This window comes from Ochotona princeps, chromosome 21 (assembly GCF_030435755.1).
Source record: "Ochotona princeps isolate mOchPri1 chromosome 21, mOchPri1.hap1, whole genome shotgun sequence".
Classification (NCBI taxonomy): Eukaryota; Metazoa; Chordata; class Mammalia; order Lagomorpha; family Ochotonidae; genus Ochotona; species Ochotona princeps.
The window spans coordinates 27,611,131-27,753,433 of record NC_080852.1 but is presented as its reverse complement, the minus strand read 5'-3'; the positions used below and the strand labels follow the sequence as shown (position 1 = coordinate 27,753,433).

The 142,303-nt window shown below is 45.3% G+C and overlaps 3 protein-coding genes across 6 annotated transcripts in view; 1 reads left to right on the top strand and 2 right to left on the bottom strand.

The window, feature by feature from the left end:
- Nucleotides 1-2,897: 2,897 nt before the first annotated feature.
- CSPG5 (chondroitin sulfate proteoglycan 5) lies at nt 2,898-16,186 on the bottom strand. Its single transcript, XM_004581427.2, has 5 exons — nt 15,949-16,186; nt 14,449-15,466; nt 11,881-12,069; nt 9,979-10,054; nt 2,898-3,465 (listed from the first exon to the last, which is right to left on the bottom strand). The coding sequence occupies exons 1-5, from the start codon at nt 16,043-16,045 to the stop codon at nt 3,304-3,306; spliced, it is 1,542 nt and encodes a 513-aa protein (XP_004581484.2). The 5' UTR covers nt 16,046-16,186; the 3' UTR covers nt 2,898-3,303.
- Nucleotides 16,187-25,479: 9,293 nt separating this feature from the next.
- SMARCC1 (SWI/SNF related, matrix associated, actin dependent regulator of chromatin subfamily c member 1) lies at nt 25,480-127,396 on the bottom strand. Of its 2 annotated transcripts, none has more exons than XM_058678761.1 (28): nt 126,768-127,396; nt 123,450-123,569; nt 117,939-118,024; nt 112,401-112,482; nt 107,291-107,383; nt 103,437-103,506; nt 99,201-99,270; nt 98,120-98,195; nt 94,968-95,093; nt 91,657-91,778; nt 87,565-87,689; nt 85,501-85,560; nt 84,512-84,549; nt 81,586-81,707; nt 78,573-78,644; nt 76,121-76,234; nt 75,252-75,405; nt 74,408-74,521; nt 73,131-73,190; nt 67,771-68,029; nt 66,611-66,772; nt 55,985-56,040; nt 54,809-54,923; nt 53,358-53,512; nt 45,783-45,917; nt 34,581-34,845; nt 28,350-28,526; nt 25,480-25,960 (listed from the first exon to the last, which is right to left on the bottom strand). In XM_058678761.1, exons 1-28 carry the CDS (start codon nt 126,963-126,965, stop codon nt 25,866-25,868), a joined length of 3,321 nt encoding a protein of 1,106 aa, XP_058534744.1. In that variant the 5' UTR covers nt 126,966-127,396; the 3' UTR covers nt 25,480-25,865. The 2 variants fall into 2 exon arrangements, with proteins under 2 accessions (XP_058534744.1, XP_058534745.1); XM_058678762.1 differs by lacking the exon at nt 126,768-127,396 and adding an exon at nt 126,343-126,362.
- An 8,082-nt stretch (nt 127,397-135,478) lies between these two features.
- DHX30 (DExH-box helicase 30) overlaps nt 135,479-142,303 on the top strand; it is a 35,260-nt gene continuing 28,435 nt past the window's right edge. Inside the window, exons 1-3 of one of the 3 annotated variants that reach the window (XM_058678702.1) lie at nt 135,479-135,624; nt 137,627-137,709; nt 141,290-141,344. In XM_058678702.1, the coding sequence (XP_058534685.1) occupies nt 141,317-141,344 (28 nt within the window). In that variant the 5' untranslated portion in view covers nt 135,479-135,624; nt 137,627-137,709; nt 141,290-141,316. Of the gene's footprint in view, nt 135,625-135,957; nt 135,983-137,626; nt 137,710-141,289; nt 141,345-142,303 lie in introns of those variants that run through there. The other 2 variants (XM_058678703.1, XM_058678705.1) reach the window with 2 other exon arrangements.

Here is a 142,303-nt window from a genome sequence, read left to right as displayed (position 1 = left end):
CAGTCGCTTAGCCTAGCCTAGCTTTGCCCCTAAATCAGCTCACATGCAGGCCAATGGGTGTTGTAGCACTGCCTAGCCTTGTTTGCCACTGGTCCTAGTTCTCACTCTCATTTGCAGGAACAGCGGCCCAGCAAGGGAGCCCCTGAAGCCCCCCTACCTGGCTACCCCTTCCCCCGCCAGGGCTTACATGTACTGGTGGATACTGCAGCCCAGTCTGCACGGCCCATCTCACATTGGCATTTGCTGTTGGGTGCTGTAGCCTGGCTTGGCCCAGCCCACCCCACCCCTAGTTCCAGCTCTTGCTGGTAGGTGTTTGAACCTAACCCAGCCCAGCCAGCCCCCAGTCCCAGCCCTAATGTGAACTGGCTGGTGTTGCAGTTCAACTGGCCTGTCTTGCCCCTGTCCTGGTTCTTAGATCTCCCAGTGGGTGTTATGAACTGACCTAACCTGGCCAACCCTCAGACCTGACCCACATGTATGTTGGCAAGTATTGTAACCTGGCATGGTCTGGGTTGCTGCCAGCCTTGATTCTTGTGTGCACTTGTAGGGACTGTGTCCTGATAGAGGAGTTCCTCAAGCTCCTCCATAAGATCTCTCAATGGCAGATCTTGAGCACACTGATGGGTGCTTGGCCCAACCTGACTTGGCCCACCTCCTGTCCTGGCAAGAATAATGGCTTTACCTAATTGGTCTACAGCCATTCTGGCTCTTACTGCTATGTGCTATAGCTGAGCCATGCCTGGTCCACCCCAAGACCTAGCTCTTGTGTGGTTCAACAGATGCCAAGACCTAGCCCATTCCATTCTACACTCATCCTGGCTCTTGTGAGCACCAGTGGGTGCTGGAGTCTATCTAGCCCAACCTGCCATACCCCAGACCCAGTGCATACCCATACTGAGGATACTGCAGTCATGCCCAGCCCAGATCACCACTCCATTCTGGCTCTCCTGCTCACCAGTGGGAACCATTACCCAGCTGAGGTTTCCCTTTAGATCCCAGCCACAGATCTTGCACATGCCAGTGGCTGCTCTGACCCAGCCCAACATAGCCCATCACCTGTCTTGGCGTCGACTATTGGATGCTGCAGGTTGGCTTATCCAAGCCCACCCCCAGTCCCAACTATTACTGGTGGGTGCTCCAGCCTAGCCCTGCCCAGTCTGCCCCATCCCTGGCTTTCATGCAAACCAGTAGGTGGCTAGCCTAGTCCAGCATGGCTCACACTCCAGCATGGCTCCTGCACATGCCAGTATGGTGGCCCCACCTGGCCTGCCCCAGAACCAACCTAAGCACTTGCCAACAAGTGGAGCTGCCTTATCTGGCTTGACCAAAACCCAGACCTGAATCACATGCTCACCAGTGGAAGCCACAGCCTAAGTTCCCCCACCAGGACAAACTCTCAGACCTAGATCTCACATGTATCAGCAGGTGCCAGGCCCTTACCCAGCATAGTCTGCCCTCTCTGTCTCAGTCTTTGGGTAAGCTGGTGGATACTGTGACCCAGCCTTCCCCACACCCTATTCTTGGGTGTAACTGCAGGTGCTGCAGCCTGGACCAGTCTGGCTTATTCCCAGCCCCAATACCCATGTGTATTGGAGGGTTCCATGGTCATGTCTAGCTCAGCCCATCACCATGCCCAGTTCTTAACCAAGCCTTGCTTCCCCTTGCTTCCCCTTGCTTACCTGCAAGTGCAGTGGCCTTGTTAATGAAAATCCCCCAGAAATCATTCCTCACTTGCAACATACTCCCTCAGCAGACCTTCCTCCCATATATCCCCATACCTCCTCCTTCCCTAGGAAATTCACAGTCCCTGCACCCAGGGGTACATGGGTCTCCCAGCCCAGTCTTTCAGTGATGTGGTGTGCTGGCCTGGAGTTCTGCCTACCCACTAGGGACCTAAGCTCCTGGCTCATGTGCTGGCCTGGGACCCCACTCCTTACAGCACACCACACCAGCATGCTAACCTATCATTCCCTCCTCCCTTCACTCCCTGGCCCGAGATCAAGCAAGTGGGGAACTCTCGAGGTTCGCTCTGCCTCCTTGGGCGTGAGACCCCATGTCCCTGCACGCCCTTGCTGGTGCTATCCCCATTCCACAGGCCCTTCCAAGAAAAATCTCGTATCATTTGATTCACTCTATAAATGCCCACCACAGCTGGGGCTGGACCACACCACAGCCAGGAGCTCAGAACTGAATCAAGGACTCCCATAAGGGTAGCAGGGACTCAAGTATTTGAATCATCATCTGCTGCCTCCCAGGGCGTGCACGAGCAGGAAACTTCAATCAGAAATGGAGTGAGGATTTGGACCCCGGCACTTTGATATCAGATGGTAGCATCCCAAGCAGCCCGCCCCTCCAGCTCTGTCCAACTCCCTTGACTGTGCATACCCTCATTTCAAAGTTGGTTTCTCAAGCAGACTGTTAATTGTTTGAGGATGGGGAATCCATCTCATCCATCCAGTGTTCCTACATATTTAATATGTATGAAGGAAGGACTACATGTCTTTCATGACGGATGAAGCAGGCTGTTTCGGACTGAACTTCATCCCCACAGTTCAGGGTGACTGCTGGGGACAGGGCCTGTTAGGAGCCGAGTTAAGGTGACATGAAGTGTTAATAATCAGTGTCCCATCATGAAGGGAAAATGGCTTGCTCTCTCTCCATGTGGGGTCATGGTGAGTTGTCCGACAGCTGCTCACAAGCCTGGACAAGCTGCTCGCTCGGGAAACCCAGCCTGGTGGCATGGGAACACACACTGCCAACACATTCAGCCACACCAGCCCTGGCTCACATGTCATCTTTGAGGGTCCTAACGTGTCTACGGGCATGTCTTAGGGGAAGCAAGGGCTACGGGGATGCGAGGGCTACAGTGTCAACTGGCGGCAATGGGGAGGACATGGTAGCTTTTTAAAAAGTTTTATTTCAAGAACTTGTTTTGTTTTAAACTGGTATTTCAAAAAAAGGTGGGTCAAAATACAAAAAAAAAAAGTCAGTTGAATAACAGCATAGGTTTAGAAATCACGTTGGCAGGAGCCATGTACAGACAGCACAGACAAAACAATCCAGCGTATGCAATTCTGTTCCGTTTCTTTGCTTATTTTGAGTATGTGGGTTTTCCCTCCCCCTCCCACCTCCTGTATAAAATACAATCAATGCATGCCATGAAACCAGAAAAAAAGGAAAGAGTTTTAACAAATGGTTACAAGAAATAGACTCTGTACAAGAGAACACCATCGGTCCCTTGCCCCATTCCCCCACCCCCGCCGCCCCGCCCCAGCTTCCTCTCTCCCCTCGCTCTATCTTGTTTTAGGTTAGATTGTTCTGAAGACAGTTCACCTCCAAGTCCACCTGGTCACCTTTGCCGCCCTCAAGTTTGGGCGATGTGGAGTTCTGGATGTTAAATGACTCCTCCTCTTTCAGGCAGGACTTGAGTGCCTCCTGGATTTTGTGGGGTGCACTAGGGTCATCCTGGAAGGGGATACAAGTAGGGGAGGGAGAATGGGGGAAGACAAAAGGACAGCAATCAAAGAATAACCCAGGTTTTCTTTTTCTTTTTTTCTCCCTCCCTTCCCCTTCCTTCCTTTCTAGCTACGAGATTTATTTCATTTTTTTTAAAGATTTATTCATTTTATTGGAAAGGCAGATGTACAGAGAGGAGGAGAAACAGAGAGGAAGATCTTCCACCAGATGATTCACTTCCCAAGTGGCCGCAACAGCCGGTACTGTGCTGATTTGAAGCCAGGAGCCAGAACTTCTTTCCAGATCTCCCATGTTGGTGCAGGGTCCGAATGCTCTGGGCCATCCTTGACTGCTTTCCCCGGCCACAAGCAGGGAGCTGGATGGGAAGTGGAACTGCCAGGATTAGAAACAGCGTCCATATGGGATCCTGGCATGTTCAAGGTGAGGACTTTAACCACTACGCTATCGTGCCGGGCCTGATTTATTTCGTTTTTAAAGTCAGAATGACAGCAGAGACACATACAGCAGGTGAGAAAGAGATGTTCCATCTGCTAGTTCACTCCCTAAATGGCTGCAGTGGTCATGGCTGGACTGGGCTGAAGCCAGGAGCCTGGAGCTCCAACTGGGTTGCCTTCATAAGTGGCAGGAGCCCAAGCATTTCAGCCAACTTTCCAGGCACATTGGCAGGGAGCTGGATGGGAAGTGAAGCAGCTGGGACTTAAACCAATATGCTGATATGGATGTCAGGGTATTCAGGCAGTCGCTTAACCCACTGTGCCACAATGTCAGTTCCCCAGCCTGGGTTTTCCCTCTGGGTGAAAGAAAGCAAAACTGGGAGGAAAAACAAAAGACGTCTGAGCTGTGAATGAACCCAAAATAACCAAGGGAATTCATTGGCAGCTACTTTTAGGAAAGTCTTACTTAAAAGCAATGCCAGATAAGGATGACAACCTGAGAGTGGCCTTTAATTTGGGCCAGTCCCAGAACAGAGGCCGAAGAGACAAAAACAGTCCCTGTGGTGCCTGGCCCTGGCCCCTCTACACTCTCCGGTCAGAGGCTGGCGACTGGCCTAGCAGCTGGGATGCTCACATTCCACACAGGAGCCCTTCAGTTCCAGCTCTTGACTCCCAGCTTCTCGCTAATGTGGACTCTGGGGGCCCACAAGTGGTTGGGCTCCTGCCCCACACCCGTGTGGGATATTTGCATTGAGTTTCTGACTCATCAGCTTTGGCTCCAGCCAGGGACTGTTCTGGACATTTAGGAAGTGAATAACAGGGGTGAGATTTCTCTCTCTCTCTCTGTCTGCCTCTCCAATAAACCAAACAGAAACTAAAAGAAAACCTTGGTTGAGAAACACTTCTTGTCAGCGTATACAGTGGCACACACATCAGGCTGATGCTAAGTGCAGAGCTGCTTGGATCAAAGCTAGGGCTCCCCAACCCCCACAGCAGCTACACATTCCCTCAAAAGAGACCCAGGCATGGGAGCCGCCCACCATCAAAACTGCACCTGCCGAAACATGCTAACAAAGAAAGTGCTTTCTTAATTGAAGCCAGAGTGATCCTAGCTGGCGGATGCTGCATGGGACACTCATGGCTATTTCTTGGCCCACTCCCATGTCCCCTGGTCTCAGGACCCCCATGCACCCAAATCTGCTACACAAGCACTCAGTCCTCCAATCCCACATTCTGGCCACCCAGAGAACTCTGGTAGCAAATCCTGCCTCACTGCTCTCTGGGGACCCTCAGAATGGGTCGGCGGTGGTGGCAGTTGTCCTAACCACTGTCCTAAGTGTTCTAAGTGCCTGGAACCATTGCTGAGCTTGTGTAGCCACTTGGACAGATTTCGGATGGGTGGCGGACACCCTATCTATCAGTTCAGGCTACCCCTACCTCTAACTAGTCACCTTCAGAACCTAGCAGAATCTCTGGGCTTGAGGTCCTGGGGTGCAGGGGTTGGGGCGGGCATAAGCTGGGCTGGAGCTCCTGTCTGTGCTGCCTGCTACTGAGTTTGGTCCATGACTGTTTGGAGTGAGGGTAGTGATGGGTTACAAAGAAAGTAGGGGGGCCCGGTGCCGTGGCCTAGTGTCTAAAGTCCTCACTTTGAATGTGACAGGATCCCATATGGGCACCAGTTCTAATCCCGGCAGCTCCACTTTTCATTCAGCTCCCTGCTTGTGGCCTGGGAAAGCAGTCAAGGACGGCCCAGAACATTGGGACCCTGCACCCGCGTGGGAGACCCAGAAAGAAGCTCCTGGCTTCTGGCTTCGGATCAGTGCAGCACTGGCCGTTGCGGCCACTTGAGGAGTGAATCATCAGATGGAAGATCTTCCTCTCTGTCTCTCCTCCTCTGTGTATATCTGACTTTCCAATGAAAATAATTAAATCTTTAAAATAAAGAAAGGAAGGAAGGAAGGAAGGAAGGAAGGAAGGAAGGAAGGAAGGAAGGAAGGAAGAAAGGACGGATGGATGGACCCCAGGCTGCTCACGCAGGTGGCGAGGGCTGTCCAGCAAAGTTCTCCAAGTATAGAAATCACTCACCTGCGCCCTGCCTGCCCGCCCCGTCCTCACCCAAAATTTATCCAGTGGCCCAGACTCAGCAGAGAGAGTCTTCAGAGTTTCAGGATTGCAGACCACAGGGGGATATGGGGCTCTCTGTTCCGAAGAAGAGGAACTGAGGTCTGGGGAGAACTAAGGTAGGCTGCAGGCCTGGCAGCTGCACCCAGCCTGCTGCAGGAGTGCTTGACAGGTCAGTCACAGCTTGTGGGACAGCTGGGAAAAGCTGCATGGTGACAGTGACCCAAATGTGCTGAGACGGCCAAGATCTCTGTATTAAGGAGCAGAACATGTAGATAACCCTCACTGAGTTGTAAAACATGAGGACACAGGTATGTACCTGCACACACACACACACACACACATGCACATGGTTATTTTGTGGAAAGAGAAGGAGGAAGAGGAACGGTCCTCTTTGTTCTGCGTCTTCTGCACCATTTGGGGAAGGCCCTGGGCATGGGATCTACTCAAGATCTTTGGTGGGGTGTGTGTGTGTGCTCTGAATCATCCCAAAACCTGGTCAAAGCAAGAGGAGGCTCCCCTCTCCTCCTCCTCCCAGCAAACAACCTGCTTTTGTGTTCCTCAAGGTAACCTCCTCCATACCACCTCTGGCGTCCCAGACTCCTCAGGGCACCAGGGGCTCTGGGAAATGTCCCCCAGAGCCCAAGGCCTCAAGGACCTGGGCACAGGAGCCAGGATGCCAGGAAGGTGGATTTCAGGCTCACAGGATTTACACGCATGAGGAACTGCCCTCAGGGGCAAGCAGTGGCCAAGTGAATAGACATGTACATGAGCCACTGGGTGACGAGCCAGGGGCCTTCTGCAAACAGTACTGGGGAGGGAGTCCTTCCTCACCCCCTGCCTCCCACCCGGAGCTGATCTTCATCCTTGTAAGTCCAGGGTTGCTGAATCTCACAGCAGGGGACCCATCTGTTTCTGACTTGGCAGAAGTACTTGGTCACCAGGGGGCCAGGCCAATGTCTGGCCTGCATCCCAGGAGCTGCTACAGAATCAGAATTGCTTCCCCTTTTCCCTGCCCTGCTTCCAGTACATGCTCCAGCCACGTGAGGGGACCCTTCAACCCAGGGGGTAACTGGGACTCAGCCCTGGATCCCCAGGTTTCTAGGTGCAAACCCTACAGTACCGCACCAGACACATCTTGAAGCTGAATCTGGAGAGTGAGATTTCAGCGGAAAGAAAAAGAGAGAGGGAGAGCTCTAAGGGACACTCTGGAGAAGCCCTAGGAAGGCCTGTCCCCTCTCCGGGGGACTCACATCATCCAGCACAACCCCTCCCATCCCGACCCCTCTGCAGGGCAGCTGGCCATCTGGACCCATGGCAGGTGGGGTGACTGCTCACACTTTGCTCACTCTCACCTGCTCAGCTACACCAAGGACTCCCATACAAGTTTGGCCAGCACGTGGCCCCTTGGCGCTAAGCGGGAGGAGAGTGGCAGCCTGTGACACAGATTCCCAAACCTGACCCCTCCTTGGCCACAGCAAAGTCTTTCATTGTAAATCTTTCTCACGGGGTAGCTGGGAGAGATTATGGTAGGAGCATGCTCAATCTACTTGGGGTGAGAGGGTAGGGAGAAACAAGTCCTTCAGATCTGCAGGGGACAGCAGGAAGGGATTTGGGCAGGGAGGACAGAGGGAAGGATGAAGCATGGACTCCACACTGCTGCCCCTTGACTTGATCAAGCTTTCCTTACTCCCTGTTTTCTGTTAGCACCACCTAGAAGAGACCAGGCAAGCCAGAGTGCTGGCTGCTGCAGTGGGTGGGAATCCACCATCAAGTGGTAACCATGCTAACTGCAGATCCCTGCAAGATGCTGAAGGTGACCAGGTCTGAGCTGAAGGTTAGGTGGAGGGGATCAGAGAGGGAGGTGGAGCATCCAGAACATAGAACGCTGGGTGAGGAAGTCATTTGTTTACTCGGGTGCTGTGTTATAGGGAGCACTGGAGGCTCTCTGAGACTCGAGGGTGGGGGGAGAAGCTAGGAGACCAGTGACACCTGTTCTTGCCACCTCCCCGAGGGATGGTCAAGCCTGTGTGCTGCCTGGACAGTCTCACAGTCTGCTTCCCAGAACGTGTCCATCCTGGCTGACCACTTGCTGCTCTGCTCTGTCCTTGGGGTGTTCCAGGATGTGTACCTCGCTCCCTATGAAACTGGGAGAGCCAGCAAGTGCTGTAGGGCTTTGCGGCCACAGAAGGCAGCACGCAGCATGCGGGCATGAGTGGGACTGTGCTCTGCCCTCCGGGAGTCCATATCCTCAGGGACTAATAATTGTGGTTATTGACTATGAAGTCTGTAAGACATCTTGTGTCCTTGTTTATGATCTCAAAATCACTAATTTTGGGGGACATACCAAGTGAAACAACCTGTTTTCTTCCTGCTCTTCATATCAAAGATTTAAAAATAAAACAGCTCAAGTTTATATCTCATATTTCATATTTGCTATGATCTCTCTCCTCCTCCACCAGGCCACCTGTTCCTCGTCTGGAGTTTGGTGAATAAGGCCACATGCACTGTTAGTTTCTCCTTCCTCTCCTGGGGCTACAGTTTCTTCATCAGTAAATAAATGACAGTGGGGGACAGTGCTGTGGCACTGCATGTAAAGCCACTGCCTGTGGGTGATGGCTCCTGTCTCAGCGACTCCACTTCCTAACCAGCTCCCTGCTAATGGCCTAGGAAAAGCAGCGGATGATGGTCCGAGTGTTTGGGCCCCCACTACCTGTGTGGCAGACCCAGATGAAGCTCTTGGCTGGCCATCACAGCCTTCTGGGGAGTGAGCTAGCAGATGGAATATCTTTCTCTCTGTAACTCTGATTTACAGGTGAATGAACGAACCTCAAAAACAAAACGAACAAGGGGCAAACAACAATGGGCCAGACATGCACTGTTCAGCACGGGAGGCACCAGGCACTGGCCGAGCACTTGAGAGCCCTGCACCAAAGCTAGTGCAGAGCTGGTGGCAGCTGTGGTGGATGGCACAGAGTTAAAACGTTTCTCCTTTGCACATCTTTCCCACTGGACAGGACGAATCTGAAGCCTGTTGAGGCCTCTGTGGGCTCTGACATTCTAGGGTCTCTTATTTCAAAGAACTTCAGAAATTGCTCCTTAAATGCCATTTTTTTTCAGTCTGGGGTCTCTGTTAAACTCCCTTTTAGTATATGTGCTGCCGAAGCAAGCACATCTGTTCAACTCCCTTACGTGTGTAATAACTGCTTGTATAATCACACTTTTACCCTGTGGCATGGGGCCTGTACTGTGGGCAGAATTCTTGGGATGTGGAATTCACATGCCCATGTCTTGGCAGGGTGAGGACAGGGTTTGGACAGATCTCTGTTTTTAAATTCTTTGCTCCAGGCAACACCCTGGGCCGTGGTTTTCAGATAGTCTAGTGGGAGCTTCCATTGGATTTCAGTGGGATTTATGGTCACTCAGCCCTCACCTGTTAGCTTTTAGGGTCCTCCAAGAGCATCAAGACCTAGGGGTTATTTCCCCCACCCTTTCTGAAAGAGCAACTGCCTGTTGGGCTTTAGTGACTATCAGGGAATGCCCCGGAAAGGAGAGCCAGCGATCTGCTTCTGGGTATGGAAGGTCAAAGACACCACAGTCAGACTTGTGCAGCGCACGTGATGCGTCCTGGATCAAGGTCTTCTCTGGCTCCCCTTCCCCCACTCAACTGCTTGTCTAAGAAGCGACAGGTCAGCCAAGGGGCTTACACCTTCACTGCCCTTAGCTGACCTTTGGAGATGCCCTGGAAAGGTTTGCCATGGAACCAGACCTGAGACACACAGGCAGGCTGGGATGGGGCTGAGACACGCACGAAGCGAGACATGGAAAAGACAGGTTCCCTGACAGATAACGTGAATCATGGTGCGTTCAGGCCCTGGCATGTGGGGAGGGAGCATGGGGGAGAGGGTGGGATGGGGAGGAGGAGGGTGTCGCAACGTTTCCTTACGTTTGGGTGAGAGCCCTCGGCAATGGTGGAGAGGGAGAAGTTGTCATTGTGCAGCTCAGACGGGGTCCGGAATTTGCTGGTCGGACAGAGGGGAGAAGAGGAGAAGGAACGTCAGTGAGATGACAGTGATAAAGCCCGGTGGGAGTGAACACCTCAGCTCTGTGGCTCAATGCTGCAGTTTCATCAAGTGCCACAGGGTCCTGGGATGCACCATTATTTGATGTGGCATTAAGAAGGAAGCTTCTGTCACTGAGTCCATAATCCAGTGGCTTCTTGTCCCCTCTTTGAGTGACACACCAGGAGTCACTCATTTAGACTTTGGATAACAGAACTGACAGTGATATGAGCAGCTATGACCACGCCTGGTGCACGCCAGGCGATGCCAACTGCATCAAGTCTACCATCTGGCCGACACTGATTGCAACATGCCAAACAACTGTCAGATGCGATCCGATTTCAGAATGTTAACTGGTGAGAAAATAGGTACACTTTAGAATCAACATACTGCAGCAGCCTCTGAACTGTGTTGGGCACATGGGCAGCATAACCACACATGCACAGGAGAGAAAGGAAGCCCATGGAGGGCAAAGGTGGCCAGCAAAGGGAACCACAGGAGGCTGGGGCAGGGGAGGCCCTGCAGCCATATCTCCTGCTTCTCCAACTCACTAGGCAGCTGCTCCTTGTCTACCCACCCTACTGGACTGGTAGCAGTTACCTCCCAACCCCGCATACCCATGCTCACCCCCCCCCCTTGGTGTAGGAAGGAGGATCCCCGTGCGTGTGTGTGTGAGACTGCCACCATCACGTGTACAGTCGCAGCCCCCACCTCAGTGCACATGCACAATGGCGATGCGCGTCCGTTAGCTGGGGAGTGGAGGGGGCCCCCACAGAGAGCCCGCCAGTGCCTGCACACTGAGAGGCTCTGCCAGCAAAGGAGCAACAGATGGTGTTTTGTCCTCTTTCCAGGACGTGGCCCCGTCCTGCAGTTGCACTCACTGGAGGGAGCCCCAGGTCAGGGGGAGGGGATAAACTGGAGGCGGCAGGCTGAAAAGGAGGGACGGCTGGGTGGGATGGGGCACACAATCCTGCATAAATTGTTTGTGGGGTTGGGAACTCCAATTTCTTCCTTTTGTGATGCCTGTGACACTTTAGATAGGCTTTCTACTTTTGTGTGTGAGGGGGATGGGGATAGAGTGATTCTTTCTCAGTGTGTAAGGTCACATGGAGGGTAGCTAAGGTATCTAGAGGTAGAGGGCAAGTGCTTACCAACTTCATGTGGGCACCTAACAGGCACTGCTCAGCTAAGGGACAAGCAGAAATGAAATCCTAGGACCCCCATCCCCACAGGGCTCTTAAAACCCATGGCATAAGAAGCAGTTCTGTTTGGATGGAGGGCTGCCACGCACAGTGTGGTGCCATTCCTTGCTCCTCACCATTCCGAGTGGGAGTTACTCCTGAGTGACAGTAGATTCGAGGGAGATGGGGTACTGCACGCTGATCTGTGAGCAAATTCACTGGCCACAAGCTGTAGACCAGGGATGCTGGTATGAGCGGTGGGACCAGGCAGCTGGGGCAGGATGGGAGCTTGCTTGGGAGGTGAGAGCCAGGAGTTGCTGCTTGCTGGCTGTTCTTGCTTTAAATACCCTCTTTCTCCAGAGGGGTGGGTGGGAGTATCTAGGGGTTGCGGTGGGAAATGCCCCCCTGGACAGGGGTGTTGCCTCAGGCTGTGATTCTAGTGCATTCTGTGTAGGGATGGGTACGCTTGATAACCTTCTGCTCTTTAGCACCGATGAGACAGCTAGGGCATGGGAGCAAGGGGTCAGGAATCTCCCTGACCAACGTCCCTGGGACCCGGGTGTCAGGGTGCCTTCTTGCCAAGCGAGGCCAGCGGCCCAGACTCACTTGGTTCTCCGCAGCTTTGTGTTCTCTGTCTTGAGCAGGTACAGCTTCTTGGCGAAGAACACCGTCATCATGAAGAGCAGGAGCAGCACAAGCGCGGCCGAGCCGATGGCCACGCACATCACCTGGAAGTCGGTGATGATGGACTCGCAGCGCATCCCCTTGTGCCAGATATAGTCCTGCGTGTTACACCTGCAGCAGCAACAGTGTGAGATTCCCCTGGCAGTGTGGATCTGGGGGTTGCAGGGTAGCCACAGCAAAGACCTGGGCCCTGTCCCACGGGTCCCAGTGCTTTGCTCAACAGCCTGCTCCTGGAACCACTCTTAGGGAATTGCAATACCCCAGGCCTGTCCAGACCGTCTAGGTGGCATCCCTGCCCCAACCTCCCAGACATTCTAGCCCTGAAGGCCATGGTATGAAGCAGGCAGCTGAGGTGCAGGCAGGCTCATAGTTTCATGAGCATCAGGTGACTGAGCGTGGCCTTCGTGAGCTCAGCCACATGATTCTCCCAGGACCATCCCTGCCCAGGCCTCCCCACGAAGGATAGAGGGGAAATAAGATGAATAAGAAGCTACAGCAACAATCCTACCTTGTTGCTGTGCACCACCCCCCCAAGCTCACATGACTAATCAGACGCTGAGAAAAAGGCAGGGACAGACAAGGACACACATGGACAGACGCTGTCTTCCTCTCCCAGCTCTGCCACACACCCCTTCTTACCCCCTAACCCTGGAAAGCTTCCTGTCTCCTTACTAGGAGGCAGGACCATGAAGCCAGCATGAGGAGAGTCAGCCCTTAGGGTGGGCTGTAGTCCTTTTGTGGAGTGACTTTCTCCTGCCCTTGGGGATGCGGTTCCCAGGCTCCAGCTCTTCCAATGACATTGCTGTTTCCATGGGAACCAGGCTGCTTCAAAGAGGGAAAGACGTGGAGGGATGCAGAGGCAGGCAATGGAGGACCTGAAACCTCATGATAGTGGAGGACAGAAAGTGCCAGGGGGTCGGCAGATGCTACAGAGGGGCACGAGGCCCTTGAGGGTTGGCTGCTCCACATCCAGGACAGGATGGGGAGGTGTGGCTAACTGGGAATCCTTCTTTTGTCTTCCATCTGGAGTCTCTGGGTCACGGGGAGACTGTGTGTGGAGGGCTGCTAGGGAGGGCAGAACCCCTCCACGTGGGAGCTCCCTCATCAGTGCCCTGGGGATGCCAAGCCACGGCTCTGTGCGTTCACCCAACCTCTCCCCCGCAGCAGGCTAGGGTGACAGAGACAAAGGCATGCTGCAGTCTGCAACGACAGGCTCAGCAGTCTCCTGTGAGTGGAATGCAAAAGCAGCGTTCAGGCTGCACGTGGCCAGGCCTGGGTATACTCAGCCAGTGCAGGCAGCTGGCAGGGAGGTCTGTGTAGGATCCTGAGCCACAGGGAACCACGGTGGCCCTGGAGGAAAGCCCTCCTGAGGCAGTGACAGACGGCAGTGGCGGCTGGGGCCCTGGGGCGGCAAAGCCAAGCGGTTGAGTGAGGCGGGGCAAGCTTACCTTCCTGCTGGTGGGGGAGGATTCTGGGAATGTCTCTAGCCTGTCAGAGGCAGGAGGGGCTCCACATTCCACATTTGGATTGGGAGCTCCCTTTGAAGGTGAAGACGCCAGGCCTCCAAAAATACACATGGTGATGATTTAGCATACGGCTCTCAGGCTGCAGTCATCCCCATAGTCTTTCTAGACTAGATCACAGGGTATCCTCCATCTTTCTAGGGGTCCTAATCTGCCCTCATTTCTTAATCTTAGGCCCTTCTCTCAGCAATGACTGGGAAGCAACTGCACGCAGTTCATCTGAATGCTGTGAGCACTATGGAAAAGAGCCTCGTGGGAAGCAACTGCAGCCGAAGCTGCAATGCTAAGGGTACTCCATTCAGTGCCCTCCAGGTTACTCTCCTAGAACACTAAGAGTGAGGAAGCTTGAATCCATCATGTACCCCCACTGAGAACAAGAGAAAGAAGCATCAAGAATGATATTGAAGAGACACTGAAAGGACACACACACACCCTCCTCTGAGGATGCAGCGACATGAATCTTAAAGCAGTGTAGCTCTACTGCTGGACCCTGAGATAAGGCAGACAAGCAGATGCCAACTCTGCCCACCCACTGGCTCTCACAGGGTAAAGAGGGGAGCTTGTCTGCAGAGCAACACCACCTAGGAGGGCAAGAGTGGGCGAAAGAGGTAGTGGGCAATGAGGTAAAGTGTGCCTCTCCTTCCAGAGCGGGGTTGTGGGGCAGTCATGTTGCCACACGGCTCTTGCCAACAAAGCCCTTCAGGGAAGTTCCCACTTTTCTGTCTAAAGAATGGAGTGGCCTGGTTAAGGACACACACCTAGAGGAAATGCCAGATCTTATTTCTGAGGGAGCATGCCAGCAACGAGGCCACAGGCAGTGCAGCTGGCGGAATGAAACCCAAGTCTGTTTCGACTAGACTGCTGACTGGAGACCCGTGTGCCTGTGAGCCTCTTAGCCCTTGTAGTTGTTACAAGGCCCTCTTGGTGGAGTCCATAAGCCCCATGCACCTGCCTGGAGCCACCTTACCTGCAGAAGGCCCCTATGTTCTCCACCAGGTAGCACTGGCCGCCATTGTGACAGTAGCTGGGGAAGAGGTCGCACACGGACCGGCAGGAGCCGTTCTGTCGCACGAAGCCATTGCGGCACTTGGTGCCATTTTCGTCCCTGCCAGGTTCTCCCGGGCGGGGTCTGAGGGCGATAATGCTGCTGCCGGGGACCAACCCCAGAGTGCGCCCCACACCAGGCTTCTGAGTGGGCCCCATGAGGTCGTTGGGCTCTCCCAGGTCGCCGCCTCCCACTGCATCCTTGTCCTCTTCCTCTTCATCATCCTCTTCCTCCAAGTCATCATAGAAGGACGTCGTGGGGTAGAAATCAGATTCATCAAAGGGGGTGAAGTCATCGTACAAGTCAAGCAGGCTCCAGGAGGGGGTCTCTCCCTCGCTCTCAGAGTGGCTCTCGGAGGTTCCAGGTGACCCCGGGAAGCTCCCCAGCTCAGCGCCACGACCCCCCCCGTCCAGTCCTTCGAAGTAGTCAATGTCAATGATATCGGAGGCAGGCTGGGGCTCCTGCGTGCCCTGAAAGGGGTAGGGGGGCTCTGACCCTTGGGGCTCAGGTGTGCTGCTCCCCAAGTTCAGCCAAACCTCCAAGGGCCTCTCCTTGGGGAGCTCGGGGTCTGGGCTCAGCTTGTCTTCAGGGGTGGGGGAAGGTGGTCCGCTGGCCTCTGGTGCCTCAGAGGTGGTGGGAGGCTTCGTAGACTGATCAGGGGCCTCCTGGGGGGCCTGCAGTGTAGCTGGGGGGGCCTGGGTGTCACCACTGCCCACCTCTGCGGTCACTGCGCCCAGGCCAGGGCTGTCAACCTCCAGCCAGGTGGTGCCTGTCACTGCAGCCGACGCCTCCAGTGCTTCCTCAGGCACCACCGCGCCCGGCTCAGAATCTTCCCCGGCAGCCGGCGGGCTGGCCTCGTCCTGCGTGGCGTTGGCACGCGGCTCCCGCGCCAGGCCGCTCCTCAGCTCCTTGGCCTCAACGGCGCCGCCGGCCTCGCGCGCTGTGGGCGGGAAGGCGAGGGGGCGGGGCGTCAGGGAGGGGACCCCGCCCCCCGACCACTCTCCTAGGCCGAGGTCAAGCCTCAGCGTCCCTCGCCACGCCCCCTCTCGCCCCGCCCCGGTTTCCAAATCTCTGGCCGACAAGTCCCAGTCAGCGACGGACCCCCAGCCTACCCTCACTCTCACCCCTATGGCCCCACCCTGAACGCGCACCCACGACTCCCACCACCTGCAGCCCCGCCCCCACGGACCCCTCCTCCGGTCCGCCCAGGATTCTGGCGCGGTGGTCGCGCCTGTCCCCCATCCGGCGTCCCCCTAGGTCACCGCGGTCTGCGTTCTCCATCCACCCGGTCGCCGCAAGGCAGTGCCCCGCCCCCTGGCCGCCGCGTGCGGCTCCACCTGTGTGCCCGAGGCCGGCAGGACCCCGGCCCGGGGTGGGGCGCGAGGGTCGCTGGGGCCCCCCCAGCTCGCGGTCAGTACCTACCGGGAACGGCCCCCGCGGCGAGAACCAGCGCGGCCCCTAGAAACAGCAGCATGAGTGGCGGTCCCCAGCCCGGGCCCCCGCCCCCGGCTTGGCCCATGGCACGGAGCCCCGGCCGCGGTGAGCGGTCCCCGCGCTGGCTGCGCCCCCGGCTCGCCCGGCCGCCGCGCCCGCCTGTGTTGCGGCCGCCTCAGCCCGCGGTGGGCAGCACGAGCAGCCGCCCGAGCCGCATGCCGCCGCCACCACCACCGCCGCCGCCGCGTCCGCCGCTCCCGCCTCCCGCGCCACCGCCGCCGCCGCCGCCGCCGCGCTCGGCGCCGCCCCCACCCCGCCCGCCCCGCAGCACGTAGCGCTGACGCCGGTCCCTCAGGCTGCCTGCCGCGGCCACCGACCGACCCCCGCGCACAAGACGCGGGCGCAAACGGTTGCGGGGTGCTGTGCGCGCGCGCCCCGGCGGCCGACAGGTTCAGGGCGAGCCACCTTCGGGCAGGGCAGCGGGCACCCTGTGGGGAAGGAGCAGGCGGCGGCTGATCCCGCGAACCCACCCACCCGACCACCCGACCACGCGACCACGCGGCGGGCTGGGGGCGGGACGTCACAGGCCTAGACACCCGCAGACTCGGGGCGGGGCACGGAGGAGCGGCAGGGCTGCAGCCCAAGCCCGCAGTGGAAGTGCCCCTACTCCGGGTCGCACCAGCCTGTCAGATTTCTGGGTCAATCCGGTGTGCCATGCGGGGAAGGGTCTACGCTCCCACTGACCCCCACGAGGGCCTGGGGGCGTTGGCGAAGCCTGGAAAAGGGGCGAATCCGACGGCCCAGGCTCTAATCCGCTCAGACCTAATCCGCCCGCAGCAGCCAAAGCCACTAGCCCAGATCTTGCAGATCCGGGCCCACCGGGACGCACGAAGGGGGCGGGGATGGGATGGGGTGTGTTGGTGAGCCCTGGCCTACCTTCCTGCAGCCCCCGGGGCAGCAGGAGGGCGACCTTGGATCTCTCTCTCTGGCAATGGACACGTAGTTTTCCCCCAGGTCATTAGAGCCCAAGTTCCCAGATATCCCCAGGAGGCAGGCGTAAGCAGGCGCTGGGCCAGGCAGGAGCCCGTCTCCCTCCCCCCCCGCCAGACATCCCTGTCTACAGAACCTGGAGACAGACAGCAAGTGCAAGGCCCTTGTGTCCCTGTGTTAGGCATAGCCGGGAAAGTTGCTGGGATTGCAGAAGACCTGCCACCCAGTGACTGGCAAGCACTACTCACTCACCATACAACAGTGGGTCTAGGGTGCCCCGTAAAAGGGGCCAACTTTACTAGGCGTTTCACTGGCTTCATACTGCCTCCGGGGATAGTAAGATGCCAATCTTAGGGAAGGGGTTTGGCCTAAAAGGAATGAAACAACGCCCCCCGCAACCCCAATCGAAAATTGGTGAACTGGATGCAGTACCTGGTTCTGCCCCAATTCCAGCTTCCTGGAAGGCTGTGGTGATAGCTCAAAAGTTGGGTTCTTGCCATCCACTCTGAGAACTAGATTGAGTTCCTCCCTTTGCCCTGGCCAACACCCTGCTGTCGTGGGATTTGTTGGGGGGTGTTAGTGAGATGGAGGCTCTATCTAAAATCGCACAGACTGCGCAGCCTTTGCTAAAGCAGAAAGCTAGTTGTGGTTTCACGCCTGCTCGCTGGCCACAACAGCAGCATTTTCTGGTCCCTTCCCTCACGCTTCACTTCCGTGCCTTGCTTCTAATCCCCCCGCTCCTTCTGTCTGTGGGGAAGGTCTCTGGGAGGGGTCCTATGCTGCCTGGGACATGGCAGTCACTTGCACGTTTTCCGTAATGCTGAATAAGGACCCTTCTGCCACTCTTCCTTAAAACTCTACCTACCCCAGCTGGCTTCTCTTTTTTAGCACGTTTTGCTAAGTGTATTATTTTAAAATTCAGGTTTAGAATCAGCAAAACGTGGTAGGAGATGTGAAATCTCCCATTTTTCAAGGTCTGCTTGTCCTCAACCATCTTCTTAATTTCCTGGAGACAAACGGTTATCTTATTCATCAATTTGAGATTTTTAAAAAATTTATTTACTTTTATTGGAAAGGCAGATCTACAGAGAGGAAGAGACACAGAGAAAGATCTCCCATCCATTGCCCAAGTAGCCACAACAGCTGGACCTCAACTGATCTGAAAACAGGAGCCAGGAGCTTCTTCTGGGTCTCCCACAAGGGTGCAGGGTCCCAAGTCTTTGGGCCGTCCTCGACTGCTTTCCCAGGCCACAAGCAGGGAGCTGGATGGTAAATGGAGCAGTTGGGACATGAACTGGTGTCCACATGGGATCTCTGCAAGCGAGGCAAGGACTTTAGCCATTAGGTGCTCATGTCAGGCCCCCAATCTGGGGATTTCAGAAATCAAGTGTCCCCGCAGTTTTCTGCTGATCCTCACCTGACTTGCACAGGTAGACCAGAGAGTTGATCACTTGGAGGTGGTGTGAACAAAGATGAGGAATAGGCATTAGCTCTTGTGTGACTGTGGTGGAATCAGTGATCTGTCTTCTAGGTGTGCTTGGTAACCATACAATGTCAGATTATAATACAAGGGCACCTCAAGGTTAGCGAGAAAAAGTTAGGTGTTTATCTTGATGCAAAAATCTTGTTGAAATTGATACAGATTCTCCATCATGTGCATTTTTTATTGCCTTAGGCTAGGACAGGCTAAAGAAGTGACAGGGAGCTATAAGGGGAAACATTTATATATGTATATAAAGATTTATTTATTTTCATTGGAAACTCAGGTATACAGAGAGGAGGAAAGATTTTCTGTCCGCTGATTCACTCCCCACGTGACCACAATGACCGGAGATGAGCCGATCCAAAGCCAGGAGCCCCGAGCTGCTTCTGGGTCTCTCAAACAGGTGCAGAGTTCCAAGGCTTGTCCTCAACTGCTTTCCCAGGGCACAAGCAAGGAGCATGGATGGGAAGTGGGGCCACAGGGACACGAACCAGTGCCGATATGCGGTTCTGACATGTGCAAGGTGAGGATTTAAGCTACTAGGCTCCTGTGCTGGGCCTGGCAAGTTACTTTAAACTTACAGCTTACACTCCTGTCCCCATATTCACATGTTGCACAGTTGGGTGTTGGATGGTTTTATGTGACATTGGTATCACTGTGTCTCTTAATCTTCTATTGGGCTTGGCAACCCACCTCTGTTCTACATCCCTAGGTATTAGAAGGCCACTAGCTTTACCGGGGACTGCCGTTCAAGGTAGTTATTCCACGCCACATGGAGGGAGCATAGCTGCTGGCTTTTAGAATTTGGTATTAATTCCCAACACGTGAATGGGTTTTCAGTTTTCCATGTGGTATAACTTGCCCAGTTCTTTACAACCATATTACAAGTGTTAGTCCTAATGGCAAGCTGACATGAAGACAACTAATAAAGCCAATCACAAGGGCTGCATGGTGGTGCAACATGTCAAACTGTAGCTTGTGATGTTCCCATCTCATCCCGGAGAGCCAATTTTAGTCTCGGTTGCTCTGCTTCCAATCTAGCTTCCACCAGTGTGTCTGGGAAGAGAGATGATGCCCCAGCCACTCATGGGGAAGATCCGGATAGACCTTTACTCTTTGCATCGTGTTGGCACAGATCTGTTGCAACCATTTGGGGAATTGGTAGATGGAAGCTCATTCTACTTTTCAAAAAATAATCATTTAAAAACAAAGTCAATGACACCAAAATCATGCTATGGAGGGGTAAGGCCAGGATTAGAATTAAAATGCTGGGGCCAGCACTGCAGCACAACAGGTAAAGCTGCTGCCCGTAGTGCTGTCATCCCACATGGGCTGTTCCACCTGCCATCCAGCTCCCTATTAATGTGCCTTGGAAGAGCAGTAGACATCTCTACACCCCCTTGGGAAATCTGAAAGAAGCTCCTGGCTTTGAATGGACCTCGCTCCTGCAGTTGTGGTTCTTTGGGGGAGTGAACCAATGGACAGAAGACCAGTCTCTCTTGCTCTTTGTTGCTGCTAACCTCCAGATGGGAATCAGAATGCAGAGGCTGGGAATCAAATGGCAGCACTGAAGCACTATCTGCTGTCCTTCCCAGGGCACCCCTCAACTCCACTTTCACCTGGGCCTTTAAGAATCAACATTGTGGGCCCGGCGGTGTGGCCTAGTGGCTAAAGTCCTCGCCTTGAAAGCCCCGGGATCCCATATGGGCGCTGGTTCTAATCCCAGCAGCTCCACTTCCCATCCAGCTCCCTGCTTGTGGCCTGGGAAAGCAGTTGAGGACGGCCCAATGCATTGGGACACTGCACCCGTGTGGGAGACCCGGAAGAGGTTCCAGGTTCCCGGCTTCGGATCGGCGCGCACCGGCCCGTTGCGGCTCACTTGGGGAGTGAATCATCGGACGGAAGATCTTCCTCTCTGTCTCTCCTCCTCTGTGTATATCTGGCTGTAATAAAATGAATAAATCTTTAAAAAAAAAAAAAAAAAGAATCAACACTGTGATCTCTGAATAGGGAAAGACACTGGTAACTAGACTACATTCTGTTACAGGCTGTCACCACTTTCAGTGAGCAAGCCCAGGAAGAAGGGACAGGTTAAAGGGCCAAGGGTCTTAATAGTGTTGAAGGACACCTCCACACTATGGGGACTCATGAATTCTATCCAGCAAGCACTGTCGGAAATGGACATCACAACCTGGAGGTGCTCCTGTCTAGCAGCTGGGACAAAGCCACACAATTCAACATAGCTTAAGATGAGGAACTACAAGTGTTTGCAGAAGAGGCCTGCTGCTTCAGGTGACAACCCAGGTGCTACCACACAACAGCTGATGAGAGCAAGAGTTTCTACAGTCTGGGCGCCCATGGCAGACACAGCAGCATGTCAGGGCGGAGTCACCTTGTGGAGAGGTACACCCAAATTCCCTGCTGGCCCACATGCTAAGGGTGTGTTAGGTAGACTATGACAGCACCAGGGAGAAGGCATTTTCTTTGCTTCATCAGCTGTCTGGCAGTATTCAGTGTGGTTACATGGCTGAAGTCTGCAAAGCTGTCCCTAGGAATATAGATAGCTGTCATAATTTGGTAACCCATCTACCTTTTTTTTTTTTTTTTTTAAAGATTTATTTTATTTTTATTCCAAAGTCAGATATACTGAGAGGAGGAGAGACAGAGAGGAAGTGAAGCTGCCGGGATTAGAACCAGCGGCCATATGGGATCAAGGCGAGGACCTTAGCCACTAGGCCACGCTGCCAAGCCCCCCATCTACCTTTCATGGGGTTGGAAGAGCATGAAAATCCCTTGGGAGCTGTAGTCAACATGTCTCCAATCCTGCAAGGCAGGGCTCTCACTAGAACTACAGCAGAGCAAGATTGCCCCAGAGGGCCAGATATTAAACAATCAGAGCCTCTAGATTATACTATCCCACTGCATAAGAATGACCAACTTTTCTATTGTTATTATTTTGTTACTCATTTGAATCTTTCACATGTCTTCCTATGGTCTGGTATTCCCAACCTCCCTAGGATGTTGCCTTTCTCACTGTGACTCCACTGCAGGCGACACCCAGGGCCTGGTACGTGGCAAGCCTTTAAATGTTTACTGGGCAAACTCATAGAATGAACCTTGAGGAACGGCTTCCACACAGGCTCTACCACAGCTTTCCTGGCCAATGGTCCTCAGGGCAGGCTCTTGACTGGGCACAGCAGCATGCCCTGTCAATTTGCTAAGAATTGAGATGTGCAGGGCCCAGTATCTTGTGTATTCCTGGACAGGGTTACATTACTGAATTCAAATCTGAAGTGACAATTCTCAGTAGATTTGGGGCAATTATGCCTTAACAGGAACCTGAGGATCCATGAAGGACAATGTTAGTGGGCAATGTAGGCCGTGTTATGTTCTGAAACCACTCACGCAAAGTTATCAGCTGGTCTTTGGTTAGTCTGGATCAAAGATTAACCACCTGGGGGAATGCCACAGCTGAAGCTTCAGTCTTCTTTTTGGGAAGCACATTTTGGCAAGTAACTGGAGGTTTGCCTGACAGAAGACACAGAATCCTCCTGTTCTGCCTCACTGAATTGGAATGCTACTTGAAGACAATCGTTTCTTTCCTTGTTTTCAGCCGTCTTTGCTTCCCACTTGGGATTGTCCAAACTGTATCCTGGCACACATTCCCCATCCAGTTTGCCAAGCCAGTCTGTTCCCTCCTTGGAGGTACCTGTATGCAGGTCACCCTCTCTGTGGACAATCTCCATTCATCTCCCTTTACTGTGACTACAAAAATAAACAGCGAGACACAAGGCACTTCAGAAAGTTCACGGAGGGACCGGTGTTGTGGCATAATGAGTTAAGCTTTAGTGCTTGACACCAGCACCTTCAATGGTCGCTGGTTCAAGTCCTGGCTGCTGTACTATGATCCAGCAACTCGCTAATGTGGAAAGTGGGAAAGCAGTAGAAGTTGGCCCAAGTACCTGGACCCCTGCTCCCATAGTGGAAACCTGGAAGAATTTTGCAGTTTGTTGCTTCAGCTGGTCTTGCTGGATAAGTTGAGGCCTTTGCGGAGTGAACTAGTGGATGGAAGCTCCCGGTTTCTCTTTCTAATTCTGCCACTGAAATAAATAAATAAATCTTAAAAAAAATTATAAACTCTTTCCATGAACCTTTTTAAAAAATATTTATTTTTATTGGAGAGGCAGATCAGATTTAAGGATAGGAAAGACAGATCTTTTGTCTGCTGGTTCACTCCCCAAATGGCCGCAATGGCCGGAGCTGAGATGATGCAGTACCAAGAGCCAGGAACCTCTTCTGGGTCTCCCATGTGGGTGCAGGGTCCCAAGGCTTTGGGCCATCCTCCGAAGGAGAAAAAAAAAAATCTGTATTTATCACAGAAGAATAACATGTATGTGCACACAAGATCCCATATGTTGGTTTAATTTTCAAATGCAGAGGACAGACAGGATTGGGTTTCGCTGGGGAGCACAATCTAAGTCTCCATGAGTGGCAGGAACCCAATTACTTGCATCATCACAATTTTTTGAAGAACCTTAATATGTCCATTAACATCATAAAGGCAAGCACCTGGGAAGTAACCCCAAGTCATGCCATTATAACTGCTGACAAGACTAGGTATGCCCAAGTACTTTGGTTCTTCACAGGATGCATGAAGAACCCAGTGTTTGAATGCAGAGAATGGGATTAGAATACAGGGATCATACTGCATTTATTCACTGAGAAAGAAGCAGGGTAGGCCTTGTGTTGTGGGCAATTGCATCAGGTATCTGCCCTCCTATCTGGTAGGCATGGCTTACAGCTTATTTTCCCATGTCCTGAGGCACAGTTTCCAGGCTTACTAGTGGAGTGTGACCTCTGACAGAAGGTCAAGGGGAATACACATGGAATTTGACTAGAAGTTCAAGGGAGAAAGATGTGCCTTACAGCCAATGACACTGTCTTTGGTGGATGGGGGGGTGGTCAGGAAGGTACCCTCCTGCCCTCCCCTTTCTTACTCTTTACAACCTGTTCTTGTGTATAATAAAGAAGACATTCCTCATCAGCTTGTCTCTAGTGCTTCTTATGGCCAAAGAACACCCCTGCCTCACCCTCGGTGACTTTGGGGCCTGCTAGCAGGCTTTAAACCCCGAGACTGTCCATTCCTCCCTTCATTTTGCCGAAAGAACAGACCAAGAAACATGTTTGTACAAAAACCACATATTATTCCCCTTCAAAAAAAATTGGATGGCTGTGTTACAGAAATGAAGCCAGGTTAGAGACATGAAAAGGAGACGTCACTATTTATACTCAAATATAACAGTGTAGAATTCAGTTATTCTGTAGAACTACTACCGGCATAGTAAAATCATTTCCACCTGGATCTTGCGAATTTGAAAGTGATCACATTAAAGACCTGAGGTTACAAGAGACCACAGTATGAACCAGAATTCCATTTTCCTTCGAGGATTCCAGGGGAAAAGGTTAAGTATTTAGAATGAGTTTCCTTTGGGAAAGACTGGCGGAAAGTAGGGAAAACCCTGGCCACTGTCAAAAGGCACTGGTGTCTTTCTGGAGGCCAACACATTGGAGCTGAACTCCAGCAGGAGCACGCTCATCTCTGCTCCTACTGCAAAAGTCCTACACCCACACACACACAACAGGAGCAAGGTCTCCTTGGTGGCAGTATGCCAGTGCTCTGAGGGGGACCAGGGCCACCAGGGTCGAGGCCGACCTGAGGGTTTGAAAGGCAAATCTCAATTGTGGTTTATTTCTTTTATTTTTTTTAATTCATTTACATATTTTTTTGCTTTCTGATATTAAGGAAAAAATTTCTAAGGTGTTTTACAAATACCTCCTCTACACCTTCTCATTTGTAAAGCTTTAGAAAATATATAGAAAAAGATATCCAAATGATATTCCACTTTGCATTCTAAGCAAAGAAACTGCCACTTGACAGTTACACAAGGAAGCCAGGCGCTTTGGAAAACAAGCTCTACCAAAAACACCCTTTTCCAACGCATGGAAGGACAGGAGGGCAGAAGGACAAGAAGAGAAAACCAAAACTCCCAAGTCACTTGTCAGCAGGGGTAGATCTAGGGTCAGATTAAGGCATGTTGTGGCTCTTCCTCTGGAAAGGCATCGTGCCTGTCCAGCCCGAGCACCCCAAGCCTTGAGGCGTCATGTTCTGGCCGCCAAGTGAGTTCCTTATCACCCTCTGTATCTCCTTGACACCCTATGACGGGTGGAATGCCACATCTCAAAAGAGGCAGGAGAAGGTACGAGGCCAATGCACCTGCCCTAGTTTTCCAATCCTATCTCAAGCTTGAAAACTTGAAGTACCGTTTCACGCATTTCCACTCACCTTGGTTACAGCAAGAGGTAGTCTGGGGACTTGTACCCTCCTCCCCGCTGCCCCAAGCCATCCTATCCAAGCTCCAGGAGCTAAAAGTTTGTAACTATCTACCCTTTTTTTTTTTCTTTTACAGTTTTTTTTTTTTTAAGAGAAAAAAATAAAGAATGCATACAAAGCAGTGAATCGTAGGCTAGATCACAGGGGCGCACTGCTAGCCATGGATCCCATACAACTTTGTGGCCAGTTTAAGGAGCTAAAGATGCCACCTCAAAGCCCAACCCTCAGAACTCACACTGCCGTCAGAGAAACCAAACACCTGCCCACAACCCAACAACTCATCTGCATAGAGAACCAGAACCAGGGGGCCTGGGGAGGGAGGGGTTGCGTTCTATGGTTTGTGCTCTCCTCTGCCATGCAACAGCCAGAGTGATCGTTCTGCCAGGCAGGGTGGAAGCCCTCACTAGGGAAGAGAATCAGTGGGGTCTCCTTGCCCATCTCTTCCAATTTGGTGCATTTCATGTGTGGTAAAGTCTCATGATGCTTCACCGACAACTGCACGATTCTTAGCTCAGATAAGCAGAAGTAAGGTCACTTATAATGCCTTCAGCTGTGTCCCCTGTAGCTATCCCCTTCTGCCTATCACCATTTTTTGGTTCCTATTAACTTAGGATGCTCTCCTTTACAATAATGATAACAACAACAACAACAACAAAAAAGAAAGACAATGATTACAGAGCAGTATCCACAGAAGCAGAAGACAAAACAAAAACTGCAGGAGGGTGAAGATGATGAAGACATGGACACTAATGCTGACCTGCGGAACAGACTGCCAACAGCCCCCTCAACAGGACAGGGGAGATATAATTTTGAGTGACCAGCACACACTGGCACCACAGGCTCCCTCTTGAGCGCAGGCAGAGGCCCTGACACAAGAGGTGTCAGAGCATGGAGGGGGTGGCAAGGGGAGTGGAGGGACACAGGAAATGTGCTTGGAGCTGCAAGAAAAGTCCTGAAAGAAACACGAGGAAGCTGAGGAACGCAAGTCTTGTCACCCAAGTTCCATGGTGGTGGGCGCTGGTGTTTCCTGTTTCTTCCAGGTCACGGAGCAGCCGAGGCTGGTGGGCCTGGAGCAGTAGGTGGAGGGACCCCGTCTGCAGGTGGCTGTGGCGGCGGCTGCTGTGGTGGAGGGGGATCTGCAAACACACCGAGAGTAACCCATCACAGCTGGAACCATGGGTGCAAGGGGCTTGACAAGTAGCCCAGGGAGTAAAGCAACTACTATACCCTGCTGAGGCCTTGCTGCCACTGTTGGGCCATGCACCCAAAGTCTAAACCTCTAAGCTGCTGCTCCACCCTAAACAACAACGAATGTGGGCAGCCGAGTCTGCCCTACTCTGCTTCAAGGCCCATTTCTATCAACAGTCATGCCAGAGACTGGTGCTATAGGTTAACCTGCTGCCTGTAGCACCAGAATCCCAATATGAGGACAGGATTCAGTTGCCTGCTAATGGCAACTCATTTCTCCGTGCTCAAGGCATGGAAAAAACAGCAGAGAATGGTTCAAGTGTTTGGGTCCTTGCACTCATCTGGGAGACTGGGATGTTTACAGTCATTTGGGGAATGCACCAGCAGATATAAGATCTCTGCCTTTTCCTCTCTGTAATTCTGCCTTTCAAATAAATAAATGGAAAGCAGTCGAGGATGGCCCAAAGCCTTGGGAAACCCAGAAGTTCCTCGCTCCTAGCTTTGGATCAACTCATCTTTGGCCGTTGTAGCCACTTGGGGAGTGGTTCAGCAAATGGAAGATCTTCCTTGCTCTTTCTCCTCCCTATATTTGAGTTTCCAATAAAAATAATAAATCTTTAGAAAAAGTATATATGCATGTTTATCTATATATACACATATGTATGCACACACATATATATATGTACACACACACACACACATATCACTTCAGATCCTTTCAGGGATCTTATATTTTGATTGTGATATATCTAAATGGTTCTACTAATCTTATTTCTTCAGTTCAACAGTAAGTTCCTTTCCTGGGCAAGTTCTGTTTTGTTTTTCCTTGTCATGCAATGTCTAGCTTAGCTGGGTAAAAATCCACCAAGGCCTGAGAATTTCACTTTGGGCAGCTGAATAGACCACGGAGGTCCTTGCACTTTCTTAACTGCAGTCCTTGGATTTCTGGCCAAAACTGGCTCAGGTCCTGAAGGGAACAATTAACATGAGTGTTTGGGGCTCTTTCCTATTTCAACTTCAGCTGCTTGAGTGTATTAAGGAACTCCAGAGATCACTTAATCCAAGGATTTTAAGTCTCTACGTCTTACCAGAAACAGAAATATGTGAAATATTTCACCCCAAAGAGGTCTCCACAAAATTCTTAAGGCTCCGTCAAAGAAATTTCAAGGCCAATGATCTAATATTGTATACCATCTTTGAGTAGGCCTTAAGAGAGGAAGACAAGTTGTGCAGTGTTGTCCTCCCCATACCCTAGAGCCAACTCAGCAGCAGCAGAGAATCACCAAGGCAGGGAGTGGTAGGGATGGGTGCCACCTGAAACTCTACACATCTGCAAGGTGCTCCACTGATGATCCTTTAAACCATATAATCCTGAAATCACAAATGCTGGGTGTTCAGCCGGCTCTGACAGGGGCAAATACCAATGACCTTGTCTCCGCCATCTCTGACAGCTGAGATGGGAAACTGGTCAACGATCCTGGCAGGCCAGTTCACGTGAGAATCATCTATATAAGGCAGGAGACTCATTATAGTATAACCCCGTATCACTGGTTCCAGGGATTATTGATTTTTTAAAAACTCTCATAACCTCAAGTACTTGGCTTTCCTCCTTGTGTAAATCTACTTTGTCCTGGCCCTTAGTGGTCCAAAGAGGTGCATGAACTTCTAAATGAACCTGAGATTATACACTGGCTGCACCATAGGATTACCTTCCAGGGAGAAGAACTACAACAGGAAAGCACACGCCAGAGCTTCAGAAGCAAACTCTGGAGATGAAGACTGGAGCAAGGGCTATTGGTGGAAAAGACCTGGCCCTGCACACCCTCAACAGACATGGCTGAGTAGCATCAGGGCTGTCCCCACTAGTTCTGCTGGGACCCCAGATTTTTTCTCAGCAATAGCCTCTGACTGCTCCTTCCTCAGTCTATGCAGCCACTACTAACATATGAAGGAAGAATAGCTACAAGAAACTTGCTGTTCTTGTAGATTAGTTTCTGTTCTTTTTTACATACTCACCACTTACAAACCTTGAATCCAAAAAATACTCCTGTAGGGAAAATAACCAATGGCTCTGTATGCCTGCTGAGAACCAAATGAGAAAGGCTTAACCAGGAAGAGGAGAGGATGTTTCTCTGCTGCTTGCTCACAGACCCTGGTGCTGCCATGCATAACAGGAAGACCATGGAGCACAGGACTGACTAAACGGCAGCCTCACACTCAGCACTCCTGGCACTGCCTGTGGACCTGCCATGCTTCAGGAAGAAGACAAGGCCTCTCTTGTTTCTAGCCCTCCAGGATGGATGCTGGTGTAACCTCTCTCCCCACTGTGGTACTTACACATGCCATTAGGTGCTGTGAGAGGTACCCGGGGTCCTAAGATATTGCCTGGCATTGGAGGCATAACAGGGGGGGTAGGACCACCCCCTGAAGGATGGATGTTGGCTCCCACGGCGGGAATCATGCGGCCTGGTATGGGCTGCCCAGGCATCATGGAACCTGGGCCTGGTATCTGACCTGTAAGAGGGAAATTTAAAGTATTATTAGTAGGAAGAGGTTTAAGAAAGGCAATAATTAAATATCCAGGGTTTTTGAAACAGATCAAATCATTCAAAGGATCTAAAACACTAAAAGAACAATAACCTCTGACAAACTGCCTGACTTTCCAAGATTTAGAAGGAGGTAACAGAGATACATCTGTGAGTACCTGTTTATCCTGAGCTCTGGAAATGCAGAGCCAGCACAACATTCCTAACGGAGAGCACTCATTCTTGGTTTCGATGAGCAGTGGTTAAATCAGTGTGTTCCTGAGCACAGGGAGTGTAAGCCAGAGCACAGTCTCAGGACCACAACTCAGTGAAGAACATGATTTGTGTATGGGTGTTGAGATGGTCTGTTTGAAAGGATCATGGTATTAATACTGTGAAATCACCACTAAAAAGGGACTGTGAGGAGGAAGGGTTTGCCGTATTGATCAAGATGCCCATGTTCTACACAGGAGCACCCTGGTTCAATCCCCGATTATGGCCCCTAACTCTAGCTTCCTGCTAATGTAGACACCGAGAGACCATAGATAATGGCTCAAGTACTTCAGTTTTTTTTGCCAACCACATGGGAAACATGGAATGCATTTGAAGCTCCTGGTTTCAGTAGGTACTTGGGGAGTAAACCAGTCATTTGGGAGCGTGTTCCCATTTAAGAAAATAAAGAATAGAGTCCTCTCCATAAAACATCCTCCCTGGGCTTGGTGCAGCAGCCTTATGTGTGTGCACCGAGATCCCATATGGACACTGGTTCACATCTTGGCTGCTCCACTTCCTTTCCAGCTCCCTGCTTGTGGCCTGGGAAATCAGTTGAGGACGGTCCAAAGCCTTGGGACCCTGCACCTGCATCGAAGACACAGAAGCTCCTGGCTCCTGATCAGCTCAGTTCCAGATGTTGTGGCTATCTGGTGAGTGGACCAACTGATGGAAGATCTTTCTCTCTTCCTTCTCTCTATAAATTGGGTCTTTCCAATAAAAATAAATAAATCTTATTTTTTAAAAAAAATCCTCCCCTATAGATCACATCATGAAACACTAGACTGGGAGAGTGACAGGGTATATGGTAGGGGTGAAGAGACGACAAACTGCAGCTCTATTATTTTCAAATTAATGACAGGAGATCACAGAATAAGAACATGTATTGATAGAACAGATCTGGTATTAACACTTTACAATATGCTAGTAATTTGGTTTGTCACCATTCAAGTCCTCCTCTATAGCATGAAGGAGTCTCAGATGTGAACAGTAAGCCCTTTCTGAAGCTCTTAACTAGAGTTCTAGGCCTAGAGGCAAAAGAGGACTTGTGATGCCAGGAAGTTATGTAGACCATGTCCTATCAACAGATAAACGCTGTCTCCTTCAGACAAATCCAGTCTCCACAGAGGACTTTAGCACGTCAGGAATGACACTGATTCCCAGGAGCACTATGAACTAGGCACTACCATCCCTCCAGAGCAAAGGTGAGGACAAAAGGTTGGCACAAGTCACCTGGCATCAGGAAGTATGGAAAGAAGGGAGCCCAAACCTGACTGGGTCACTCTGGCTCCAGTGCGTGTCTAGCCCTCTGCCAGTGTGTACTCACAGACTCACCTAGTGCCCAGCCCCCAAAACAATTCTTTGAGCCAGTGTATTCCAGCAGAGTAAAGAGCCAGTCAAGAAACATACTCAAAAGGTTATGCCTGACCTGAGCTCTTAGGCTCTTGCTCTCAGCCTCATCAGCTCTGCTACCAAAACTCCCTGGCTCAGTAGCCATGGCCCATTTACCCATTTCCCTATATCTTCACGGCAACCAGCTAGAGTAGAGCAGCTGCAGGGCTGCAGGGCTTCCCAAGGCTAGAAGTCCAATAGCTACACAATGTGTTTTTTTTCAATGGTAATTTCAGGAGCCTCTGAAAAAATTTTCCTATACTACTGTCACTGGAATATAGGTATCTAAGATATGAGAGGACAACACTACCCTGAAAGAGGTAGCACTGAAAAGGGCAAGCAATAACTCTTATTTCCCTGCAGGAAAACATCATTTAAGAAACAAAGGAGTACACCTAGAGTGGCTGATGTCCCTGTGCTGTCCAAAGGTTATGGCTGGCACACAGCATACTCAGCGTTGGTGTCTGCAGCATGAGGGACTTAGAAATCAGGCAGGGAGGGCGAGGAGAATACTGCAGAGGGAGGTTCAATCCTGAGGCTCAATTCTTTTTCTTTCTTCCATCTTTTTTTCAAGATGCATCATCCCCCTTAAAAGTGCTGATTTCTAAAGATCCATCTAAAATAGAGCAGAACTGAGGACTGGGGCTGGGGGAAAGGGGGTCTGAGCACTTGGAACAGGAGCTAAGATGTCACTTGGGGATATCTGTGAGTCGTAGTTCTTCCGGTCCTGATCCAGATTTCTGCTGATGCACACCTTGGGTGGCAGCGGATGATGATTCAAGCACTTGCATCCCTGTCACTGACATGGGAGACCAGGATTGAGTTTCTAGTCCTTGGCATCAGGCTGGCCCAGTTTTGGTCGCTGAGGGAGTTTGAGGAGCTGAACCAGTGAATTACAAATCTCAGTCTGTCTCTGCCTTTCAAATAGAGTGAGATTTTTTTTTCTTTTAAAAAAGAGGACTTCAAAAACGACAACCCTGTCAAAGTAATACCTCTTGAAATTTAACGTCCTGGTTGTTTTGTGTTGTTAAGTAAAGTTATCAACTTCTGGATGACAATGTCTGAAGGCATTTCTACTAATCCAATAACATTAAGAAACCTGAATCACATAAACCCAAAATGCATAAAAGCAGGTCTTAACAAATAAAATGAAAGGTGTTACATATATACTTTCCCATTGGAAAAAAAAAAAAAGCAAGCAAGCAGGTATGTCTTTCCTCTGTTAAGAGTGGGAGGGAAAAGGTGAGCGAGACATGGCTTCCAAGCAGAGTCTCCAAGCACAGAGTGGTGGGAGTCTGACCTACATAAGCTTCCCCCCCGCCTGCTACCCCTGTCAAAGGCAGACAACTGAATCCTGAAAATGGTAAGGTTTGCTAAAATTAGGTTTAGTCAGTAGAAAAACTGTTGGCTGCTCAGAGTTTATCAGATCTTGTACTAATGCCTTATCATGTCCAATGGAATATATATTAATACATTTGTTTTTATTCTTTAGTTCAAGAAAGAAAGGGAAACAGATTCTAGAAAAAGGAAACCTGAATTTCCAGTCTTGAGCACATTTCATCAACTTTTCTAACTGTCTTTGGTGCATCCTTTGGCTGGGGCCCTGAAAGAATTCAAGTAGCACAATCAGAGCCAACTGAGGGGAAGCCCAGGCTCCCCCGAGACTGCTGCTTCCCCACGGCGGCTTCCGGGGGGCACCCGGGACAGACGCTCTTTGTTGAGCACTGGGCTCTCACTGTTCTCTTTGTGAGGGTAACCTGCTACTCCGGAAAGTGGCACGGCAGCCTTGTTATCACATGATGCAAACAAGAGCAAAAGCATCGCAGATAATAAAAACTTGGCGGATGCGGCGGGCTATTCCTTCTTCCTTTTAAGAGTGAGGCTGAGTTTGGCCAACGGGTTAGGAAGTGAAGACTGGCTGCAATCCTTTCCTGAGCCCTGTTTCCCACGGTGGGGTTGTGGAAGTTGGTCTAACCGAGGGGCTTAAAGGGCCAAGAACGCAATGCCTGGGTTGAAATGCTCCTAAACTTGCCTTTCACTGACAGAAAATGTTCCTATTTTATCATTCAAGGATTTCATCATGTCTGAATTTTCACCATATCAGATATCCAAACTACCATACCTTCAGGTACCTCCTATCTGTAGGAAGGAAATGACAAAGATATTAAAAACGTGTCTTCCTCTCACACACTGTATGTGTGCCATTACAGGCAGCTCACTTGGGATCCATGCTCTAGAGGTAGATGCTTTGCTGATTAGAAACACCCAGGCACTATAGAATTCACCACCACGCTTACACACCAGAGTTATGTCACTTTGCTTATATGTCAACTCAATGACAAACCTTCCCTTAAACATGTTTCAAGGCCCCTGGAGCACTAACCAGGAGAGCAAGGCGACTCTCTGCAGCACGAGTGCCTTCCCTGCTTGGGAAGGCAGAATAAAGGACATCTCAGGAAACAGCCACCACTATCTAGGCCAATCTGGTTCATGGTCCCAAAGTTCTCTAAAGGCCTCTAGGGACCTAGTTGTGGCCAAGGAATGCTATTTTAGACTATTCAGCTTGGAACATCAGGAATGACAATTGTACATAAACAATAGTAAGGATTTAACTAGAAGTCATGCAATACACTTTTACAGTCTAAGTGAAAGAGATGAAAAACAATGCTATGCATTTTACCAGTAGGACCTCAACATGATCTGAGAACCCGTCTCCAGGTGGCAACCATACACCAGCAATATTCCACCACAGACCCTGGCTTTTTGCTTAATGGAACAAATTCATCACATAAAGGAAAATCCTACAAACCTGCAGTTCTCAGTTGAGTCAGCAAGCGGCTAATGTCCTTGCTTGCATGTGCCAGGATCCCATATGGGCACCAGTTCTAATCCCGGCATCCCTGCTTCCCATTCAACTCCCTGCTTGTGGCCTGGGAAAGCAGTCAAGGATGGCCCAAAGCCTTGGGACCCTTCACCTGCGTGGGAAACCTGAAGAGCTCCTGGCTCCTGATCAGTGCAGCACCAGGCATTGCAGTCACTTGGGGAGTAAATGATTGGAAGGAAGATATTTCTGTTTCTCCTCCTCTCTCTATATATTTGACTTTGCAATAAAAATAAATTAATCTTTAAAAAGAAATGTAAGGTCAAATAGTAAGACGAAATAAAGAAACCTACAGACAGTACTCAATACACAAAAAATGTTGAGTATCTGAGTAACTTAAAGATGAGAGACAGCAACATGAAGGATAGCAAAGGCACAAACTAAACACAATGGAAATAACACATACAGGTGTAGTGGGTATCCACAAGTCAGATGACCAGGCCTGTACTTATCTGCTGGCCTGGAGATTCACAGCATTTAGCCGTTTTGTGTGAATGGGCGTGACCACTAAGACAGTCACGCAGAGAAAAATTACACAAACCTGAGCCCGTCTTGATAGCCTAGCAGCTAAAGTTCTCATCTTGCATGTTCCAGGATCCCATATGGACGTTGGTTCTAAATCCGGCTGTCCACTTCCCATCCAGCTGCCTGCTTGTGGCCTGGGAAAGCAGCTGAGGGCTGGTCCAAAGGCCTTGGGACTCTGCATCCATGTGGGAGACCTGGAGGACGCTCTGGGCTCCTGGCTTCGGATCGGCACAGCTCCCACCAGTGTGCTCACTTTGGGAGTGAATCATTGGACGGAAGATCTTCCTCTCTGTCTCTCCTCCTCTCTGCATATCTGACTTTGCAATAAAAATAAATCTTAAAAAAAAAAAAAAAAAAAAATCAGATCCTCTACATAGGTATAAGGATGCTGTTTTCTTTCTTTCTTTTTGTTTTGTTAAAGATTTATTTATTTTTATTGGAAAGGCAGATTTACGGAGAGGAGACAGATCTTCCATCAGATGATTCACTCCTCAAATAGCTGCAACAGCCGAAGTGAGCCAATCAGAAATCAGGAGCCAGGAGTTTCTTCTGGGTCTTCTTTCCATGGGTGCAAGACCCCAAGAATTTGGGTCCTCCTCTGCTGCTTTTCCAGGCTAGCCAGCCTGGAAAATATTTTATTTGAATGGTGAAGTTATACATAAATACACAGAGATAGACAGAAAGGAAAGAGAGGAGAGAAAGGAGAGAAAGAAAGAAAAGAAAAGAAAACAAAAGAACCTTCCATCTCCAGAAAACAAAGGAACCTTCCATCTCCAGATAGCTCTCTAGATGGCTGCAATAGCCCGGGGTGGAGCCAGGCTGAAGTTGGGAGTCTGGAGTCTCTCCTGGAACCCTCAAGTGGACAGCAGCAGCCCAAGTACTTTCTTAGGCATATTAGCAGGGAGTTTCGTTAGAAGTGGAGCACACAGGTTGCTGGCCCTCAGAAGCTCTTTCCTATGAGTACAGCTTTCTCACCTGGCTGGGGTGGATGAGGTGGTGGCATCTGGTGGTGCATCAGAGGGTAAGGCGGGGGCTGTTGATGAGGCATCATGCCGGGGTGTGCTGCTGCACCCAGTGGGGCCAGGCCTGGTCCTCCTGTGTGCTGGTGTGCCTGCTGAGGGTTCTGGCCATGCTGCTGCTGCTGCTCCATTTGTTGTCGGGCACGCAATTCGGCATACTTCAGCTGCTCCATGTGGAAATTCTGGCGCTCAGTAAGCAGCTGCTGCCTCTGCTGTTCCAGCTGTAAGACAGGGGAGAGCACAGCAATGACACCAGAGGCGCGCTCAGGATGTGAGGGTGTCTGTTCACTTCACCTCCTATGACGTCCACAGGTAAGAAAGGGGCATTATTTACTGAGTGGTATATTTCCATATGACCACAGATCTTTTCCAAGTTGAGTCTAAGATCTACTCGTCATTGTAACCTCCTATTGATCTCTGGGCCACTCAGGGCACATATAGTCCATCCAGAGGCCTCTAGATACTTAAAAGGACTCTCCCTGATAGTCTGTCTTCCTCAGCTTGAAATGGCCTCTCCTGACATTTTAACATTCCCTCACATGCGAATACTTCAAGTCCACTTAATTACCACAGGCATGCATTTTTTTTTTTTAAATTGTAAAGTCAGATTTACAGAGAGGAGGAGAGATAGAGAGGAAGATCATCTGTCCGATGATTCACTCCCCAAGCGGCCGCAACGGCTGGTGCTGTGCTGATCCGGAGCCAGGAGCCAGGAACCTCCTCCAGGTCTCTCACAAGGGTGCAGGGTCCCAAGGCCTTTGGGCTGTCCTCAACTACCTTTCTAGACCACATGCAGGCAGCTGGATGGGAAGTGGAGCTGCCAGGACTAGAACCAGTGCCCAGGTGGGATCTCGGCAGGTTCAAGACGAGGACTCTTTCTGCTAGGCCACGGCACCGGGCCCGGGCACTCTCTTCTGAAAGTGATTCTTTTGACTATGTTTTAGAATATAATATCAGAGGGGCTCGGCAGCGTGGCCTAGTGGCTGAGGTCCTCCTCGCCTTGATCCCATATGGCCGCTGGTTCTAATCTTGGCAGCTCCACTTCCTCTCTATCTCTCCTCCTCTCAGTATATCTGACTTTGTAATAAAAAATAAATCTTAAAAAAAAAAAAAAAAGAATATAATATCAGAGCCAAAGTCTCTGGATGAGTTGACATGGTCTTAAATGCAAAGATATGCATTTCCTCACATAGAATTTTGGAAGAGGTTCAGCAAATTCTAGCTTTCAAGTTCCCAAAATTGTACCAGTTGATATATTCACAAAATATTTTAGCTGCTTAAACAAAATGTTGCAGAAATCTTGGTTTTAAATAATATAAACAATCCAATATTCAAGATAATCTTTATGGGATTCAAATTAAGGATAAATAAGCTGTCATTTGTGTAGGAAATTCAGAAACATGACAACAGTACGGAGAACAGAGTCCTGTACTGTACACTAATTTTTTTTTTAAATTTCCCTTACTATTTCATTAGTTACATTATTTTTTAAAGATTTATTCATTTTTATTACAAAGTCAGATAGATATACATAGAGGAGGAGAGACAGAGAGGAAGATCTTCTGTCCAATGATTCACTCCCCAAGTGAGCCGCAACGGGCCGGTACGCGCCGATCCAAAGCCGGGAACCTGGAACCTCTTTCAGGTCTCCCACACGGGTGCAGTGTCCCAAAGCCTTGGCCCGTCCTCGACTGCTTTCCCAGGCCACAAGCAGGGAGCTGGATGGGAAGTGGAGCTACGGGGACTAGAACCGCCGCCCATATGGGATCCTGGCACATTCAAGGCGAGGACTTTAGCCGTTAGGCCACACCGCCGGGCCCCTGTATACTAATTTTTTTAAAGATTTAGGGCCCCTGTATACTAATTTTTTTTAAAGATTTATTTATTTTTAATGCAAAGTTAAGATACACAGAGAGGAGGAGAGAAAGAGAAAAATCTTTTGTCTACTGCTTCACTCCCTAAGCGGCCACAATGGCTGGAGCTGAGCCAATCTGAAGCCAAGAGCCAGAAGCCCAGAGCCTCTTCCACATCTCCCAAATGGGTACAGGGTCCCAAGGCATTGGGCCATCCTCGACTGCTTTCCCAGGCCACAAGAAGGGAGCAGGATGGGAAGTGGAGCAGCCAGGATACAGACCGGTGTCCATATGGGATCCTGGTTCATGATGCAAGGTGAGGACTTAGCCACTAGGCTACTGTGCTGGGCCCGGTATACCGATTTAATTCAGTTGGAATAAAAATCGATCTGAATACACAGGACATTAAAAATCTAGATCTGTGAAAGCTGACTGAAAATTAGAAGCACAAGGTTAAAAGACCTGTGGGTGTGGCTTCCGCCTTTGTCTCTTCCCTTCCCCCAAACCCCCACATATAGGAAGGAAAAGAGAACGTGGAAACAATGGTCTTACCCATGTTCCTGTGGCCCTTGACCCTTTGAACCCTAATCAAATATGTGAAGATCGTCAAAATCTTAAAATAACTAGGGCCCGGCGGCGTGGCCTAACAGCTAAAGTCCTAGCCTTGAACACGCCGGGATCCCATATGGGCACCGGTTCTAATCCCGGCAGCTCCACTTCCCATCCAGCTCCCTGCTTGTGGTCTGGGAAAGCAGTCGAGGACGGCCCAATGCATTGGGACCCTGCACCAGTGTGGGAGACCTGGAAGAGGTTCCTGGTTCCCGGCTTTGGATCGGCGCAGCACCGGCCATTGCAGTCACTTGGGGAGTGAAACATCAGACGGAAGATCTTCCTGTCTCTCCTCCTCTCTGTATATCTGACTTTGTAATAAAATAAATAAATCTTAAAAAAAAAAAAATCCATAGGGAAATGACTGGTAAGCATTATTAGTTTTCAGAAGTAGATGGCCAGGGCCTGGCACAGTAGTCTAGTGGTTAAAGTCCTTGCCTTGAATGCGCCGGGATCCCATATGGGTGCCGGTTCTAATCCCGGCAGCTCCTCTTTCCATCCAGCTCCCTGCTTGTGGCCTGAGAAAGCAGTTGAGGATGGCCCAAAGCTTTGGGACCCTGCACCCATTTGGGAGACCTGGAAGAGACTCCTGGCTCCTAGCTTCGGAATGGCTCAGCTCTGGCCTTTGTGGTCACTTGGGAGTGAATCATTGGACAGAAGATCTTCCTGTCTCTCCCCTTCTCTGTATGTCTTGACTTTGCAATAAAAATATATAAATCTTTAAAAAAAAAAAGTAGTAGTAGATGCCAGAGTGGGGAAGACAGGTATCAGCAGGTGAAAAAGGGGACAAATGGACAAATGATTTCTGCAGCCACATCTTGTAGACTCCTTGGGGAAAAGGTACTCTTTGAAAACAAATTTGAGAGGTTGTGGGTTATTCACAGAAACAACCAGGAAGGGAAATGGTCCCTCTGGCATCCTAGAGTGAGGGTGGATGTGAAGAGAGTGAAGGCTGATTTGGTCAGCCTCTTGTGTGTCTGAGAGGGCAGTTGCACAAAATAAAAAGCAAGAGAATCCTCCATTCTGGGGAAGACTGATCTGTGAGATGATGTTTAAAGAGGGAAAGTGACAAAAGGGGAACCTTCTGATCCCATGCTTTCTTCCAATCACTCTTTCTAGGAAACCAAGGACTCTAATAACCTGCTGAGCTTAGACTGAAGAGGTTGCCAGGGATGTCTTACCTAGGTTCCTGTTGAGTCACTATTATACTGGGCAGCCTGGCTAAAATCCCGCAGTTACATAAGAACTGTGGAATTTAGGTCAAGTTTTGCTTTATAAAGGAGCTGAACTGCTATTAGAACAAGATTTCTATGTGTCTTATGAAGTTTTTGGTATCTGTATTACCTACCTCAGAAGTTTCATTTATTTATTTTTTAACCAAACTAGCCATTCTTTGATGGCTAACCATAGTATTAAGATATAATTGCGGGGGGGTGGGGTGGGGGTTGGGCGTGATAGTGTAGTTGTTAAAGTGCTCGGCTTGAATGCACTGGGATCCCATATGGGCGCCGGTTCTAATCTCACCAGCTCCGCCTCCCATCCGGCTCCCTTCTTATGGCCTGGGAAAGCAGTTGAGGACGGCCCAAAGCCTTGGGACCCTGCACCCGCCTGGGAGACTTGGAAGAGCTCCAGGCTCTTAGCTTCAGATTGGCTCAGTTCCGGCCATTGCGGCTGCTTGTGGAGTGAATCATTGGACAGAAGATCTTCTCTGTCTCGCCTCCTCTCTGTACATATGCCTTTCTAATACAAATAAATCTGAAAAACTTGCCCAACTTTCCTTGCCTACAATCTGACATAACCTCTTGAGTCCTTTCTATTTTCTAAGCTTCATCTTCTTTTTAAAAGATGGAAGGTAATTAAAAGAAAGTAATTAGAAGAATTGAAAAGGGTGATTAAACACACCTCAACAAGAACCAAGCGTTAAACCTAAAACTCCCATGCGGGCGAAGCAGGTCCTTTAGACTAACGTATATAATGCTCAGTGCATGCAAGCAAGTCCTTCAAGAGGATCAGCTCTGTTCCTGAACACATAAGAAAGAGTTGAAGGCCTCAAGCGGGCCTTCTCAAGGAAATGGAAGAGCTCTCTTTTCCTGGACATCTCATTTGTACTGATTCTAATTGAAGACAGCATTTTTTTTTTTTTTTTTTTTGGTGGCCACTACAAGGACTATGAAATGGGAATCTCTGAGCAAAATTTTGGCAGCATTAGGCATATTTTAAATGCACCTGAACACCAACCCAGTGATTTGACATCTGGAAATCTGTCTTAGAAAACTATGTATTTTGTAAATCACAAACTGCTATGAACTGTACAGATATCAGCTGTAGGCATCTTTAGTGTACTTCCTCCTTCTCTGGCTACAAGGACTGGGGAGAAAATCTCAATAGCTAAAATAAACAGTGAAAATTACTTATATAAATAAAGTGTTAATGAAACTGTTAACTTCTTCTATGACTCCAATCTGGTTCTAAGATACGCAGTTTCAGGCAAGACTGCCTGGTGCTCTGAAAACCAAGGCCTCCTCCACTGCATTCAAATCCCGCCTTTACATTCTCCTTCTCAGTGTATGCACAAAGCAGCCGCATCCTGACGGAGCCCAACACAACAGAGCACTTTTCAAGGCTAAGACACCAAATGCAGACACAGCTGCAAGTGCAGCTGGAACTCACACAAAGCTCTTATCCCAACTTCTATTTGCATAAAGTAGGGAGGCCGGGAGGGGTAAGGCGAAGGAAACATAGTGGGGCTGTAAAAACCCTCTACCCTGTCAGGAACTGAAATATCTGCAGACATGAAACTTCTGACTCTTTGCCCTCAGAACTAAAGAAAATAATTACACCTTTCCCTCACAGTGTTTTGTGTAATTGATGAGACATTTACTGAAAAAAAAAAAAAAAAAAAAAAAAAAAAAAAAAATCTAAAAGACATACATCCATTCTCCTCATTTCCTTATTACACCTAAGGAAAAAGCACACAACTCAACTTAGCTGCGTGCTGGTACACCCACATGCGGCTCTGGTAGCAGAAATCCCAAGGAGAACCAGCACTGTAGAGATGAAATCAAAATGATATAAACATGGCTCATTGCTAACTGCAATACTTTTCACTTTCGTAACTTCTGCTTTACTTGCTTAGCTAAGAAACTGTGTGAGCTTATAGGCTTAATACCTATGTGATTGGTGCCTGCACCTGACGGGAGCCATACAGGAGCTGTCCAGCCGAGATAAACAAGGAATGTGTGGTCCTTCCTCCCTCACTCTACAAGCTATTGTAAATTGCTCCTTTGGAGCTGTTGTGAACTGCCCCTATAAAAATCCTGTGAATGTGCCATTTGGGGCTGCACTCGGATAAGGTGTGTTGGTCCCAGTCGGTCAGTTGGTTGCCTTGCCTCTCCTTTACAATAAAACTTTGCTGTGATTGTCACTGATGAATGTGACATTCTGTTTTAGTGGTCGAGTAGATACAACAGCATAATGATTGTGGCTGGCCACTTTATCCTCTTTTTCATGTGACCATGGGACTGCTTATTTTTTTTTTTTAAATTAGAAAGTCAGATTTACAGAGAGAAGGACAGAGAAAGACTTTCTGCTGGTTCACCCCACAAGTGGCCCCAACAGTCAGAGCTGAGCCAATCCGAAACCAGGAGCCAGGAGCTTCTTCCAGGTCTCCCACGCAGGTGCAGGGTCCCAAGGTTTTGGGCCATCCTTGACTATTTTCCCAGGCCACAAGCAGGGAGCTGAAAGGCAAGTGGAGCAGCTAGGATATGAATCAGTGCCCATACAGAATCCTGCCACAAGCGAGGCAAGGACTTAAGCCACCAGGGTACCGCACCAGGCATTTTTTCCTTTTTAAACATCGTTTTTTTTTTTTTTTTTTTTTTTTTAATCTGAAAGGCAAATTACAGAAGAGAGACACAGAGAAAAGATCTTCTAACTGTTGGTTCACTCCTGAAATGGCCACAATTGTCAGAGCGGGGCTGGTCCAATGCCAGGAGCATGGAGCTTTCTGTTTCCCACATGGGTGCAGGGGTCCAAGGATTTGAGCCATTCTCTGCTGTCATCCCAGGCCAATGGGAGGAAGCAGGATTGGAAAGTAGAGCAGTGGGACTTGGATTGCCATCCATATGTGATACCGGCACTATGGGCAGAGGCCCAATCCACTACACCACGGCAGTGGTCCTATGGTCTGGCTTTCTAATTCTCAAATACCTGTAACGCAGTGGTATATGCCCAACAGTAGATTCAATTATATGACAAGGAACAGAATATCAAAGTTCTACAGGATAGTATGAGTCATTTCTTCTGGTTGTTTTTCTTTAGCTTGCCATGAAGTACAATAATCTGTTAGAACCTGTGTACGATGTATGAGAATATCCTCTTAGCTCTACCTTCAGAATCCCTCCAGAACCTGACCTCAGCCACCACTTCACATAGCACAACAGATGCTTCACCAGTTTCCCCAATTTTAATGTTGCTGCCTTGTAATGTGCTCTGTAGAACATAGCAGACTGACCCCCTGGCTAAACTGTAAGGAAAACTATGTTAGTACTCCCTTTAAGACTGCAATTATTGCAAAGTCATGTAGAATACCCTGAGGTGGCCTACAGTGTCTACAGTTTGTTCAACAGTCATTGCCTACTATACCATGACTTCACCCTCACTGCCCTGAATCCCTGGTTCCTCATCATATCAGGCAGGCTCAGGTTGCGGGTCTTTGCCCTGGCTGCTTGCCGAACAACTGGCAGGTTCTCAGGGAGATCTGCTTCAAAGATCCCGGTGAAACCTGAAATTCCATCTCTAACCTCACAAAACTTGCCCCAGCCTGTAACACACAAAGCATGCGTGTATACATAAATACACATGGCATGTAGCTCCTTGGAAGTTCCTCAGTTACTTCAAGGCAGAGAATCTGGATTTTAATCACTCCAGTACCCCTTGTACCTACAAGACTAGAATACCCTATGTGTGCAGAAAGAAGTGCCTTTATTTCATTATCTCTTCCACAAAAGCCAGCAGGGCAGGCTGACTCATATATCTCCTAAGCAAACATGTTTTTCATGGCTCATGATTTGGGCCATTTTCACAAACTGGATCAATCCCTTCTCTTTTGAGCTGACCACAACCACCTCCTTGAATTTCCAGATATTCACTATTTGTATGTGTCTCACCCACTCTCTAATCTCCTCAAGTAGGTGGTATGGGTTATTTACTGCTTTGAGTTTGCTAACTGAACTGATCTCTTTATCTGAAGGATGCAATTTCTGTACTTCACTAAACATACTTCAGATACTCAGTATCTACTCCAGAAGTTACAAAGTGGATCAGCTCACAGATTCATTCTTACTGGCCTCAAAGTCGTGGTGCAGCACGTTCAGCTGCAGCTTGTGAGGTCGGGATCCTTTGTCAGAGCGTCGGTTTGGGTCTGGATTACTTTTTCTGACCTGATCCAGCTCCCTAACTCATCTGGGAGAACAGTTGAAGAAGGCAAGTACTTGGGCATCTGCCATCCAAGTGGAACACTGGCGCTCCTGGCTCCTGGCTTCAGTTTTGCCTAGTCTTGGGAGTTAAGAGCCATTTGGAAGCAAATCTGAATGGAAGACCTCTTTGATCTCCCTGTCATTGTGTCTTTCAAATAAAAAAAAAAAAAAAAAAAAAATCTAAAAAAACAAACAAGTAAATTCAAATGGGAATGTCACAGGCAGTGCCCAAGTACAGTCTACATCTGAGATCTGCTCTCCAGATGGCTGCCGTGTGCTACACACCTGACACCAGAAGCTGCCTGTTCCAGCAGAGCCAGAGTAGGTAGTACTAGGGACTATCACCGACTGCAGGCTCAGTATCCTCACCGGAACTGGAGCCAGTGCTTCCTACTAGGAGTTCGTCTGATGGACAGATTGCCCTCTAATACTAGCACTTGATGAGTGGGTTACTGAGCTCTAATCATAGCTGAACTCATGTTATTTATGAAATACTAAAATGCCTATATCCTTTAATTACTAAATATTTACATCTCAAGACATCAGACCTCAATTCTTTAGATTCTTTATTTTTCTAAGTCTAAAATAAAGAATTCTGAAATCCATTGCTATTTAAACAAAACGAAATGCTTACATCTCATTTTAGATATCTGGGATCAAGTCCTGAGCCTCTGCATCCGCTATCAGTGTGGCTTACTGGCAACATGTCTGAGGGGCAGAAAATGAGGACCTAAGTATTCGAGTCCTGGCAACCCTTGTGGGAGACCGAGACAGAGCTCCTGGCTGCTGGCTTCAGCCTGGCCCAATCCCAGCTGACATGGGTATTTAGGAATTTAAATCAGCAGACGGGATATCACTTGTGCTGGCATTCTGCTGTCCAAACAAATAAAAATGAGTAAGTAAACATTAAAAAGTAAAGAATTAGAAAGAGAACTTTATCAAGTTTACAGATCTTAAAAAAAGTCCTAAGACTGCTTGCAGAATGAAGATGAGCAAGAACACCCACGTGAATCACAACGTGCAGCAAGCAGATAGAACTAGGTGGTAGATGAGGCCTCACCTTTAGAAATGTAGAACTGGTGAATGAAAGAACATGCGTATCTGAGTCCCTGGGTTAAAATGAGGTTAACAACAGCTCATTTCTTTTTTCTTCTTTTCATATCTACTGATTGATTCTCTCAAGTGTCATAGTGGCTAGAGCTAGGTCAAATCAGGAGACCAGAACTCAGTCCAAGTGTCCCAGGGATGTGTATTTGAGCCATTCAATAGAAAGGCAGCAATGGGAGCATAACTAGGACATTCACCTAGCTATCTGATATGGAACACGGGGGAAAGGATCTTATCCAATATTTTTTTGGTAAGATTTATTTTTATTTTAAAGGTAGATGTACAGAGAAGCAGAGACACAGAGAGAGAGAGAGAGAGAGAGACATATCTTCTGCCTGTTGGTTTGCTCCCCAAAGGGGCCATAATGGCTGCAGCTGGGTCTATCCGAAGACAGGAGCCAGGAACTTCTTCCAGGTCTCCCACGCAGGTGCAGGGTACCAAGGTTTTGGGCCATCCTCTACTGCACTCCCAAGGCTACAAGCAACAGTTCAATTGGAAGTGGAGCAGCTAGGACACAAATTAGCGCCCACATGAGACCCTCTACATGCAAGGCTGAGGATTTCGCTACTAGGCCATTGTTTTGGGTCATTAACCAACATCTCAAGTACCAGGCTAAAACTGCTCCAATAAGATTAAATTCCAATCAGACTATACAAAGTAAAATACAAGATAGTCTCTGAATAATACAGCACCATGAAAAATGCTAGGAAAAACTGGCTCTATCCTACTAACAAGGAAGCTCTGTTCAAATTCTTCTGGTGGTCAGACTTTCTTTCCTTAAGCAACATTTGGTATAAGCTGAATTTATGGCAAGCAAAATTGTTGGACTGGACAGTACCTAGCCTCTAAAATAAATTAAACTCATGTGTATTATTTATTTATTAGAAGTTACCTCAAATCTCAGTGACTGAAAACGGCAGACAGGGTTCAGTGGAGGAGCGTATATACGTAAGGAAGCAGGACTGCTGGAGGTCACTTTAGAAGCTCACAACAATTAGAATTCAAAAATCTCAGATTGATTTTGCTTACAATTAAGAAATTGTTCTCTACCACAGCAATAGCATCCTCTCCTTGCCTATCTATGACTTTTCCTTCTAATGACTTCCACACAGGACTACTGTGAGGGAAAAAAAACACAGCATGTGTTTCACAGTGTCTAGCAGACAACAGGGGTTAGTAATATTTACAAGCATCCCGCTAGCCAACCAGAAATCAATCACTCATGAAATTGATAAACTTAAAAGCATTGTGTACACTTATTATAAAAGGATTTCACATGAATTCTGAGATTCAACCTCCAAATTATGAGCGAAACGCAGAAACAAGAAAGCACTTACTACTTTGGATCTGATGGTTCAAGAACCCACCAGGATGTCTAGCACCGCAGTCTAGTGGTAAAAGTTCTCATCTTGCATGTCCTGGGATCCCATATGGGCTCCGGTTTGTGTCCCTGCAGGACTGCTTCCCATCCAGCTCCCTGCTTGTGGCCTGGGAAAGCAGTCGAGGATGGCCACAAGCCTTGGGACCCTGCAACTGCATGGGAGACCTGGAAGAAGCTCCTGCTTCCTGGCTTCAGACAAGCTCAGCTCTGGCTGTTTCAGCCACTTCAGGAGTGAATCAACAAATAGAAGAAATTGCTCTCTGTCTCTCCTTCTCTCTGTATATCTGACTTTCCAATAACAATAAATAAGTCTTTAAAAAAAATCCACCAGGATGCTGGTGACAAGAGAAAGCCATTCCTTTCTTAGCCCTTCTACTAGAAATCGCTAGTGCTGGGACATGGTAAGGTGTGTCACACAGGTCTGAAATGACAGGGCCAGATCGCAAACCTGTTGACTCAGGTCTCTCAATTATCTAGTAGTTAATACTTAACAAGTGAAGAAGCCAAATGCATGACCAACAGGTTTAGAAAGCTGAAATGCAGATGGTTGTAGACAGTGACCAGAATTCCTTTATTTATCACTACTGGCTGACAAGCCTTTTGAAGAAATATATCAAAGAGAAAAAAGATGACAGAAGTTAGTTACAGAGACAGAGTAGACCAACCATTTACTCAGCTTGTGGTCAGGGATGACTTATAACAAAGCCACTATGGAACTCCCCCCTACTCACAGCCTCTTTTTCTCTGTCCATGATAGTTTCCAGCTCCTCAAAATGTCGAAGTTTGATCTCTAATTTCTTCATCTGAGTCTCAACCAGGAGTGCTACCAAGGACTTGATCTTTCTCTCTTCCACGGCAGCCAGGTGCTAAGGGCAAATAAGTAAATGAATGATAAGTAAAAACAATTTAAAAAAATCACTCAAAATTATATGAGCAAGCATTTCATAAGAACAGTTAAGAACATGCTCAGGGCATCATGTAGTTGAGTAAAGGTGTCCTGTTTGTGTCCTTTTACATTTCTATTCTGGTCTTCACATTCAACAGTTTAAAAGGAAATTGCCTTAGTAAACTACTCCCTTACAAGATTATCAAGGAGGGCTACTGAGCCCAAAGAGAACGCAGGTGACCTGGGGGCACTTCCTCACCCCCTACCCCATCACTACATACCTTGGGCCTCCCCTCATCATTCTTTCTTCCATAGTAATTTGTCAGCGAAAGGGAGACAGCTGGCAATCCAGTACCTGATACCAGATGCAAAGCCTCTCTCCTTCCTGTGAACAGTCTACTTGTGGAGAGGAAGAGAGTAATAGTTCACCTCTAGTTCAAAATGAAAACCAGAGGAGGAAAAATTGATAAAGCAGCAGACGGAAGCTGCTCTGGAGACTGTCACTACTCCTTCCTTCCCCGGTCCAAGCCAACTCACACTGCTTGTCAACTGAGCAACATATATGGCGTGGTGTTACATCATCCTAACTGGTCAAAGCCAAGGTCACCAGTATGAGCTCAATGCTAGCTTCTAAACACACTATCCAAAAATTCTCCAACAAAACCAATCCAACCTGGCATTCATTTTCTTAGTATCTGTCAAATTTATTTATTCATCTTTCTTTTACCCCACTTTTAAGAAACAGCACAGAGTGGCTGCTTACTGATCTCTGTGTTTCCTACAGAATCTAAAGGTGTTTAATATAGACTTCTGGGAGTTAAACTGAGCTATAACACACGAATACCTTAAAAATAAGGTTTCATGGAACTGAAAAAGAAAAATGTAGTTTTACAGTTATGGAACTCCATCTACACAAAGATTCAAAATGTAAGCAAAAGGTGGCAAAGAGAAGGTTTTTTAGGACTGTTAATGATCATTTTGCCTCCCAAAACTACAATGAGCCACATCAATGTAACCAAACATGTAAGTATTATGCAATTCTAAGGCTATTACTGTACAGTACCATACGACTTATTTTTGTGATAAATAAATTTATGTACATGATATAAATTGAAAAGTTAAAACTAAGTATCAGATAAGGGAAGACTGCAGTGCGGTGGCACTGGGACATCTTGATATCCAAATGCAAACAAAGAATGAATACAGACTCAACTCTACACTTTAAAAATTAACTTAATGGACCATAAGTAAACACAGGAGCTTACACTATAAAAATCCTCAAAGAAAAAAACACTAAATTTAAGTGCACCTGGGTTAAGTCAAAGATATCATAGACAAGACACCAAATGCAAAAAATAAAACATATTGCTAATCCAGATGTCATCAAAATTAAAACTATTGTATCATGAAGAAAAGTAAAAAAACACAACGCACATTAGCTACTCATCCAAATGGCTACAATGGGTGGAGCAGAGCCAAGACAGAACTGGGATCTTCTGGGATCATATAGGTGCAGAGTCCCAAGAACCTGTGCAACCCTCCCCTGCTGGCCAAGTCCATAAACAGGAAACTGGGGTCCTGATGTGATAATCTAGTGGCTAAATCCTTGCCTTACATCCTCTGGCATCCCATATGGGTGCCGGTTTGTGTCCTGGCTGCTCCTTTCTCATTTTAGCTCCCTGCTTGTGGCCTGGGAAAGCAGTAGAGAAGAGCCCAAGGTTTGGGACTCTGTATCCAAGTGGGAGACCCAGATGAGGCTCCTGGCTCCTGGCTTCAGATTGGCTCAGTTCTGGCTACTGCACACTTGGGAAGAGAACCAGCAGACTGAAGACATTCCTCTTCATAAATCTGACTTTCCATGAAAAATAATAAATGAATCTTTAAAAAACCAAAGAAAACAGCTAGACTGGAAGTGGAGCAGCTGAGGGACAAAAGGGAGTACTGTGCTGGCCCCTAACATTTAGTTTTAACTCAGTATTTGCCTCTCAAGTGCAATATAAGGGAAAGAGGAATTGTATATGCAGAATATATCATCATCTGTGTTATTACCCTTTTACATACATACGGCATTCAATCAGAAACACAGAACCTCACAAGGTAGACAACAGAGTTGGCAGGTAAGGACTTTATTAAGTTTAAGAAAACAGAGAAGATAACTTAGGTAAAAGCAGAATTTCATTGCTGCTCTGTCATTTGACTAAGATCAAATGTAAAAGGGGAACATCAGCAAATACAAACACAATTAAAGGAGAGTTTGAAAAGCTGTCTGAAAATATGTCTGTTCCTTTTTCTGCCTTCCAGGTAAAATACAACTGTACTTTTTTAAAAAAATTATTATTAGAAAGGCGGATATACAGAGGAGGAGAGACAGAGAGAAAGATCTTCTGTCCGCTGGTTCACTCCCCAAGTGGCCGCAATGGCTGGAGCTGAGCCAATCTGAAGCCAGGAGCTCTTTCGGGTCTCCCACGTGGGTGGAGGGTGATGGCCCAAAGCGTTAGGATCCTGCAGCCATAATGGAAGACCAAAACAAGTTCTTGGCTCCTGGCTCTGAATTGGCTCAGCTTCGGCCATTATGGTCATCTGGGGAGTGAACCAGCGGACAGAAGATTCTTCTGTCTTTCCTTCTGTCGCTAAATGTGCCTTTCCAAAAATAAAAAAAAAATTATTTACTTTGGAACCATCGGATGGAAGATTTTCCTCTCTGTCTCTCCTCCTCTTGGTATATCTGTCTTTCCAATAAAAATAAATAAATTTTTAAAAATTATTTGTTTTTATCGGAAAGGCCGATGAAAGAACCATCTGTCTGATGGTTCACTTCCCAAGTAGCTGCAATGGCCAGAGCTGAGCTGATCTGAAGCCAGGAGCCAGGAGCTTCTTCTAAGTCCACCACGTGGGTACAGGCTCCCAAGGCTTTCAGTTGTTCTCCACTGCTTTCCCAAGCCACAGGAAGGGAGCTGGATGAAAAGCGGGGCAGCCAGGACACAAACTGACATCCATATGGAATCCTAGCACATGCAGGGTGAGGACTTAATCAATAGACTACCACACCAGGCCCAATAAATGAATCTTAAAAAACAAACAAACAAAAAACAGAAAAGAATTCCACTCTCCACTTGACAGATAAAAAGCCCCTAATCTAGTCTATCGCCGTAACCACTTGGCCACGACTAATGCTGAAAAGCCGCTATTCTAATAGAAACAAGTTACAATAAAATATAGGGAATGGAAGATTACTGAACTGGAAAAGGGAATGTAAAATCCCAGCATTTTTAGGGAAATAGTGAAAATAATGTGAACGAAATCGTGATAACATAATAAAGTATCGTATAATCATTAGGGTAAATACTGAATAGGAATAAAGTACATCTTTATTATTTTTATAATAGAGAAACTATAATTATATATAATATACAAAGCTATAAATATAATAGATTAGTGAATACAAAATGTTAGATGAGTAACCAAATGTCACTACTTAAGGAAACCACTGTAGTAACAGTAAAGGAGATTGCTTTGTACTTTTCTGTTTTTTTTTTTTTTTTTTTTGGTTTGCACTATTTTTGCAACCTCTATGAATCTGCAGTTATTTCAAAATATAAAGTAACAATACCACCTTGAAAGGGTCTGTTCAAGGCCACACAACTCTCAAAAACCCTAGCTAAGGGCTGGAGCTGTGGTACAGCTGCCTGTACTGTTAAGTGTCCACGCATGATCATGTTTGCTTCTGATCATTTCAACCTTGTTTTCTCTTTCACATGTATACACACCCACCTCTCAACTTCTTTCTGTAACTATTATTGGAGTGAGAACTCTCCTAAATACTGATAATTAGACAAGATGACATCTAAATGGGCTGGCAACCATCCGCCCCTGCCTTCGCCTTCTCCCTCTATAACTCTTTGAAATAAACTAATCTCCTCTCCCCCCCAAAGACATCTAAAACCCTTAAGGACTAAGGCCAAAAAACCCCAAACTGCTCTAGAAAGACAACAAAGATGTAGCTTTTAATGAACGGCAATTATATTTTAAAACATTAGTATCCAGTTGCATGAGCACCAGGATGAATTTCAACAAGGCAGAAGTACCAAAGCAATGAGCAGATGCAGTATGTGTTTAGTTATGTAAGAACTTAAGTGAACAGGGAATATAGCTTGCAAAATGGTTAAAAGAGGTCATTTCCCCATTCCTTCTCCTCCTACTTTGTGATATGATCAAGTAAAGATACATTATCAGTGTACAGTGTTAATTTTGCTGTAAGAGGAAGGAATTTCAGATACAAAGGACAAAGTTAAATATTTTCTGGGGGTTAAGTCTTCCTGTTGCCCCAGAGCCAACATTCACCACTCAGTCACCAGGGGTACAAAGGTATTGCAGTCATTTTAGACCAAGTACAGATGAAGTGGTTTGACCCCTCCCCAAATTGTGATTTTCAGAAAATTTCCTATGTGCTTTCTTAGAAGAAATGAACTTACTGCTGGTTTTACGAAAACACTGTTTCTGAAGTTTCTACTTTATTCAAGCAATAGCTCTAGGGCCTTCCTTCTCTTGAAGACTAAGCATACAGACACACAGAAGGGATGCAGGACACTCAACCAATGATGCTCCCTCTTGTTTGCAGCCACTCACTCCTCCTCTAGGTGAAGCAACTCACAGCTCTGGAAGTCTCCCACATGGGGAAGCGAGAGAGAAGCCAGAGAGAATACCACTTTATCTGTTTAGGAGCTAGATCTGGAGCCTCTAATTACTACTTTGGATCAGAGTGAGACAAACAATTATCAATGAGAACTCCTAATAACAAAGCTGTTCATAGACAGGACAAAATGAGAGTAAGAGAAATTTGGATTGGCTATATGTTATACTAATTACAGTAATTTAAGTGAATTCCTTACTCTCCAATTACCCTGTAGCATGAAAATGATTATGTATGCTGGAAAAGGTATCAATCCAGTTGTAAAAACGGCATCAACAAATCCATGTATTGCCTGCTCATGTATCCCAAGCAATGGTACCACTGTCACAAATCAGAGGAACGCATAGGAAGATGCAAGCTCCTAGTTATTACAAATAAAGTGATGGTAACAGAGTGAAAATTCAACAACTTGCAACACAAAAGCATTTTGGGAACGTTTTGAAACTCCATGGAATGGCCAAGGGCAGCTTCTCTGGGGTGAGGGAGTCAATCAGCTGTTGTGAGATGGTCATTGGGGCGTAATGGGCACATGTTTGTGCAGCAAGTGGTACAGATGGCCAGCTACATGGCCACAGGAAAACAACAAAGCAGCTAGGAAAGCGGTTCAGGTAGTCTAAACACAGCAAAGACACAAGCACTGTGGGATGCAGGGGAAAGAGCAAGAAGGTAGAATGTCCAATCCCTTCACTGAAGATAAGGAACTGGATTTATTGTAGTGGAACCGACAAGATTCAAAATAGATCAGTCTACACAGGAAAACAAGCAGACTTGAGAGGTAAGAAGCGTCCCAACCATGAAATGAATGGTAAATTGCATGAGATTATTCTAAATTTTAACCTAAGGGAAACAAAGAGGTTATAATTATTCACTGACACATTTCCTATTTATTTTTTTTTTACTTCAAAGTCAAATTTACAGAGAAGGGAGAGACAGAGAGATGTCTGGTCCACTCCCCCAAATTGCTGCAACAGTCAGGGCTATTCCAGGCAGAAACCAGGAGCTTCTTTTGGTCTCCCTTATGGGTGTAGGGACTGATGGACTTGGGCCATTCTATGCTGCTTCCACAGGCCATTAGCAGGGAGCTGGAAAAGAAGTGGAATATCTGGGATAGGTGCCCAAAAGGGGTGCCAGTGCTGCAGGCAAAGGCTTACCTACCACACCAATGATGTGGACCCAAGATTTCTGATCATACTGTAAAATTCCATTTACAGATAGTTAAAAACAGGAGAGGCTAATTCAAGATGTTAGAGGACAGGCTAGCACACCATTTTAAACCCCAAATGCTCAAAGTTCATCTACGCAATCCCAGGTGGGAGACCCGGATGGAGTTTCAGGACTTTACCAAGTCCAATCCTGGCTGTTAGTCATCTCGGAGGGTAAATCCATGGATACACCTTTACCTCTGTAACTCTACTTTTCAAAACAAACAAATCAAACAAAATGTTTTAAAATAATAGGCTAGTAATTACTGTGGAGGGGCATGCTAACTGGATGGAAATACAAAGATGAACTTCTGTTGTGAGTAGTGTTGTGACATTGTTTTTTGACTACTGTATACATGGGGGGTTTAGTGTATGAAACTCACTGCATTATAGATACATATGTGTACTTAAGTAAGGTAAACTTCAAGGAAAAGTTAAAAAAAAAAATGAAAGGGACAACAGAGAAAATCTCTTTTGGCCTTCAATTTCTCATTTATAAAATGAGAGTATATGCTCAAGACATCCTTAAAGTCTCCAAGACCTCTGATTGGACAGCTCATAGGCAAAGAGATACCCAAACAGTCTAACCTGGCCAAACATAAGCCAAACAGATGTTTCCAATGAAGAGAAACTACAACAAACTTGTATCTACCCTAGCACTAGTGTTTCTCAAAACTCTGCAAGTAGGGAGTGGCAGAGAACAGAAACCTTACATGGAACAGAAGAACTCTAAAACCAGGTTGCGGAAGCAGTACTGTGTCCTCTCACTCCTTGCAGATGGTGGGCACTTGAAACTGGGTGTGAACTGGTTGACTTTTCTAAGGGTCTATCCAAATCAAACAAGTAAATTCTATTGAGGAAAGAAACTGCTTTTGATGTAGAAGGGGAGAAAAGGAAAAAGAATTTTTTTAAACTTCACATATGCATGTTTGGAATGCCTTAAAATGCTAAATTAACACAAAGTGGAGGAAAATAACATTTTCTTGTCTTCTTAAATATGTTGTACAGCCGATACTATGTTATAAATAGAAGAAACCACCCCCAGAAAAGCTGGCAGATTGGAAAAAAGAAAAAAAAAGCTATTTTAGGTATCCTCATTCCTTTCAGTCTGTAAAAGCAGTGGGGTGAGGTATGCACATAAATCTTTGTCTTAAAAATCACAACTATTTCAATCTGGTAGAAGTTACCACAGCAATAGTCCAGGCCAGGACAAGTTCCCCAAGCAAGTGAAAAACAAAATGAAGGCTCAATCCCTTAGACGCAAAACTGTTACTTGGATCTCTGTAGATCTCCCAAGCTGAATAATACAGCTGATTAGAACCAGGAGAGTCACCACTCAGGACCTGATGTACTCTTTCTGTCATCTTCCCCTTCCTTGTGAAATTCTTAACCTAGAAATGCCATTCAAGGAAACAGTTATCTCCTACTGGGAGCAGGGCTCTTTATACTAAATGTTCCCAATTAACTAAAAACAATACGACCATTCATGGCAACAGACAGCACTGGAAAATGGCTGTTGGGGGCAAACCTTGGCTTTGGTCGCAGCTGAGGCGAGAGCAGCTGCTGCAGCTGTGGCAACATTTCCTTCAGAAATCTCATGTTCTACTTTCTTCTTCCCAATCTCATTTTCTTTTTCTCTACACGCATCAGGGAGTTCCTTCTTCTCTTCAGTCTCTTTCTCATCTGAAAATATCAGAAAGCTTTATGATCATTATCCCCAATCTCAATAACCCATCGTCCGTCTTATTTTTTTGCCTTATGACAAGCTAGGACAGAAGTTAGAAAACATCTCACTGACGTTATCCTCATCTTACGAATTTTGTTCAATTTTTTCTAAGCTTTGTGTCTATTTCTATTTGGAAAATATTTTCTATAATGTGTGATTAATCTTTAGATTCCTCTAAGTTTCATGTATAGTGTCTTTGGAAAGAACAGAAAAAAAATTGAACAGAATTGACATATGCATTGGTCTCTCAGAGAATAAATCCCAGTGAAAGGAGGAAATGAGTTGCTGAAAACATAGTAACTTCCGCAAGCCTTGGAGACAGGCACAGAGGAGACTTTAGCAGCTGACACGGAAAATAAACTGGCAAGCCACTTATTCATCTACACACCACTGAAAAGAGGAAAGCACATAGCAGTACTGCTTGGTATATAGTTGCTAAACAATACTCAAACTCAAACGTATATTTACTGTTGCTAAAAAACAAAACAAAACAAAACAAAAAAACAATTGGGGGGGGCGCGCAATGGCTCAAAAGGCTAATCCTCTTCCTGCCAGTACCAATATCCCATACAGGCATTCATTCCTGTCCCAGATGCTTCACTTTCCATCCAGCTCCCTGCTTGTGGCCTGGGAAAGCAGTTGAGGATGGCCCAGTCTTGGGACCCTAAACTCAAGTGGGCAACCAGGAAGCAGTTCCTGGCTCCTGGCTTCAGGTTGGTTTCCGCTCTGGCTGTTACGGCCACTTGGGAAGTGAACCAGCAGATGGAAGACCTTTCTCTCTGTAAATCTGCATTTCCAATAAAATCAATAAATCTTAAGCAAAAAACATCTTGTATGTCAGTACATCACATCTGGGCTTGTTCTGAATGTGTGAACCACATGATGGGAATTTTTCACAGTCAGCATGTTTCTGTTTTCTAGCAAACATAAAGTCTGCTTTGTGGCGCTCCTCCAGTTCTTCAGTCACTACAATACCATGGGACAGAAGCTGATAAGCAGGTCAGACTTTTGTGCCAAGGGTCCTGGAAGAGTCTGTGTGCCCCACGAGCCTGCCTTCGGGGGTGGGGCAGGGGGTGGAATTTGGTAAATGTCGGGATCTTGAGCCCTTTATATGAAGAGTTCATGGTTGGCGGGCATCAGTTCATTATCTTTTTCTATCCTGATTCTCCACCTGCGAAGGTTTACTCTTTCTTGGCAGTCTATGCCTTTTTGCACTTCCAGGTAATAAAACTGAAGGAGTTGCTTCAGAGTACCTGATTTGGTATCCTCACTAACTTCACTGTCGGGCTCCTTCTCATCATGTTTCTCATTTTCTCCATCTTGTGTTTTATCAGCTTCATCCACTTCATTTTCTACTTTGCTTTCTACCTGAAAGGGTAACAAAAGAAAAGGAGAGAGTAGGGGAAAAGTGGAAGAAAGAAAAAACAATCCTCTTATATTTGATGTTATATTAGACTAACACCTGTCCCCCCACTTTTGGCAACAAACACTATTGAAGGGTCCTGTGGAGAACTAAACAAGAAATAAACAGGTATTGGTATTAAGGCATACTGAGTCATGCTACCACTTGAGATGCTTCCATTTTATACTGCAGCACTGGTTTGAGTACAAACTTTTCTGCTACAAATTCCTATTTCATCTGATATGCCTGGGAAGGCATCAGAAAATGAATCAAGTGCGTGGGACACTATCATCCACATAGAAAGACTGGATCAAGTTTTGGCTGTTGTGGGCATTTTAGGGGAATGAATCAGAGGAAAAATCTCTAGTTAACATCCCCTACTACCAGTCTCTGATTGCTATTAACAGCATGAGAGATCTCAAAACTGTAATGAGGTTTTACAGTCCTGTTCTAATACATTTTGCATGCATAGTTTTGCAAAGCAGGACTGGCCCACCAAAGACATGCATTTTGACACCATCTAAATATTAGTCTTATATCTCCACCCCCTTCAACTGGAATCTGATGATCTACCCTCCACTTTCACCTTTTTGTTACTCCATTTGCATGGTAAAACTTGTCTCAAGTGTCAGCTTTAATTAATTATTCTCTAAATATTCTCTTCCCAGTTGTGAACCCTCCTAGAAAACTACTTCATATTCTCTAATTTTCTTTCAGCACAAACATACCACTAAACCCTGTAATTCACTATTTACAGGAACTGTAATTTTCACATACAGATTCCCAACTGTATGCCTGAAAGATACACAGAAATAGGATATGTAGGAATCTTCAAGAAAGAACAAATAAAAAATGTCCTTTCTGATACTTCATGAGAATGGTACATTATACCAACAAAGTTCATGTTGCTGATAAAACTATGTATAGTCCCCGTGCAAGCTTAAAAGGTTTACAGAAAGCTCAACAAACTACATTCTAAAGCCATGTTCTCTGAGGCTTTTCTGATGGGAGACAATTCAGACAGTACCTTCTCAGGCTGCTGGCTGTCTGTATCTGCTTCCATTTTCTCCTCTTCAGCTCCTTCTGTAAATAAGAGTAAGAACAGGTTACTACATGTGGAAAGATTAAAGACTGGTGTCTCATGTAGCTTCAGTGCATATGAAATGCAGCCAACACACAGCGACATGCATGAATCTTATATCCACAGGACTGAAAAAACTCAGACATAAAACAAAATATACCTTATAATAAATAAGTAATAATATGGTGTTAGGATTCAGGCCAGGGCCTAACTAGAAAAGGACAGGAATAGACAGAAAGCAGGTTCAAGGAGATGTTGTGGCACACAGAAACAACACAGTGACTGCAAAGCTGGTATCCTATATGAGCATCAGTTTAGTCCCTGCTATACCACTTCCAAGGCTGATGCCCTGGAGAGCCAGTATGAGGAGGACCCGGGTCCTTGGGTTCCTCTACCCTCTCAGAAGCCTGGAGGAATTTCCTGGCTCCTGGCTTCAGGGCAGTTCAGCTCTAGTTGTTGTGGCCATCTGTGTCAGCAGATGAACAATCTCTCTTTTTAATTCTACCTTCCAAATAGAATATAACAACCTGCCCTCCCCCATTTTACAAGTGTCTCATGAAAGTCAGTGTCACCCATAATAATATCCTGAAAAGAAAAAGTTTGTGATGCACAAGAAGAGTGCTATAAAAACCCAAATACAGGGTCCGGCGGCGTGGCCTAGCGGCTAAAGTCCTCGTCTTGAAAGCCCCAGGATCCCATATGGGCGCCGGTTCTAATCCTGGCAGCTCCACTTCCCATCCAGCTCCCTGCTTGTGGCCTGGGAAAGCAGTTGGGAAAGCAGTCGAGGACGGCCTGAAGCCTTGAGACCCTGCACCCGCGCAGGAGACCTGGAGGAGATTCCCAGCTCCTGGCTTTGGATCGGCGCACACCAGCCGTTGCGCTCACTTGGGGAGTGAATCATCGGACAAGTATCTTCCTCTCTGTCTCTCCTCCTCTATGTATATCTGACTTTGCAATAAAAATAAATAAATCTAAAAAAAAAAAAACAAATACAAACTATATTGTTCACTGAGATAAGCCACCTAGTAAGGTGATGATGCCTGTATTACTATTTCCTTTCAATATTGTAACAAAGCCAATACAGTCAACTAAGAAGGTTAAATTGAAGGGATTATACTGGAAAAAAAATACCCAAATCCATAGGCCCCTGCATACACAAGGGAGACCATAAATGCTGGGCCTCGGACTGGCTGACCTCCGGCCACTAAAGGCATTTGGAAAATGAACCACCGAATGGAAAAATCTCATTCCTTTTCTGTAACTCTACATTTCAATTAAGTAAGTAAGTAAATAAATATTAAAAAAAACTAGTACGTAAGATTTTTAAAGAAAAATTCCACAGTAAAGCACGTAAAAAAAGTTACTATTGGGCCCAGCGCTATAGCCTAACAACTAAAGTCCTTGCCTTGCACACGCTTGGTTCCCTTGTGGGCAACAGTTTGTATCATGGTGGCCCCACTTCCCTTCCAGCTCCCTGCCTGTGGTATGGGAAAGCAGTCAAGGATGGCCCAAAGCTGTTGGACCCTGCACCTACATGGGTGACCTAGCAAGCAGGCTCCTGGCTTCTTGCTCCATATCAGCTCAGCTCTGGCCATTGTGATCACTTGGGGAGTGAATCAGCGGACGGAAGATTTTTCTCTGTTTTTCCTCCTCTCTGTCTATCTGACTTTCCAATACAAATAAATCTTTTTTTAAAAGTAACTGCTGGAGGACTGTGGACAAATTGGAATGAGGCCACTGCGGGCTAGTTTGACATGTAAAAAATAATTTCTAAGGGATCTGAAGGAACAAGTTCCTGCACCTGCACGTAACTGAGAGGGCTCAGACTAAGGACCTGAAAGGACTGCCTGGATCAGGTCAAGGCACTGACAGGCACAATTGAGAGCCGGGCTGGGGGCAGACCAGGTAAGGTTACACCGCACCACTTCAAGCTGCTCACAAGAGCTGCATTTAGGGGTGGATCTGGTAAGAGAATTTTGGGCTTGACTCAACTAGGCTGCTGCACCTTCTGGCACATGCAAAAGTCAGTTCAAAGGACAGGCTGGGCTGAGGTAGGCCAAAGTACCCATCATTGAGAGCTGAGGCTGGGAGCGGGTTGGGTGGGTGCTAGATCTGGACATGGGCCTGGGAAGGATTCTGTGTGGTCACCCTGACTAGGTCACAGCACTGAAAGGTACACACAAAGGGCTGGGAGTGAATGGGGCTGCACAATTCACTGGCACACGTGACAGCAAGGTCTGAGGAACTTTCAGGCTTCTTAGGGAATTCCCCAACAAGACTACCATAACCTGTAGCCTATCCCTGACCTCAGGGAAAATCACATAGATACGAAGTCTGATCCTGAAGCACATGTTCAGGACTGGGCCAACTCAGCTGCTGACCCTTGTCAAGTATGGGAAGCATATCCAGATGCACACAGCCAACTCATCTGAGTCAAGAGAAGACTTCAAGTATCTCTTCAAGGATGGAAAGAAAAACAAGCTGAACAAAACTCCAGGTCAAGCTCTATAATAAGCACGAAGGTGTGTGGGCACATAGAGGTAGGTAAGCATAGCTAAAACACCTTAGAAAGAATGCTACCTCTGGTTCAATGAGGTCAACATCTCCTCAGAACAATCAGGCCCATTCAAGTAACATTCTTGGAACACTATTCTTCATTAGGGTCTCTAAGAGACATTTATCAAATGACTGCCTCCATCCAAGGTGATGAAGTCTCACAGCAAAGAGGGTACATCCCCCAATCTCAACCAGTGGACAAAATAAGAAAAACTGAAACACCAGAGCCCGGCGGCGTGGCCTAGCGGCTAAAGTCCTCGTCTTGAAAGTCCCAGGATCCCATATGGGCGCCGGTTCTAATCCGGCAGCCCAGCTTCCCTTCCCATCCAGCTCCCTGCTTGTGGCCTGGGAAAGCAGTTGAGGACGGCCCAATGCATTGGGACCCTGCACCCGCGTGGGAAACCCAGAAGAGGTTTCAGGTTCCCAGCATCGGATCGGCGCGCACCGGCCCGTTGCAGCTCACTTGGGGAGTGAATCATCGGTTGGAAGATCTTCCTCTCTGTCTCTCCTCCTCTGTGTATATCTGGCTGTAATAAAATGAATAAATCTTTAAAAAAAAAAAAAAGAAAAAGAAAAACTGAAACACCATGTACCAACCACCTTCCTGGCTCCATGCTAAGCCCATACCCGCATTGATCTGTAACCCCCTCAACACTGTAATAAATATCATTAAAAAAAGATAATATACTGAAATTACTTGTTCGTAATGAGTAATTTAAGATGAGAATGAAATGCCATTTGACACTTGCCATCAGCAGTGAGTCATTTAATACCAGGCAGTGCTGAGTCAAGTGTTGCTGGTCAGAGAGCAAAGTGGAAGGCATACTTCAGAAACAACACAGAATTTCCTAAAAAAAGAAACTAAACAAATAAACCAGATTTTTAAAATATCCCCAAAACCTCCTGTGTCACTGTGTTTATAAAAAGTACTTTTAAAACTATTTTTTAAAAGATAGAAGATTTATTTAATATGCAGATTTTACAGAAAGGAGACAGTGAAACAGATCCTCCATCTGCTGATTCACTTTCCAAATGGCTGGAATGGCTGGAGCTAAGTTGATCCAAGCCAGGAGCCTGCAGTTTCATTTGGGTCTTCAACCTGGGTGCAAGGGCCCAAGGATCTTGGCCATTCTCCACTAATTTTCCAGGTCATAAGGAGGGAACGGCACAAAGTGCAGCAGCCAGGACTGAAAATGGCACCCCAAGCGGAACACTAGTGCCTGTAGGTGGAGGATCAGCCTACTGCACCATGGCACCAGTGCCAAAGGTCGCTTTTAATTGAATATATAATAAGCCATTCAGATTAAACTAGCTAGTATTGGAGAAACGCTGTATTAAGTTATAAAAAAATATGTATTGGGCCTGTCACAATGGCCTAGTGACTAAATTCTTGCCTTGTAAGTGCTGGGATTCAATATGGGTCCTGGTTTGTGTCACAGCTGCTCCACTTCCCTTCCAGCTCCCCGCTTGAGGCCTGGGAAAGCAGTAGAGGATGGCCCAAAGTCTTGGGACCCTGCACCCATGTGGGAGACCCAGAGGAAGCTCCTGATTCTTAGCTTCAGATCGGACTGGCTCAGTTCCAGGTGGTGCGGCCATTTGGGCAGTGAACCGTAGATGGAAAATCTTTATCTCTGTATCTCTATAAATCTGCCTTGCCAGTAAAAAAACAAAAACAAAAACAAAACAAAAAAAACCTCTTAAAAAAGAATTATTTATTAGAAAAGCTAATGACAGAGAAATCTATCATCATTCACTCACTTCCCGATGTTCCAATAACAGGTCTCCCACATGGGGCAGAAGCACCTAAGCACTAGCAAGTGCACTTAGCAGGGAGCTGGATCAGAAGTCAAACAGCTGGAACTTGAAATGGAAATCTCATACGGGGTGCCAGTGACATAAGCAAATGCATAATCTGATGCACCCATACCAGCCCGTAAGATACCTACTTTGGAAAACATCGTCCATAGTTCTACATTCAAAAAGGATTACAAACACTCTCGATGGCAAGCAGTAAAATCTTTAGCAACTTTTGGATTAGTATGATAAACAGCTACACAATGTTAACATCTATTCATGCAGTGACTGTACAGAGGCAGACACTCTGTTAACAGGAGAAAAGAAATCAAGTTGAGACAGTGTTCAAGCTTTAAAGAAGATGCCTAGTCATAGTTTTACCCATGTGCAGAGGGTTTTCAAGATGTTATATGGAAAATTATGTAAAGTGGTTTTTATTTAATAAAATTCATTTTAAAAGACATTAACCATCAATCCATATGGGTGCCAAGTGGAGACCTGGATGTTCCACTTTTGAATCAACTCCCTTCTATATATCACATCATCTAAAGAATTGATTCAACATTGAAGTCATTTCAATCCTGGCCAGTTTTTATAACCTAAATGCCCAATTATGAGTTGCTCAGAAGCTTAAGCTTATATTTCAATGTCTTTTGAGATACACACACACACACAAAGGAACTCCACATTCTGCAAGCCTGATGATTAAATATGATCCCACTGTATGCCTCAGCATTACTTGCCCAGTCTATTTTTATATGTTTTGTTATAGAGGTGCCCGTTTTTAAATAATGTTGTGGAAATCCTCACTGTGAGAAATGTTATCTATTTAGAAGCTTTGATTAACATATGAGGGCAAGATTTTAACAGACACTTCCAGGTTCTATGTTTCTAGAAAGTGACCTTTCCAATATTATTGTATATATTGTATATATTATGGCATAAATATATATATCCACACACATATATAGCTTTGTAATATATAGCATATATTATGACACATATATAGTACACATACCCACAGAGGTTTTATATATATTGCAGATATTATAGCTTTTAACCTTCTGAAAACAGGATTGAGTTCAATTAAACAGAGCTGACACCTGGCTCAAGATGAGGTCTTTGAGACACTGTATTCCAAGGTTTGAAGGGGTGCTCAGTGGACAAACCACTCATCAAAACAAAAGAACCTTCTCTAATCATCTATGGTTCACTTCCTCAAAACACACTCAACTTTAAGAAAAACAAAAATAAAATGCAAAAAACAAAGACCTTAATCTCTTACATTTCTCCAAAGCAGAATTAGAATTCTGAAGTTAATCTACTCAGAATTTCACAAGGCTATTTTATACAATCCCTTAAAAGCTTAACTGCTTTTAAATAAAAGCTTTAGTGACACAGTAAATTTCCTTTTACATTCAAATATATTACCTGAGTAATAAATCAACTTTTAGTTGGATATTCATTTACACTGAGACTTTTCAAATATAAGACAACTAAAATATTCATTTGATGCTTCACTGCAGCTTAGAGAAATCCCTAAAATTTTATTAGGGCCAACCAGCAGCTGCTCTGACCTCATTCGACCATCTTTTTGCAACAATCCAGGCACTCCTAACAAGCCTTCTTGTGTAGACTCCTTCCCCGGGGCCTTTACTCTGCCTCCTCCCCAGACCTGGAACACATTTTCTGCAGATGTCTCCAGGGCTCTATTCTCGTCTTACTTGCATCTTTCCTCAAATGCCACTTTCTCATTGAGATATTCCTTCATCTTTTGAACTTGCAATTCCTGACACTTAATTCATATCTTTCCCATCCTTGCTTTATATTTCACCATAGCACTTGCGTAAACACTTGATGTACTTAAACAGGATTTACACACTGTAAGTTGTATTTACTGGATTACACTGATGTCTATTTTACAACCTTAAAATACAAAGTTCACAAGCACAAGAACAGATCTGGATTTACTCTGTTCATCAATACCCAGCACACAGAATTGAAGAAAATGATTATGCTGACATTCATCTATGAATGCTTCTTACACATGAAATCACACGAACAATTTTGGTGCAGTATTTGTTGCCATTCATTTACAGATATCAAAAAAGCACTGAAATTGTCTGTTGCATCTTGCCTCTTCTCCTTGAGCAGTTGCAGCTCCATGGAGAGTCCGTGTTATTTTCTAATTTGTTAGCTGTGTACTATATATAACAAAGTACAGGGGAGGGCATTGAGGCGTAGAAGCTTAAACTGACACCTCAGATGTCCACATTCCCTATCACAGGGCCTAAAACAAAAGCCACTCGGCTTCAAATACAGCTTCCTGATAACATGCAGCCTGGATTTAAGCAGGGGATGGCTCAAGTTTTGGGGTCCCTGAAATTTAGGGAGACCTGGATAGAGTTTCTTGCTTTAGCTTAACTCAAATGATGTAGGCATTTGAAAAATGAACCAACAGATGAAATAGTCTTTCCCTCTTTTGCTAACTCTCCATTTCTCTTTGAAATGAAACAGAAATAATCCAGAAAGAAAGAGGCTGCTGGCGGGATTGGGGTGGGGAGATAAATAAAACAGCCTACAAAATTAGAGAAATCAGCAGGTCTCAGTGAATGACCAAAGCCAAAGTACACAGTCTAAGCAAAGCCTATCTCATTAGCTAATACTAATTTCCTAAATAATTCCTATTAAAAGTCATGTTTCATAAATAATCCTGAAACTCACACTGTAATTTTACCACTGCTAATGTGTATGAAATAGCATGGCAAATTAGCTATCACAACAAATATTACCAACAGTTTATTACCCAAGCATATCATTACCTTGTTAAGTAAAATCCTATCTCATTATATTTCAAATCCATGTGCTATGTAATAAGCTTGCCTTTATTATGTTAAATATAAAAGGTAAAACAGTTGACTTCTCACTTCAATTTGCCTGAGCCAATTCCCAAGTGAGAAACATTTGCTGTTTCTCAATTTGTTCCATTAGTCACAGCCCAATATTAACTGAATTGTTCACAACTCATTCAGAAATATTTAAATTATCTCCTAGTATAGAGTTCTGGGTAAATTATAAAAGGATCCAAATTCAGTAGCTGCAACTAGTTAGTACATACCATACTAGAGAAAAGTTAAATGACAGGTTACTTCAGATACTGCTGTGAATTAAACTGCTCATGCCCCACAGAGAACACACCATGCAGTTGGCAGTAGCCTGCTTCCGTAAACTCTTACATTTGAGCTCAGTGACTACTATGGCTGATCCGTATTTACTTTTTGGTTTAGAATCCTGCTAAACTACAAACAACTGAATTTATGAATTATTTCTTAGCCAATAACGCTCTAAGGGACTATCCACAAAAAAAAAATCTCTGTACAAGATTACATGTAAAAACATGCTTGTAAAATGCAGAAATTTCATTGAATCAAAGAGGAAGGTTCTGTCAACTTTTCAAATCCATGACCACAGTCGAAAGACCCCCAAATAAATCAAAACCACACACACACAAAGTAGGGGAAAGTAAAACACAGGCCTCCGTCAGGACCAGGTTATCCCTGCCTAAGTTGGCACAGCTTTGCAGTGCATAACCAACAAAGAATAGCCCAGCTGTGGCATTGCCTGTTCATCTTAGCCTCCACCTAAGAAAAATAAGTAAGTGTTCCGAGTAAGAATGAATACAGAGAACCTCAGACTGCTTTTTAAACCAATGGCTTAATCCTCCATTGATTATCAATATTCAGAAAAATCAGGGCAATAGTTCTCTCTGAGGGCTAGAGTGAGTAAATAAATAAATAAATAAATAAATAAAAACAGGCTCTGTATCTATAAATGAGACTAGCAAATGGTAACCTTAAAGAAGCTAAGTCCTTGGTAAGTTCAGGAAGACAACATCAATTTTTCTTTTTAAGATTTATTTATTTTTATTGGAAAGGCAGATATACAGAAAGGAGGAGAGACAGAGAGGAAGATCTTTCAACCGATGATTCACTCCGCAAGTGAGCCGCCATGGCCGGTGTGCGCCAATCCGAAGCCAGGAACCTGGAACCTCCTCCAGGTCTCCCACGCAGGTGCAGGGTCCCAATGCATTGGGCCGTCCTCGACTGCTTTCCCAGGCCACAAGCAGGGAGCTGGATGAAAAGTGGAGCTGCGGGGATTAGAACCAGCGCACATATGGGACCCCGGCGCATTCAGGGTGAGGACTTTAGCTGCTAGGCCACGCTGCCCGGCCAGACCACATCAAATTTTACTCAAAACATTAAGTATACAGTTCTAGGAGCTCATTTTACATAATTTCACAATAAATTTCTTCTTTATGAGATTAAATGAGATGACTGGTGTTGTGGTATGCTATATTAAGATATTGCCTGCAAGACCAGAACCTCATATGGGCAGCTCCATTTCCTACCCAGCCTCCTGCAGCAGAAGATGGCTCAAGTGTTTGAGTCTCCACAACCTAGCAGGAACCAGGGCAAAAATACTGGGCTCTGGACTGGCCAGGACTTGGCTACGGCAGCCATTTGGTGAGTGAGTGGATAGAAAATCTCTTTGAAAACCAAGTGGGAGATCAAAGATGCTGGCTTCAGCCTGTAATAAACCTAGCTGCTGTGGCCTTTTAGAGAGTCAATTAGTGGACTAAAAAACTAACTCTTTCCCTCCCTCCCTCCCTCCCACCTTTTCTAATTTTCCTTTCAAATAAACAAAGGGCTATTATATTTAAAAGATTAAGGGCCTGGTACAGAAGCCTCGTGGATAAAGTCCTCGTCTAGATGGTGCTGGGATCTCAATTGGCTGCCAGTTTGTGTCCCAGCGGCCCTAATTCCTATCCAGCTCCCTGCTTGTGGCCTGGGAAAGCAGTAGAGAATGGCCCAAAGCCTTGGGACCCCATACAGGATCCTGGCCCTTGGAGCTAGAGGGTTAGCATTTGAGCTATCTTGGTGGGCTCCATAGCATTCCTTTCAATGTTGATGAAACAAAATTATTTTATAAAAGATTTTTATTTTTCATCGTGAGGTCAGATACACAGAGAGCAGTAGAGATAGAGAGGAAGATCTTCCATCCGATGATTCACTCCCCAAGTGGCCAAAATGTTGGCAGTGAGCAGATCCGAAGCCAGGAACCAGAACTTCTTCCAGGTCTCCCACATGGGTGCAGGGTCCCAAGGCTTTGGGCCATCCTTGACTGCTTTCCCAGGCCACAAGCAGGGAGCTGGATGGGAAGTAGGGCCACTGGGACACAAACCAACACCCCTAAGGGATCTCGGTGCATGTAAGATAAGGACTTCAGCTGCTAGGCTACCATGCTGGGTCCAACGTTAACATTTCAAACCAAACAGCTGGCTATTTTCTTTAATGATGAGAAACAAGTATTGGCAACGATGCACAGAAATCAGAAATCATACAGTACTGATGTAAATGTAAAATAGTTCTGTGATTATGGAAAGAATTTGGCAGTTTCTCAAAAATTTAAACATAGGATTAATGCATGAATCAGGTATTTCCTAAGTGCATACCCAAGAGAACTGGAAAAGCTCTAGTCACTACAAATATTTGTAGCATCATCTGTGACAACAGGATAAAAGTTGGAAGTACACATCAGCCATGAAACAACCAGAAATAATGTGATACAGTTATTCTGCACAGAAAGGAATGAGGTACTGATTTATGTTATAAGGTTGATGACCACTGAAAACATGCTAGGTGAAAGAAGCCAGAAACAAAGGTCAGATATGGCATGATTTCATGTATATGAAATGTTCATAGGGGTGTAGACAGCAACACCTTTCCACGGCCAAGACAAAGAAATGGGGAAGAGAGACTACACACAACAGTTTGAAGATTTCCTTGGGGTAATGACATTCTGGATTCAGACACTGGTGACAGACACACAATATGTGATTATCCTAGAGGTTACTGGATTACATACCTTGAAGTGGTAAAAACTGGGAATTTATATCCAAAGAATTTTACCTCAAACACACACACACACACACACATGCACACAAAGAGCAATGGTCAAAGCCATTTAGCAACATGTAAATTAAGCTAATCTCCAGTAAAAACCAACATCTAAAAGCAGCCAACACACATGAGGCAGTCTTTCTAGTCCTAGACACCATGAAGGAAATGAGAGGAAAAAACTCATACACTGAAGTTAAAAGCCAAATTATTTTTCACCATTTTACGCAGATGGGCAACGATGCATGTTTACCCTGTGACTCACCCAGCTTCTCCGGCTCTTCGGGCCCCGTGCCTGCAATACAGCTGCTCTCCAGGCCATAGGTGGGATCTACCTTCCCAGAGACACGGGCTGCCTCCTGTACTTTTTTGACATGAGCTTCAACCAATTCCAGTGGTACTTCTTCCCGAACGCGAGAAAACTCCTCTGAATCAAGAACAAAAATGTAATAAAAATGACCTTCTGCACAAATGTTGCTTTCAAGGTAAAATCAATACCAAATATTCAAGTAGCCAGATGAAATGAACAGTAATGAAATTCCATGATTCTGGGTTTTTTTCCCCCTAAATATTATAATCTCTTTCTAAGCAAACTGTCTTTAACAATCAAAATTACAGTCCTAATATTTACCTAACTCTAGGTGCCTAGACTGATACTCAAGAAATGAAGCAAAGCAACAGTGACTTGCATACTGCCAGCAAGGTCTAATAATATTAACATAACAGAAAAATATTACATGACTTTGGTTATATAAAATTCCAAATTAATCACAAAATATACCATATAAGGGCCCAGCAGCTGAAGTCCTCGCCTTGAACGCCCCGGGATCCCATGTGGGCGCCGGTTCTAGTCCCGGCAGCTCCACTTCCCATCCAGCTCCACTTCCCTGCTTGTGGCCTGGGAAAGCAGTTGGGAAAGCAGTCGAGGACGGCCCAAGGCTTTGGGACCCTGCACCCGTGTGGGAGACCCGGAGGAGTTTCCTGGTTCCTGGCTTCGGATCGGCGCAGTGGCCCGTTGCGGCTCACTTGCGGAGTGAATCATCGGATGGAAGATCTTCCTCTCTGTCTCTCCTCCTCTCTGTATATCCGGCTTTCCAATAATAATAAAATCTTTTTAAAAAAAATATATACCATATAAAATATCTGTATGTTCCTCCAATTCTTATAGCTGTCAATTTTGAAGTTAAAATATTTTAATAACACTGTTATGAAGTACATATTATTTAGAGTTACAATCTCTCTCTCTCTCTCTCTCTCTCTATATATATATATATATATATCAACGCCCGTAATAGCTGATAACATTTAAATTTAAGATCAAATTCTCTGTAACTCAGCCTTTCAAGTACGTGAAAAAAATCTTTAGAGGCACATTTAGAAAAAAGTGTGTTCATCTTTTACACAAATGGCTTGGAAGGTCCATACCCAAAGCTGCTTTTGCTGCAGCAGATGCCACACGAGGGTCCACCACAGATGCCAAAAACGCCACAGTGCTCATCACTGGATTTCCCGACTGACTAAAGGGGACAGGCTGGTAGGCCAGAGGCCCCAAAGAAGCATCAGAGTTTTCAAGGTATGGGTCTTCAATGGGAAGCCTCAAGAAGTGGAGAATGCACTCATCCTGAGTGCGACTTCCAACATGTTCCGACACTTTGTTCCAGTCATCTTTATACATCTCCAGAGCCTAAAACAGAGAAAAAGCAAACATGGAGCTTTACAATCAGGGAACAATGAAATAATAATATGTAGCAACTTCAGAAGCCTGTGACCGTTCTTTGCAGTTTTTATTTTTTAATAACACCAATTTCTACTAAAACTGACATGATCATAAAGAATGTTATGGAAGCTACAAAAAAGGTGACAGACATAAACAATTGAGCTACTTATATAATAAAAGAGCAACAGAAAAATACTACATTTCTATATATAACAGCAATGGGAAATTGTAATATTTAAAACAGCTAAGAAAATTAAGAAATATATGGGCTAGGGTGATGGCTCAACTTGCTACTCTTGCGCCTATAAGTGTTGGGATCCTGTATAGGCACCAGTTCCTATCTTGGTTTTTCTACTTCCCACCCAGCACCCTGCTTGTGGTCTGGAAAGCAAACAAGGATGATCCAAAGCCTTGGGATCCTGCACCCACATGGGAGACCCGGAAGAAGTTTCTGGCTCCTGGCTTCAGGCTTCAGAATAACTCACATCTGGCCACTGTGACCGCTTGAGGAGTGAACAAGCAGATGAAAAATCTTTGTCTCTGACCCTCTTTCTCTCTGTAAATCTGCCTTTCAAATAAAAAAGTATTTATAAGTACATAAAAAAGAAACATATATAACAAAATATTTCAGATGCCAGCATTCCACATCAGAGTGCTATTCAAATCTCTGCCATTCTGCTTCCAAATCGACCAGCTGTCAATGATCTAGACAAGGCAAAATATAGCCCAAGGACCAGGCAACAGCCACCCACACAAGAAACCTGGATGAAATTCTTGGCTTCTGGTGTCAGCCTGGCCCAGCTCTGGCTTTTTGGGGCCATTTCAATGAAGCAGAAGATGGAAGATCTTGACTATGTTACTATGCCATTCAAATAAAGTAAGACAAATCTTTAAAAATCAGTCAATATGGGCCCGGCGGCGTGGTCTAGCGGCTAAAGTCCTCGCCTTGAAAGCCCCGGGATCCCATATGGGCGCCGGTTCTAATCCCGGCAGCTCTACTTCCCATCCAGCTCCCTGCTTGTGGCCTGGGAAAGCAGTTGAGGACGGCCCAATGCTTTGGGACACTGCACCCGCGTGGGAGACCCGGAAGAGGTTCCAGGTTCCCGGCATCGGATCGGCGCGCATCGGCCCGTTGCGGCTCACTTGGGGAGTGAATCATCGGACGGAAGATCTTCCTCTCTGTCTCTCCTCCTCTGTGTATATCTGGCTGTAATAAAATGAATAAATCTTTAAAAAAAAAAAAAAAAATCAGTCAATATGGTGGGAAAACAGAACACAGTGCAATAACAAAAAGAACTAAACAACCAGAAGATATGGGGTGTTCATTTATTCACAGTACCAACACTAGACATCAATTCTTTCCAGGTTGAACTACATACACAACATAATCTGCTTCAAATTCCAACCAGGCTTTTTGGAAAAATCAATACAGATTCTGAAATTTAAAAAGTATACAAGGCGAGGACTATAATCACTACGTTATTGCGCCGGGTCCAAACCCAAGCCTTCTGATAAAGGACACAGGCATCCCAAGAGCATTTATCACATCAGCCCACAGTAAGTTTTGAAAAAGCAAACATAGAGGTATTGTGGCACAGTGGTTCAAGCCATGACTTAAGAAGCAGCCTTTTCAGAATCCTGGCTGCTCTGCTTCTGTCTTGGGAAAGTAGTGGATTATGGTCAAATGTATGGGCCCCTCAAAATGGTGGAAGAGACATAAGAGCTATGCATTAATAAAACATCTTCTCAAATATAGTATTTTAAAAATAAGGGAGAGTGCCCAATGCAATAGCCTTGTGGCCAAACCTTCACCTCACATGTGCCAACAAGATCACATGTGGTCAATGGTTTGGGTCCTTGCTGTTCCATTTCCCATCCAGCTCCCTGCTTGTGGCCTGAGAGTACAGTGAAGGACAGCCCAGGGCCTTGGAACTCTGCACCCACATGCGAAAGATACTCAGAGGAGGTTTCTGGCTCCTAACTTCAGATCCACTCACCTCCAGCCATGTTGCCACTTGAGGAATCAATAAGCGGACCAAAAAAACTTTCTCTCTATGGATGTGGCTTCCTAATAAAAATAAATGAATCTTATAAAGGGGGTGGGGGAGTCCGGCGGCGTGGCGTAGCAACTAAAGTCCTCGCCTTGAATGCACCAGGATCCCATATGGGCGCCGGTTCTAATCCCGGCAGCTCCACTTCCCATCCAACTCCCTGCTTGTGGCCTGGGAAAGCAGTCAAGGACAGCCCAAAGCTTTGGGACCCTGCACCCGCGTGGGAGACCTGGAAGAGGTTCCTAGCTTCGGATCGGCGCAGCACCGGCCATTGCGGCTCACTTGGGGAGTCAATCATCAGACGGAAGATCTTCCCCTCTGTCTATCTGACTTTGTAATAAAAAAAAAATAAATCTTAAAAAAAAAAAAAAAAGGGTGGGGGGACAGCTATGGTGGCTTAGCAGCTAAAGTCCTCGCAGGGATCCCATATGTGCACCAGTTCTAATCCCGGCAGCTCCACTTCCCTGCTTGTGGCCTGGGAAAGCAGTTGAGGATGGCCCAAGGATTTGGGACCCTGCACTCGCGTGGGAGACCTGGAGGAAGTTCCAGGCTCCTGGCTTTGGATCAGTGCAGTACTGGTCACTGCAGTCACTTGGGCAGTGTCTCTCCTCCTCTATGTATATATCTGATTTACCAATAAAAATCTTTAAGAAAAAGAGGAGGGTGGGTGGGAGAGGGAATATTTCGTGCAACAATTAAGGCACTTCTGGGATGCCTAGATTCTATGCTGACAAGCACTAGATACATGTTCCAGATGACCACCCTGACAGATAGGCAAGGATGCCTCATGTAGTTGGGTTCCTGTCAATCCCAAGAAAGACAACTAACTGAGTTCTAGGATCTTGGATTCAATGGAAGCAGCCACGGCTGTTAAGGGCATTTGTAAAATAAAACAACGTTTAGAATCTGTTTGAAATAAAAGCAAGCTGTTTTTATTTATTTATTTTTTAGAGACATAAAAACAGATGGTCTCAGGTCCAGTACTGTGGTGCATTAGTTCAACCCAACAGCATCCAATGCTGGCAACCCAAATGGACACGGGTTTGAGTCACGGCTGCCCCACTTCGACCCAGCTCTTTGCTGATGCCTGGACGGGCAGCAGAGAACGATCTAAGTATTGGGGCCCCTGCTCTTGGGGGTGAGAAGCAAGAGGGAGGCCTAGAGGGAGGCCTGGATGGAGCCCTGGTTTGGGAATTCAGCCTGGTACAGCCAAGAGTTGCAGCAAAGCAGGGAAGGAACCAACAGATGGAAGATCCCTTGCTCTCTAACTCTACTTTAAAATAAAATAAATAAATAAATAATTAAAAAAGGAAAAAATTTCACATGTTCTGAAGATCAGAAACATCTGCAAAGATGCCTACATGATATAATTTTCTAAGAAGATGTTAAGATGCCTTACTGGAAACATAGACCTCAATGAGTATACTGGATTTATCCATCTATCAAAGGAAAATTGAAATTTGTTCCTTGTTATACAAGAATTTAAAATTTTTCTCTCCTATTAATTGCTCTAAATAAACATACAAATGAAAGATGTTAATGGTAAATAATGTTGTGTGGAAACCTCTTATTACTGTTTGTGTAAATGCATGCAACACCTGTTGAATCAACTGTATGACTGAAGGAAATGGAAACTGCTGCACAGATTCCACCTGCATGAGACAAAAGGCACTATTGTGAAGGAGTGCTATGGTTAAACAGAAGGTCACAATTATTCTTACCCTATTCTGTGTTTACTATCCACAAATCTTAAACGGAAAAAAGGAGGAAATTTTGAGCACCAAAGAACAAGACAAAGATTCGTTGTTTTCAGTTACTACTGTATAACTAACCTTCCCCCTGCAAAGCCCAATTTAAAAAAACAGGAATACTAAAGCATGTTTTATTCCTTCACATACCTTAACAACATCACCCATGACAGATTTGGCTAAACAAAACAGTCATTAAATAAATACAAAATATGTCAGAAAAAGAAGCTGTCTCCATATCACCAATATTCAATAGGTAAAAGAGAATAAGTTAACTTGGTGGGAAAAAACCATACAAAAATTATTTTAAATTCTGATCATAAAGAAGACAGAGAACATAAGAAGTTGAAAAAGGATATAATAAAAAATTAAATATATAATAAAAAAGTAAAGGGAAAAATTTAATATACTACCAAAACTTCTAAACACGCACACAGACTTTCTCACTCAACAATTGTTTTAAAAACTGAAGAATTCAAACTGGGGAGCTGCAGTTGCGGTGTGGAATGATAAGTAACTACCTCCAGTTCCAGCATCGCATATGCTTGGGAAAAGCAGCAGATAATGAATGGGCCAAGTGTTTGGGGTGCTGCATCCATAGGGGAGACCAGGATGAAGTTCCTGGCTTCAAACTGACTCAATCCTGGCAGTTGTCCCCATCTAAGGAATGAACCATCAGAGAAGATCTTTCTCTCTGCACCTCTCTTTCTGTAATTATTTATAATAAAAAAATTTGAATAGGAGCAATACAGGAACCAAATGCCACGAGGCTCCCAGACTCTCCAGGTAGAGTCTGATGACCCAGCAAGCACCAGACTGTGAAGAAGTACAGATCCATGCAGCTAACTGCCCTAACGTAACATGGCCTTCTTTATTATGCTGATATTTGCCATCAAAGCTAGTATATATATTTTTATGTAGTAGACATATCTTAGTACTAACAAAAGTAGTAACACCATTTCAGTAATCATTTCTTCAATGCTAGAATAACAAAAAAGCCATTTTACTTAAATGTTCTTATGAAAGAACTTAAAAAATTATAAATTTATAGTCCAAAAGCAAAGTACAGATGTTTCTAATATCTGATGCTGTGAAGTGGAAGACACATGAAAGAACAAGGTATCAAATACTGAATCTCAATGGCTTACTAAAGGAAAAGCACTTTTACCAATGTTAAAGTTATAAGCTCAACTATAGACGTTTTAAAGTGAATACTTCAGATACATATCCCGAACGTGGATGAAGTGGTTTCACTATTTATCCACTTACCTCCAGGAGTAGCAGGGTCTCCTGTTCTGTCCACTCCCTTCCAGCACTAGCACCTTTACTCTAAAGGAACAAAATTATTATTAATCATTTGATCATTAAAAGACAGTACGGACAGAGCTCAGCAGCAATCACTTCTTTTAAAGGAATTCCTTTTCACAAAGTAGTCTTTCAGGGATCATTTCATGTGAATCCCCAATCCAAAGCACTAAATAATGAGAATTAAAGAACCCAAAAAACATTATTTCAGAGATTTCCTGCTGTTAATCAAGGACTCATGAACATTTAAGAAATGAATGAACAGATGGAAGATATTTGTCTCTCCTTCTCTCGGTAAATCTAATCTGCCTTTCCAATAAAAATACATAAATCTTAAAAAACAAAATTAGCTTCCTTGTGGGGCTGCCACCATGGTGAGGTAGGTTAAGCCATATGGGTGTTAGCTTGAAACCTGCTACACACTTCGATCCAGCTCCCTTATAATGTTCTGTGAAAGTAGCGTTAGTTAATCCAGGTCCTTGAGTCCCTACACCCAAGTGAGAGACCGGAAAGAAACTCCAGGCTCCTGGCTTCAAAAGGGCACAGCTCTGACTACTACAGTCATCTGAAAATGGAAGATCTGTGTTTCCTTTTTTTCTCTCTGTAAACTTTCAAATTAAAAAAAATTTTGAAACAAAACATAAATTATTTAAGCTATAATTAGTTGCCCTGAGTCCATACTTTTGTTCAGTTTCTAAAAAATGCAAAATTTATAATAACATAACTAGCTATATTAAAGCAGAAGGAAATGGCTATTTTTGAGATCCCCAAATATTATCGACTCCTTGCTCATGGCTTTCACTTAGCTCTGCCCAAGGCATTATAACCACTTCGGGAGTGAACCAGTGGGAAAAGTGTCTCTTCTTATCTCTCAGTAATTCTCTGACATAAGTCATCCTTAAAAGGTGGGAAGGACAGGCCCAGCACTCTAGCCTAGCTGCTGAGGTACTCATTTGCATTCATGGGATTCTCATGTGAGCGCCAGTTCACATACCAGCAGCTCCACTTCCCTTCCATCTCCCTGCTTGTGGCCTGGGAAGGCAGTGAAGAGGGCCCAGGTTCTTAGGAGTGAACCAGCCAATGAGAGCTCACATGTGCATACTCTCCTTTTCTTCCTGTTACTTTCAAATAAACAAATTTCAAACAATAAAAGGAAATTACATTTCCTAAAGAAATTTACACATCTTAGAAAGACATGCTAGATTAGAATCCAGGAGGTATGTTTAGAAAACATTCCTTACCTTTGCCAATGTCTTCTTGGAGTAAATGTCAGTACGAAGACCAAAATTCTGCAAATCAATTGGTTTTTCCTTGTTCTTCTCGGGAAAATTTAACATCTGCTGAGCAGCAGGGATCTATGAGTCAAAAAACGATAAATGGTTATATTAGCTTCTTCAAAGTAAACAGGATCAAAGTTATTAAAATGGTAACAACAGCACGTAAATCACTTTATACTTTTTCTACAAAACAGATAAAAAGCCACCAAAAAAAAAAAAGCTCATAACTCCATACTATATAGAAACATTTTTGGTGCCTCTTTAAGTCACAGAAACAATAGAAAACAATAAACATTCCTTAATATGCTCCTTTATTTCAAACTGGAGATTCTGAGCTTAGGTTTCAATACAAGGCCATATACAATCTACTTGATATAACAATAAGTCTTTACAACTTTGCATCTACAGAAATCGATTTTCCAAATCTTGACTTTAGAGATGAAGATTTTGTAGTCCACATTTTGTGGACACAAGCTAAAAACAGTGGAAGGTGGTTTTGTGTAATCTGTTTGCTGATCCATGTCTGATAACAGAAGGATAAAGAAGTTCATATACATACGAAATAAATTTGTAATTTGATGGATTAAGGCACAATTTTGAGCCTATTAAGACTCATTTAATGTAGTCCATAGATCCATAGGTTCTATGGACTCATTATTTACAATAGGAAAACAGAATTCACATGCACACAGAAACCCTCAGCTAAGAAGCAACACTACCAGTGACACTCTAACATTACAATCACTGTTTTTGAACAAGAATGCTCTAAGGAGTTATCCAGTTACCAATTGTGGCCAAAGCAATTTACCTGAGGTGATCGAAGGTGCAGAGGTACAAGCCCTGAGGGAGTATCAGCTAACACATTGAAGTGAGGAGTTGGTGGAGGCCCCATTGCCATAGGTCGGCTTTCTGGATCAACTTGGTAATTAACCAGTCCCCACTGCTCTAAAAAGGCATGAACCCTAAAGGGAAATAAACTTAACTTTAAGTTGAAACTTAAAGTCTAGAGAATCAACCATATGTTCTGTGTAACCATCATGCTATCATGAAAAACAAACAAACCAGGTAAACATGTTCTTTACAAACATGGATCACCATCAAGTATCTGACTATAAAAATGAATATGTAAACTGTAAAATTTGGAAAACAAACACTGAAAGATAGGTGTCAGTAGGAAAACGTACAGTTTAATCAAACATCAAATAACAATGCCTTTCCCAAATGCACATGGAGGATATGGTAGTCCATTAGGGTCTGCAAAGAACATCTGGTATCATAGCAGAGGAAGGAGAGCAGAATAAATTGATCAATACTCCAGCTAAGCATTGACAGCAAATATCTGGGAAAATGGAAATTCTAAGGTGGACTCTGTCAGTCAACGGACCTTGGAAGGATTTCCTCATCCTTGGATCGGCGACATCAACAGCATGTCACAACTACAAAAACCACTTGGTTGGGTGTAGCTTCTTGCCTTATCTCTCCCTTTATCCCATATACAGGGGGAAGAAAATGAGGAAACAATGGTTTCACCCACCTTGCCCTAATCCTCGACCCTTCCCATCGTGAGCAACTATGTACACATCACCCAAAACAAAACAAAACAAAACAAAACAAAACAGCAGCAATGCCTAAGTAACTACCACTGGTAACCTGTCTAAAAAGAAGCCAGAATCATACCTCATCACAGCACATACATCTCCAGTCAAATTCCTCCGACATGCAGTGCTGGTTAAGTATTCTTGGGGATTTAGGCGGTATGTGTCAATCATAAAATTTCTATATGCCAAGTATCTGAAAATGAATGGCAGAATTCACAAGGCAGAGAGACATGCATCATTTCAGAAACAGTAATAGGGACAAAAATTCAACAAATATATATAAAGTACTGAATATTCAGTACTGACAGAAGTCAGAACCTGCAGCGCACAAACCAACCGTTAACTTATATCAGAGGTATCTGACAATCTTAGCATTAAGTAACCTAAGTGCAAACTTGGTCCTGCAGGTGAAGAGATAAATTTATGACTGCCTACAAAAGCTACTACTAGCGTAGATAATGAGTCCTCTCCCAAGCATTTATCACATGCCAAGCACTGTTCTAAGCAAAACCTATGCTACGTTCCGACAATCTCTCTGTAAGGTAGTCTACTTCCTTCCAATTTTCAGATGAGAAACTGAAGTATGGTTGCTAAAGCATTTCTTCCACATACATGGTTTGCTAAGTGATGCAGCAAAATGGAACAAAGGCAGTGTGGAGGTTCTGGTACTTGTGCTTTTATCCTCTGCTCCATCTCATTCGTACAGTCTCCCATAAAAAAAAAAAAAAACTGGGCCCGGCGGCGTGGCCTAGCGGCTAAAGTCCTCACTTTGAATGTGACAGGATCCCATATGGGCGCCGGTTCTTATCCCGGCAGCTCCACTTCCCATCCAGCTCCCTGCTTGGGGCCTGGGAAAGCAGTTGAGGACGGCCCAATGCATTGGGACCCTGCACCGCGTGGGAGACCCGGAAGAGGTTCCAGGTTCCAGGTTCCCGGCTTCGGATCGGCGCGCACCGGCCCATTGTGGCTCACTTGGAGAGTGAAACATCGGATGGAAGATATTCCTGTCTGTCTCTCCTCCTCTCTGTATATCTGACTTTGTAATAAACTGAATAAATCTTTAAAAAAAAATGGAAAATTAATTAGTAAATATGAACTGATAATAGTCTGTCCACGGTAGTTTCAGTTTACATATCAAAGATAATTTTTTTTTAAAGATTTATTATTATTATTGGAAAGGCAGATATACAGAGAGGAGGAGAGACAGAGAGGAATATCTTCCGTCCGATGTTTCACTCCCCAAGTGAGCCGCAACGGGCTGGTGTGCACCGATCCGAAGCCAGGAACCTGGAACCTCTTCCGGGTCTCCCACGCGGGTGCAGTGTCCCAATGCATTGGGCCGTCCTCAACTGCTTTCCCAGGCCCCAAGCAGGGAGCTGGATGGGAAGTGGAGCTGCCGGGATAAGAACCGGTGCCAATATGGGATCCCGGGGCATTCAAGGCGAGGACTTTAGCCATTAGGCCACGCCACTGGGCCCCAATTTTCCATTTTCATCACAATGTTTCATGTAGAAAACTACCGAGGTTGATTCTCCCTTAGTTTGATCATGAGACATATACTTATGCAGTCAGATACAAAAAGGAAGAATAACACACAAATATCACAGACACTACTTACATCATGATAGTTATGAACTTAGGAAGAAATGCTCACAGGTATGTAAACTAAGCGGTCATAAAGAAAATACGAACTTTTAGGCAAATTTCTACCTTCTAATAAAAACTGTCCCATTTTCAATGTAAAAGCACAAAAAAGCATTATGAAATTAGGTAAACTGGATCCAGAACAGTAGGTGCAGTGGCTAAAGTCCTCGCCTTATGTTTAGGATCCCATATGGGTCCCAGTTTGTATCCAGTTGCTTCACTTCCCTTCCAGGTCCCTGCTTGTGGCCTGGAAAAGCAGCCAAGGTTAACCGAAAGCCTTGGGACCCTGCACCCCCTGCACCCATATAGGAGACCTAGAAAAAACTCCAGGCTCCTAATTACGGATTATCTCAGCTTGGGCCTTTGCAGCCACTTGGGGAGTGAACCATTGAATGGAAGATCTTTGTCTGTTTGTGCTTGTCTCTGTAAATGTGACTTTCCAATAAAAATAAATTTTAAAAAATCAGGTAAATCTTGCTGTATTCTTCAGCCATACCACATTGACTTAATCAGTAGTCACACTTTAAGTAGGTAAGATAATGACTTAATTTTCTCCTGGGTCATTATGCATGACTGCATACAATCCGTAACACATTGTACACAAAAGTTAGGAGCTGTTAGGAGAATACTGAATATGTCTCAGTTATCACCCATTAGATAATTTAATCTTTAATTCCACCAGCTGATGTGTTTATATTGTAAGCTTTAGCAGGGACAAATATGCAGTTTCCACTGATGCAAAGAACTCTGAAAAATTATACACATAGTTCGAAATGGAATATGTGCAAACATCTAAACCTCAGAAGCAATAAACTTATGACAGTGTCCTCTAAGAACCTTTGCGATTTACACACAAATTAGCACGTTTTCTAAAACACTGGCCTCACATTTCTGGAGTCTTGGATTTGTTCTTTCCGTTGAAAAACTCCGGAAGAGCACGACGTTCAATCACATGAATACTGAAAGGGAGGGAGAAAAAAAGACCGGAAGTCTTCTTCTGAAGAAAAAGATTTTAATATTTGAACTAAACTCATTCAGTTTCCATTGTATACCTGATAACTTCAAACACTGAGCACAGACTGCCAAAATTAGGTGGCATACACAAGTTCCTATGTGTTAACACCTATAATGGTTTTTCTTTCTGTAGTTTTCCCATTTTCATATTCAAACTGAAGTACTTCTACCATCACAGTGAAAGCTAATTATTTTACGATTCTCTCTGTATAAACAAATCATTACTAAATAACAAAACAAGATACAATGAGTTCTTGGAAACTGGCTGACAAAGAAAAATCAGTGTAATCATCAAGGCAGTAAGCTGATGAAAACCAAAAACACAGTCAGGAGACACATGAATGTGTTCCTGACCAGCACCTCAGACTCTTAACATCAATGCACCTTTTCTCAGTCCTCAGCAACAGTGCATAAGATCATTTTCCAAAAAAAATCTCAGTGATCAACTGCTTTTAATAAAGCAACTGAAAATCACTGATAACTTTGGTATGGACGCTTTTGGTAACTCGGTCTCTGCAGTGGAACCTTCAACCAAACTATCACAAACAATGAAGGGATGGATAACTGTCACAAATAATTCATGCATTATTTTTCACATTTAAATTAAACTGAAGCTATACGCACAAATGGTATAGAAACAAAGAATTAGCTAAAAACTTCTAGGAAGATCATTTCTAACTTGAGTTAATGCTATATAATGCAAACAAAAGCCATAGGCAATCACATAATGGCTTCTGTTTTCATGCTACAGGTTAGGAACAGCCCAGGAAAAAATACATATAAAACTTCTATAATATTAAACACAATATGTAATGATAATTGCATAATCATATGTTGCATTATATGAACTTACAGTATAATACATAGTAAAATAAGATAAAATACACATTTTTCTATACGATAGAACACATATGAAAACATCTATCCTCAAAGAATAACATACAATTGAGAACAAAGTATCCACACGTGTCCCAAAGATTTCAGAAATGGCAATTCCATAGAATTTAACTACATAGAATTAATTCTATATAGAATTCTATAGAATTTCTGACAAATTTAGTTGAGAGAGTAACTTGTGGCACTTAAATTTAAAAATGTTAAATGTTGGGCCACTGTTGCACTTGCAGCACATTACCCTAACTCTTGTGATGTCAGCAGCCCATGTACGAGGCTCATTGGAATACCTGCTACTCTGCTCTTGATCTAGGTTCCTGGAAATATGCTTGGGAAAGAACTAAACATGGCACAAGTATGTGGGCCTCTGCCACCTATATGGGAGACACAAATGGAACTCCTTCTTCCGGGCACAAGCCTGGCTGTTGTGGCCACTTGGGAAGCAAATCTAAGCATGGAAGATCTCATGTTGCCTATTACTCTGTCTTTCAAATAAATAAATTATTTTATATTGATCTTGTAAACTTTGTAATAAATAATAATGCTAATCAGAGAAAAAAGAACAAAACAAAGAGAGAGGGCTTCCCATCTAATGGTGGACCCTCCAAATGGCTGCAATGAGATATCCTCTACTGTTAAGCAGATGCATTAGCAGAGATCTGGATCAAAAGAGAAGCAGCCAGGACCTGAACCACAACACTGGCCACACAGGCCCAGCGCGATAGTGTAGTGGTTAAAGTGCTCGCCTTGCACACCTGGGATCCCATATGGGCACCGGTTCTAATCCCGGCAGCCCTGCTTCCCATTCAGCTCCCTGCTTGTGGCCTGGATAAGCAGCTGAGGATGGCCCAAAGATTTGGGACCCTGCACCCACGTGGGAGACCTAGAAGAAGCTTCTGGCTCCTGCCTTCAGCTTGGCTCAGCTCCAGCTGTTGTGGAAGCTTAGGGAGTGAATCATTGGACGGAAGATCTTCCTCTTTGTCTCTCCTCCTCTCTGTATATCTAACTTTTCAATAAAAATAAATAAATCTTTCAAAAAAACAAAACAAACAAACAAAACCACACTGGCCACAACCAATAAGAACAATAAGAAAATCTGGGGGGGGGGGGAATTGATTAAAGTCAGCCTTTTATGAATTAACATCTCCTAAGCAGTCAGTAAGGAAGGTACTTTGGACTAGCTCCAAACACCTTCCCAGGACACCACTGCTTCCTGCCAATAGCAGGCAGGATGCTAAATAAGAACGTGTTTTTGTACATTTTAACATGCCAGGGTTTATACTGCTAAAGTCTTCTAATATTAAATATTTTCTGATAAAATAAAGCTATCATAACATAAAATAAATCTGTCACTGGGTATGAGAAACTTATTTATATATTTAAAAGTCATAAAAACATATAATAAATCTTACTAAATAAATACTGAAAATAAATTACTAAATAAATACTTATAAATACTGAAAATCGGGGCATAGCATTGAATGAATCCCATATGGGTGTCAGTTCGTGTCCTGGATGCTCCACTTCCCATTCAGCTCCTTGCTTGTGTACAAGGTAAGCAGTGCAGAGGGCCCAATGCCTTGGGAACCTGCACCCACATGGGACACCAGGAATAAGTTCCTGGCTCCTGGCTTCGGATTGGCTCAACTCCAGCTATTGCAGCCACTTTGGGAGTGAACCAGTGGATTTAATTTCTTTCTGTCTCTCCTTCTCCTCTCAAATTAAAAAGAAACACTCAAAATTTGCCTATCTGAACTAAAACTGATGCTGAATTTAAAGCTTAAAAATACCTTAATTGCAACAGTCCTACTTCTGCCTGTAAACTGTTTCAAAGAACACATTTTATAGAGAAAACTCACTTTCCACCTCCTTTGAAATAGGGAAAATTACTGACAAGAGACTTGGATAGAATGACACAGCCTGATTTCAGGGACACTTCTCCAATACTTCAGCACCATGCTCAAAGAGGGAAAGAGTCTACTCACTACTCACCAGTTGTAATCAAACCATGATGCATAGCTAGGAATAATGATGTGATTGGTCTGCTCTGTCACATTATCTTCACCAGGGTCAACTGATCGACTTGGATCACCTTTGCTGGGATCGTCATCTTCCTACAAAAATGAAACCAGAGTTCAGGCACAGAATTATAGGGATAAATGTGACAGATCTGAAACTTCTGATATTAGGTCTAATAAAATGAAGGTACAGGAATAAATTTAAAGGACTACGAAACTAATTTGCAATAAAAACAACTTTCTAGAACTTGTAAGGGACAACACAGACAGGTACCAAGGAGTTTACTCCTGTTCTTCAAGCATGAAGGAAGCGTCCTAGAAAAAGTATTGAGCATTGGGCCCGGCGGCGTGGCCTAGCAGCTAAAGTCCTCGCCTTCAAGGCCACAGCAGTTGAGGATGGCCCAATGCATTGGGACCCTGCACCCGCGTAGGAGACCCGGAAGAGGTTCCAGGTTCCTGGCATCGGATCGGCGCACCAGCCCGTTGCGGCTCACTTGGAGAGTGAATCATCGGACGGAAGATCTTCCTCTCTGTCTCTCCTCCTCTGTATATCTGACTTTGTAATAAAAATAAATCTTTAAAAAAAAAAAAAAGTATTGAGCATCAGGTCGTTGGGTCCTTGCACCCACGTGGGAGAATAGGAAAAATTCTTGGTACCTGGCTTCAGATCAGCACAGCTTTGGCCACTGCAGTCATTTGGGGAGTGAATCAATGGATAGAAGATTTATCTCTCAGTAACTCTACCATTCCAATTTAAAATAAATAAGTAAGAACCCAGGTAATTTTTGTATTGGAATTTCTTTGCATTGATTCCATAATTTAATTTTTGTTGGTTACTTGATTCAACCTAAATTTCCCACATTTTATATTTTGAAATGAGGATATATTATCACCTCTATACATAGAACATTAGTTTAGCAACAAGCATTAAAAAACTAAACTACGGAAACACCAAGAACTGAAGTAGTTACCTGCATAATATTAATTACAACTGTGTTATTACTAGTGACAAAGACTTTAAAAATCACCAAAAATCATGCAAACTAGCAAAAACAATTTCAGATTAATGTTTTTTAGTTTGACATATCTAACAGATATTTGAGGTATAGGTTTTAAAAATCTACTAGATGACAAATAATTCCTACATTCACATAAATTTAAAAAGATTTAATGAATGCTGAAAATATAAATTGGCTTTTGTTTAAACTCCAATATATTAATTTATTTTACTTTATTTACTTGAAAGAGAGACAAAACCGTTCTATACACTGGTCACCTCTAAAGCATACACAGTTGACCAGGCTGGGCCAGGCTGATAATCGGAACGGGGAACAGGATTCCATTCTCACCCTTGGGTAGCAAGGAACTTCTCCCCCACCACCACGGGAACCACCAGCTGTGTCCCACCAAGGACGGGGTGAGCAGGAGCCAGGAGCAGAAGCAGCGTAGAGCTGAACTCGGGCCCTCTACTGAGGAACACAGGTACCCCATGCCAGGTTGTTATTACTATGTTATCTATCTCAAATAAGAAAATGGCCAGGATGATGCTGTAGAAGGACCCAGAGAATATCTAACCATTTTTAATTACCTGAGACTGACACAAGGATTTAAAATTGCTCTTGCTCTTGGCATTTAAGAAAAAACACTAACTTTACAAGGAAGTTTTACTTTCAATTTAGATCTTTCCAAGCTCTAAAAATCCCTCCCCGGCCCCATTGGTAGTCCACATGAGCGCACATCCCTCTGAATGATGTAAAATCATCAAAAATAAAATGATTATTATTATTAAAAAAAAGTCTGATCAAAGAATCAGCTAAGTCTAAGACTCAAAAAATACTGAGAATGATCTGAGGTTTATAGGTTAAGGCTGCAATCAATAAAACCAGGAGTAAGAAAATTAATACAAGGGCTGGTCCTGGCTGCACAGTCCGATAATGCCACAAACAACACTGCTGGGTTTGACTATTAACTACTAACAAGGGAACCAGGGACTCAGAAATGTCACCAAACAAGGGTCACAACGTAAGATGATAGAAATTTTCTCTCTAGAAAACTTTGGGAAATAGTCCACCATTGTGACAGAGCCAAGAAGGCCAAAATCCCATTTGGATGCCAGTTCCTGTCCCTGTTGCTCCATTTCTGATGAAGCTCCTTAATAATGGTCTGAAGAAAGTGGCAGAAGATGCTCCAAGAACTTCCCACACATACGGGAGACTGCATAAAGCTACTGGTTTCTACCTAGCTCAGCCTTGATAGTGAAGCCACCAGAAGTGAACCAGCAGATGGAACAGCTCTGTGACTCTAACATTCAAAATAGAGAAATAAAAACAGAGCATTCTGAGGGAGCCAAATGGGAAATGAATCAGTAGACAAAGGATCTCTTTCCTGGTGTCTCCCACAACTCATTCTGACATTCAAATACATAAAATAAATCTTAAACTAAGAATACAATAACAAACCATGGGTCTAGGGCCCAGCACGATGGCCCAGTGGCTAAATAGTTGCCTTAATCCCATAACCATTTTGTGTTCTGATGGCTAAACTTCCCTTTCAGCCCCCAGCCTGTGGCCTAGCAAAGCATTAGAGGATGGCCCAAAGCCTGCACCCTGCGCCTGCTTGGGAAACCCCAAAGAAGCTCCTGGCTCTTCGCTTCGGATTGCCTCATCTCCAGCTGTTGCAGCCGTGTGAGGAGTGAACCAGCGGACAGCAGATTTTTCTCTCTGTCATTCCTCTCTGGTTCAATAAAAATAAACAAATCTTAAAAAAAAATAAAAAATAAAAAAAAAAAATCAACGGGTTTCAAAATGGAAGAATTATAAAAAAAGCTTATTTCACTCTTTCCAGTTCTCAATACACAGGATTTCTAGAGAAATTATTCCACACCAGGCTTCAATTGTTACCTTTCCTCCTGTTGTAACTGTTTCTTCATCCTGCTCATCTGCAAAATTTAAATATAAAATTTATTTTACGAACAGGTAAATATTATTTGGATTATAAAAAAAAATTGTTTAGGAAGTGATGATACTAACCATTAACAGTAACAAAATAGACCATTAATAAAATATTACCACTGCAGGGCCTGGTGTAGTAGCTTGGTCCCTAAAGTCTTTGTCCTGCATGCACCGGGATCTCATATGAGTGGCTGTCCCACTTCACTTACAGCTCCCTGCTGTGGCTTGGGAAAGCAGTTGAGGAAAGGTCCTGGGCCCCTGCACCCATGTGGGGAGACCCGAAGAAGCACCTGGATCCTGGTTTTGAATCAGCTCAGCTCCGGCCATTGCAGCAACTTGGGGTGTGCACCAACAGATGGAAGATCTTTCTGTCTCTCCTTCTCTCTGCATATCTGACTTTCTAATCAAAATAAATAAATATTTAACAAAAATAAAAAAGAGTATACAACTTCTCAGCCACCAGTTTCCTGTAAGTGGTAAGAAAAAAAAAGGCAGACTAAACTAATCATTCTCCTTTAGTGTTTATGTGTAATCAGAAGCACCACGAAATTTAACAAAACTATGTCACATACTGAAGAATATAATTAAAATGAAGTAACTGTGGACTTCTTCACAGCAAGTAGAGAAGGAAGCCTCAAGAAAAAGGTGACAATTAGCTGAGAAGAGAAGGAACAAAGGGATAATTCCACAGAGAAAGCAGCCAGATGAAAGCGCATCTAGAGGGGATGCATTTGGACAACACTGCACAGCAGCCACTATGAGCGTGAACAACAGTTCACAGGAGAGCATTCATAACGGCAGAGGCAGCTCATGACCTGTGGTGGTTACCAGAAAAACTGAAAGAAAACAACTCTCCAAAGAAAAATACTGAAGGTGCTGCTGCATTCAAGTGGAAAAAACTGATAATTTCACTGTATACAAATAATTATGATATTTACCTAGATCTGCTACAGTTCCTCCTTTAACAGGTGTATTTTCACTATCTTTCTTTGGGTTTACTATTAAAAAAAACACAAACACACAAAATTACATTTTAGAAGAGAAATTCTATAATACTAAAGAATGAAACAGGACAATTTCAAAATAAAAGCATCTCCCTAAAACACCAAAATCATTCACTATTTACCCTCACTATAAACACAAGCCCATCTGCAAAATGTTAACGTTTAATATATTAGGCAATATTTTTAAATTAATTTCCCAAGCAGTAACACCTTTTCATCACCAAACTAAATACAGAAACATTCAAAGCAAAATATGAGAACAGCCTTTCAACCCTGCTCCAGGACGTTTTCTAATCAATGCTTTTCAAGATTTGATCTGATCCTATTTCTCTGTTATTCATTCAGACAGGTAAAGTCAGGGAGAATCAATACCCTTTATATGCCAACAGGGACAATGAAATAGATCCTATAAGCTTGATAACATCACATAAATATCACTGATGCCTTGTCAGTGTTTCACTGGGATTTTTCACGTAAATACTTTGAACTGCATCACGTTAAATTCATTATTAACAGGTTCACTGTGTCCATGAATGGACCAAATGTTAATTATCACAACATCAGTGGAATTCAATCTGTTCTCAGCATTTTACTATTCTGTAACCAGCATTCCTTTACAATTACTCTGCATGTGCCAGTAATTGTTTAAGATGGGCTCTAACAATAAAAATGGTGATTAGATAGATTTATTTTTTACAAAGGATTTTTTGGGGGCTGATGGCTCAACTGGGTAATTCTGCACTTCCAAGAGTCAGTATCACATATGGGCACTGGCTTGTGTTCCGGGGCTGCTCCACTTTTGACCCAGATCCCTGTTTAAGGCCAGGGAAAGCAGCAGACTATAGCCCAAAGCCTTTGTATCGTGCAATCGTTTGGGAGACCCAGAAGAAGCTCCTGTAAGTCTGCCTTTATTTCTTTATTTGAAAGGTAGAGTTATAGAACAGAGATTTTCCATTCACTAACTCCCCAAATACCAAAAATGACTTGGGCAAGGCCAAGTCCGTAAGCCTGGAACCGCATCTAGCTCTCTTATACAGATGCTTTCCCAAGTGCACTAGCAGGGAGCCGATCACAACTGAAGAATCAGGGAATCACTATGGGAATCCAGCATCATAGGCAGCAGCTTAACATGCAGCCACGCCTGTAGATTTAACATTTTAAAATTTGTAGCAGATACTGCTAAATTCTATTAAGTGAGTTCATTGATTTTTTACTTCCATCAATAGCATTTGAGAGTGCTCATTTCTCAAAGCAATTACAACTTTCCATTTATATTTCAACCTTTGAAAATAAGATGAAACCTGGTTAAATGAGGTTGACACATATTCAGTAATTGGCTCTGTACACCTAAAAATTAGTACATTATACTTTGCTTTTCATTCTATGGCTTCAGAATCTTACTTAGTTTACACATACTTAAGAGGCTAATCTTTTCTTTTTACATATGAAAGGCAGAAAGAGTAAAGACCTAATGTAGACACGGATGACAGAAGTTTCATCTGCTGTACACTTCCCACTAGTGGTAGGCATGGGCTAAATAAAACTCAGATCCTGGAATACAAATCTAGAAGGTAGAAGACTAGAGTGGAAAGAAAAGAAATGGAAGGCCTCTACCAGTGAAACACTAAAAAGCAACTGAAAAGCTAAGTTGGAAAACTACACAAAAGAAAGATGTCATGCTCATACAATGTAAACACAAAATGCTGAGAACTCCACTCCAGTAAAAACACTGTGAAATCAGTAACATTACTATCAGCGAATCAGTAGATATTTTGCGAAAACTGACAGCTGGTTGCAAAAAGTACACAGAACATCATCATTGTATCGTACTAGGTTAAGCATTTGCCTGCACTGACAACATCCCATATGGGTCCATAATGGATGGAATCGATTCTTATTTGAATATTAGGACTCTAGACTCAGGGCAAAAAAGAAATATCCCATGGCACTGCTGAGAATGATCACATTACATCGAACGCCCTCCTGCAGAATACACACCATTTTTGGGAAGCACTACTTCCTCTATATTGGGTACAGGTGTTGGGTCCTCCATGTCCTTGGTAAGATCTTCCTGCTCATCATCATCTTTCTGATTTCTGCGCTTCCCATAAAGACTAGCTTGGCTAAAATATAAAAGAGGTAGATAATAGCTGCCTATTATTAGAATCTATGCTCAGAAACAATTTAAAAGTCAAACAGTAATCAAACCACAAAACAAATTAGACACACTCCTCCAAGTACATCTAATCAGAAAAAAAATTAGCTTAAGAAATGAAGCTATGTTACCTTTTAAAATGATAAAAATTTTCTGAAAGCAAGTTAAAATTTCTGTAATAAACCACATAATAAGGAAATACGGCAAAAATAAAACAACAGATAAAAAGGAGATATGGCAAAAAACAAAACAAAACAAAAAATTCAGATTATAAACACTCAGCTACATAAGGAATTCTCTGAGATACTTCTATAAGGCCCGGCACAATTGCTTAGAGGCTAAAGTCCTCGCCTTGAACGCCCCGGGATCCCATAGGGGATCCAGTTGTACTCCCTGCAGCTCCACTTCCCATTCAGTTTCCTGCCTGTGGCCTGGGAAAGCAGTCAAGGACGACCCAAAGCCTTGGGACGCTGCACCATGTGTGAGACCAGGAAGATGTTACTGGCTCCTGGCTTCAGATCGGCTGAGCTCCAGCCGTTGCAGCTGTTTGGGGAGTGAACCATCCAACAGAAGATCTCCCTCTCTGTCTCCTCCTCTCTGTATACCTGCCTTTCCAACAAAAATACATAAATCTTAATATACGTAAAAAAACAAATACATATACCATGTCATTGTATCACCATCAGGGTGTGTAAAAGTAGAAATATTGAACATGGTTACTCATTCTTTATTTTAATAGAAATTGGATTGTTCATTCACACACAATGAAAACAGATCATTTTATTTCAACTATTCATATTAGCAGAAGCCTAAATCAGAAATAAAAATGATTCCTTATCCTCAAGAATTATAAGGAACAAGGTAAAAAATCATAAACTACACAATGCAATGAAAACTAATAAAAAATATAATGGAAGTATCAAAGTTCAGTGCAGAAAAACGGAGAAATTAATAATGGTGACAAACAATATACATCAGGATCAATGTTGTGGCACAGCATTGCAGGTCCACTGCCTGTAAAGGGCAGTGGTTCATGTCCAGCCAACCCCTCCTTTGGAATAGTTCCCTGCCAAAGCACAAGGGAAAACATGCCAAGGATGTGGACCCTTGAGGGAGAGACTGAAATGAAGCTCTGGGCTCCTGGTTTTGTCCTGCCACAGCCTGGGCCACTGCAGGCATCAGGGGAGTGAATCAGTCTTTGTTTCCTCTCTCCCTAACTCTGCTTTACAAACAAATCTTATAAAACAAAAAATCACAGTTTGTAAAGATTGATAGTGACAGTTCTAGGGGACTTTGACAATTATGAAACAATTCACTAACAAAAGTAAATAATGTTTCAAAATGAAGAGTAAAAAGGCCAAGGGAAGAAAGGTAACTTCTTGGAGAAAAAGGCTGCAATAACCCAGATCAGACTAACAAACCACTGAGAAGGCAGGCAGTGACCTGGGGTGCTGGCATCCCATAAGGGTGCCCTCTGGAGTCCTGGCTGCTCCACCTGAAATCCAGCTCCCTGGTAATGGCCTAAAAAAGTGGCAGAGGAAAGGCCTTGTGTTTAGGCCCCAACATTCATGTATGAAATGCAGAGGTTCCAAGCTTCCAATTTCAGACAGGTTCATCAGTGATCATCTGGGGGAATGAACAGTGAACTGAAGATCTTTTTTCTCTCCAACTTTGACTTTCAAGGGCAATAAATAAATCTATCTTTTGCAAAAAGATGCATCATGTAGCTGTGGACACTCCATCTGGCTGCCTTGTACTCAGAGGAGTAGGTGACCAACAGCACCACTGTGAGCCTCCGGGACACCTCACCTGGCTACCATAATTAAGAGTGCCCAGGCTCCATTTTACCATTTCACCTTAGGCCACAAAGACGTAAACTTGATATGGCTTTCCTACCAAAGCTCTCAGCAGCTCTTCAATAGAATTCACATTACAGTAAGATAAACTTGGGACCACTGTTGTAGTACAGTGTCTTAAGCTGCCATTTACAATGCCAGCATCACAGATGGTTGAAGATTTATTGTCCTAGCTGCTTCGCTTGCAATCCAGCTTCTTGTCAATTGCCTGGATTATGATAAGCAATAGAACTTGTTCCAAGTACAGAGGTCCCTGCACTCACATGGAAAATCCTGGTTCAATCCTCACCATTGGCAACAACTATCTGGGGAATAAACCAGGAAGTAGAAGAACCATCCATCTTTCTCTGCAACTGTAACTGTAAAATTAGCAAACTTAAAAAATTTTTTAAATTTATTTTTGTGGGAAAGACAGTTTATACATAAGGGCATACAGAAAGAAAACATCATCTATCTAGTGGCTCACTCCACAAACAAAAACAAAAGCTGAAGAGCTGAAGCTAAGGAGATCCGAAGCCAGAAGCCAGGAGCTGCTATCAGGTCTCCCACATGGGGTGTCAAGGCTTTTGGCCATTCTCAACTGCTTTCCCAAGACACAACCAGGGAGCAGGATGGAAAATGGAGCAGCCATGACATGAACCAGAGCCCATAGGCGAAGCCGGCATCACAGTTCCGCAGATTAGCTTGATATGCCTGCTGTCCCCCAATCAAAGACCATGTTCTGGTTCCAGGACCTAACTTCAGCCTCCTGCCAATGCAGGCACTAGTCAGAACTACGTTCCAATTCTGGGATACATGTATTTAGTTTACGGTGCTAGGCTTTAGTTGTGGAAACTAGGCATTTCAGAGGTAGGAACCAGAGAATGAAGTTGCTTCTTTTGGTCCTATGTATTCTTCTTTCCCTGTACTTTTTTTTTTTCAAAGATTTATTTACTTTTATTAGAAAGTCAGATATATAGAGAGGAGGAGGGACAGAGAGGAAGAGCTTCCATCCAACCGGCCAGAGTTGAGCCAATTCGAAGGCACGAGCCAACAGCTTCTTCCCCGTCTCCCACGCGGGTGCAGGGTCCCAAAGCCTGAGGCTGTCCTCGACTGCTTTCCCAGGCCACAAGCAGGGAGCTGGATGGAAGCAGGGCTGCCAGGATTAGAACCAGCGCCCATATAGGATTCTGGGTGTGCAAGGCAAGAACTTTGACCACTACGCTATCGTGCCGGGCCCGCTCCCTGTACTTTCTAAATAATTTTTTTCTTCAATTTTGGCTATTATTATTGCCTATTTATTAAGTATATATTTCATGTCAGACATTAATCAGACTTCATTCCTGCAAAAACTGCTCAGCAAGAAACAGGATCCTCCCTCAAGGAAGGTTCATAAAGTAGGAACATGGGGCTTCAACCAAGCTCCACTGCTGTGCCTTACTGAACATCCGACAGCCACAGCTTTATTTCCCTCCTGTGGGAGATGGTCCAACTAAGGCCGAGACACTACCTCAGCCTGAACTCAGGAGCCAGGCTTCCGGAATGTTAACATAGAAAAACAAATTCTATTCTGGGGGGCCTGGTATGATGGCCTAGCGGCTAGAATCCTCACCTTGAATGCGCCGGGATCCCATGTGGGAGCCAGGTCTAGTCCTGGCGACTCCACTTCCCATCCAGCTCCCTGCTTGTGGCCTGGAAAAGCATTCATTGGGACCGCCCAATGACTTAGGACCCTGCACCCACGTGTGGGAGACCTGGAGGAGCTCCTGACTCCCAGCTTTGAACTGGTACAGCACCTGCTGATGCGGTCGCCTGGGGAGTAGATTGTTGGATGGAGGATCTTTCTGTATCTCATCCTTTATATATATCTGACTTTGCAATAAAAATAAATATTTTTAAAAATATGTATTCGTGTCTGTATAAATGCAACAGAAGATGCTCCTAAGATTACATCTCTTAACAAGATAAACTCTCAATGCCAAAAGCTTCCAAACAAGTCATGAGCAAGTAATTTACAAACAGAAGAAACTTCAATGTAAAATTCCAGACAGCCCTTTCACATTTGTTTTAATGCCTTTTGAATCACACGGCAGTTCTTACCCTTTCTTCCCACTCTTTTTCCGGGACTCAGTGGGTGTGGGAGGGGGAGGTGAAGGTGAATGTTTCCTCTTACGAGCACTGGCTGATGCTTTTCTATCTCTTCTTTCTGGACTTCTGACTGGCTAGGAAGAAGTAAGCGGAAATAAGTATCAGCCAATTCTGCAGACGCCTCAGCTTCTGCAAACTTGTCCAAAAGGCCAGATTCCAAAAATCAACATACCACCAAACTCATGAACTGATACAAATAAAAGTTCATTGTGAGGTCACATGGAGGACCAGCAAAGAGATGTTACCTGACATTTCTGGTGACTCAATGGAAACACCAGCACAATCCCACGGATATCCCACCTCATTACGACACAGGCCTGCCCAGGGTTCAAGCAGAGCTAAATGCAGTTAAGGCTCACATTCTGAACTATCAGGTACGGAAGGCACTAACTCCTTGTAGATAAACATGAAACACATCACTACACTGTGTAAAGCAAAGACAAACAGAATGATCCTGTGACGGTGCACTACAGGAACCACTTTTTAAATCAGCCAATAAAGGACATAAAAGAGGAAACTTTACACACAAAACATGTTGTCAACCTGAAGAAGTACAATTATAGTCACTTGCCAATAACACAAGAAATCCCAAGGTTCAATTTATACAAGACAATCTGTAGATAATAATTAATAATAATACAAGCATCTTAAATAATCCAAAGCATTGGCTTTAGTAAAGCAGATGAAGTACAGGGCAAAAACAAACAAAACATAAGGGTTTGCCACTGTGGTGTAGCAACTGAAACATTCACCTGCAGAGCTGGTATCCCATATGGGTGCCAGTTCAAGTCTCAGCTGCCCCACTTCTGATCCAGCTCCCTGTTAATCTGCCTGGGAAAGCAGTGAAAGATGGCCCAAGTCCTTGAACCTCTGCACTCATGAGACATCCAGGTTCCTGGTTTCAGACCAGCCCAGAGACAGTTATAGTGGCAATTTAGAGTAAATCAATAAACAGAAAATCTCTGTATCTCTCTTTTATTCTTTTTATCTAGCAAATAAACACAAATATTCTGCAAGGAATTTTATCTGAACAATCATAAAGCTGAAAAATAAGTATGAATGAATAGAAGCTTCTCCATGAAAATAGTTCAGTGTTTCAGTTTCAAAAGAATTTTTTTTAAAGATTTTTATTCATTTTATTACAGCCAGATATACACAGAGGAGGAGAGACAGAGAGGAAGATCTTCCGTCCGATGATTCACTCTCCAAGTGAGCCGCCACGGGCCGATGCGCGCCAATCTGAAGCCGGGAACCTGGAACCTCTTCCCCGTCTCCCACGCGGGTTCAGTGTCCCAATGCATTGGGCCGTCCTCAACTGCTTTCCCAGGCCCCAAGCAGGGAGCTGGATGGGAAGTGGAGCTGCCGGGATTAGATCCGGCACCCATATGGGATCCCGGGGCTTTCAAGGAGAGGACTTTAGCCGCTAGGCCACGCCGCCAGGCCCTCAAAAGAATTTTTAAAAACTAAAATATGACAGACTGGACTTGCGGTGCAGCAAGTTAAGCCACCACAACTGTGACACCAGCATGTAACATCTAAGCTCCCTGCTGATGTACCTTGGAAGGCAGCAAATGATGATGTTAATACTTGGAACCCTGCCATCCACCTGCGAGATATGGCTGGAGTTCCTGGCTCCTGGAACAGGCCTGTCACGTGACCCATTTAGACAGCGAACCAGCAGAGTTTTCCCCACATATCATATGTCATTAGACTTTGAAATAAAAACATTATTTGAACATTAACCTTGAAATTATCCTAACTTCGTCAGTACTACCAGTCATATTTTTAAAATATTTATTATTTTTATTAGAAACTCAGAACCCGGCTCAATAACCTAGCAGCTAAAGTACTTGGCTTAAATGCGCTGTGATCCCATATGGGCTCCAGTTCTAATGCTGGCAGCCCTGCTTCCCATCCAGCTCCTGCTTGTGGCCTGGAAAAGCAGTTTAGGACAGCCCAAAGCTTTGGGACCCTGCACCCGCATGGGAGACCCGGAAGAAGCTCCAGGCTCCTGGCTTCAGATTGGCTCAGCTCCAGCCTTTGCAGTTGCTTGGGGAGTGAATCATCGAACGGAAAATCTTCCTCTCCATCTCTCCTCCTCTCTGTATATCTGACTTTGCAATAAAAATAAATTAATCTTTTTTAAAAAAGAAAGAAAACTCAGATTTACAGAGAGAAAGACAGAAAGATCTTCTGTCCACTGGTTCGCTCCCCAAAGTGGCTGCAACAGACAGAACTGAGCCAATACAAAGCCAGGAGCCAATAGCTTTCTCCAGGTCTCCATGCGAGTCCAGCGTCCTAAAGCTTTGGGTCATTCTCTACTACTTTCCCAGGCCACAAGCAGGGAGCTGGAAGTGAAATGGAACAGCCAGGATACAAACACACGCCCATAGGGTACGCCAGTACACGCAAGGCAGGGATTAAGCTGCTAGGCTAACGCACCAGGCCCTTAAGTTATATTTTTAAAGAACTAAATAAAAGCATTGTGCATATTAAACCAGAAGCAAAATTACATAAACCTGCAATATTTGGCACACAAAACTGAAACTCATATCTAATAAAAAAAAAAAAAAAAACAGATGTTCCACCACAAAACTGACCAGTGTAAATCCTACTGACACATTAACACTCTCTGCTCCTTTTGTGGGGACATGCCGATTCCTAAGATGCTATTACAGACCCTTGAAATTTTACGTCTACTTTGTTTTCATGGTTTTTTGCCTCAATTGTTTGTTAAAATTTATTTTTTTTTATTTTTAAGAGTAACAAAGAGGAAAAGACAAGAAACGTTTTTCATGCAGTGGATCACTTCCCAAATGATGTAATACCAACCCCCATGTTTTGTTTTTTTTTAAACTTCTATTTGTTTATTTAATGGTCAGATGAACAGAGAAAGAGATGGAGAGCAATCTTCCACTGGCTCACTCTGCAAATTGCTACATGCTTCATCCAGCTGTCCCACATGGGTAGCAGGGGCCCAAGCACTGGGGCCATGTCGCACTGCCTTAATCCCAGGCCCTTAACAAGGAACTGAATAGCACAGCAGCCAGGACACAAATTACTGTCCAAATGCCATGCCAATGTGATAAGGCTGTATACCAAGTACATCAAAAAACTGGCCCAAATATGTACTTTATCAAGAATTAAACAAAAACTAATGCACCTCGCTTTGTTTGCAACAGTTTACCAATGAACATTTAAAAACATCTAAGCTAACAGAAAACAGAAATACCTAGTATTTAAAACAGTAACAAATGAAATACCTCTTCATTCTTTGTTGAAATTCGCTGACGAAAGCTCACTGGCTTCCTGTTCTCATCCACCTCATAATCCTCCTCATTCATCCATTCATTGAAAACGTCAGTGTCCAAAATCCATTTCACATGAACCTAAAGAAGTCACAAACACAGAAACACAAAAATCACTCAAACTTTTAAAGCATTCTAAAAACAAAGCATATTTCATTTATTAATTTATTTTCAATTTATTTGAAAGGCAGAGATACATGTCAAAGTCCACTGGTCACTTGTAAAACTTCTAAAATACCCAGGGCTGCATCAAGCCCAAGCAAACAACCTGGAACTCCTCTTGAGTTTCCCATGATGATGGCAGGGACCCAAACCCTAGCCATCTTCCACGGTATAAATTAGCATGAGGCTAGGCTCCGACCACACAGAGCCAGGACTTGAATCTTGGCATTTCAAATCAGAATTGAGTTCCAAATATCTCAACAATACAACACTTCCGTTTCATTGTCTAAGCCTCAGCACGAGCACTTATATGCAATCACAACCATTTCAAATCCCTTTAAAGATTTATTGATTGATTTCTAAGTCATATTTATAGACAGAACATCTGCTGGTTCACTTCCCTGGTGGTCACACTGGCCAATGCGGGCCAGGTGAAGCCGGAGCTTCTTGCAGGCCTCTGAAGGATAACAGGGAACTGAATTGGAAATCCAATACCTGGGACTTGAAATATCACCCACATGGGATGCCAACACTATATGCAGTAGCTTTATCAACTACATCAAAATGCTGGCCCCTAGACTCTTGATTATACTGAGTAAAGAATAGCACAGGGCCAGTGCCCTCGCACAATCACTCCGCAATGTGTAAATGGTCCCAGGCCATCTCCTGCCAGAGAGCAGTCCATCAGACTCTCATCCCTGACTAATAGAACCCTTCACTTGAACTTTAAAAAAATATTAAAAATAACAAAGTATAATTGGTTTGGTTTAACATACAATTTTGATAACCATGTCATTATATCTTCATAGAAATCACTGATAAACAGTCAAGAGCACAGAGCTGCATATACTCACTGCACTAGGAAAAAAGGAAATCTAGTTCTACATAACAACACCCTACACATTTATACAGATCCTTCCCCTAGCTCAGTCAGGTATACACATCAATCCTTGGAGAGCATTTAGTAATGATCAACGGCGGGGTAGGTCTGGGAAACAGAATCGACGCTGGGCTCCTCCCATCCTTTATACAATCATGCCTCTAGCTGTGGCAGGAAGTACCGAAGGGAACTATTCACTAGATGTGCAATGTACTTGTCAATGTATATGGCTACTTTAACCACAGATCTAGCCTATGCATATTCTATTTTGCACAGCACTGTTTCTCAAAGGGGACACAACTGGAATTGAGCACCAGACAATTCTATCTTGTATGAGATGGCTGTTCACATCTCAAGTCATAAGGAGTGGCAGAGAAGGGGTTCCCCTGGCCATGTCTGGTCAGAAGAAACAAAAAGAAGAATCACAAACATGAAGCTCAACTAGAAGACCACAAAGGCAAGACATAATATGGCAATCACTGAAATACAACATGAACTTCCTAAAGAAAAATGTTCAAGCAGGATAAATTTCCCAAAGTCCCTCATTTAAAATAAGCAAAAAGTATATAGGAAGCCTCAAGTTAATAAAGAAGAAAAATAAAATCAGGTTTAAAAAAAAAAAGAGGGTCAATTAGCTCAGTGGTGAGCCACAAAATACAGAAGAGGCAAAAGTGCTTTCCAAAATTTGGAAACCTTGTACTTACATTGTAAATGACACTGTACATCTTTTATCCAGAAAGCTTTGAAATAAATTATTTGAGAAAGCTTATTAGAAAAGCATGTGACAACTGTGTCATGCTCTATGCCACATATGTAATGTCTCATCTAATCGACAGCATAATGAAACAAGGCTGGCACTTGCTTCTCTAGCTTTCCAGATAGCCAACTGGAAAACAGATGTTTTCCAGCAGGACGCCTACTTAACACACATAATGGAAGCAACCCTTACATTTCCCAAGTTCTGTTTGACTATTAAACCATCCTGGTCTCTTAAACATGTTGTGCTCAAATGACATCACAGGCTACGGGACCTTGTGCAAAATCACCTAACTCTGAAGCCCAGTTTGCTAACCAACAGATAGCGCTAGTAACTTCTGCAATCAAATCCACTTTAATGTTCTAAACTTCAGGGAAATAAACATCTAGAACACCTTTGGTAGTTCTTTGCAATATTGTCTAGCGCACTGGTCCTATAATTTATTCCATTAGTCTACAGGTTTTTTTTTTGCTCTAGGCATGACTTACTCTGTTCTGACTAAACACATGAAGAAAATACCCAATCTGACTACAGCCTGATCTAGCCTTGGCCATTGTAGTCTTTGAGGAGTGAACAAGCAGGCAGAAGGTAGCTCTTTGCCTTCTCACTCTGTCTTTCAATTAAACAAACAAACAAACAAACTGTTTCTTTTTTAATGACCTTGGTCAAGCTGTCAAGAGTACCTAGTTTCAGTAGCCCAGCACAATAACCAACTGGCTAAAGTCCTCGTCATGCATGTACTGGGATCCAACATGGGCGCCAGTTTGTATCCCGGGTGCTCCACTTCCCATCCAGCTCCCTGTCTGTGGCCTGGGAAAGCAGCAGAAGACGACTCAAAACCTTGGGACACTGCACGGACATGAGACCCATAGAGGTGCCTGCTCCAGTTGTTGCGGCCTCTTGGGGAGTGAACCAGCAGAAGGAAGATCTTTCTGTGTTTCCTTCTCTCAGTAAATCTGACTTTCCAATAAAAAATAATTTTAAAAAAATTTAAATGAGATTCTTGTGCTGGGAATGAACACTTTCATACCCAAGTGAAACTGGCACTGCTCCAGGGCTTCTTCAATGACAGCATCAAGAGCCTGACACCCCACTCTCAACTCTCTCAAAACCCACTCCAATCTAGCCTTTGAATTCTCCTCAAATATCACTGTATACATTCCATGCATTACCTAGACAATGAAGCCTTGGCTGTGGATACCTCATCAAGAGAAATGGAAAAGGGAGACCATCATTCTTTAACGAGATTATAGCAGAGAATAACAGAGGAGAGCTATTAGACAACATATATATTTTTTAATCATTCACCTTCCACGGCTTTTCTGGAATGGGTGGATCCTCAATTTCAGCATCAACATCATTACTATGCATCCAGGTATCATAGCTAAAAAGAAAAAGAAAAAGACAAGTTAGAAGCACTCATTGAAAACACGTATATCAAACAATAAGAATATATTTTATAACTACTATTATAACAAGGTATCAGACTGTTTTTACTCTTCTGGCAATAACACTCATTGGAGGCCACCAGGAACTTTTTTTTGCTAAACATAAATAAGCCTCAGAGTAGGCAAATTTTAATATTCAATTGTGCTCTCGTCAAAGTATCTTCCTCACCTGGCGTTGAGGGTTGGTACCAATCACCTGGTACTGCTTCTGGTCACCAGCCTCACTTGAGTTTCTGTTGTCAATTAATAGTCTTTACCCAAAATGTCTTCAGCATCTAAAGGGCTCAGGACTCAGCTGCAGGTACAATCCTTTAATGCTAAGATATCTGAATTAACCCTATGACCTTAAATATATACTAATGACTTGAAATCCTGTACCTGTTATCTTCTCTAAAGTCATGAATCCAAACCTCATTATGTGTAGCAGGATTCCAAACTCAGCACAATCAAAGCTTGGCCTACAAACCCACTCCAGGTCAGTAATATACACAATTCAGTAAATCACAACTCCCTATTTCCAGTAGTCTGGGCAAAAACCATCCTTTATTTTACCATGACTTTACTTTGAAACACATACTAACATCAAGTCAGCAGCAAATTTGATAGCTCTACCATCAGAAGCATTGCCCAGAATCCACTTCCTAACCTGACCTTCTGCCAGTGGCTTCCTTACTTCTATCAATGGCAGCTCAACAGTCAATTTTCCACACAGATGAGAACATTTTTTCTGTAAATCAATTCATATCACTCTACCACTAAAATCTTCCAACAGCTATCTAATCAAAATAAAACTCTCAATAAAATGACAAAAAGGACAACACCAATTAACAATGTTGTCACACTTGAGAAAATAAAATTACAACTGCTTTTAACTCTCAACTCCCTGTGATTTAAAAAAAAAAAAAAATTTTATTCCAGATTTCACGGCACACCAACATTACCTGTCCGGATAAAATCCCCAATGCACTAACACCTGCTTGTCCTTCCTCATCACCGGCCTCAACCATTCTTCTGAAAGTGTAAAAACAAACAAAAAACAACTTTAAAAAGACAAAATAACTGGATAAACTTTGATTTAGCATTAATTTTTACGTGGATTTTTTAAAAATAGAAATAATAGTCATTAGTTCCAAAATTTCAAGATCACTGATAATACAAAAAAGAAAATGATAGTTTAATTGACCCTGTGATAAACAGATGACAAATAATAAAATCTAAGAAAAACACAATTAAAAAATCAGAGACCAACAGAAGTCATATGCAACAATTCTGAAGAATTTATTTTGAAAAATTAGATGTGGTGAGAGAGAGAGATTTCATCTCCAGTTCACTTTCTAAATGGCTGTAATGACCAGGGCTGGTGTGGAATGAAGTGAGGAGCCTAAACCGCCAATGAAGTCTTCCAAGTGAGTGGCAAGGGGCCACACACTGAGGCAATCATCTTCTGCTTTCCTAAGTGCATCATCAGGGAGCTAAGTCAGAAATGAGGCAGTGGCATCCAGCTCCCTGCTTGTGGTCTGGGAAGACAGTCGAGGACGGCCCAAAGCCTTGGGACCCTGCACCCGCGTGGGAGACCTGGAGGAGGCTCCTGGCTCCTGATCAGCGCAGCACTGGACTTTGCAGTCATTTGGGGAGTGAATCATTGGACGGAGGATCTTCCCCTCTGTTTCTCTCCTCTATGTATATCTTACTTTCCGATAAAAATAAATTAATCTTTAAAAAAAGATGCTCCAGGGCCCGGCAGCGTGGCCTAACAGCTAAAGTCCTCGCCTTGAACACGCCGGGATCCCATATGGGCACCGGTTCTAATCCCGGCAGCTCCACTTCCCATCCAGCTCCCTGCTTGTGGCCTGGGAAAGCAGTCGAGGACAGCCCAATGCATTGGGACACTGCACCCGCGTGGGAGACCCGGAAGAGGTTCCTGGTTTCCGGCTTCGGATCAGCGCGTACCGGCCCGTTGCGGCTCACTTGGGGAGTGAAACATTGGATGGAAGATCTTCCTCTCTGTCTCTCCTCCTCTCTGTATATCTGACTTTGTAATAAAAAAAGATGCTCCAATATTATTTAAAAAAATTGCATTTTACGGGCCTGGTGCCATAGACTACTAGCTGAAGTCCTCGCCTTGCCTGTGCTGGGATCCCAAATAGGCGCCAATTTTAATCCCGGCTGCCCTGCTTCTCATCGAGCTCCCTGCCTGTGGCCTGGGAAAGCAGTCGAGGGTGGCCTAAAGCCTTGGGACCTTGCACCCACGTGGGAGACCCAGAAGAGGCTACTTGCTCCTGGTTTTTGAAGCATTCAGCTCTTGCTGTTGCAGGCGGTTGGGGAGGGAATCATCAGATGGAAGATCTTCTGTCTCTTCTCCCTTCTGTATATCTGTCTCTCGAATTAAAATATTTAAATAAATATTTAATAAATATTTAAATAAATATCCGAAGCCAGGAGCCTAGAAACTCCTCCAGGTCTCCCACACGGGTGCAGGGTCCCAAGGCCTTTGGGCCGTCCTCGACTGTCGTCCCAGGCCACAAGCAGGGAGTGGGGTAGGAAGTAGAGCTGCCGGGATCAGACCCAGAGCCCAAATGGGATCCCAGCGCATTCAAGGCAAGGACGTTAGCCGCTAGGCCACACCGCCTAGCCCAAAAATGCAATTCTTTTTTTTTTTTTTAAAGATTTTTTATTATTATTGGAAAGCCGGATATACACAGAGGAGGAGAGACAGAGAGGAAAATCTTCCATCCGATGATTCACTCCCCAAGTGAGCCGCAACAGGCCGGTACGCGCCAATCCGATGCCGGGAACCAGGAACCTCTTCCGGGTCTCCCACGCGGGTGCAGGGTCCCAAAGCTTTGGGCCGTCCTCAACTGCTTTCCCAGGCCACAAGCAGGGAGCTGGATGGGAAGTGGAGCTGCCGGGATTAGAACCGGCGCCCATATGGGATCCCGGGGCTTTCAAGGCGAGGACTCTAGCCGCTAGGCCACGTCGCCGAGCCCAAAAAATGCAATTCTTAAAGAAAGAAAAAATTTCAAATCTCAAGAATTTTAGAGCACTCATTTTGGAGACACTGATTCAGCAACACAGAGCTATCTACCACTTCCATCTAGTGGAAACGGGTTGCTACTACATTAACAACAGTTGAAGAACACCGAATTAACTGTACACACTAGATGCTGAGTAAGGTTTTTCATGTTATAAAATGACAAACCAATGAGTTATTAGACTGAACAACAAAAAATTACAGGCAATCCACCCTCCCACTCCACTCCCATAGAAGGATTAACTTATGATTGCTTTAAAGATGTCTGTTGGATCTGTAGTAATGTCCCCTATCCCTTTCATTCTTGACTTGTTTTCCATTATTATAATTTATTTCAGAGGCAGAAACAAAGAGAAAAATGCAGACAGCAGTTTAAAACAAAGCTAAGAGCAGGAAATGCAATCCAGATCTCCCACATAGGTGAAAAGAATCCAAAAACTTCAGTCTTTTCTGATGACAACCAAGGTCTAATTTTCAGTAAGCCACATTCATAAGATGGAGCCAAGGCAAGAATCCATAAATTCTGATGGAGGATACTGGGGACTGAACAACCGGGCCAAAAGCCTGCTCCTAAGTTATCCTGTTACTTTCTACCAAATCTGTATAAAGATTTTTTTTTTACAGTATTATTAGCAAGGCAGATTTACAGAGAGAAGGAGAGAAAGATCCTTCATCCACTGGTTCACTCCCAAAATACTACAATGACTGGAGCTGAGCTGATCTGAATCTAGCAGCGAGGAGCCTGTTCCAGACCTCCAATGCAGGTACACGGTCCCAAGGCTTTGGGCTATCCTCCGTGTTTCCAGGCCACAAGCAGGGAGCCAGATGGGAAGTGGGGCAACCAGGAAATGAACCTGTGCCAATATGCGATCCTGGCAAGTGCAAGGCAAGGATTTAACGCTGAGCCTTACACACGGTCCAATAATTCATTTCTTAAATTTCAAAAGTATGAGGATTGTCTAGTTATATTTTTACTGTTGGCATCTACCATTATCACATTGCTCAGGAAAAGATCACTGAGGAGTCAGCAGCACAGTACCGCATTGTTCAGCCACAGCCCGCTATCTCATGGATACTGCTACGAGTCCCAGCAGCTCTATGTCCAATCCCACTCTCTGTGAACACACCTGGGAAAGCAGCCCCACATTGGCCCTGGGCCCAACGGCAGACTGAGAAGCTGCTTTGGATCCTTGTTTCAATCTGGCCCAAAACTGGTTGTCATGTCCATTTGAGGAGTAAACCAAGGATTGAAAAGTTTCTCTGTCTCTCCTCTCACTGTTACCCTGCCTTAGAATAAATCTTAAAAAAATTTTTTTTTAAATAATAGTAGGATTTCAAATACATTGTTTTTTAAACCCAGTTCGTGTCCCAGCAGCCTGCTTCCCACCCAACTCTGAGCTGAAAGCCTAGAAAAGCAATCAAGAACAGCCCAAGGGCTTGTGACACTGCATCCACATGTGAAAGAAACCAGGAAAAAGTTCTTGGCTCTAGGCTTCTGATATGGCCACTTGAGGGAGTGAACCATCAACACAAGAGTTGAACGAGAAATAGACCAGCAGGGATATGAACCAGTGCCCATTTGGGATTCTGCTGTGTAGAAGATAAGCACTTTGGCCACTAGGCTACCATACCAGGCCGTTCATTTTCTGTTGCTGTTCTTTTAAGATTTCTTTATTTTGGGCACAGCGAGGTAGTTTAGTGGCTGAAGTCCTCACCTTGCACATACTGGGATCCCATATGGGTGCCGGTTCTAATCCCTGCGGTGCCGGTTCTAATCCCTGCAGCCCCGCTTCCCATCCATCTCCCTGCTTCTGGCCTGGGAGAGCAGTAGGAAAAGCCAAACGTCTTGGGACCCTGGATCCGCATGGGAGACTTGGGAGAGGCTCATGGCTCTGCATCCACTCAGCCCGAGCCATTGAGGCACATGGGGAGTGAACCAGGGGAGGGAAGCTAATTCCTTCTGTATCTCCTCCTCTATGTAAATTTAATCTACCTTTCCAACAAAAAATAACATATTAAAACTAAATAAATAAATAAGAAATGAACATACAGGTCTTTTTCTGTTTTACAAAGCTTCTATATTATTTTAAACTAGTATAAGGAAACGTATGAAGTTACCACTTCACAATGAAAAAAACTGACTTACCATCCTCTTGTGAGGAAAGATATGGATAAACATGGTGGGAAGCTTTTGACTTTTCATCAGTAAATGTCCCCTGGAAAACAGATGAACATAAAAACTGTCAGTATAATACATACGCCAACCAGACTGACATGTTAGATAAAAATTCTTTAAGAATACTGAGAGCACTGGTTTATTTATTATTACTTTAAGTAAAGAAAAGGGACATTAACAAAATACAAACTCAAATCTGTTTTTTAGAGTTTATATTGTGGCACAGAAAAAAACAGAAGTACATCGTGCCAATTTATAAATCCGATTATACTTGACTTTTACAGTTATTACAAAACAATCACAGACTATCACAACAATTTTGGAGGTTTACAACCTGCAGATTTAAACAAAAAAGAAAAAGGTTTATTTCAGACTTACAAAGAGGAGAGACAAGAGATAGAGATTTCTCATTCACTGGTTCACTCTCTTCTACATGGCCATAATTGCTGGAACTGATTCAACTCAAAGTCAAAACCCAGAGGCTTTTTCCAGATCTCCCATGTGAATGCAGCGTCCAACAGCTTTGGCCCACCCTCTACTACTTTCCCAAGTCACAAGCAGGGAGGTACATGGGAAGTGGAGCATCTGGGATATGAACCAGCACCCATATGGGATCCATGCAAGGCATAGTATTCAGCAATGACCTATTGTCCAGGCCCAATCTATTTACTTTTACTGGAAAGTCAGATTTACAGAAAGAAAGAGAAGCAGAGAAAAAGATCTTCTATCTGCTGATTCACTGCCCAAGTGACCACAATGACCAGAGCTGAGTTGATCTGACACCCTAAGTCAGAAGATTCTTCCTGGTCTCCCAACAAGTACAGGGTCCCAAGGCTTTGAGCCACATCCTCTACTTCTTTGCCAGACTGTTTGGCAGGGAGCTGAAATGGAAATTGAGCATCTAGGACTAGAATGAATGCCAATATGGGATAGTGGCCCTGCAAGAAGTGAATTGAGCCTGATGAGCCACAATACTAACTTCACTCTTGACACATTTGAATTCAGATGCCACAAAGATCAAAAATTGCTCATTTCAAGTATCATAAAAATGCCATGAAGCCTTATATCCAGGTATTAAAAAGCATCTTAATTCTCTGAATTTTGATTAGACAATGAATATTTCCTAATCATTATAGTCAGAAAAACATACTAATTTATTTTCATAATCAGAGTTAATGCTAAAATACAAAAATTTTAACTATCTGAAAATTAACTGGCTACCTCATTAAGGAAGGATTTCTCCATCACGGTAATGCTGCATAGAGACTTAAAAGTCAATGTCAATAGCCAGTGAGTGTGGGTTCAGTCTGAATGCTAAGAGCTTTCTGCTCCAGCTTCTGCTGAGATACAGCAGCAACAGAAAACACCTATATAAGCATCTGGAGCATTGGCCCAGCCCAGTAACCTAGCAGCCAAAGTTCTCTCCTTGTATGCGCCAGAATCCAATATGGGTGACAGTTACTGTCCCAAAAACCCCATTTCCCATCTAGCTCCCTGCTTGTGGCCTGGGAAACCAGGAGAGGAATTTGGCAAAGACCCAGTTGATTCATACAATGAGCTGGAAAGAGTGAGAGGTACAATCGCACTAGGTTGTTAACATATCTAAAATAAACAGGAGTGGTTAGCACTGTGGTTACTGGGTAAAAATGCTATTTACGGTGCCAGTATCCCATATTTTGACACTGGCTCAAGTCTTAGTTGTCCTACTTTCAATCCAACAACCTGCTAATGTACCTGGGAGAGCAACAGCAAATGGTGAAAGCCCATGCACCCCTGTATACATGTAGGGACCAAGAAGAAGGTCCTGGCTCCTGGCTTGGACTGGCCTAAAAATAGCCACTGCAGCCACCGGAGAGTGAACCAACAGAGGAAGATCTTTGACTCTCACGCTCTCTCTGCAATTCTATTTTGAAATAAACAAATCTTAAAGGAAAACAGTTAGCTATGGGCATTTGGCCAAACCACTGCAATGCCCACATTCTAAACTACAATCCCTAGGTTCAAATTCTTGCTCCAGCCATTAGCATAGCTTCCTACCAATGGGCATCCTGGAGGGCAGCTGTGAAAGCTGCAGTACAACGTTATATTGCTCCCAGAAGAGATAAGGGTTAGGGCTAAATGAGTTACCAGCAACTGGGATAGACCAGGGAAAAACAGGAAGACTGAAACAACAGATGGGAGACCTTCCTCTCAGATAAATAAAACTCAGGGACCAGTACTTTGTTATGACAGGTTAAGCAAATGATTGCAGCAGAACAGGTTAAACCACTGATTGCTGTGCAAGAAATTTATCTGGTATCAATTCAAGACCCAGATGCTAAATTTTTAAAAAATTATTTACTTTTATTGCACAGACAGATTCACAGAAAAAAGGAGAAACAAAGAGAAAGATCTGTTGATTCACTCTGAAAGAGCCACAATGACTGGAGTTGAGCTTATTCAACCTAAATCCCGGTACAAGAACTTCCTCCGGGTCTCCCACGCAAGTGCAGGCTTTGGGCCATCCTCGACTGCTTTCCCAGGCCACAAGCAGGGAGCTGGATGGGAAGTGGAGCAACCAGGACATAAGGCGGTGAATATATTGGGTGATGACGGCTGCAAGGTTTAGCCACTAGGCCATTGTGAAGGGCTCAGGGATGCTACGCTTTGGATCCAGTTCCCTGCTACTGTGCCTGACGAAGCAGCAGAAGATAGCCCAAACATTTGAGCATCAGCACTCACCACATGAGAGACAAACGAAGCTCCAAGCACCTATCAAGCCCATCCCCAGAAGTTGAGAACATTTAAGGAAAGGGTAGAACATTAAGAATATTAAGAGAACATTAAAATAAAGGGAAGAATTTCCCAGCTCAATAGTCTTCAAAAGGTCATGAAGGAGGTTGCTGGGTCTCCTAGAGTTAGAAACATTTAAAAACTGCAGGATGGATGGGGGACTGGCGGTGTGGCCTAGCAGCTAAAGTCCTCACCTTGAACGCGCCAGGATCCCATATGGGCGCCGGTTCTAATCCCGGCAGCTCCACTTCCCATCCAGCTCCCTCCCTGTGGCCTGGGAAAGCAGTTGAGGATGGCCCAATGCATTGGGACCCGGCACCCGCGTAGGAGACCCGGAAGAGGTTCCTGGTTCCCGGCATCGGATTGGCGCGCATCGGCCCGTTGCGGCTCACTTGGGGAGTGAAACATCGGATGGAAGATCTTCCTGTCTCTCCTCCTCTCTGTATATCCGGCTTTCCAATAATAATAAATCTTTCAAAAAAAAAAAAAACTGCAGGATGGGAAATGTGTCTGGGGTCATAAAGTAAACCTCTGGATTTCCCCATTTCTCAGTTAAAAAAAAAATAATTAAGGGGGCCTGGCACGGTAGCCTAGTGGTTACTTTCCCATCTTGCACACATCAGGATTCTAAGTGGGCACAAGTTCATGTCCCCACGGCACCTACTTCCCATCCAGCTCTCTGCTTGTAGCCTGGGAAAGCAGTCAAGGACAGGCCATAGCCTTGGAACCATCCACCCACATGGGAGACCCGGAGGAAGCTCCTGGCTCCTGGTTTCAGATCGGCTCAGCGCTGCCAGTTGTGACCACTTAGTGAATAAGTCATTGGATGGAAGATCTTCCTCTCTATCTCTACTTCTCTCTTGTTATAATTGTTCAATAAAAAATGAAATAAATCTTATAAATAAATAAATACATAAATTGGGGGAGGGTGAATAAAGAATCCACAGAGAAAACATCACTTTCATGAGAAGATGCAGAAATTCGAAGACATTATCACTGACACTTACTATCTCACTGCTGCACAATGCTTCTGAAGTGATCATGTCTATTACCTGATGTCGTTTGATGATATCTTTCAACTTGTTAGCCAACTTCAGATCGATGTCTGGAATGAGGTAGATGTTGGGTCTGTTGAGACAATTGTTCTGAAAAAGAAAGAATAAAGTGAAATTCTCTTCTAAGTTTTTCAAAGCAGAATAACCTGCTACACCTTATTTACAGATTACCCAAATAACACAAGCAAATACTCCAACTTGTAGTTTTGAAAATCGGAGGATATAACACCAATAGTAATAATTTACCTTTGTGGATAGGGTTCAGAAATAATGCTTCCGCTTCTAGTCTCTTTTCTTTTTTTATTACAAAGATCTTTCATCCTCTGATTCACTCCATAAGTGACCACAATGGCACAAGGTGATCCGAAGCCAGGGGCCTAGAACCTCCTCCAGGTCTCACACAGTGGCGCAGAGTCCCAAGGCTATGGGCCATTCCTTACAACTTTCCCAGGCTACAAGCAGGGAGTTGGATGGGAAGTGGAGCAGTTGGGATTAGAACTGGCACCCGTGGGCCCAGCAGCGTGGCCTAGCGGCTAAAGTCCTCACCTTGAATGCGCAGGGATCCCATATGGGCGCCGGTTCTAATCCCGGCAGCTCCACTTCCCATCCAGCTCCCTGCTTGTGGCCTGGGGAAGCAGTTGAGGACGGCCCAAAGCCTTGGGACCCCCGTGGGAGACCTGAAAGAGGTTCCTGGTTCCCAGCATCAGATCGGCGCGCACAGGTCGTTGCGGCTCACTTGGGGAGTGAAACATCGGATGGAAGATTTTCCTCTCTGTCTCTCCTCCTCTCTGTATATCCGGCTTTCCAATAATAAAAAAAAATCTTCAAAAAAAAAAAAAGGTTTGGGCTTGGCAGTGTGGCCTGGTGGCTAAGGTCCTCGCCTTGATCCCATATGGCCGCTGGTTCTAATCCCGGAAGCTCCACTTCCTCTCTGTCTCTCCTCCTCCTCTCAGTATATCTGACTTTGTAATAAAAATAAATCTTCAAAAAAAAAAAAGAACTGGCACCCATATGGGATCATACTGCATGCAGGGCGAGCACCCCAGCCACTAGGTTACTGTGCCAGGCTCCACTTCTATTCTGAAGAGTGGCATGTGGGGGCCTGGCGGCGTGGCCTAGCAGCTAAAGTCCTCGCCTTGAAAGCCCCGGGATCCCATATGGGCGCAGGATCTAATCCCGGCAGCTCCACTTCCCATCCAGCTCCCTGCTTGTGGCCTGGGAAAGCAGTTGAGGACGGCCCAATGCATTGGGACACTGCACCCGTGTGGGAGACCCGGAAGAGGTTCCAGGTTCCCGGCTTCGGATCGGCGCGCATCGGCCCGTTGCGGCTCACTTGGGGAGTGAATCATCGGACGGAAGATCTTCCTCTCTGTCTCTCCTCCTCTGTGTATATCTGGCTGTAATAAAATGAATAAATCTTTAAAAGAAAAAAAAGAGTGGCATGTGGGTAACATTGTGGTGTAGCAGGTTAGGATGCCAGTAGGAATGCTACATCCCACATGGGTTCTGGATTGAGCCCTAGTTGCTCTGCTCATGTTCCAGTTCCCTGATAATGTAGCTAGGAAAGCACAGCAAGGCAAATGCTCAGACCCCTGACATCCACAGGAGACCTGAACAGACTTAGTTTCACACTTTTGCCTGGTGCAGGCCTTGCTCTGTAGCCATTTAGGAAGTCCCTGTCTAGACGAAAGATTCTGCATTACTTTCTCTCCCATACTTGCAAAAAATAAATGAATCTTTAAAAAAAAATGGGGGGGGGGGCGGTATGGTGGCCTAGCAGCTAAAGTTCTCGCCTTGAACGCCCTGAGATCCCATATGGGCACCGGTTCTTATCCCGGCAGCTCCACTTCCCTTCCAGCTCCCTGCTTGTGGCCTGGGAAAGCAGTCGAGGACGGCCCAAAGGCTTTGGGACCCTGCACCCGTGTGGGAGACCCGGAAGAGATTCCTGGTTCCTGGCTTCGGATCAACACAGCAGCAGCTGTTGCAGCTCACTTGGGGAGTGAATCATCAGATGGAAGATCTTCCTCTCTGTCTCTCCTCCTCTCTGTATCTCTGACTACGTAGTAAAAATTAAGAATAAATCTTAAAAAAAAAAAAAGAAGAAAAGACGCCTAAAGCAAAGGCAATCAAATCCAAAATTAACAAATGGGACTACATCAAACTAAAAAGCTTGTGTACAGCAAAGGAAACAATTAACAAAGTGAAGAAGCAACCAACAGAATGGGAGAAAATTTTTGCATACTACACAAGTGATAGAGGAATAATATCCAGGATCTACAAAGAGCTTCAGAAACCAAGGGACAGCAAAAAAAACACCCCTGTAACAAAATGGGCAAAAGAAATAAACAGACATTTCTCAAAAGAACAGGTTCAAATGGCTAACAGACATATGAAAAGATGCTCAGGCTCCCTAGCCATTAGAGAGATAAAAATGAAAACCACCTTGAGGTACCACCTAACTCCAGTGAGACTGGCCTACGTTCAGAATTCGAATAACACCACCTGCTGGCGTGGATGTGAGGAGAAAGGTACCCTCCTTCACTGCTGGTGGGAGTGTAGGCTAGTACAACCACTGTGGAAATCAGTATGGAGAATGCTTGGAAAATTGCAAATAAACCTGCCATATGACCCAGCTATTCCATTCCTAGGAATATACCCAAAAGGAGTGAAATCTGCATGTGAGAAGGGGATCTGTAACCCTATATTTACAGCAGCACAATCTACAATAGCAAAGACATGGAAACAAACCAGATGTGCGTCCAAGGAAGAGTGGTTAAAGAAACTGTGGTACATCTACTCCATGGAATATTATTCAGCTATTAAGAATGAAATTATTCTATTTATTACCAGGTGGTCCCAACTAGAAACCATTATGCTCAGTGAAATGAGTCAAACACAAAAGAACAAATACCATATATTCTCTCTCATATAAGGAAGCCAACATGGAAAGTGTAACTCCAACAGTCCAATCTATACTGTTTTTTTTTTTTTTTGATTATTTGTTTGCTTTTTTGGCTGTATCCCCTTTGATTTGATATTTTTATTTCAGTTTGGTTGCTTCCAAATAATCTCTTTCCTCTAGTAGAATTCATTATGTACTCATGAAGTATACGATGGCATCATTTTTCCCAAGAGACTACTGTGTTTCCTTTTTGTCACGCATGTGTTGGTTACTCAGTGGTGCGTTATTTTTTCAGGGTGATATAATTTGTTGTTGTTGTTGATGTGGCTGTTATGAAATGATGTCAATCCGAAAAACAGTAATATTATTTCAATCCCAAACAGCTTGTATCTCATGCAATAAGATATTGTGAAGTAACTAATGAACCAACAATCGATATGAGTCAGACTGCTTAAGATCTACATCAAAGAATTGTACAACCTAATATACTTGTAAGGCCCTGTGCTACTCAGAAATGGGGAGGGAGAGCAAAGAAAGCTTACATCACCCTAGAAGGTGTGAGGAAGACGGGAAGTGTAACCTATCAGGATCATTACTGGTAACTCATAGACACAGACTCGAATCAGCATTAGGCAATAGCAAAACTACAAAGGCAAATGGGGGGAATCAGGAGTGATCCTAACAGCCTCTTAACAGGAGGTCATATGCACAAAGCAGGGGGGACCCCAGAGTGGAGCAGGCAGATAGAAGGAGGCTTGTATCCCAACCCTGAAGACTCCCTGATCCTCACCAAGGACTATCAGTACGAGCACCGAGAACCACATCCCAACTGCCAAGGAGACCACGGGGAACTGGAGTGCCTTCAGAGGCCGAGAACTCTGAGGTCACCCACCCCCATTTGGATCTACCACATGGGATGGAAGAAGCCCAAATCCTGCCTTACAGGATCCGAGGTCATCGGAACGACAACCAGGAGCACTGAGCGGTCTGCAGAAACAGAACAGTAAACTTCCTTCAGGATTAGGGAGAGGAGCTTTCTCTGGTCCTTGCCTGGTTCCAACTTTGGGTCCCCACCCTCTCTCGTAATGACCATCAGGATTGCTCCAGAAACCCCTCAAAACAAACAAACAAATAAACAAAAAAACTAGAATAGACAGAGAACAACAAGGAAAGCTTAGAAACAGACAGGAAATGGTCAGCAGAGATGAGTTTATAATTCACTGGGTGGGACACAAAGATTAGTTACTCCTCACTGGGGTATTGAAGATTTCTCTGCACACCCATCCTAAAACTGTTCACCTAAACCATTGACATATGTCTTGTCAGAGTTATAGAGTTAGACTACCCAAAAAACAGCCAGGTTCAGCAAAATCATGCTTCAACGCTATGAACTGCTAAATACTAAAATTAAAATAGACATGAGACAGCTGAATAGTAATCTATAGCCATTTTAAGGTGTATAAAACCCGGTTGTATATAAACTAATAATCGAAATGTCAACGTAGAAGTCACAGGATGTGGTTAAGAACTTGCATTCTTTTTTTTTTTCCCTCTTTTAACATATTGGTTACTCAATACCATGTCAACTAATTCCATAATGTTATAAATGGTTACTGATGTAATGTCAGGGCTTTTAATTGATCTGGATGATACTCTGCCAGCTCTACCTTCAGACCAGAGATGGTCTCCCCAGAAACCGTTGAACTTATCTGGACAATAAGATGCTGGACTTTATGCCTGGTAGATGCTTGCAATGAAAGAATCTCAACTGAATTTGAACTGTGGCAATGCAACAAGGTGGAGGAATCCACCATGGGGGGGTTTGGGCAGGGGTGGGGGGAATCCCAGTGCCTATAAAACTGTGTCACATAATGCAATGTAATCAATAAAAAAAAATCTTTCCCTCTGTATCTCCTTCTCTCTGTATCTGCCTTTCCATTATAAAGAAATCTAAAAAAAAAATGAGGATTGAAGGCAATTCAAATAATAGATTTAATAAAAGTAATAGTAATTTCTTCAAATTTATGATCATCTTAAAATGACAAGATTAATCATAGGTTTAATACCCACATATTAACTCATTAAGACAGTGAAACAATTAAATTCAGAATACTATCCTCACTTTGATCTTCTGGCAACCTAATTAAACCAATCTTGGAGCTGAAAGCAAATTGATGAAAAAAACTAATAACTTAAGTGAGTTACCTGCACCAATGTTTTCTCAATGTTCATAAACATTTCCACATTACGATCCATTCGAGATGGATTCTGTAGGTCAAATCGTCGCCTAAAATAGAAAAAAAAAAAATCATAAACTTTGTTTCCTATAACACAAGTGAAAACTAAGTCTAAGAATTCAAAACAAATGAGTATCTGGAAATCAAAATAGTACTACCCAAGATGTCACAGGGTATTCCCACAACAGTGCAAGAAAATGAAGTGCTGGGTACTGGATATGGCACAGTGAGTAAGGCCACTAATTTCCACACCAACTTTCACACATATGGGCACCAGTTCAAGTCCTACCTGCTCCACTTTTGATCCAGCTCCCTGTTAATTAAAAAGCAGATGACATCCCAAGTATTTAGATTCCTCCCACTCATTTAAGAGATAAGAAGTTCCTGGCTTCTATCCAGCATAGCCCTGGTCACTGGGGCCATTTAGCTGGTGAACCAGCACATGAAAGATCTCTCCATCTTACTTTTACTTACTTTACTCAGGAAAGAAGATTTAGAGAGAAGGAAAGAGACAAAGTTCTATCTGCTGGTTCATTCCCAAAATGGCCACAATGGCTAGAGTTGAGCCAATCTGAAGCCAGGAGCTAGGAGCTTCTTCCAGGTGCCCCCACATGGGTGCAGGGTCTAAAGGCTTTGGGCTGTCCTGCTCTGCTTTCCCAGGCTATTAGCAGGGAGCTGGATGGGAAAGCAGAACAGGCAGGACATGAACTGGCGCCCATGTGGGATGCCAGCATTTTCAGGCTGAGGACTAGTCAGATGAGCCATCACATCAGCCACGAAACAAATATTTAATATACAATGCCAACAACTTCAAATGAGAGAGAACCCTGGGCTGTCATTATGTCCTAACAGGTAAAGCCTCTTCCTGCAGTGTCGGCTTCCCCTTTGGGCACTTGTTCAAGTCCTAGCTACTCCACTTCGGATCCCACTCCTTCCAGTTGGTGCTGGAGTCTGGCCCAGTCTAGTGTGCCCAGCACCAGTCCACACTTGTGCCGAGGGATATCCAGCCATATCCAGCCCAGGATGCAGCTCCCACTCCGGCCCCTGCACTCACCAGTGGGAACCTCAACCCAACCAGGATATAGCCCTTCATTTGCCTTGGCCTTTGCCTTAGATGCTGTATCCTGGTCTGATCCAGCCTGCCCCTGGCCCCACCCGTCCTGACTCTCACTAACAGGAGCTGGAACCTGGCCCTGCTCAGTCTGCTCCCATCCCTGGCTCATGCAAACCAGTAGGTATGATAGCCTAGCCCAGCATGACCTTTGCTCCAGCCTGGTTTATGCACTTGCTGGTGAGCTAAGATTTGCTCAGCCCTACCCGGTCCCTTCTGAAACAAACCCACACATTAGCCAACAATTGGAGTTACTTTGCCCAGCTTGCCTGACCCCCAGGCCCGGACCACGTGACCACCAACTGGAGTTATGACCCACATTCCCCAACTTGGCTTGCTCCCAGGACCAGATCTCATACATGCCAGCAGCAGGTGCTAGGCCTTTGCCCAGCATAGAATGACCCTTATTCTTGGCCTTGTATGAGCTGGTTAATGTTGCAGTCCAGCCTGCCCCACACCCTGTTTTAGGATGCTCATGCACCATAATCAACTATGTAAAAATCCTCCAAAAAAAAATAATAAAATTTGAAAAAACAGTAAAATTTGTAAATCTACCCTTCAAATATAAATAAATCATGAAAAAAGACAGAAGATACCCTTTCAAAATCAGGAAACTTTGGAGCCAGCTTTGAAGTGCAATTGTTAAGCTACCACTTGTGTGGTTGGCACCATGGCATAGACAAGTTGAGCTGTCCTTTTAACTGGCATTCCATTTGAGCGCTAGGTAAAGCCCCAGTTGTCCCACTTTGGTTCTGACTTCGGTTCTGTTAATGCTGTCAGAAAGCAACAGAAAATGCCCCAAGTGCTTGGACACTGCCACCTACTTGGGAAACAGTGAGGAAACGCCTAGAGTCAACCTGGCGCAGCCTCAGCTGCTGTAGCCATTTGTGGAGTGATCCAGTAGATGGAAGATTTTTATCTCTCCTTAAATCTGATCTGCCTTTACAACAAGAATAAATAAATTTCAAAAAATTCTGCCTTTGCAAATCTGGCTTTCAAATAAATTTTGAAAAAAGGGGGTGGAGGGTAGGAGTGCCTATCAAGACAATCCTCAGTTGGCAGCACTAGCATCCAATATGGGCATCAATTAAAAGTACTGGTTGCTCCGATTCTGATCCAGCTCCCTGCTTACAGTCTGAGAAAGCAGAAACAATAGTCCAAATCCTTGGGCTACTGTACCCATTTGGGAGACACAGAAGAAGCTCCTGGCTCCCAACTTTGGACTGGCCCAGCAATGGTTGTAGCAATCATATAGGGAGTAAACCAGAAGCAGATCTCTCCCTAGGTCTCCCTCAAGAAAAAAAAAAAAAAAGAAAGAATTTTAAAAACACATAACAACATCACTGTGATGCAAGCATTCCCTGTCACGGTGTATAGGATTGGTTCCAGCTCTCAATTCCACCTTCTGGCTATCACACGCCCTGGGAGCCAGCAACTGATGCCTCAACTATTTGGGTCCCTGTCAGCCATGTGAAAAATTTAAATTTACTTCCAGGTTCCTGGCGTCAGCCTGCCCAGCCTTGCTAGCCCCAAGTCAGTTGCACACCGAGCCGATGGAAACTGATCAGTAAAGCAAAGACTTGTATCTTTAGCTCTTTCAAACAAAAAATAAAAATTAGCGACTTTTCAAAAAACAATAGCACAGATTAGTTGTGTGCAGGAAATGCCCAAGGTGGTCTCAAATAAGGCATTCTGCACAATAAGCCCCAGATGTAAACCCTGAAGACCTAGGAGGACAACTTAGAATACCAAGGCTACAAGAAAAGTCAATAGTATGAAGATTATTACAGCTCAGACACAAGTATGCAGGGTCTGGCATGATGGCTCAGTGGCTAAATCCTCACCTTGCATGTGCTGGGATCCCATATAGGCACAAGTTCAAGTCCTGAGAACCCTACTTCCCATCCAGCTCCCTGCTTGTGGCCTGGGAATGTAGTGGAGGACAGCCCATAGCCTTAGGACCCTGTACCCACACAGGACACCTGGGAGAAGCATTGTGGATGTGGAGAGTGAACCAGCAAATGGAAAATCTTTCTGTCTCTCCTCTCTCTAAATCTGCCATTCAAATAAAAATAAATACATCTTAAAAAAAAAAGCATAAAAATAAAATAAAAATAAATATAAAAACAGGCATGCAGATATAGAAAGAAAAAAGCCAATTTTACCAAAATAAACTAAAAACTGTGTTCAACTAGCTGTATGAATCGAACAATAAGAAATAGCTGGCTGGGCCCGGGGTGGTGGGCTAGCAGCTAAAGTCCTCGCTTTGAATGCGCCAGGATCCCATATGGGCATTGGTTCTAATACTTGTGGACCCACTTCCCATCCAGCTCCCTGCCTGTGGCCTGGGCAAGCAATCAAGGATGGCCCAAAGCCTTGGGACTCTGCCCCCGAATGGGAGACCTGGAAGAGCTACTGGCTCCAAGCTTCAAATCGGTGCAACAACGGATGCTGCAGTTACTTGGGGAGTGAGTCATCGGACGGAAGTATATCTGACTTTGTAATAAAAATAAATAAATCTTTGGGCCCGGCGCAATAGCGTACTGGTCAATGTCCTCGCCTTGAGCATGCCAGGATCCCATATGCTCGCCGGTTCTAATCCTGGTGGCCACGCTTCCCATCCAGCTCCCTGCTTGTAGCCTGGGAAAGCAGTCAAGGACGGCCCAAGGCCTTGGCACCCTGCACTTGCGTGGGAGACCGGGAAGAGGTTCCAGGCTCCTGGCTTCGGATCGGCGTAGCACCAGCCGTTGTGCTCACTTGGGGAGTGAATCATCAGACAGAAGATCTTCCTCAGGCCCGGCAGCGTGGCCTAACGGCTAAAGTCCTCGCCTTGAACGCCCTGGGATCCCATATGGGCGCCAGTACTAATCCCAGCAGCTCCACTTCCCATCCAGCTCCCTGCTTGTGGCTTGGGAAAGCAGTCGAGGACGGCCCAATGCATTGGGACCCTGCATCCCCGTGGGAGACCTGGAAGAGGTTCCTGGGTCCCGGCTTCGGATCGGTGCAGCACCGGCCTGTTGCGGCTCACTTGGGGAGTCAATCATCGGACAGAAGATTTTCCTGTTTGTCTCTCCTCCTCTCTGTATATCTGACTTTGCAATAAAAATAAATAAATCTTTAAGAAAAAAAGATTTTTTCTGTCTCTCCTCTCTGTATATCTTACTTGTCAATAAAAACAAAGAAAAATCTTAAAAAAAAAATGAAATTAGGAAGCATGTTGGATGAACCAAAATGAAGAAATCGGCAAACCTTGGTACACAAGCCAGATACAATGTTTTCTCTTTTTCTTTCCCCTAATTAATTATTCTTATTTGAAAGGCAGTTTCAGAGAGAAAGGAGAGACAGAGAGAAATCTTTCATCTGTAGTTCTATCCCCAAATGTGCAGAACAGATGGAGCTGAGCTAGTCTGAGGCTGGGAGCCAGCAGCTTCTTCTGGCCTCCCACATGGGTCGAAGGGTCCAAGAACTTGAGCCATTCTCCACAGCTTTTCCAGGCTGTAAGCAAGGCGCTAGATCAGAAGTAGAACAGCCAAAACTGGAACCAGCACCTTTATGGGATGCAGGTGTGACCGCCAGAGGCCTAACCAACTATGACAGGTTGCCAACCCCCAGAAATGCAATCTCAAGAGTGAGGATCAACGACAGAACTCAAGCAAGGCACCAGCCTTATGACGCCGAGCGTTGGGTTGCCACCTAGGAAGCCTGCAATGGGGCACTGGTTCTAATCCTGGCCATTCCACAGGCAACAGCTCTAACCAGCCCCTGCTCGGGATACAGTTCCCTAACCACAGTGAACTCAGAATCGCTATCAGCAAATACCCACTAGTTCCCCATCAAATCTTAGCACATTAGGATGGAAGTCACAGAGTTCAAGAAAGAAAAATAGCACCAGAACAGCTGAGGCCAAAACATGGAAGAGGAAGAGCAAAGGCAAAAGAATGGAAGAGCAGCAGGCATTTCAATGTTATCACCATAGACACAAAAAAGACTATTTCCTGAGCAAGACTCCTGTCTTGTGTGTGTCCTAAAGATCGCAAACTGGATGACTCTGGAAGGCCTAGTTCAACACAACACTACACAAGGTTATCAACTTTATATAAAATGCACATTACAGCTCATAAACACATTTACTGTACATTTCATGATGAGCCTCGCAACTACCTAATGCATACTGTATCTGTTATCTATTTGTAATCACATGCAAGGAAAACTTGCCCAGTAAACATAATCACTTTTGGTATCCTTCTTGTATATAGGAATAAAGTAAATTAGTGCTTTTTACAAAATACAACATAATGTGCCCTTAATCAAGTTGTAATTCAGAACTTTCTAACAGCATACAAAGAAACAATATTTAACATCATGTTAAAATAGGCAAAGAAATACAAAACTTACCAGCCCTGCTCATTTTTATACTTGTAAGCAGCCCCAAGAATGTGACACAAGGTACCTCCAGCTTTGAAATCCATGAAACACTTAGCCTAAAAATGACACAATAGATGAGAAAATGGGTCCTGACAATAAACAACTGAACCTTCTAAAACACTTTCATCAATAAAAAGTAAAACTAGATTAAAAATGTCCTTCTGGGGCTGATGTTATGGTGCACCATAAGCCACTGCCTATAACGATGGCATCCCATATCAGTGCTGATTTCAAGTCCCAATGGTTGTCTCCCATTCCCATTCATTTCCCTGCTAATGCACCTGGGAAAAGATAGCCCTAGTACCTGGTCCACTGTCATTCATGGGTGGTCAGGATGAAGTTCTGTGTTCTTTGCTTTGGCTCAGCCTATTCCTGACCTTGTAGCCATTTAGGAAGTGAAGCAGCAGACAGATGTGTGTGTGTGTGCCTGCGCGTATCTGCTATTCTACTTCAAATCAATACTGAAAAACAATTTAAGCACCCAGTGTAATAGCCTGGTGGCTAAACTCCTTGCCTTGCACGCTCCACGATCCCATATGGCCACCAGGTTCTAATCCCAGCTGCTCCACTTCCCTTCCAGCTCCCTGCCTGTAGCCTGGAAAAGTAGTAGAGGATGGCCCAAAGCCTTGGGACCATGCACTCACACGGGAGACCTAGAAGAAGCTACTGATTCAGGCCCGGCAGCGTGGCCTAGCGGCTAAAGTCCTTGCCTTGAACGCCCTAGGATCCCATATAAGCACCAGTTCTAATCCCGGCAGCTCCACTTCCCATCCAACTCCCTGCTTGTGGCCTGGGAAAGCAGTCAAGGATGGCCCAAAGCCTTGGGACCTGCACCCTTGTGGGAGACCAGAAAGAGGTTCCTGGTTCCCGGCTTCGGATTGGTGCAGCACTGGCCGCTGCGGTAACTTAGGAATGAATCATTGGACGGAAGATATTCCTCTCTGTCTCTCCTCTCTGTATATCTGACTTTGTAAAAAAAAAAAAAAAAAAAATTTCGATCAGCTCAGCTCCGACCACTGCAGCCACATGGAGAGTGAATCAGCAGATGGAAGATCTTCCTGTCATTCCTCTCTCTATATCTGACTCTCTAATAAAAATAAATCTTAAAAAAAAAAGAAAGAAGGAAGTGGAACAGCCAGGACATAAACCAGTGCCCACATGGGAGGCCAACACTTGAAGGTAGAGGATTAGCCCACTGAATCATGGTGTTGGCCCCTCGGATTCATTTTCTAAATGCTCACAAATCCACGAAGTTTCCCATATTAACTTGAGTTATCACTTGCCATTTTCCCAGGGTATACACTAGCAGGTAGCTGGAATCAAAAGCAAAGCTGGTAGGCCAGCACTGTGGTGCAAGGGATTGAGTTACCTACTGCACAGCCTGCATCTCACAAGTACAAATTCAAGTTCCAGTTGCTCCACCTCAGATCTGCCTACCTGCAGGGATGTGTGGAAAAGCAGTGGAAGATAGTCCAAGTGCCTGGGCCCCTCCTACTCACATGGGAGACAGAGACGAATTTCCTGAATCCTGTCTTTGGCCTGGCCACCCCAGACTATTACAGACATTTTGGGAGTAAACCAGGGGAAAGGTAGGAGAGTGAGTGAGTGTTAGTGTGTGTGTGTGTGTGTGTGTGTGTGTATGTGTGTATGTGTGTGTAAGAGAGAGAGAGAAACCCCAGAGTTGGAATCTGCACACAGATCCCCTAAAGTGGTAGCCAGGCCTCTCAAATGGCATCTTAACTGTTAGGCCAAACACATAACACTGAAGTTAACAAAGTCTTACAATTAGCACTCTGTTAACAGAGGCCTTCACTGCTATAACAGTCTCACTCCTGGAGAAGACAAAAACTACCGCTGCAGATACATTATGAGAACTTTTCATTTTCACTTTTTTACACTATTACATTTACTCCTAACAACCTTACACGATGATTCTTTTCATTCACAGACACACTTTTTTTTTTAAACAATCATATACTTACCTGAAAGGCAGTTACAGCGAAAAAAATCATAGAGACCTTCCATCTACTAGCTCACTCCCAAAATGGCCACAACTACTGAGTTGTGCAAGTTGGAAGGCAAGAGCTTCTTCTAGGTCTCCCATGTGGGTAACAGGGGCCCAAATATTTGGGCCATTGTCCACCGCTGTCCTGGGCACATTAGCAAGGAGCTGGACTGGAAGTGACCTCACAGGCTGTAGCCCGATATGCCTCAATGCCACCCCCTTTACCCCATTTTACAAAAAAGAAAAATATTGCTGACTCCAGCATTATGGCAACAACCAGAAAAATCTTATAAACACTTAGAAATATCAAGGAACCTAACACACTACTGTAAATGAGAAGTCAAATTCCTAGAGAGCAAGTATATAAAAATAAGGCAAGTACAAAAAAGAAAACCAAAGCTGGGGAAAATGTCAAAACTAGTAACCTTCTGAGGTCAACACTGCAGCACTCAGATGAAGAGGTGGAAATAGGCAAAGCAGAAGAGATGTAACCAGCCCAGATAACCTACAGGTGGGCTGTACGCATAAACGGGAAAGGAATCAGAGCCCAAACCAGAGCAAGGGAGAGCAGTGCACACTGGGACAACCACCAGCCATATGGCCAGGAGGCCCAGTCTCCTGGGAGGCACCGTCAGAGAGACAATGGGCTAGACAAAAAACATCTACCAATAAGAAGCAGGAAAAATACCTCCCACCTCAAGGTAACTGGGGATTGGAACATAACGCCAACATTTACTAGGAAACCCATGGCAATTTAACAAAAACTGGTCCTGAGAGCCAGCATTCAGCCTCCTCCCTATAATGGAACATCTAGGTTTCTGTTGCATAAACTCAAGTGCTAGCTCAGGATGCTGAGTGCATGTTCTCTAAGGCTGATCCTGGGAGCAGCACCAAAATGGCTAGTCTTCACTACTGCCACTCCATCTACTGACCAGTCTCTAACACGCAGCTGTGAAAAAACATAACTCTATGTGACCTCCCCTAAGCATCAGAGGTGAAGACCATCCAGTGTTGAAATAATCTGTATTATACCTACATTTACAAGACAAAATGTTCAACAACCAGGAGAAGCCAGCAACCTACCTGTCATGCCTTAAAGCAAAACATTAAATCTCTACAATTTCTATGCACTGCTTCAGTTTTCTTTCACACTTTGCAATTTTCAAAATGACCCCAAGTGATCAGAACAGGAACACATTTTCACAAAATGAAAGGCTAGGGCACAAACATCTGGCTTATGGTCCAGGGCCCTACCCCAAAACACCTGGTCTCCAGAAACTTAAGAAGGCTTTACTGCTGCATTACTTCAGTTTAAATTTTTCTTCAGGCTTTTTATTTTCTTTTTCATCATTTTAGCAATGCATTGGTATTTTTGCAGCATGCTCTTTAACTTAATGCTGATAAAAACTTTTCGGTTTTCTCCCTGTTGTAGACTTAGGTGGATGTGTAAATGGACTAGAGACTGACATGTTTTGATGTGGAGATATATAGTGCAGTAAGTCTGTCTCTCTGCATCCAGACAAAAGATGGACTCCCAGTGAAACAGTTGAAAATATCCTGACAGAGGCCTGGCGTAGTAAACTAGCGGCTAAAGTCCTCGCCTTGCACGTGCCAAGATCCCACATGTGCGCTGGTTCATACCCCAGCAGCTCCGCTTCTCATCGAGCTCCCTGCCTGGGGACTGGGAAAGCAGTCAAGGACAGCACAAAGTTTTGGGACTGCACATGCATGGGACACCTGGGAGAAGCTTCTGGCTCCTGGCTTCGTGTCAGCTGAGCTCTGGCCACTGTGGCCACTGCATATCTCATGTTCCAATAAAAATAAATAAATCTTTCTTTTTTAAGATTTATTTATTTTTTTATCGCAAAGTCAGACATACAGAGAGGAGGAGAGATAGAGAGGAAGATCTTCCGTCCGATGATTCACTCCCCAAGTGACTGCAACAGCCGGTGCTGTGCCGATCCAAAGCCAGGAGCCAGGAATCTCCTCCAGGTCTCCCACACGGGTGCAGGATCCCAAAGGTTTTGGGCCGTCCTCGACTGCTTTCCCAGGCCACAGGCAGGGAGCTGGATGGGAAGTGGAGCTGCCGGGATCAGAACCGGTGCCCATATGGGATCCCAGGGCGTTCAAGGCAAGGACTTTAGCTGCTAGGCCACACCGCCAGGCCAAAAACAAATAAATTTAAAAAAAAAAAAAAAACCTAACACTTTATTTTTATTGGAAAGGCAGATTTACAGGAGCTTCTTCCTGGTCTCCCACACGAGTGCAGGGTCCCAAGGCTTTTAGCCATCTTTGACTGCTTTCCCAGGCCACAAGCAGGGAGCTGGATGGGAAGTGGAGCTGCCGGGATACAAACCAAAGCCCATGTGGGATCCTTGTCGAACCAAGGCTAGCATTCAGCCATTAGGCTATTGTGTCAGGCCCAATCTCACGTATTTTCACATGCAATCACAAGGTATTTCATATACAAAATATGGAAAGTCCAAACAAATAGCCCACTAGCCACAACACTTGAATGAGGAGCAAGAACAGGGATAAGAGGTATAGCATAAATTATCTCATACAGTGCCAGTTCAAGCTCCAGCTACTCCATGTCTGTGGAGGATGGCCCACATGTCCAGGCACCTGCATCCACATGGGAGATATGAAAGAGGCTCCGAGTTCCTGACTTTGGACAGGCATAGCTACAGCCATTGTGGCCATCTGGGAAATGAACCAGCAAACGGACTGTCTTTCTTCATAGCATTGCCTTTCAAATAAAAATAAATACTTTTCTAAAATTAAAAAATCTTCCTGTCTACAGCTGGAACACAATTATCAGGCACCATGGTGTAGTCAGTTAAGCTTCTATACCTGCAATGCTGGCAACCCATATGGGCTCTGCTTTGTATCCCACTGCTCCAATTCCCATCTAGCTCCCTGCTAATGTGCCTGGAAAAGCAGCAGAGGACGTCCCCTTGGGCCCCTGCACCCACAAGGGTGAGAGACCCAGAAGAGGCTCCTCACTCCAACTGTGGTGGGCATTGGAGGGAGTGAACCAGTTGATGGAAGATGTTTCTCTCCTGGATTGGAGGTAGAACAGCCAAGACTCAAACCACAACCCATATGGGATGCTGGTGCTGCAGGCAGAGGTCCATATCTAGCTCTGATCCCAGCACCTGCCTGCACATTCCTGTCAAGGTAAATCAAGGGAGGCAGTGGTGTACTCGAGGAACTAGGCTCCTCTCAGACACACAGGAAATAAGGACTGAGTTGCTTTTTCTCAGTTTCCACAGATGGGAGTCATATGTCTCTGCTTCTCAAACTTTTAAAAACATTTTAAATTTTCTTTAAAAAAAGTAATATTCTCTACAGCTGAAATTCTGTTGAGGTTCCTTTTTTTAAAATTCACATGCTAGTCACAGAAAGGAAAACAACTACTGGCTGCTTACAGAAACTTAAAACATCCCAGTATCACCACAAGCTGATGTACTTACAGGAAGTTTGGTGAAGGCCGGATTAGTGACATGCTTCCCAAAAGCATCTTCCTGGAACTGGAGAAGCTGCACCACCAGCCCAGCCAGCGTTTTATTGGTAGGAGCATCTGCATGAACATACTGCAAGACAAAGAGACAGATTTAAAAAATGGCACAAATACTGCAGGAGAGACTGTTACCTTACACCCTAGCATGCACTGTAGCAATGTAGCAAGCACTGCCATTGTCTTAGAGCAGATTCTAGACCGGTAAGACATGTCTGCTGCTCTAAGGAGCTTACAAAAGCAAATACATGCATAGCCACTTAAAAATGTCTGCAATGGGAATGCAGTTTCTGGTCAAGGTTAGGAAGCTGCTGGGGCACCTGCTATGCTACAGCACTGATCCCCACTGCCTATTTATTGATAGAGAAACTGAAGTCGCAGCAGGACAATGTCACGGCTTAGCAAATTAAGCCTCTTCCTATAGCACCAGCATCCCATTTGGGTGTTGTTTGGATCCAACACTTCCCATCCAGTTCCCCACTTATGACCTGGGAAAGCAGTGGAGGATGTCCAAACCCTTGGGACCCTGCACCCACATCAGAAAACAGAAGCTTCTGATTCTTGGCTTCGGATTGGTTCAGCTCCACCCACTGCAGCCATCTGAAGCATGAACCAGCAGATGGAAGATCTTTATTTGTCTCTCAATCTCTTTGTAAATTTGCCTTTCCAACAAAAATAAGTCAGTATTTAAAAGATACATGTTTTCCAGACCATACAAAAATCATCAAGTTAAAAATTAGACTGGTATACAGCAAATTTCTAGTCCTAGCAGCAGCCTTGGCAAAGCCAGGACAAATTTTGATGGTCCTTTGGGGACCGGCAGACAGAACAGCCCCTACTTCAGCCCAAACGAAAGGGTCCCTAGGCTAGTTAATCTTTCCATCCATCCAACAGTTACTGAGTACCTCCTAAGGATGTTCTGAAGTTGGGACAACAAAGAGGTTCTCTTTCATTTTCAAATCACCTAGGTTTCACAGACAGTAACCATCTTCTCCAGTAGATCTAAGCAAGTTCCTCTGAGGGAGTATGCAAAGCTAAACAGCCGGACTTTGGCACCCCAGGCAGCCCATGAATACCCTCCTGGCAAATCCTATAACCATATAACTTATAACTACCATACAGTACCACTATGAGAATTTTTTTTAAAAGATCTGTTCACTTTCCTGGTTCATTCTCCCAGTAGTAGCAACGGCTGGAACTAAGCCAAGACGAAGCCTGAAGCTAGGAACTGCTTCTTCCTGGTCTCCCACAGGAGTGCAGGGTCCCAAGGATCTGGACCATACTCGACTGCTTTCCCAGACCACAAGCAGGGAGCTGGATGGGATGGGAAGAAGGATAGCTGGGATATGAACCAGCACCACATGGGATCCCAGCATCTGCAAGGCAAGAATTTTAGCCACTAGGCTACAACGCCAGGGCCTGAGGATTTTTCTTTTTTAAGATTTTATTTTATTTTTGGGCCCAGCATCTAATCCCATCAGCCCAACTTCCCATCCAGCTCTCTGCTTGTGGCCTGGGAAAGCAGTCGAGGACGGCCCAAAGCTTTGGGACCCTGCACCTGCGTGGGAGACCCGGAAGAGGTTCCTGGCTCCTGGCGATGGATCGGCACAGAACCAGGTCTGAGAAGTCAAACCAACCCTGACTTTGTCTGGAAAGCCACAGGACCGAGTGTCCCCAGTATTCTAGTGACCTACCCACGGCCAGTGAGACCCACAGCCACTTTCCCAACCACCCAGACCTCTGAAGGGGTACTCAAGTCTGATACTGCCTCTTCCAGCTGCACCAGGATGAATCCTCTAAGCATCTGAAGAGGTCAGAATAACTTTCATTTACTTTTTTCCAGTCTTTCTTGTTATTCGAAGGAATACGATTCCTGGTTATTTGTTTTCTTGTCACATCCTCCTTGAAGTGAACCCCCAAAGAATTGGATGAGAAAATTATGATGTTAAAAAAAAAAAATTATGGGCTCGGCAGCATGGCCTAGTGGCTAAGGTCCTCGCCTTGATCCCATATGGCCGCTGGTTCTAATCCCTGTGGCTCCACTTCCTTTCTGTCTCTCCTCCTCTCAGTATATCTGGCTTTGTAATAAAAACAAAGTAAATCTTTAAAAAAAAAAAAATTATGACATCTTTGCAACACATGAGCCATTTCCTAAAGCTGTATGGATGGCAATATAGAAGAGAAAAAAAAATTTAGTCCCAAATTTGACTTAGGGAAATAGGTGGGGAGGTAAAGGTATCTAAAAACGTAAACCATAACCTCTCACTTCCTCCAATTTCAGAACAGAAAACTCAACAGTGTAGGGTCAGAAGGAACCTAATAGTCCTGCGCTCACCTAAGAGCTGTTGGGACTGGCGGGCTTCCTGGAGTTCCAGGCCCCAAACAGGTTCCTAGATCCGCACAGCCTTTCATCCAATAGAGAGTATGCACGGAGGACCTACTAAGGGCCAGGCACTAAGTGCCAGTGACCAGGCCTGACCACAGTGGGGTCCTCCCTGAGCGGAAGCACTCAGAGGTTAGTGGGCAAAAAGAGAAGGTTGCAAGCTTGGTTTCCTCAACCTTATAAGGCAGTTATTTCTGAGTATGTACATAAAGTGTAAAATTAAAGGGTTTAAAGAAACACATACAAGGGGTTAAGTCACAACTTCGAAAACCCATGAATTTAATTGCAAAAGCAGAAGACACAAAGCCAACAACAAAAACGTTAAGAGGAAATCAAAGGTGACACTCAGTACGATGCCCCACTATAAAGGTTGCTCCCCGGGAAGGCCTCGCTTCATGGACCACCAGAGAACCCACACTCGAACCCACAGCGTTACCAATACACGCTAGTACTATTAAAAACCGACATGTTTCCACCGAGTTCTATGCTACAATCAGCGACCCTGAGCTGCCCTGGGGAGGACCGGCTGGGTGCCGAGTTGGGAGAGAGAGGAGGTCATTGTTCGTACACCTGAGGCCGCTCAACAAAAGACAAGATGCTGCCGCCCAGCGACGGAGCGCCCCGAGGCCCGCGAGAGCTTCCGTCCCGAGCGCGCACGGCCTCTGAGGACCGGAGGCGCGCGCGGGACCCCGGGCGGCCGAGGCGCGGGGGCGTGGTGGCCCCGGCGCCGGCCTTTGTTGTCCCTCATGGCGCGCGGGGACCGAGGGGTGGGGGGCTGGAGAAGGAAGCGAAGGAGGGGCGGCCCCGGGCCCGCGAAGCTGCCCGCCCACCCACCCCGTCCCTCACGGCCGCGCGACCTCCTCGGTCCCCACGGGGGACGCGCGAACCCACCTTCTTGTAGTGCTTGCCCAGCCAAACGCGAACCGAATCTAGCTGGGACACCGTCTCCGGGCTCTCCCAGAACTTGCTGGCCGGACCCCCGTCCTTCCGCCGATAAACCGCCAGACCCGAAGCGGCCGCCGCTGTTCCCCCGGCGCCCGTGCCGCCTGCTGCCGCCCCGGGCCCGCCACCACTTGCCGTCGCGGCCATGGTCGCCTTCCGTCCTCCCCACCGTCCGGCCCGGCTCGGCCCTCGCAGCGTTTCCCGTTCGCACCCGCGCCTGCGCGCAGCTGTTACCGCCGCAGCCGCCGCCACCACACACCACCGCACCACCCACCACCACCACCGCCACCCACCACCACCGACAACGCGTCTCAGTCCCGCACACCCAACCCTTTTCCGGCGCCGAAGCCCAACCCCGCCCCGAGTCGGCCGCGGACGGCGTAACCGCCGCGAGCACGCGCGCCTGCGCACTGTCCCGCCAGCCACCGGCTCCTCCACCCGCCCCTTCCGCCGCGCCTGCCAACCCTCCTGTAAGCTCTGCCTTGGCCCGCCCTCGCCCCTGCACTGGGGTTCCTGCGCCCCGGCTGGTGTGCGTCCGTGGCGAGGGTCTGTGCAGTGTCCCGACTGGTGTGCAGCCGTGGCGAGAGTCTGTGCAGTGTCCCGGCTGCTGTGCGTCAGTGGCGAGCGTCTGTGCAGTGTCCCGGCTGCTGTGCAGCCGTGGCGAGGGTCTGTGCTGTGGGCCGGCTGGTGGGCAGCCGTGGCGAGGGTCTGTGCGGTGTGCTGGCTGGTGTGCGTCAGTGGCGAGCGTCTGTGCAGTGTCCCGGCTAGTGTGCAGCCGTGGCAAGGGTCTGTGCGGTGGGCCGGCTGGTGTGCAGCCCTGGCGAGGGTCCTGTGATTTGCCCCCCCTCCCACGCCCCGCGCCGAGAGAAAGCCTTGGGCTCTGAAGGACCTTGGAACGTGGGCACGGTGCTGCTGCGCCCCCATTCTGTCAGTCGTCCAGGTTTCTCCAAAGCCCTGCACAACTCCTGGTACACTTCCCTCGGCCTTCCCGGCCACGCGGTGTGCATTCCTGCATCCCGGCCTTTGCACTGTGGGACAACCTCCTAGATCTTCCCTTCTGACTACTATTTTTGTGTGTGCACATAAAATACATGTGAAAACGGATTGTGTTCGCAGATGTGTGTTTGGCGCTAAGAAGAGGACCTGTTCTGTTTAATATTCATTTGAAAGGTAAAGTTAGAACTTCCCTCTCCTCATTCACCCTCACCACCAGTCCCGAACCCTCAGACTACAATAGCCAGGTCTGGGCCAAGGAGAAGCCAGGAGCCAAGAACTCCATCCATGCCATGCACTGCTTTGCTGGGCTCATTAGCAGGGAAGTGGAACAGCTAGGACTGGAACCCACGCTTATGGAATGCTGGCAGCTTAACTCTCTGCACCACAATGCTAGCTTCCCTACTCCAACCCAATAGCTCATTAAAGTATGTTCTACAGTTACGAGGAAAGACTATCTAGTTTAAGATTGATTTGTGTATTTGAAAGAGTGATGGGTGGGCCCGGCGGCGTGGCCTAGCGGCTAAAGTCCTTGCCTTGAAAGCCCCGGGATCCCATATGGGCGCCGGTTCTAATTCCAGCAGCTCCACTTCCCATCCAGCTCCCTGCTTGTGGCCTGGGAAAGCAGCTGAGGACGGCCCAATGCATTGGGACCCTGTACCCACGTGGGAGACCCGGAAGAGGTTCCAGGTTCCCGGCATCGGATCGGCGCGCATCGGCCCGTTGCGGCTCACTTGGGGAGTGAATCATCGGACGGAAGATCTTCCTCTCTGTCTCTCCTCCTCTCTGTATATCTGGCTGTAATAAAATGAATAAATCTTTAAAAAAAAAAAAAGAAAGAAAGAAAGAGTGATGGGAGGCCCAGCATCGTGGCCTAGCAGCTAAAGTCCTCACCTTGAAAACACCAGGATCCCCTATGGGCGCAAGTTCTAATCCCAGCAGCCCTAATTCCCATCCAGCTCCCTGCTTGTGGCCTGGGAAGGCAGCCAAGGACAGCCCAAAGCCTTGGGATCCTGTACCCGCATGGGAGACCAGGATGAAGTTCCTGGATCTTAGCTGCGGATCGGTGCAGCACTGGCTGTTGCACTCACTTGGGGAGTGAACCATCGGACAAAGATCTTCCTCTCTGTATCTCCTCCTCTCTGTATATCTGACTTTGCAATAAAAATGAAGAAATCTTTTTTTAAAAAAAGAGAGTGATGGGGCCCGGCGGCGTGGCCTAGCGGCTAAAGTCCTCGCCTTGAAAGCCCCGGGATCCCATATGGGCGCCGGTTCTAATCCCGGCAGCTCCACTTCCCATCCAGCTCCCTGCTTGTGGCCTGGGAAAGCAGTTGAGGACGGCCCAATGCTTTGGGACACTGCACCCGCGTGGGAGACCCAGAAGAGGTTCCAGGTTCCCGGCATCGGATCGGTGCGCATCGGCCCGTTGCGGCTCACTTGGGGAGTGAATCATCAGACGGAAGATCTTCCTCTCTGTCTCTCCTCCTCTGTGTATATCTGGCTGTAATAAAATGAATAAATCTTAAAAAAAAAAAAAAAAGAGAGAGAGTGATGAAGAAAGAGATCTTGCATCTGAAGGTTCACTGCCCAAGTAACCACAATGGAGCCAGGAACCCAGAATCCCATTCATATCTTCTATGTTGGGCGCAAGGACACAATTACAGGAGCTGCTTTCATGTCTCCTATGTGGGTACAGGGTCCCAAAGCTTTGGGATATTCTCTACTGCTTTCCCAGGCCAGCAGCAGCTCCAGCCGTTGGAGAGTGAATCAACAGTGGAAGATCTTCCTCTTTGTCTCTCCTCTCTGTATATCTGCCTTTACAATAAAAATAAATAAATCTTAAAAAAAAAAACCCAAAATTCCTTGGAAAACCACCTAATTGCAGGGCTGGGGCGAGATGAGCACAGGATGAGTCTGGTTGATTTTGTTATGTTAGAACAGCAGAAAACATTCAAACAATGGTGGGGGTTCTTTCCAAAGGCCAGAAATGTTCAGCTTGAAGGGGGATCAACTGAGTATCAGTGGGGGCAGTTTGAACATTGAATAAGTAATGGTGGTAGTGGGCCAGAACCCCCTAAATAAAATAGAAATCTGAGGTGCATAATGATACAGATAGTGAGAAGGAAAAAAAATGCTTTTGTATAGTAAATTGCTATCAAACACACAAAAGTGATTGAATTAGCCCATTTGGGGGCTGGCATGTGGCACAGCAAGTTAAGTCATCACTTGTAATGCCAGCAGCCCCCCACTGGAATGTCAGTTTCAGTCCTTGTTGCTTAGCTTCTGATATGACTTCCTGTTAATGCATCTAGGAAAACAGCCAAAGATTGTGCAAGTCTTTGGGTTCTGCACCCCCATGGGAGTGTGGTTCCCAGCTCCTGGATTTGGCCTGGCTCAGCCCCAGCTGTTACAGACAACAGGAGAGTGAACCAGCAGAGAAAAACTTTGTCTCTTCCTGTCTTTCTGTAATTCTGCTTTTCAAATAAGTTAATCTTTAAAAATTTCAATCCCCCGGCCCGGCATGATGGCATAACTGTTAAGGTTCTTGCCTTGAACGTGACTGGGATCCCATATGGGCCAGTTCTAATCCCAGCAGCTCCACTTCCCTTCCAGCTTCCTGCTTGTGGCCTGGGAAAGCAGTAGAGGACAGTCCAAGCCTTTGAGATTCTGTATCCGCGTGGGAAACCTGGGAAGAAGCTCCTGGTTCCTGGCTTCAGATCAATGCAGCTCCAGCCATTGCAGTCACTTGGGGAGTGAATCATTGGAGGAAGATCTTCCTCTCTGTCTCTCTTCTTCTCTGTATATCCACATTTCCAAGAAAATTAAATAAATCTTAAATAAATAAATAAATAAATAAATAAAAATTACAATTCCTGAGAAATCTGGTATCCTAGTCCCCTTTCTAGATCTCTCTGGCAGTAAAATACATTCTTGGCAACTATTTTAAGTAGCTGAAGTTCTAAGTGCCAAATTAAAAAAAAAAAAATTGTGAGTGTTGGGCCCAGTGCCGTGGCCTAGCAGCTAAAGTCCTCGCCTTGAAAGTGCTGGGATCCCATATGGGCGCCAGTTCTAATCCCGGCAGCTCTACTTCCCATCCAGCTCCCTGCTTGTGTCCTGGGAAAGCAGTCAAGGACGACCGAAAGCCTTGGGATCCTGTACCCATGTGGGAGACCTGAAGGAGGTGCCTGGCTCCTGGCTTCAGATGGGCTCAGGTCTGGCCATTGCAGTCATTTGGCGAGTGAATCATCAGATGGAAGATCTTCCTCTCTGTCTCTCCCCCTCTGTATATATCTGCCATTGCAATAAAAATAAATAAATCTAAAAACAAAAAAAGATTGTGTCAATATGACAAGAAATGGTGGGAATTGTGTTTGGCCTAGCAGCTAAGACATTGGCTGGATTTCTGCATCCCAGAACAGAGCACCTGCATTGGTTACCTGCCTTTGGCTCCTGACTTCTGTTTCCTGCCAATGCAGACCCTGGAAATCAGCCATAATGGATCAAGAGGTTAGATTTTTGCTACCTTCATAGTAATAATGTATCTAGGGCTCTGTCCCAGCCCTAGCCATGCCTTGTGGAGGTCTCTTCTCCCTCTGAAACTGAAAAAAAAAAAAAAAAAGAAAAGAAAAGAAAAGAAAAATAGTAAGTGAACTGCTTATGTTCTGGATTATTCACAGAAGACCTGCAAATCCAATAGAGAAATACAGTAATTAATGTTCTTGCTGACTTCTAGTGCTTAATAGAAGAATTACAGTCCAGATTCAAAAGTCCTGCCAAACTCCCACTGGCTGGCTTATGATATTAGACATGCTTTCATACATTGTTACCAGCTTTCATTGGAAAGGTAGGCAGGGACAGAGATATCCCTTATACTAGTTTGCTCCCTGAATGCCTGCAACATCTTGATTGGGCCAAAGCCAGAAGCCAGAAACCAATCCAGGCTTCCTGCATGGGTGACTGGGACCCAAGAACTAAAGCTATCCCCTGCTGCCTCCCAGAGTATACATTAGCATGTAGCTGGGTGGAAACAAAGCTGTGATCACTTCTCTGTCTTTTGGCTAAGAGTCAGTGTGGAAACATAGCTGGGACTTTAGCCAGGCATTCTGTTATGGGATGCAAACACTCTAAACAGTGTCTTATCCGCTATACTGCATGCCTATGACTTCCGCATGTTTTCCCTTTATTCAAGATTTATTAAATTACTTGAAAGAGTTACAAAAGAGAGAAGAAGAGTCAGAAATTTGGAAACTACTCATTCACTGGCCAGAAGGCTGTTGAAGCCAGAAGACAGAAGCTTCATCTAGGTCTCTCAGAGGTGGCAGGGAACCAAAAGCCCAAAGACTGGAGCTGTCTTTTACTGCTTTCCTAGGTACAGTAAGCTGGATCGGAAGTGGTACAGGCTGAAATTGAACCGGCACTCATCTGAGATGCTGGCATTATAGGTGGTACCTTAACACAGTGTTACAGTGCCAGCCCTGATGATTCTCTTTATTTTCACATTTTCTTTTCTTTTTTTTAAAGACTTATTTATTTTTATTGGAAAGTCAGATTTACAGAGAGAAGGAGAGACAGAAAGGAAAGATCTTCCATCAACTGGTTCACTCCCCAAGTGACTGCAACAGTCAGTGCTGAGCCGATCCGAAGTCAGGAGCCAGGAATTTCCTTCCAGGTCTCCACACAGGTGAAGGGTCCCAATGCTCTGGGCCATCCTTAACTGCTTTCCCAGGCCACAAGCAGGGAGCTGGATGGGAAGTGGAGCTGCTGGGATTAGAACTGGCACTCATATGGGATCCTGACACATTCAGGGTAAGGACCTTAACCACTATGCTACTGTGCCGGGCCCTTTCAGATTTTCTTAAAAAGGTATTTATTGGGCTTGGCGTGATAGTGCCAATGCCCTACAATAAAAATAAATCTTAATACAAGCTCAATTTAAGGAAAAAAAATCATGGGCCCAAAAAGAGAGCCTAGTGGTTAAATTCTGACCTTTAAAGCGCTGGGATTCCATGTACACACTGTTTGGTGTCCCAGCTGCCTAACTTCCCATCCTGCTCTCTGCCTGTGGCCTGGGAAAGCAGTTGAGAACAACCCAAAGCCTTGGGACTCTGCATCCACATGGGAGACCTGGAAGAAACTCCTGGCTCCTGGCTTCGGATTGGCTCAGCACTGATCTTCCAATAAAAATAAATTAAAACAAACAAAAAAACTTGCTTTTAATTCCTTTGGGAATATACCCACAAGTTTGATCATTTGGTAATTCTATTTCTAACTTTTTCAGGAACTGACATACTGTTCTGCATGGCAGCTGTGCCATTCCACATTCCTCTGCCAGGACACAAGGTTTCTAATTTCTGCATATTTCTACCAACACTCACTTATTTATTTTTAAAAAATATTTATTTTTATTTTATTGGGAAGGTAGATATGGTCGCAACAGCTGGAGCTGAGCCAATCTGAAACCAGGAGCCTTTTCCAGGTCTCCCACCCGGGTGTAGGCTCCCAAGGCTTTGGGCCATCCTCGGCTGCTTTCCCAGGCCACAAGCAGGGGGCTGGATGGGAAGCGGAGCTGTTGGAATTAGAATCAGCACTTGTATAGGAATCCGGTGCGTGCAAGACGAAGACTTTAGCTGCTAGACTACTGCGCCGGGCCCTATTTTTTGTCTTCTTAATGGTGGCATGCTAAGAAATGTTAAGTGGTATCTTACTATGGTTTACATTTGCTTCTGTAATGATAGTGTGGTGTTGAGTTTTCCATGTGCTTAATTTCCAGTGGTATAACTTCTCTAGAGAAACTTCTACTGAAGTCTTTTGCTAGTTGAACCTTACAGGAGACAGGAAAACACACACAAATCTTCATTGGCTGGCTCACCTCCATGGCCCGAACAGCTGGGACTGGCCCAAACCAGGAATTCCACCTGTGTCTCCACATGGGTGGCAGGCACCTAAGTACATATCCTGCTGTCTCCTGGGCTCAGTTTCAGGAAACTGGACCCTAAGTAGTGGAGCTGGGCATCCCAAGTAGCAGTTTAAGTTGCTACTCCACAATCTGCAACCTCTGCTAGCCTATAATTTCTTTTTTTTTTTTAAAGACTTATTCATTTTATTACAGCCAGATATACAGAGTAGAGGAGAGACAGCGAGGAAGATCTTCCGTCCGATGTTTCACTCCCCAAGTGAGCCGCAACGGGCCAGTGCGCGCCCATCCGAAGCCGGGAACCTGGAACCTCTTCCGGGTCTCCCACGTGGGTGCAGGGTCCCAATGCATTGGGCTGTCCTCATCTGCTTTCCCAGGCCACAAGCAGGGAGCTGGATGGGAAGTGGAGCTGCCGGGATTAGAACCGGCACTCACATGGGATCCCGAAGCTCTCAAGGCGAGGACTTTAGCTGCTAGGCCACGCTGCTGGGCCCCTATAATTTCTTTGGAGCAGAGATCACATCTTTGTTAATGTCCCCAACAGCATTCCAAACATCATCTACATAAAGCTGAATCTTTTAACTTCTGTTTGCTTGTAATCCTGAGTGTCTAATCTTCCACCAGAATACAGATCTCCAAGTCATCGCTTTACATTCTTGTGAGTTGCCAGTTATCACCTTCTTTTTCTTTGCCATTTTTTTTTTCACTGATGAGCATAGTTCAATCTCTCATTTCCTCTTAGGATCCAATTCTATTATTTCCCCAGTCAATTCTATCCTACCATACCGTATTTTGTTCTATAAAGAATAGTTTTAGAAATATCAAAATCCCTTATAGAGCATTCTCAATACTTTTTTTTTTCCTGTTTCATCTCTAAAAGCCTACACACACACAGGCAGCCCTTTGGTCACGCTTAATGTCTGTCCGTTCTTGGATCCGCCCCTTGTTCCACGTGGACATCTGCGCCCACATGGTCCTTTCTCCTTGCTTTTGGAATTCACAACGTGGTGAGTTTGCAGGGGATATGGCAGCCATTCCGCAAAGATGACGGAAGGTTCTGAATTTCCGACCCCGCCTCAGAGCCCGCACCACTGCATCTCCCGCTGGGCCTCCAGCACAGCACCTCGGCGTGGTCATGCCCTTTTAGTCGCCAGGGGTGATGTGGCCGGAGGCGGGACCTCCAGACCCGCCCAGAAGCCTCCCGGCGACCAGAAAGTGCCACCCGGTGCCTTCCCTAGCGCCGTACAGTCCACTGCCGCGGCGCCACAACTTTGTGAGGAGAAAACGCTCACCTCCCTAACAATACGGGAAGATCTGAGGGGAGATGAGGAGAGAAGAGGCGTGGCAGCCGCCCATGGCGGGGGAAGGGGCCCAAGTTGGGGCAACCGTCCACGGCTCAGCCCCGACCCGGCGCCAGCGTGTGCGCAGAAGACACCAAGGCCCTCCCCGCGCCCTCACAGTCGGAAGCTAAGTCGCCGCCACAGTGGCGGCTGCGCGAAGCCCGCCCCCGACCCGCACGCTCCGCGACCCCGGAGCCGCTCGCCTGCCCGCGCCCCTCGCGCCCCTGCCGGAAGTCCCGCCCGCGCTGCCACCCCGCACCCCAGTGGGCCGGTTGCCCGGGGACTAAGCCGGACCTTGGCTGCTCCGCACCGTAAGCCCTGGGCAAGCCACAGCGAGCCCCAAGCGCGCCCTGCGTGACACGCTGAGGTGCGGGGGTCGGGCACGGGGCCAAGGCGCCGAAGGCGGGCAGTGCCAGGGAGGCCGGAGGGACTTCCGCTCCGGACCCGGAAAGGGCCGCGCCAACGCTGGTGGGAGTTGTAGTCCGGCCGTGATTGGGGGGGGGGGGGCCCGCGGCTCATGCGCGGTGCACCGAGGCTTGTTTCACATCTGTAACAACAGGTGAATTGGGCTTTTTATTCTCCTTTTTCGTGCACTTTGGGGGAGCCTGTCGCGGCCGGGGATGGTCCGTGCGAGGAGGGGACCTAGATCCGGCGGCCGGCCTCGGGGAGAGTGGGGCGGAGGAGTCGGAGGGCCCGAGGAGCAGGCCGGGCATCCTAGGCCTGCCCAGGAAGCCGGCAGGGCCCAGCCGTGGGCAACCAGGCCTCGGTCTGCCGTTGCCATGGAGCCGGGGCGGGGGCGGGGGCCAGACCGGTCCGCCGGGGCGGGCCTCGCTGCCTGGGGCTCGGAGGAGGCCGCGGGAGAGTCAGCTTCTTTGGCGCATCGACGCCTTCGCCTTAGTGGATGCTCTTTCCCCAAGGCAAGGCCTGGAGGAAGTCTACGGAGTGTCCCGAGACCTTTGTCTATTCCTTCTCCGTCCCTACCATGCCGGGCTGCCTGGACCGTTCGTCCTGATGGAGGCTTGGTGTACCCTGGCCTCCCTGGTGTACCCCTTTTGCATCGACCTTGTTGCCGGGGGAGGCCAAGGGGTGAGGTGTCCTTTGTTTGCGGAGGGTGCTTAGCCCCGTCTCGCAGGGGGAAGCCCTAATGCATGTTGGGTCCTTTGTTTGCAGTGCACTGGAGTCCCAGGGGTCGCGAGGGTTCCCCAAGCCCTGAGCATGGCGTCAGTGTGCTATCTAGCAGGGCCTCATGTAGCCACGTTGGTCAACTTGATTGATGTTTTGCAAGGCGGAGACTGCCCCACTTTAGGACCCCAGCCCGTGCTGGGGGGCTTTGCTGCACCCTGCAGCAGGGGGATTTGCAGGAAGGGCCAGTTGCAGGCTTTCTTCCTTGTTTCTGGTTGCAGCTTACTGGCTCAGATGCAGCAAGACATTGTCTGGTGGCTCCCTGGCACGTGTTCCTGCCCATGGTGGTGGTCTTGATTACATCTTGTAGTTTACTCTTCAATTTTGGAGTCTTCAAGTTTCCAGTAAGAAGAACTCTTTCTGATAGTATTTGAGATCACTGGTAGTGCTATTTTCTTAGGTATCTGTCTGATGTGCGGAAACTGCATTCTTGGTTGCATTTGTTTAAACATCTATACCCCTAGCAGATAATCTTCAGGTGTTTTACCTAGTCTAACTGTGGTCCCATTTTTGTATCAGCAGTTGAGCCCTTCTTGCCCCTTTGAAGAACTTTGAAGCTGTTGGTGTAGAAGGTTAGCTTGAGAAATAAGCCCTGGAATGTTTATGCAACAGCATGATGTATTGGGTTAGGAGAGTAGCACTGTGGTAGAATCACAGAGAACTTTAAAGTCAGAACAATTTAAGTACAGATTCCATTCTTCCCAGAGGCAGCTGTGGCATCTTGGGCAAGTTGCAGAACCTTTCCTGCTTTACATTTCCTTCCCAGTGAAACATTATCCCTTCCTCACGAGGAGGATGCATGGATTTGATGGGATAAAATTATGGAAGTACGATGGAGTCTTCAAGAAGTTCATGGAGAGAGTGCATGTAATGGGAAAAGCTATGAAAGGATTTCAGAATTTCTTGCACCCAGTTCATCATTTAACTCCATTTTGTATAAACTTTTTGGCATTCTCAAACACTCTGTTCCATGTAGAAATGGTATTGAGTTATGATTATTTTCCCCACCTGGGAAAGCATCCTCACTTCTTTTTCTGCCTTAGATAAATGGGTATGATAATCATTACAGGCTCAGAACTCCTAACTAAAAGCAAGCCTTTTTTTTTTCCCTCTGGGCTTGGAAAACATGTTTTTCAGGTTGACAAGTCCTTTCTTTACCTTGGTATCTCCTTCCTGGTTTCTGAGAGGTGCTGATATGGGTCTAGAATGGGTTCCGACAGGTCCTGAAGTCAGGCTGTTGAGTCCTAGGGATGTGTTTCATGGCGCTAACGTAATGTGTCCTTGCTCTTGGAGTCGGTAACTGAATTTCAGTGATTGGAGCTTTCCTATTTTCCCCCGTCGGGGCCAAAACGCCAGTGACCCAGCTTTGTACTTCCCAGCCTCGTGATGAGGAAGAGCAAGGAGAGACTTCAACTCCAGTTCAACAGCCTGCGAAATCTCAGGGTGCCACTGCTTCTGTAAGGTAAGTCGCTTCAGCCACCCCAAGTACAGCAATGGAGGATCTCCTGCCCAGCCACCTGGTAAAGCAAAAGGAATGACTTCAGTCCATGTATGGCTGTCATGGAAAGGACTGTTTTCAGCTAGAGAGTAGAAAATCTCCTTTCTTGGTATCATCCCCTAGTGAGTCCACCGGGAATTAGGTTCTATTTTCTTATGGAAAAAATATTTTTTTGTTTTGTTTTTGGGTTTCTATTTGAAAGGCAGATCAGATGTATGCAGAGAAGGAGAGACAGAAAGATCCGTCCACTGTTTCACTCCCCAAGTGACTACAACAACCGGAGTTGAGCCTATCAGGAACCAGCAGAGTCCTCCGGGTCTCCCATGTGGGTACAGTGTCCCAAGGCTCCGGACCATCCTTCACTGCTTTCTCAGGCCACAAGCAGGGATGGGAAGTGGAGGAGCTGGGACATGAAACAGTGTCCATATAGGATCCCGGCACTTGCAAGATGAGAATTGAGCCATTGAGCCATTGTGATGGGCCCAGAAGAATTTTTTTTCTAAGATTTATTTTATTATTATTTTTTTTATTGGAATGTCAGCTATACAGAGAGAAGGAGATATATAGAGAAAGATCTTCTGTCTACTCAACAAGCGGAGCTGATCTTATCTGAAGCCAGGAACCCCAAGCTTCTTTCAGATCTCCCACATGGGTACAGGTCCCAAGTCTTTGAGCCATCCTCGACTGCTTTCCCAGGCCACAAGCAGGGAGTTGGATGGGAAGTGGAGCTGCCGGGATTAAAACCAGCGCCCATATGGGATCCTGGCACATGCAAGACAAGGATTTAGCCACTAGGCTACTGTGCTGGGCCCACAAAGAAATCTTTTTTTTTTTTTCATTACAAAGTCAGATATACAGAGAGGAGGAGAGACAGGAAGATATTCCGTCCGATGATTCACTCCCCAAGTGAGCCGCAATGGCCGGTGCTGCGCCGATCCGAAGCCGGGAACCAGGAACCTCTTCCTGGTCTCCCACGCGGGTGCAGGGTCCCAAAGCATTGGGCCATCCTCGACTGCCCTCCCAGGCCCAACAAATCTTGATGTAATAGGATTTTACTTGTCTGTGAGCTAAAGGGTCACTGAACCAAACCAGGGACTTTAAATATTACTCTGTTGCAAGTAATATTTGCAACAATATTTGGCTAGCTACAAAACATTCTAGAGCTTTGTAAAATTTCTGTAAAAAATCCTGTATTGGGCCCAGCGGCGTGGCCTAGTAGCTAAAGTCCTTGTCTTGAACGCGCTGGGATCCCATATGGGCGCCAGTTCTAATCCTGGCAGCTCTACTTCCCGTCCAGCTCCCTGCTTGTGGCGTGGGAAAGCAGCCGAGAATAGCTCAGAGACTTGAGACCCTGCACCAGCATGACAGACCGGGAAGAAGATCTGGGCTCCTGGCTTTGGAATGGCCATTGCAGTCACTTGGGGAGTGAACCATCGGATGGAAGATCTTCCTCTCTGTCTCTCCTCCTCTCTGTATATCTGCCTTTGCAAGAAAAATAAATAAATCTTAAAAAAAATAATCTTATCTTGAAACTCTTCCTGTATTTTTAAGGACAGTGTGGGAAAAGGATGGCAGCATCATTCTTGATTGGCATGGAGAGGATTAGAGAATTTTTTTTGAAGATTTATTTATTTTTGTTAGAAAGGCAGATACATAGAGGAGGAGAGCCAGAGAGAGAGGAAGATCTTCCAATCTTCCATCTGAAAATTTATTCCCCAGGTGACTTCAACGGGCAGTGCTGAGCCTATCCGAAGCCAGGAGTCAGGAGCCTCTTCTAGGTCTTCCGTGTGGGTGCAGGGTCCCAAGGCTTTGGGTCGTCCTCGACTGCTTTCCCAGGCCACAAGCAGGGAGCTGGATGGGGAAGTAGAGCTGCCAGGATTAGAACTGGCACCCATATGGGATTCCAGTGCTTGCAAGCCAAGGACTTTATCTGCTAGTCTACCGCGCCTTGCCCTATTAGAGACTTTTAAAAAGCAGAATTGAGGAGCTGTTTATAAGCAATTATTTTTTTTTACTTTTTTTTTTTTTTAAGATTTATTTTATTTTTATTACAAAGTCAGATATACTGAGAGGAGGAGAGACAGAGAGGAAGTGGAGTTGCCGGGATTAGAACCAGCGGCCATATGGGATCAAGGCGAGGACCTTAGCCACTAGGCCACGCTGCCAAGCCCTATAAGCAATTATTTTTATACTGTCCTAACCAGAAAGTATTTCTTTGTAAAGTAGCAGTCATCTAAAAAAATGTTTTAGATTTTATCACATTTAGATTTCCTTCAAAATCAGAATTTTCTTAGGAGTCAATAGGATGTAACTTCTCACATTTTATAATTGTTGATACTGTACAGAAGTTTTCTTTCTCAGCTTCTAAGTCCTGTGCTCTGAAGGGTTTGGCCCCAGGCCAGCTCTGCACTCCCCACCTCAAGATCTTAAGATCTCAAGATCTGACAAGAAAGGCCAGCAAGAGTAGGACTGACTCCTCCACCCCAGATTCCTAGTAAAGTTGAACATTGTGCTGATTTATCAAAACATTATCTAGATGTTTACAAACTAAGGTCATTTACAGTTGTTGTGTTATTCAAAACATGTTTGAGTTTCAGTATTTTTTTAAATTAAATTATTGAACCAGAGATGTTAACTTTTCTGTGTTTTTGTTGTTGTTGTTGTTGTTGTTGTTGTTTTGGTGATTTTTAGGTGTATTCCTGAGTTAAATGTGCTAAAAGACAAAAAGCCTCTGACCAATGGTTATGTGTTAATTTTGTGTTTATTATTTTACAGACTCTGCTATGAAAAGTTTCTTTTTCCTTCTTTTTAAGCTTTGTTTACTTATTTGAAAGGCAGAGTCTCAAAGAGAAGGACAGAGAGAGATCTTCCATCTGCTGGTTTACTCCCTAGTGGCCATAATGGCCAAGACTGGAAGCCAGGAACCTGGAATGCCTTTCAGGTCTCCCACATGTGTGCATGGGCCCAAGGACTTGGGCTGTCTTCTCCTACTTTCCCAGGTACACTAACAGGGAGCTGAATTGGAAGTGGAGCAGATGGAGCTCAAACTGGTACCCACAAGGATCCCAGTGTTGAAGTGGGTGGTTTGATCTGATGGGTCACAACACCAGTCCCTGAGAAATTTTTTGTTCTTTAACATTCTATAATTATTCTTTGACACTCTCAATTAGATCTTATTCCTAGGCACTTGGTAAGGTGTTGTTGAAGCCCAGTAAGCCAGTTTGTCCAGGCAGTCCTGGGGTTCTTTGTGGAATTTAGTTTTTTTCCTGCACGTCCCAAGGATATCTCTCGATTCTGTGGCGAGCTGGAACCCTATGTGTCTTGTGATGAAATGTGTACCCTTCTGTTTAGCAGGGCTTAGGGAATTGAAGGACTCAGAGAAGAAATAAGTTTATGAGTTCTCAATTAGAAGCAAACTCATGTAATTACTCTAGAGTTGGCTTTCCCATCTTTAGGGCTGGGGGCAGCACTGGGCTCTTATAGAGAATGTGGGTTCCTGGAGCAGGAATATTAACCATTGCCTCGTGGCCCTTGCTCTTTGCAGGATTCCAGCTTTCCTACCTGGCCAGAAATGTTCAGCCTGGACTCATTCAGAAAAGGTAACTATGCTTACAACCTCCTGCTCCTGCTCCATGTGATGGGCAATAAGTGCTGGGAAAGGCCCTCTCCAGTGTGTAGTTCTTGGGCCTTTGTCTCCAAAGTGTTTTTCCATGTTTTTTTCTTGCATGATGCTTGCAACCCTTTGCCCTGACTTGTGTAGGTTTGCCACCTGTCTATCAAATACCTTCTGTTAAAATCCTGCTGGACTAGGCTAAGTTTTGTAGTACCATCACCTGCATGAACCTTTCTGATTGCGCTAACTAAATGCAGTCTGACTTTTCCCAACATCATGTCCATTGTTTCTTGTATCCATTCTGAATTGATCGCTGTGTCACTAGATCGGTTCCCTGAAACCAGGGTGGTCGTGTTCTTCTATCATCTACAGCCTTTTGCAGGTGATAACCCTCAGTAAATACTGGGAGGAAGTGTGTTGAGTCATTGTTACACTTGTGGTCATGGAAACTCTGGCAAGCCTTGAAATCAGTGCTTTCTAGCAAAGGGAGTTGTGTAAGCAGTGGTGGAATTGGTTTGTGGCTGGCTGCTAGGCTGGAAAAGTTCAAGGTCCGCTTATAGGACACACCATAGTTGGTAAGGACCCTAGGTGCCTGAGAGTTTTGAATGTCTTAGATAGGATCATAACTTTTCTCCTTCAAGGGAGAAATATTTTGGCTAATTGTATCTAAAAAGGAAAAAATCAAAAATGAGAAATGTGTCGTTAGCACACTATTTGAGGTGAAAATTGTTGATAGACTTGTTGACTTTTGTTGACTGGATTTTGTTGTCTGCTCACTTTTTTAATTTTTAATTTTCTTTTTAATATTGTTTACATAATTGAGAGGAATGCAGGCCATATCGGCCTCTAGATTAGGATGGAGAGGTCAGGTATGGTGGAAGGTGGGTGGGACAAATGTTTGTCTTTTTTCTCCTATGTGCGTAGAAGAGGAGGGGAGGAGGTGGC

Excerpts from the sequence above, each read along its gene's own strand:
- CSPG5 (XM_004581427.2), bottom strand. The coding sequence starts at position 16,045 with ATGGGCCAAGCCGGGGGCGGGGGCCCGGGCTGGGGACCGCCACTCATG. Across the intron at positions 12,070-14,448 it reads AACATAGGGGCCTTCTGCAG|GTGTAACACGCAGGACTATA; the intron begins GTAAGGTGGCTC and ends TTGCTGCTGCAG. Across the intron at positions 3,466-9,978 it reads CCGAGGGCTCTCACCCAAAC|GATGACCCTAGTGCACCCCA; the intron begins GTAAGGAAACGT and ends ATCCCCTTCCAG.
- SMARCC1 (XM_058678761.1), bottom strand. The coding sequence starts at position 126,965 with ATGGCCGCGACGGCAAGTGGTGGCGGGCCCGGGGCGGCAGCAGGCGGC. Across the intron at positions 84,550-85,500 it reads AGGAACTGTAGCAGATCTAG|ATGAGCAGGATGAAGAAACA; the intron begins GTAAATATCATA and ends TAAATTTTGCAG. Across the intron at positions 76,235-78,572 it reads AAATCCAAGACTCCAGAAAT|ATACTTGGCATATAGAAATT; the intron begins GTGAGGCCAGTG and ends ATTCATTTTCAG.